The 144,179-nt window shown below is 38.4% G+C and overlaps 5 protein-coding genes and 1 pseudogene across 7 annotated transcripts; 2 read left to right on the plus strand and 4 right to left on the minus strand.

The window, feature by feature from the left end:
• Positions 1 to 22,557: 22,557 nt before the first annotated feature.
• On the plus strand, positions 22,558 to 22,673 carry LOC130095769 (5S ribosomal RNA; annotated as a pseudogene).
• Positions 22,674 to 23,060: 387 nt separating this feature from the next.
• Positions 23,061 to 35,351, minus strand: gpr184 (G protein-coupled receptor 184). Its single transcript, XM_056262479.1, has 2 exons — positions 35,275 to 35,351; positions 23,061 to 24,677 (listed from the first exon to the last, which is right to left on the minus strand). Exon 2 carries the CDS (start codon positions 24,672 to 24,674, stop codon positions 23,670 to 23,672), a length of 1,005 nt encoding a protein of 334 aa, XP_056118454.1. The 5' UTR covers positions 24,675 to 24,677; positions 35,275 to 35,351; the 3' UTR covers positions 23,061 to 23,669.
• A 2,899-nt stretch (positions 35,352 to 38,250) lies between these two features.
• On the minus strand, positions 38,251 to 79,712 carry prkd2 (protein kinase D2). 3 transcript variants are annotated; one of them, XM_056262470.1, is made up of 19 exons: positions 79,257 to 79,712; positions 78,843 to 79,170; positions 54,541 to 54,679; positions 53,247 to 53,378; positions 52,873 to 53,069; positions 50,117 to 50,300; positions 49,449 to 49,526; positions 49,135 to 49,297; positions 47,519 to 47,630; positions 46,052 to 46,129; positions 45,409 to 45,721; positions 44,530 to 44,582; positions 44,373 to 44,445; positions 43,967 to 44,073; positions 43,585 to 43,746; positions 40,815 to 40,913; positions 40,378 to 40,645; positions 40,003 to 40,088; positions 38,251 to 38,948 (listed from the first exon to the last, which is right to left on the minus strand). In XM_056262470.1, the coding sequence occupies exons 2-19, from the start codon at positions 79,167 to 79,169 to the stop codon at positions 38,727 to 38,729; spliced, it is 2,793 nt and encodes a 930-aa protein (XP_056118445.1). In that variant the 5' UTR covers position 79,170; positions 79,257 to 79,712; the 3' UTR covers positions 38,251 to 38,726. The 3 variants fall into 3 exon arrangements, with proteins under 3 accessions (XP_056118445.1, XP_056118446.1, XP_056118444.1); XM_056262471.1 differs by having other exon boundaries at positions 49,458 to 49,526; positions 78,843 to 79,712; XM_056262469.1 differs by having other exon boundaries at positions 78,843 to 79,712.
• Positions 79,713 to 82,538: 2,826 nt separating this feature from the next.
• strn4 (striatin, calmodulin binding protein 4) lies at positions 82,539 to 103,208 on the minus strand. The gene is made up of 18 exons (XM_056262472.1): positions 102,720 to 103,208; positions 94,828 to 94,931; positions 94,020 to 94,096; positions 93,774 to 93,852; positions 93,494 to 93,679; positions 92,521 to 92,695; positions 92,282 to 92,438; positions 91,839 to 91,940; positions 89,824 to 89,942; positions 89,327 to 89,502; positions 89,067 to 89,114; positions 87,896 to 88,017; positions 87,572 to 87,739; positions 87,356 to 87,496; positions 86,263 to 86,361; positions 85,185 to 85,271; positions 84,827 to 85,007; positions 82,539 to 83,790 (listed from the first exon to the last, which is right to left on the minus strand). The coding sequence occupies exons 1-17, from the start codon at positions 103,200 to 103,202 to the stop codon at positions 84,838 to 84,840; spliced, it is 2,493 nt and encodes an 830-aa protein (XP_056118447.1). The 5' UTR covers positions 103,203 to 103,208; the 3' UTR covers positions 82,539 to 83,790; positions 84,827 to 84,837.
• Positions 103,209 to 103,848: 640 nt separating this feature from the next.
• Positions 103,849 to 106,543, plus strand: fkrp (fukutin related protein). The gene is made up of 2 exons (XM_056262486.1): positions 103,849 to 104,047; positions 104,472 to 106,543. The coding sequence occupies exon 2, from the start codon at positions 104,751 to 104,753 to the stop codon at positions 106,383 to 106,385; it is 1,635 nt and encodes a 544-aa protein (XP_056118461.1). The 5' UTR covers positions 103,849 to 104,047; positions 104,472 to 104,750; the 3' UTR covers positions 106,386 to 106,543.
• Positions 106,544 to 117,226: 10,683 nt separating this feature from the next.
• slc1a5 (solute carrier family 1 member 5) lies at positions 117,227 to 130,782 on the minus strand. The gene is made up of 8 exons (XM_056262487.1): positions 130,120 to 130,782; positions 124,152 to 124,194; positions 123,993 to 124,055; positions 123,535 to 123,701; positions 123,174 to 123,407; positions 121,286 to 121,480; positions 121,065 to 121,199; positions 117,227 to 118,137 (listed from the first exon to the last, which is right to left on the minus strand). Exons 1-8 carry the CDS (start codon positions 130,668 to 130,670, stop codon positions 117,903 to 117,905), a joined length of 1,623 nt encoding a protein of 540 aa, XP_056118462.1. The 5' UTR covers positions 130,671 to 130,782; the 3' UTR covers positions 117,227 to 117,902.
• Between the last annotated feature and the right edge of the window lie 13,397 nt (positions 130,783 to 144,179).

A 144,179-nucleotide genomic window follows, 5' to 3' on the forward strand; every position in this document is an offset into this window, starting at 1 on the left:
GCAGCTAAAACGCTGGTGTGGACGGAGATCGTATTCGTTTTAATTATCCGTTTCTAAACTAAAACGCAGTAGTGTGGATGGGGCCTTAGAGTGCCGAAATCATGTGACCCGAAAATGATGTTAAAAGGGCTTCGCCGATGGCACGTTTTGACTGTGTTCAGCATCTCCGTGGATATACAACAGGTAAGCCTAGTCTATTTTAATTGATAATATCTTAAATCTGAACTATTTTAGTCTGTGCTGTTTGTTACTTTTAATATGAAGCAAAGTCTCAGCTTAAAAAATATATAGATTTTATCCCGAATTTCAAACAATAGGCTAAATGTAGTTTTGGCGCTATTTAATTCGCGCTGACAGATCGCTGTAGCGCAGTTCAAACGCACGCAATCATCTAATCTCCTCTTTACTACATCATAAAATAAACATGAGTAGATATGATGGAAGATATTACAAAGTATCGAAATGATGAATCATGTCTCATGTAGCCAGGCTAATTGCTCAATCGACTACGTTTACATGCAGCCAATAACCTGTTAAAAACCGGGATATTAGCAATAACCCGGTCGCGCACGGCCATGTAAACACCTGCAAAAACCCGAATATGCTTATATCCCGGATTTTAAAAACCGGGATATGATACCTGGGGTACCCCTTTTCTTTTCTTTTTTTTGTTACTTATTTTTTATTTTGAATATTCTTCAGATCTCCTTTAACAGCAATTACTTCCCCTCAGAAACAGTATCCTGTACAAGGGGTCATAATTCACACGCTCTTACGTGTATGGTCAAGTTTCCAGGAGAATATGTCCAGAAGTACAAGTAAAAGAAGAAATAAAAAATAATTAACAACATTTAAAATAAACAATTTGAACAAAACAAACAACAACTTAAAACAAAACATGGGTTGTATACAAGTTCCCCTGGCAGTTATAATCAGAGTTAGTTCTAACGGTCCTCCATCACCGTCATTAGTGGTGCCCATCTTTCAATAAAAAGTTCCCTTTGTAATCTCAATGAATATGTAATTTTTTCCACAGTGTAAATATTTCTTTAAATTGTTAGCCATTCAGCTTGATTTGGCGACTCCTTTTTAAGTAATTTTTTTTGTAATTGTTTTCTTTGCTGCTACCAGTAATATCTGTAATAAATACATCTTTTCCCTACTGTGTATCACAACTGGTTTCATCCCTAGAATTGCTATCAGGGGGTCTCTTATCAGTTCAACATGAAATACTTTATTAATATATGTAAAAATGGATTTCCAAAAGTTATCTAACAATGGGCATTGCCAAAAAATATGTGAGTGAGTAGCCACTGTCTCTCCGCACCCCCTCCAACATTGACTTGATTGATTCGGATTCATTTTAGCCACAACTTGTGGTGTTCTGAAAAATCTGTTATTTATCTTCCATTGAAATTCCTTCCACAAATTGGCGTTCGTGACTTTGTGAGCCTGAGTACATATCTCCAACCAAGCTTCTTCACTTATTTCAAGCTGTAGCTCCCTAATCCATTTGTCTTTCACATAAAATGAATTATCTTTTGTCATTGAAGCAATTTTATAAACATTGGTTATTGGTTTCTTCATATGTTCTCCACCCTGAATTTTTAATAAATACTGTTCTAAAAGGGAGGGCTCTATTAATCTGTTCCAGTTTGGGTGCTTGAGTATAAAGCTCCTTAATTGTAGATATCTGAAAAAATCTGTTCTTGGTAATTTAAAATCTGTTCTCAGTTGTTCTAATGATTTGAAGTTGTTATTACTAAATAATTGGTGTACATAATGAAGGTTCAAAAGTTTCCAATTTTTGAATCCTGTATCTAGTCTCAAGGGAAGAAAATCTCTAATGTAAGTAATTGAACTCAAAACGGAGAGATCGCTTGTCAACTTAAACATTTGTCGTATTTCCTTCCAAGCTACACATGTTGTGTTCGACCATTCTCCCAAAAGATCTCTGGTGGATTTAATCCTATTAAAGGGGATCACTGACAAAGGCATATCGGGACTGTAACTTTTTTCCATACTGAGCCATCTTGTACTTGTGTCATCTAATAACCACACTATCATTGGGTACCCCTTTTCTAACCCGAATTTTTGGTCATGTATACGCGCATCGGCATATCCCCATAGTGATTTGTGTTCTGCGCATGTTCTATTCGCAAGGAATCTTGGTCTTTTGAGTAGAGGAACTTCTCGGCGCATACACAAAAATCTGCGTGCAGTATACCGGAAGTAAACATGGCGAGACGCAGCACAGCATACTTTTGGAGCGAGGTCAGTACCAGCACCAAAGCGCAAACAAAGGCGATCGCTATCTGCCCCGAACTATTCATTATCCGCGTGCTGCTTATGGTGCTGCTGCTGTTGTTGTTGTCTTTGGATACAGGAAGAAGAATCGGAAATGACGCATATTGCGTCTTAAGGTTGTCCGTACGTCTTGACGCTAACCGTGCGTCGCCGTTTACATCGGGATATTGCAATTCCATGTATACAGGAGAAACTCTCTCTGCTCACGCATGTAAACGGGTTATTCCTAATGTTTCAGAAACCCGAATAGTGACCTTAACCCGACCATAACCCGAAAATTGGCTGCATGTATTTTAATGTATCGTGACACCCCTACTTCCAAGTAAAAATCAGACGCTACGTTTACATGCAGCCAATTTTCGGGTTATGGTCGGGACAGTAAAAGAAATGGACACAGCGACCCCATAGACTTCAACGGAGAAAAGTGATGTCAAATAGAAGCACTCACTTCCTGATTGCCAAGCGCACTGCGCAGACTCAAACTGAGCTTGAAGACGTAGTTGTGACGTGAGCAACCTGACTGACAGTTGTACGTCTTCTAGTAGCGGTGCCAAGAGGAATCTGAATCATTCCCTTCTGAATCTTGCAGAGCCGGAGTTCGTGAGTATTAGCTGTTCATGAGCTCGCAGCAGGAGCAACTTTATGACTCTCTATGGGCTTCTCCCTTGACTTTATGCCTCCACGTCCCCCCGATTGCGTGTGAGCTTCTACATCTGTCTTTACATGAAGTTTTATGTAAACAAAGTTCGGGAGGAGCATGTTCAGGTAATCATCCAATCAGCGCAAGAAGAAGCCAGTATAAATAAAGCCTTCCCTTACCTCCTGTCTCATGACTAATTTCTCAGCATCCCACCACCACCCCTTCACCCCACATTCGGCCGGGTCCGCTCATAGTTACCTATGATCTCTAAGGTTATGGGGGGAGTACTCTGGGGTCGGGCCGAATTCTGAGCTCGGAGCCCTCCCCCCGGACAGCAAGCCAAATACGCATTATAATATTACATCAGATTTCATTAAAATGTAAACTCGTGAAGGTCATTTCTCTTCTGTGCGACAGAGAGTCGCGTGTTATGACGCAATCGTTAGCCTATTTTTACAAAAACTGCTTCTACGGGGCCACAACGTAAGATACAAGGTAATGGAGCATTTTATACATTGGCGTGTTTCTTTAGAAATAAATAATGGACAAATGGAGTCTTTAAACGCCTCAGATGTAAAGTTATTCGCTGTCAAAGTGACGCAAAAATGAATGGGAGTCAATGGAATGCTAACAGCAGGTGAAGGCTTTTTAGCCAATGGCGGCGCCAGGGGAGACTTCAGTTTCCGGCTGGTGGATTACCCCCTTGGTTTACATGACCAAAAATTCGGGTTAGAAAAGGGGTACCCCAGGTATCATATCCCGGTTTTTTTAATCCGGGATATAAGCATATTCGGGTTTTTGCAGGTGTTTACATGGCCGTGCGCGACTGGGTTATTGCTAATATCCCGGTTTTGAACGGGTTATTGGCTGCATGTAAACCGGGGAAGACGTCAATAAAACAGCCTGTATGCTGTAATGTCACTTAAAGTTGCATTACCTCAAGAAAGCTATTCAGTATCCATAAACTCATTAGTTTGCTAGAAAAAAATAACTGAGAAGAGCATTCTTCTAAATATGCACTGTATAACATAATACATATTCATTATATTTGTACTTCACCTGTCAGTCTTCATTATGTTTTAATAAATCTGTCATGAAAACAAGTTATTACAGTTTATTGTCGTTTTAATATTTATATTTCACCAACAAACTGGAGTAGAAACAATTCTGTTATTAAAAAGTAGATATAAAAAACCCCATTGTGCAATTTAATTGTTTCTACAGCCCAGTTAGCTATTTGAGTGTTGATAATTGAACAAGTGTGAATAAATAGGCCTAATTGATTATTAATTTATTTATATATTTTGGATTTGGTTTCGGCCAAGTGCATCCTGAATTTTCGGTTTTGGTTTCGGTCCAGAATTTTCTTCCCAGATGCGTGTTCACTTTACTCCACATGCATGAGTCAGTTGATAAAGAGGACAAATGGAAGAGTAAATAGAATCATATAGAACAAAAACAGTTCATTTGCATCTCTATACAGACTTCAGAAGGATCCCAGCCTCAGGAACAAGTGGATGGTTTATTTTTAATGTCGTCCTGGATCGCGTCGGAGGATTACATGTTTGTTCGGAGAATTTGAGTGCAGATTGTTTTGTTAACGAGGCTCAGTGTAATGGAGAGTTTGCAAAGAGACCTTTGTTGACGGATGAATCAGTAAGCTGTATTGGATCTGAGTGACAGCAGCTACATCGCAAATTGTAAGTAAACGATTTCATAATGCTTTGTCTGTAAATGACGGTTTTATGTGGATAATGTTTTCAAAACACTTACTGGCATGCAATAGCGAGTGGGTGTTGATACTGTTTCCTATGCAATGACGTTAGCCAATCATAACAGTGTCCGTATACTTAAAGGAGCCGCCCCTTAAAAACGGATCATTTCAGAGGGTCAGAATGAGGGTTAAAAATAATTGTTTTTCCACATATAGGCTATATCGGTGTTTTTGGTGCAAATAAAAACCTTTATTAACATCATAAGTGAACCTCAAGGAAGATATTACTATAAAAAAAGTCCATGTGTTATGTCCCAGGACATTTGTGTTTTATAATCATGGTGTATGTCATTCGTTGATGTACTATGTGTGCTGCCAATGGACCCAACATCCTGCTGGGAATTGTAGTTTTTGTTGTATGTTTTGTCCTATTCCATGTGCTCCTCCCTGTCCTTATCTGGGTGATTGGACCTACCAGCTGCTCCTCATCAATGTCAAGAGGAGTTAGTATATTTAAAAGTCCCCTGTAGTCAAAAATGTGACCTGATCCAGCGAAATGAGTCACAGTTACCCAAATTTAAAAATTGAGATTTTGGTATTAATGGAAACAGGAGACCTTAAGCTTTCAATTGATATCCTAGTCAAAGTCATACCTTGAATGGTTGTAAAGATATACACATTGAATTATGGTCGTCTGCCCTCTTTTTCCAATTAAAAACCTGAGAAAATCGCTTTTAAAGTTTTTTGCCCGTTTTTTGTTGATATCTTTCAAAATCCATTACATTTAAAGGGATAAACTATTTATTTTACAGCTTAATTTGACCAAAGACATTAATATATAAATGCTATTAAACCAGGCTGAAGCTCAAATTATTTTTAAATTTTTATTTGAATAAATAATTTAACAGTAGGCCTACCTTTTACAAAAATGTACTAAAATCAAAAAGATTGAACAGAGGTGCTACATTGCTTGAGAGAGAGGGTGTGTGTGTGTGTGTGTGTGTGAGAGAGAGAGAGAGAAAGAAAGTGAGAGGCAGAGAGACAAGGAAACAGATCAAATAATGCTAGTCTATGCAATCATATCTTAGTGTAGGCTAGTTGACAATAACAGCGTAACAAATTCATAACGGAGATACCAACAAATTGGGTTAATCAAACACATTAATGGATTCTCCTTGCAGATACACTCATTCACATTTGTCAATCACGTTATGTCAATCACGCTTGCACACTACGAAACTCTCATCCGTTATATAAAAACAATCGTAAGTTTTTCGCATCCGTAGCAAGCAGTTTGAATGGTGTTTTGACAATTCGGAGCCACCGAATCAATACGAAAAAACGCATACGAAAAAAACGCGGACTCAGTGTGCAATGGCCAGGGGGCTTGATGACGCTTTGGCAACTTTGCTCGCTTTTTACAGCGACATTTTTCAAATTAATAATATTTAATCTTTCTGAGGAGATCTGCTAGCTTGTTTATTACACAGAGCGCTCGCTGCGAGTCTGACAGGAGGGTGACTGGACCAATCGCGTGCCGGTCAGTCGAAACGGCTTCCCATCGACAAATGATCAGCATTTGTGTACATTTCTAAGCTTTTTCATTGGTTCTATACAACGTGTAACACCATTTAAAGAGCAGAGATAGTGACGTTTTAGAGGATACCCGGGAAATGTTCAGAGGTGATGTTATGAACCCAGTATGGGTTATTTTTGTGGTTTGTGTGTGTTTCTTTTTGTTTGGTTTGCAGGATGGAGTTAGAGTGAGTGACGTCATTATTGATTAAGGAGTTACACCTGTGTTGGAACTGTTGCCGGCAAATAAAGCAGTTCCCTTCAGCTGTGACGGGCGCGCGCTCTCACCATTCTCGTGCCGTTTGTGTCTTGGATCCGATTGTTGCTTTGCCTTGTTTTGCGTCTCGTCTCTTTTAATTATTCTTACTTAAATAAATGTTATTCTTTTTGAGCATTATCCAACGTGTTGTCTCCTTCTTTGTTGCGGCTTGCGAGCCGGCCGTGACAAATGGGGGCTCGTCCGTCCTTTAACGTTTGAAAATTCCAGTTGTATTTCGTCATGATTTGGAAGCGCTTTGTTTTTTTTGCGTTTGGTTATTTTGTAAGGTAATTTGCGTGTTGATTAACCGAATGTAAAATTGTAAGAGAGATCGTTTGTTAAGCGCTATTGTTTGGGATGTTTTATACATCGTACTTTGAAGTAAATACGCGTTGGATTTGTTTGGTTTTGACAACGGAATGTGTATCTGTAGAAGGTAAGTGTTTTTGCAAATCCTTTTGTGGGAGGAATATTATTTGTGTTCCCTGGTTAGGTTCAGCTGCTCGTTCCCTTTTGGAACAAGTGGATAGAATGTAATTTTTTTTTATTTTTGTGTGGCGAACGTGAGTAGAGCAGTGGTCTCGGGTGCATATCCATGGTATGAGTGAGTCGCCAGCGTGCTGGTTGCTTTTCTTCGTACTAGTGGGATTTGGTGCTTAAAATACCCCTCACCAGTAACCACATGAAGATTATAGGGTTGAGTTAGCTAGAATTTTTTTTGTTGTTGTTATAGCTAGGGGGAGGGAGCCATTTTATTACTCCTGCTGAGGTTTGTAAAACACTTCTATTTGTAACGTGCATTTTAAGGTGGAAAGATGTCTAATCTAGTTGTAGAGTTTATTAGTTCTCCTTCTGAAGGTTTGCTTGGTTCATGTACAAAAGATCAGTTATTTGAAATTGCGGATCATTATGAAATTGAACTTGGAGATAAGAGGTTAAAGGATAGTACAATTAGAGAGGTACTTAAAACAAGACTAATAGAGAAGGCCGTCTTGTTTGAAAAGTCAGATACAGCTATCACCTCTCAAGTTAAACCTCATGTCGGCTCTTTAACTTTTGAACAACAGGAACGTTTATTGTTGTTACAGCTTGAACAGGAACGTTTGAAGTTGGAAGTAGAGCGTGAGAACTAGAAATGAACAGACTAATGTTGAGCTGCAGAAATACCGCTTGGAGATCATAAGAGAAGGTGGGCTAAATGGTTCAACTGATGCTTTGCAGGGTGCTTCTCCAGTGTTTGACACTGCTGGAAATTTGAGGTTAATGCCTAAGTTTAACGAGCGAGACCCAGATACCTTTTTTATATTGTTTGAGCGAATAGGGGAGGCAAGAGGTTGGCCTAGTAAGGAACGAACACTCCTTTTACAGTGTGTGCTCACTGGCCGGGCTCAAGAAGCTTATTCTGCCCTGTCACACTTGGACTGCAATGATATGATACCGTTAAAGCGGCAGTTTTAAAAGCTTATGAGTTAGTACCAGAAGCGTACCGACAAAAATTTAGAACATTGTCCAAGGGTGTAAAGGAGGCTCATGTGGAGTTTGCTAGGGAGCTCACTTCTGCGTTTAATCGTTGGTGTATGGCATCTGAGGTAACCACGTTTGAAGAGTTGACTAACTTAATTGTGCTTGAACAGTTTAAGAACTCTGTTCCTGCTCGAATAGCAACATACATAAATGAGCAGAAAGCTGAAACAACTGCTAAAGCTGCTGAGTTGGCTGATGACTATGTTTTAACGCACAAGAGTAGTTTTGAGTTTTGGAAAAGGGATGATATTTTTGAAGGTAAAGTAGATCGCATGCCCAAGGATTCATCTCTGATCTGTAACTATTGTCGTGGTAAAGGCCATTGGAAAAATGAGTGTCCTGTGCTTAAGGCTAAGAGTAAAGGAGGAAAGGTTCTTCGCGTTAAACCAGCAGGTCTTGTGGCACCATTGTTGAATTCTGTTGGCTTGTCTTCTGAAGGATCTCCTACAGCAGTTGACCAGTTAAAAGATGGAGATTATGCACCTTTTATTACTTATGGGCACGTGTCGCTTGTTGGTAAAGAGACAAATGTTCCAGTAACGATACTGAGGGACACGGGAGCTTCGGAGTCCTTTATTTTGCAGGACGTGCTGCCTTTTTCCTCTGTGAGTGATACTGAGACTAGTGTTCTTATTAGGGGAATTGGGTTAAATGTCCTATCTGTCCCATTACATAAAATTATGTTGTCATCTGAACTTGTGAATGGAGAAGTGGTGGTTGGAGTGCGTCCATCATTACCAGTGGAGGGGGTGGATATAATCCTGGGAAATAATTTGGCAGGGGGCAGGGTTTGGCCTGTTACCTTTTCACCTCCTGTTGTTTCATCTTTTCCCCTTCCAGGTCCTGATGAGAGCAACAAGAACTTTCCGCAGGTATTTACTGCTTGTGCTGTAACTCGATCCATGACCTCTGCACAGCCAAGGTTAACATCTGATTCTTTGGGTAGACCAGCATTTTCCTTGCCTGATGACTTTTCTGTTTCCTCTTCTGATTTGATCCAGGAGCAGAAACTTGATTCTTCTCTCCATAAATTGTTTGAGAGGGTGATGTCTCCTGATGAAATTAGGCATGTTGCTCAGGGTTATCTCTTGCAGGATGGAATGTTGGTGAGGAAATGGATTCCTCATGGAAGTGACTTTGCTGGGGATCCTATCTCGCAGGTGGTAGTTCCAGAGAAATATCGTTCATTGGTGTTGGAGATTTCTCATGATAAACTTGCTGGACATTTAGGGGTAAGAAAGACTTATGACAGAATCCTTCGTCATTTTTTTTGGCCTAAATTGAAGAAGGATGTGTCAAAGTATATCCAGACATGTCATACCTGTCAACTAACAGGCAAGCCGAATCAGAAGATCAAACCTGCTCCACTGTTTCCTATTCCAGCTGTTAGTCCACCTTTTGAGCACTTGATCATCGATTGTGTAGGCCCACTGCCTAGATCAAAATCAGGTAGTATTTATTTGCTCACTGTGATGTGTGCATCGACTCGGTACCCTGCGGCCTATCCCCTCCGTACGATCACTGCAAAGTCGGTGGTGAAGGCCTTGACTCAATTCATTTCTATTTTTGGCATTCCAAAGATTGTGCAAAGTGATCAAGGTTCTAATTTTACGTCTCATTTGTTTTCGCAGGTTTTGAAATTGTTGCACATTAAGCACAATAAAGCTAGTGCTTATCATGCCCAAAGCCAAGGGGCTTTAGAGCGTTTCCATCAGACGCTGAAGTCTCTACTGCGTGCTTATTGTACAGAGCTGGGGGGTGATTGGGAGCAGGGATTGCCGTGGTTGATGTTGTCAGCGCGTGAGGTGAGCCAGGAAAGTACTCATTTTAGTCCCAATGATTTGGTGTTTGGGCACACCGTTCGGGGACCACTGGCTGTGCTCCGCGATAATTGGACTGAAGGTACACCGCCTCAGAATTTGTTAAGTTATGTGAATGACTTTAAGCGCAGATTGTATGAAGCAGGTAAGATGGCAAGAGAACAATTGCATTCTTCGCAGGGACGTATGAAGTCACTTTACGATCGGCGAACTGAGAAACGACAATTTATGCCTGGTGATCAAGTGTTGGCTCTGTTACCTGTGGAGGGCTCACCATTTCAAGCTCGGTTTACTGGTCCGTATGTAGTGGTGAAACAAGTTACTGACTTATATTATCTTATTGCCACCCCAGAGAGAAGGAGGTCAACACAGCTGTGTCATATTAATTTGTTGAAGCCGTATTATTGTCGTTCTCCTAAAGCTTTAGAGACCAGAGCAGATGTGAAGTCTGCACTGGTAGTTGAGAGCATTTCCCCTGCTCCTTTGGAAGAGGAAATTGATGAAGGGGTTTCTTTCCCTGAGGATACGGTGCTGTTGGGACGTCTTAAAAATTCAGAGACTCTGAAAAATGTCCATAAAATGTTGACCCATTTAACAGAAAGTGAACGTACCGACTTGACTGCTCTTATTAATCATCATGTCTCTTTATTTGGTGATGTACCTTCGTGTACACATTGGGCGGAGCACGATATTGATGTTGGGGATGCTGAGCCCATTCGCCAACATTTTTATCGTGTGTCCCCAAATAAACTCTTACATCTGGTTGCTGAAGTTCAATATATGTTAGATCATGACATTGCACGGCCATCATTTTCCAGCTGGGCATCCCCCTGCTTGCTTGTCAATAAAGCTGATGGAACTTATCGGTTTTGTACCGATTATAGGAAAGTAAATAAAGTGACGAAACCAGACTCCTTTCCACTTCCTCGTATTGAGGATTGTGTTGATCGGGTTGGGGCCGCGAAATTTGTAAGTTTGATTTGCTCAAGGGCTACTGGCAGGTTCCGTTGACCCCAAGGGCTCAGGAGATCTCTTCCTTTATTACATCTGAGGGGTTATTTTCATATAATGTTATGAGTTTTGGTCTCAGAAATGCGCCTGCAACGTTTCAGCGACTTATGAATAGGGTTGTTTCTGGATTGGTGGGAGTCGCGGTTTATTTGGACGATGTGGTAGTTTTTAGTGATTCATGGGAGCAGCACTTGAGTCGTATTGCAGATCTGTTCTCCCGTTTTGTTGAGGCTGGTCTGACGGTCAATTTGGCCAAATGTGAGTTTGCCAAGGCCACCGTGACTTACTTGGGTAAGGTCGTTGGACAGGGTTGTGTGCGTCCAGTTCGGGCCAAGGTTGAGGCCATTGATCTATTTCCTTCTCCATCCACCAAAAAGGAGTTGATGCGTTTTTTTGGGGTTAGTGGGTTACTACCGGGGATTTTGTAGGAATTTTTCCACCGTGGTGGCCCCACTCACTGATTTGCTGAAGGCAAAAGCCGATTTTATCTGGACTTCTGTCTGTCAGGAAGCTTTTGAGGCAGCTAAATCAGTACTTACTTCCGCTCCTGTGTTAGCAGCTCCCAAATTTGACCGCCCTTTTAGGTTGTGTGTGGATGCTAGCAACGTGGGTGCGGGAGCTGTATTGTTACAAGCTAATGATGAGGGAATTCACCGTTCCGTGAGTTATTTTTCAAAGAAGTTTTCTTCTTATCAGTTAAATTATTCGGTGATTGAGAAAGAGGCTTTAGCGCTGATTTGGGCCTTGCAGCATTTTGAGGTGTATGTGGGATCAGTGTCAGATTCTTTGGTCGTGTACACTGACCACAACCCACTTACTTATTTACACTCTTTGCGGTGCCCAAATCAACGTTTGACTCGTTGGTGCCTCTTCCTACAGTCATACGCCCTTGAAATTCGACACATCAAAAGTACTGACAATGTGGTGGCAGACGCATTGTCTAGAGTTCCTTACTCTTCTTAACTGTTTATGAACAATGTTTTGTCTTGCTTTCCTTTACTCTCCTAAGATTGCTTCTACAGGGCCCGTAGTTGCTGAGGACATTGGGGGTAAGATGAAGTTGGTGTCATACAGTAATGTGGGGTTATCGGGTGAAGGGTTTAAGTTGGGATTCATAAATGTCAACCCTTTTCTATGGGGGAGGGTGTTATGAACCCAGTATGGGTTATATTTGTGGTTTGTGTGTGTTTCTTTTTGTTTGGTTTGCAGGATGGAGTTAGAGTGAGTGACGTCATTATTGATTAAGGAGTTACACCTGTGTTGGAACTGATGCCGGCAAATAAAGCAGTTCCCTTCAGCTGTGACGGGCGCGCGCTCTCACCATTCTCGTGCCGTTTGTGTCTTGGATCCGATTGTTGCTTTGCCTTGTTTTGCGTCTCGTCTCATTTAATTATTCTTACTTAAATAAATGTTATTCTTTTTGAGCATTATCCAACGTGTTGTCTCCTTCTTTGTTGCGGCTTGCGAGCCGGCCGTGACAGTGACGAGAGGAGTTGAGAAAAGCAATGTTCATTTCCAGCGAATTTAGTAAAACTTTGTAAACTTTAATAGTAATTTAAATACATTTACTCAATTATCTGGACTACGAAACTTTGGGAGATTATTTTTGAATGTCTGTTCTTTGAAATTAGCACAAAAAAAAAAATCTATTATTTCATTGTTTTTCCACATAATCAGCCCATATCTTAAAATAGAACGTTGCGACTTCCGACTCATTTCGCCAGATCGGGTCACAAATTGTATCCCTTAAAACTCATCTTTGATCACCAAAATGACATATTTAAGCGTTCTTTTCCTTGACAAAAAAAAATCCTTCATGCCTTAAAATAGCTTGAATTTAACTCTACAGTACACCTTTGCCTCATTAAGTATACGCGGTTTAGTATCTCTTTGCAGCTAGTAAACTTTTCTTTAAAACGTTACTTCCCTTTTACCCTATAGAAATCGAATTGGGAACGTAACACATGTCATGACCCCTTTAATTCCGACATGGCGTGAACGTATGCTAATGATTTATTGTTCTGAGTTGATTAATTGTACACTTAATTTCCCACTTAACATTAATCTTGCACCAAAAACATTTTATAACACTTAATTTAAACATTTACTCTCCCTTTTGAATGTCATGGCAAAGCATGCTGGGAAATAAAAATACCTGCCCGGTTTCAGTTAAATTTAAGTTTGTCTAAATTACAAGAAACAAGTTCTCAACTCAACTTTATTTATATAGCACTTTCAAGACCACAAGTGGAACCACAGTGCTGTACAGAAGGTATAAAGTTCATAAAACTCAAATCAAGGAAACATTTCACATGACTTAAAATGCGTCAGTTTTGTGAACTTAAAAGAAAAAATTCTAAATACTCATAAAAGTTCATTTGATTGAACTAATTTGTTTAATTTGATTTGGCTCTACTCAAAACGAATGATTATTATGAGCGTAGGGGTTTACAGTGGCAGCAATATTAAAGTTGTCTCTGCACTTTAAACTGGTGTATGTATTTCTAACACTACAATTTCATATTTCATTGTATAACATTTGTAAAAAATCATACTTCCCCTTTGAGGAACATGGTTGTACAAAAGGCTTTGATTTAGAACTGTAGTTCCAACTAGTAAGTAATTTATTCTTTCATTCATAAATTCAATCACCTGTGCACTCATTGTGACCCAAAAGAAAAGCACACGCTTAACTTTAAACTCTTTTTTTTTTTAAACATGAAAAATATACGCCAGGGCCAGTACATGATGTTTCTAAGAGCTGAAGTGTATAGTGAGAGTTGCAGGGGTGAAATAGTGCTTCAGGGAAACCATAGCAACCATTTTTAAGTTGCCACTCAAGTAATATTCATTTGGATTGTTCCCATTTGGCGGTGCATCGCTTTCTCCTTTCACAATATTCCTATGAGGGAACTGTATGGCAGTTGCCATAACAACAGTGATAACAACAACAACAACATCAAACATAAATGTATTAGCAATGGCCTCAAAAACACAAGATGGAAGCCTCTTTAAATTTCAATACCCACAAAACCCCTCGCCCTCGGACACACGTAAAATTTCGGATCGGTTTCATTGCCACCTAAATTTGTGCTGTGAGCCCTCTTAGCCTTAGTGTGAACAGCAATCAGAGTAGTCAGCTAGTTACAGATGCACTTGTTTTACAGAAACTTCAAGTGTTTGCCCTGCATTTCCCAAGGTAAACCATTGAGGGATTTGCATAAATTTGCATATAGGCCGTTCAGAAGAGGAAATAACGAATGAGACAAATGAAAAATGCACCAGACACTGAAATACAGGCAAGCTGTAGTTGCTAAGCTATTAAAAATTGCACACACTGGAATGACATCCACAGCTATCAGCTGCTAATCTGTATGCATTTTGCTTGAAAAAATGATGACTTTGAACAGCTGTAGGCCTATACATGTGAACCACTTTAATTTGCCTGGTGTGCGATATGAAATTGCATTATTATCAAGTAATTATATGAAAGATGATTATGTAGCTTTGCCGTCTGGACATTTTTGAAAAACGATCAGGAGCTCTTAGTATTCTGTGTACTCTGTATGCTCAATAAATAAAGAAAAGAAAAACCTTAATCAATATCTCTCTGAGGAGGAGAGATGAATAGAGGTCTTGCTCATAAATAAGCCCCTCTGTCTTGGTATCTCATTTCGTTCACATTCAAATACACTGTCAATAAAGACAGATCCGTCATGCACAGGCCTCCTCAGATTGAGCCGAGTGAATTTTCCAATGCCGTACACTGTATGTATTTGTTCAGTAGATTGCACAATCTTTGCAAGTAAAAACTGCTTTTTTTAAATGTTGTGGCAGAGATCTCACATTTAAAGAGCTGTCTTTTCCATACTCTACAACAAAAACACATGCATGATAATCACTGCCTGTCACGATGAGTAGCAATTTCGCTTTGTTGATTAAAATTAGCAACCAAATTCGTTATTTTCAAAGGAATAGTTCAAATTCTATTATTTCCCAACTAAATCCCAATCATTTAAATTCTGTCATCATTTGCTTACCATGTCATTCCAAACCTGTATGACTTTATTCGGCATTTTGGAACACAAACGTTATTTTAAAGAATAATTTTTTGTTCATATATACAATGAAAGTCAATGGGGTCCAAAACAACACTGGATGCCATTTACTTTTATTGTATAGGGGGGAAAAAAACATCTTTTTTCTTCTGCAAAAAAAAAAAAAAAAAATGCATACGAGTTTGGAAAGACTTAATGATGACAGACTGACAGTACTTACAGTTTTGTGTGAATTGCTCTTTAATGGTCTTGAAGGCTTTCAAATCTTCATGTTTTATAAATGGTGCCACTGTGACATTTCATCACAACTCATATGATACTGATTTGTTCGATGGGAACAGTTTGCTCCCTCTTACCAAGAGCTCATGCTGTGTGTCTTCGAGACAGATTGTGCCCATTTTTCTAACCTGCCAGAAATAGGTGTCACTGGGTCAACCATTACCAAGTAGCAGAAAAATGCTTTAGGAAAAGCTGGAATGGAATGAAAAGATTGTGTGCCAGAGAGTTATAGTAGTTACAGTGCTATATTTTTATTTATTTTTTTCATTTCTTGTGGTTCTTGTAAGCAGGTAAATCTGCTGCAGTCATACAACTTCCTTGAGTAGACACTATTCACAATTTAAATGTTTATAAAGGTATCTTATCTAAAAGCCCGTTCACATCATGAACAAATTAACTGTTAAGGATAATTAAAATGATAACTATATTAGCGTCCACACCAACGAGCGATATCGTTCTGTATATTATAAGCACTAGCTGCAGTTTTGTCCTCTGCGGCTTTAAATGCTTGCGCTCTTTAAAGCAGGATGGATTCTGATTGGCTGTCAATGTTTTAATTGTTTATCAGCTAAAAAAAAAAATTATGAAAGTGATTCCAAGTTCCAACTTTGTGCTGCCGTTATTGTTATATTTGTGGTGTGGAGTCTGCTATTGTTTTAAATTTAAAACCATACTACCTTGTAACCAATCACGTCATTGTGTGGGCGGACTTAAAGGGTTAGTTCACCCAAAAACGAAAATTCTGTCAGTATTTACTCACCCTCATGTTGTTCCAACCCCGTAAGACCTTCGTTCATCTTCGGAACACGAATTAAGATATTTTTGATGAAATCTGAGAGCTGGATCACTCCTTCATACTAGTCCATAGGCTTCTTCAGGGATTGAAACTTGCCGGCCTCGAAAAGTTATTAAAGACACCGTTAAAATAGTCCGAGTGACTACAGTGGCTCAATCTAAAGTATATCATGCGACGAGAATACTTTTTGTACGCAAAAACAAACATAAATAACGACTTTATTTCAACTATTCATTTCCTTCTCTTTGGGCCTCTAGTCAGTTAACGTAGTGTGATTCCGTAGAGCTACGTCACACGTAGGCTCACTATTGGCCGACGCTGGTCATGTGCGTGATGCGTGTGACGTTCAACAATAGAAGCTTACGCTATTACACTAGTGAACTGACTCGACGCCCAAGGAGATGGACATGAATAGTTGAAATAAAGTCGTTATTTTTGTTTGTTTTTTGCGCACAAAAAGTGTTCTCGTTGTTTGATAAACTAAAGATTGAGCCACTGTAGTCACTTGGACTATTTTAACGATGTCTTTAATAACTTTTCGAGGCCGGCAAGTTCAATCCCTGAAGAAGCCTATGGAGGAGTGATCCAGCTCTCAGATTTCATCAAAAATATCTTAATTTGTGTTCCGAAGATGAACGAAGGTCTTACGGGGTTGGAACAACATGAGGGTGAGTAATTACTGACAGAATTTTCATTTTTGGGTGAACTAACCCTTTAAGCATATCATTAACTATGACCGCTCTGAAGCAGTGAAGTCTCAAGAGAAGCCAGGTTATCCCGGTAGATTTTTCTGTTGATATGAAGATTGGGTACATTTAGCAATATAGCAGTTAATTATGTATATGATGTATATTACGATGTTATGATGAACTATATGCCTTTCTCCACCGACGTTCAGTTGTTCAAAGCGTTTCTAAGGATGCTGATTTTTAGAAGGCAGCTGTCTGACTCTGAGATGGCGAACGGAAACATGGTTTGTGTAACATTAGCAACACATTATTAGCTGTTTGATAACGTAGTCAAGTAAAAGGCTAATATTAATCCCCATTATGTGTTCTACGATGTTGAGAGCAATAACACATTACCATTCTGATACATCTACTTGTAGACGACCCTGTATGAGTGAGTGGAGGCGGGGCTCAGTTGCACATTCATGAATCCGCGGATACTAAATTAAGCAAGAGTTACATTTAAGCTATTTTAAGGCATGAGTTTTCACAGGATTTTTTTTTTTAAATATGTAATTTTGGTGATCAAAGATGAGTTTCAAGGGACAAAATTATTGACTACAAGCGGACTTTAAGTAAATCAGTCATCTGCCTTATTATTCTGTAAATCAGTTCTGCATTTATTATCAATTATTCTCAGTATGTTTGCTGAAATGTGTCTTTCTAACAAGAAATAATCTTGGAATCCTTTAAAAACAACTAAATTCAAATGTGTCCCTATGCTCACAAGCCTGATTTGGGCCACATGATCACTGGACTGATCTCGAGTGCGTTTCCCGAAAACATCGTTATCCAACTATGATCGCAATTTCCATTGAACTCTATTGGTAACGACGGAACGTGCGACCATAGTTGGCTAACGATGCTTTCGGGGAAACGCACCCCTGGGCCACACCAACAATTATCCCTTATGTTGTTTGCCGTCATCCATGCTTTGCCCAGCTTTGGCTGACAGGACGCATGCCCCAATTCACTTTCATTTTATATAAAAGAGCAGGCCATGACATTCTGACTCACATTTCCTTTTGTATTCTGTTGAACAAAGAAAACCAAACCGGTTCGTAGCGAGGGTGAGTGCATGAACTATTTTTTAACCCCTTTCTTGTGTGCTCTTTGAGCCAATATTTGCAGGAACAAAAGAAACAGTCAAATACTTATTTGCAATAATCAGATTCTATTATAAATGTTATAACAACTATTTTTCATTTTGACTAATTGGGTGCTCAGACCGGAATTCTGTTTTATGCTAAAGATTATTCTACTAAGACACGTGATCATATAGAAATAAGAAATAAATTCCCATTTTTGATGGGACATCATGTTCAGAGGTCTGTTACTAATTTTGCTATGTTTCCACAGAAAGCATGGTAAGCTGAATATGTCAACAGATTGAATCTTTTATGGTATGTCTGCAATATTTAAACTTGTTACTGGTTGGGAGCTAACTCAGATCAAAAATGTTTTAGCAAAATTCAACCATAAATATAATCAAAATTATAAATCAAAAACGCATTGAATTGCTATTTTATATTCTAATTTAGACTCTTCGTGATGTTAAAACATTCAACAAATGCCTGTTGTGATGAATGAGACTCACACAAACATTTCACCTTTGTTGCTTGTTGCTGCATAATAAATTGTCAATCCCATATCAAATACTCCTTGGCCTGCACGGGGAAAAAGTTGGGTTATTGTGAAGACAAATTTGATCTCCTGATGTCTCATTCAGAGTCACTAATGTATTCCAAAATCCCTTTGTCTCACCAGCAGGCACTGTAATAACAAAGAGGTTGACTTGTTGAAAGAATTATAATGAGGTGTATGATCCCAACTGCAACAACCCTGACAACCTCTTTTCTTATTTTGGATCCATAAATTTCACTTGGTGTGGCCTGAGATGTCCCTTTGAGGTTCTCAGTCCAAAAGGTCATTCCAAGCTCTGTGGTGATGCCACATGAATAATAGTTAGATTAACTCTCAGAATGTCATTGAAAGGGTTGAATAAATTCTTGAAGGCTAATTTAAATAGTTCAAGTGGTTTTATTTATTTATTTACTTGCAGCTTTTCATCTAATCATCCCACCTCTCATAAATATATATACGTATATTAGTCCTGTCAATTGATTAAACAAATTAACTAATAATCACACATTTTATCACACATAATAATCACACATAATCAAACATTAAGGTTTTTAATATATTTTATAATGTAATAATTTCACAGTTAATCTCCAAATTAATGTCAACATCATTACACTATATTTTAAATACTTGTTTAATGGCATCTTTTTATGAATGATATTAATACAGCTACTGATGTCTCAATGAAATACATTTATTTCCCCAATTTTAAACATTAATTATAGCCATTCAATATTACAGTTTAAATGAAAGCTATCAATTTTAACATTTATTAGGCTTCAAAAAAAAAAAACTTTTAATTTAAGTGAACTTAAAACAATCCTCACATAAACCCATAATAAATGTCATATTTACCTGTGAACTTCTTACCAGTTTAACAGGTAGGACATATACAGAAATTGAATTCACGAGTTCCTTTGCCCATGTAATCTTTAAGCTAATAAGGTATTAGTGTATTTGGCTTGCTGTCCGCAGTGGAGGGGCTTGAGGAAGCAGCTTCAGCTCAAGCTTAGATATACACCCCAGTGGGACTACTAATGCTTGGATGATGAGTATGGTAGCAAGATGCCTAAATTATGTTGGTGGAGTTGAGGATGTGGAGGGATGCCAAAACAGCTGATGCCAGAGCAAGGTGAGCGGCTGCTTCTATGTTCCGGCAGTTAATTGAAAGATTAGATGGGTTCACTCCTCCCGGAATTACGTTGTGAACTTAACTGAAGTTAACAGTCTGCACTGCATAAATTATAAAATAAATATAGATCAATCTTTATTAAAGTTATAAACGTTTTTTAGTCAAGGGCAGTGAGTAATTTTCTCTGTTACATTTGTTCATTGATCAACATTAATGACAGACATCACAGCAGGAGGTTTATTTGGCTGCTGTCACTTTAAGACCTGCCGCTGGTGCACATGACGTGGATTTGACGCAAGTCCCATTTTCTCACAACACTTTACATTCATTTAAGACTTTATTTAACTAATTTAAGACTGCTCTTATGAGGGTACTCGACAAAATTGACATTTTGGGCATAATTGTGTGTTATTAGTTTCGAGTGTGAAAGAGAACTCGATTTTGGCTCGATGTCTGTGCACACGATGCTGGCGCACGCGTCTTTCTGTGTGGTGTGTGTGTGTGTCACATAGACAAGAGTCAAGACATTCACAGAAAGCATTATCTTTTGTCTTGTCGCGCTTGAATGTTTTAAAAGCATTTTCATGAGTAAGAGCATGATCATATAATGTAACGCTAGCCAAAGGGGGCTGAAAATGTGACCCATACATGTTTTCGTGAGATTCAACACTTAGTTACACAAAATCAATTATTTGCATTTTGATGCTATGCCAGGTTGCGCCTCCCACATGTGCGTGCTCTCTCACCTCCATCTGTTGTCTGCATTCAGGAAGGTGCGAATCAATTGCTCGAGTGGAGGAAAGCAGACACAGTGTTCTGTGCTGTTCTCGTCTAAATCTCTCCAGACCTCCTGCTGTGGTGAGACCTCAGTAGCAGCTTCAATGTGCAATGCAGAATAGCACATTAGTTCAATTGTGATGCAATACGTTTATTATAATGAAAGAATGTGGCTTTCTTAACTTAAGTGCATCTTGTAGAAATGTTCTGGCCCATATATGCACAAAACAGCACAAAAAAATAAGTTCTGATACTATATATCATCCCATTTTTATCTTCCTTGAAAGGCACGGCGGCGTCAGGTGTGATAGTCATTTAAACCATTCAGGCTGCAGATCAGGTACTCAAAGCTGCAATTCATTGCTTCGCTCGCAATCCAAAATCACTCCGTTCAGTTGGTCCGAGGCATTTTACAGTAGAGCATAAGGCCACTCTAGCTCACAGACTTACAGAAGACTGCAGTCACATGAGAGCTACTCATCTAAAGAGGCAATCATGCTAGCAGAAGGTGGGGGAACAAAACTGCACAAAGTGTATTGTGGGCGATACTGGTTAGAGATGCAACGCAAACTCTCCTCCTCATCAGCGCTCAAGAACACTGGGTCTCTTGCTCTTCAGAAAGCATTGTGATTAAGCTGTCAGTAGATAATCCCCACCCCTTGAATGAAACGCGAATTGTTTTACCTTTATTTAAAGAGCTGTAACGAAAACATCACTTCCTTAAATGTGTCATGAGAGTCAGAATCAAAGCAATTCTTTTATTGTAAAATGTACTGTTATTCTTTGTGTTAATGGTAAGTTAAAGGAGTGAAAATGTGGCTTTGTTGAGCATAGTATACAAAAGAAGAGAGTAGCAACATGCTGTGCATCGAAATTGCTTACATTGCAACAGGTTGTTTTTTATCTTTCAGATTAAATATTTAACGGCTAAATCTTATTTAAGGGATAGTTCACCCAAAAATGAAAATCAGCCCATGATTTACTCACCCTGGTGTATATGACATTCTTCTTTCAGACGAATACAACCGGAGTTATATTAAAAAATGTCCTGGCTCTTCCATGCTTAATAATGGGAGTGAATGACTGTATGTCTTTGGGAGTTCATCAAAGCGCATCTATTCATGATTAAAGTGTTCCACGCGTCTCCGGGGGTTGATAAGGGCCTTTTGAAGTGAAGCAATGCGTTCGTGTAAGATAAATATTCATATTTAAAACTTAATCGACTAAAATATCTAGCTTCTGGCAGACTGCCGTACGCATCAATTTACACCGAAAGAGTAACACTTGAACTTGACGCACAACGTAATGACGAACGCGGTTGCCCAGCCCTGTTTCTTCGAACCGTGAGAGGTGTCAATTGCCGTCATTGCGTTGTGTGTAATAACCCCCGGAGATGTGTGGAACACTTTAATCATGAATAGATGCGCTTTGATGGACTTCCAAAAACATACAGCCATTCACTCCCATTATCAAGCTTGGAAGAGCCAGGACATTTTTTAATATAACTCTGATTGTATTCGTCTGAAAGAAGAATGTCATATACACCTAGGATGGCTTCAGGGTGAGTAAATCATGGGCTTATTTTCAATTTTGGGTGAACTATCCCTTTAACGGTAAGTTACAGGGAGTCGTCTGTGAATTAAACAGGACAAACAAGTGTTGCTTTATCCCACAACAACAACACTTGGGCTGAATATGGCTCTCAAACAGAAAGTTCAAGTGATTCAAGGGTCCTTAAAAGACAGAAATCCAGGTCCTGTTTCACTGCAAATCCATAATTTGTAAACATATACCCCATCTAAGATATAACAGTGAAGTAATTATTCCTATCTTTTTGGACACTAATAGGCAAAACTGAGTCTGAATTTAAAAAAGAAAAGAAAATGCAGACAGCAGTGTTGTAGTCAAGACTAGTTCATTTGAGTCTAAGTCAGGACTGAAACCAGAAGAGACTTGAGTCCAAGTCAAGACAGAGTCCACATGATCCCAAGTCCATGACAAGACCAAGACCATGAAAATTTAGTTTTGGGCTGAATCCAAACCATAGTGGACGTAATCCACTCATTCAGTGGGATAGCACTCATTCTATCCCACATTGCACCGCAATAGTGTACAGCCGATGTTTGGGCTGGGTATTGAGTTCGATACTTTTTTCAAGTAGGCTACCGACCGAATTGCCACGATATCGAGTATCGAAACATGTCTTATTTTTCGGGTCCCTGGTCTCTGTCTTGACTGACACAATTGAGCTGGTCTCGACTACAACACTTGTAGTCCCCTAAACCCTCAATCAGCCAGCAGCCATATCACCTTGTAGCCCAAGACTGGTTGCCACTGAAGCTAAGCAGGGTTGAGCCTGGTTAGTACCTGGTTGGGAGACCTCCTGGGAAAACCAGGTTGCTGCTGGAAGAGGTGTTAGTGAGGCCAGCAGGAGGAGCTCACCCTGTGGTCTGTGTGGGTCCTAACGCCCCAGTATAGTGACGGGACACTATACTGTCAAAAAGCACCGTCCTTCGGATGAGGCGTTAAACCGAGGTCCTGGCTCTCTGTGGTCACAAAAAATCCAAAATTTGCCCAGTGGCCTCTGTCCATCATGACCTCCTAATCATACCTATATACTCATTGGCTTCATAACTCTGTCTCCTCTCCACCCATAATCTGGTGTGTGTTGTGCGTTCTGGTGCAATATGGCTGCCATCGCATCATCCAAGTGGATACTGCACATTGGTGGGGGTTGAGGAGATTCCCCCACCATTCTATGTAAAGTGCATTGAGTGCGCTTTTATGCCCTCCGTGTGATGTTTTATTATTTATTAATATTATTATTATTATAACACTTGCATAGAGTGGCTAATTCACTAAACAATCCCTTTTGCACACAGTATTTTAGCACAAAAACAGCATTATCACCACAATCCAGTTTAAACAGGTGCTAAATGCACTAAAATGCTGCAACATCAGTATTGTCAGTACATGTCATTGAGTTCTATGTAAACTAGGCTTATTATAGATGAGCTTTACTCACAAAACTTGGTGCTTTTTTACCTAAAACCACCTGCAGAATGCAAGCGTTACAGTCATGTTAGCAGTTATTCATCGAAAGATAAAGAAAAGCATTATAATCCAGATGAGCAGTGTAGTCGAGCAGCTTTCAGCATGTTAAAAAGTCAATTCAGGTGTCTGGATCGCAGTGGTGGAGTTCCAGAAAAGTACGCCTGATCATGTTTGTCGTCCCTCCACAAACTTAACAATCAGAACACATCCGCAAGATTGTGCCTGTATTGGCAGCACAAGCGGTTTGGGCGATTTTGTGCTGGTAACTGATTTGCACAATTCCTGCATGGGTGCAAAAACAGTGTGCACAAATATACAGTGCTGTAAGGGGCAAATCTACTGAGATTGGTTTTAACACAAGTTGTTTACTCTTGTCCTACTCTTGGAATCAACAAGAGTGCATCTTGTTACTTGTCTCTGCTTGGTTTTCGAACAGAACAACCTCATGTCCTCCCTCACTCCGTTACTTGCTAAAACATAGAGCACTGGGTCCACCACGCTGTTCAGGCTGGATAGTGCAAGGGAGCAAGTGAAGGGTAAATACATCGCTTGCTCAAAGATGCAGCTTTGTTTTTCTTCCACAGAAAAGAAAGCGATGGACCGTATCATCAGGAGGATGTGGTACGGTGCAAAACAGAAGGAGAAAATGCCAATGACTCCCATTGACAAAAGCCTGACTTTGCGCTTGCCTTTCTCATCCACCCCTCGACTTTGCTGCACCTTGGATGCGATCAACCAGTAGCAGACCGTGATGACCACCAGCGGCAAGAGGAAACCAATTCCGACCCGTATCAGGTTGAACATCGCGATGCGTTCTGTCATGGGGAAGGTCTCGTAGCACCTCTGGTCGGCATCGTCCAGCATATCTGGCAGCTTGTCCAGGTACAGCACCAAACAGTGCAAGGCCATGACAAAAATGTAGACCAGCCCAGAGATGATCCAGGCGTAGCGCTGGCGGCGGAAGGCTTGGACTCGCAGAGGGAAGGTGATGGCCAGGCAGCGATCAATGGAGATCCAGCAGAGGATATAGATGCTGATGTACAGGTTGGAGTAGTAAAAGAAGCCAGCCAGACTACAGAGTCCCTGGCCAAGGGTCCATTTGTGGTTGTTGCTTAAATAATAGATCCACATAGGCATGGTAAGGATGTACAGGAGATCCGAGACAGACAGGCTGAGAAGGTAGATCCCTAGAACGTTCTTTCTGCAGATCTGCTGAATTATGGGACCAATGGTGACCAGGATGAACAGCAGTCCCAGGATGAAGGCGATGATGTAGATGGACATCAGCAGGGGACCTGCCGACGGGTTCATGATCACACATGATGAGTTGCTTGCGTTGGATGTTGCGTTCATCATAATCTGTGTGCACAAAGAAAGCTTAAACTTAATCAATTGGATAGTGAATTCTACATGCAATTAGTGATGGCAATTTCAAAACACTGCTTCATGAAGCTTCGAAACCTTTACGAATCTTTTGTTCCGAATCAATGGTTCGGAGCGTCTATCAAACTGCCAGAGTCACGTGATTTCAGTAAACAAGGCTTCATTACATCATAACTGTTTCGAAACACTTCGAAACAAAATTTCAATGGTTCATCGCTGGGGGCGATGATCTCTGTCAACCCATGAATCATGAGGAGTCACTGAGAACTAATGAACAAGTGCCTGTGGGTTTTTTAAGTGAACAAACAAAACAAACCCTGACAATTGATAAAAGAATATATAGACACTTGATAATCTTATTAGATGATTAGATAATTGCATTTGAAAGATTTTACTTTAAAAAATAAATAGCAAAAGGTGTTTTTATGCATGTTTGGCCTGGGTTTTTGTTGCATTTACACCGTTCTGACCACTAGGGGTCATCGTGGAGACGGGTGTCGGATTGTTTCGATCTGCCTACCACTACATGCAATGTTTCAAATTTTTGTATTACCCATTACAGCAAATTATACACATACATTTATATTATTTCTCTGAAAAATAAATTCAGACATATTTCTCTGAAGTTCAATCATGTCAAAAAATATTACTCAAACATCTGATAATCACAAATTGCTTTCAGAAATTAATTTGAATCTGTTGATTATAGAATACATCTAGCTATAAATTACAGGAACATCTGTCTGTCTGTGTGCCTGTCTGTCTGTCCGTCTGTCTGTTAATCGAATATCTCTCGAACTGTTAGACCGATGGATTTCAAACTTGACAGGTGTCTTGCTACACTTGCTATACTTGGCACGAGTAAGTGCAGTGCCGAGTTTGACGTTGTTTGGATTAGAAATGCAAAAGATATCATTAAATGTATCTGTAAAAGAAGCACACATTGAAGTTGTGGTTTAAAAATAAACATTCTGACATTAGAGAGTGTTGTGGTTTAAAAATTGTTGTTTAAAAGTAAACATTCTGTCAGCTTAACATTAAGTCAGCTACACTGTTTACTTCTGAAGTAAAAAAGTACCGATTCTTTTCGAGAAATGTAGCGATTCTTTTCAAGGTTATTATACATTTATTACAATGAAATTATAAGTTTATTACAATGTAATTATACATTTATTAGTGTTATACATTTATTAGTGTTATTATACATTTATTAGAATGTAATTATATGTTTATTACAATGTAATTATACATTGCAGTGTTATTATATGTTTATTACAATGTAATTATACATTTGTTACATTATTATTATACATTTGTTACATTATTATTTTGTTACATTATCCTTTTGGAAAAAAGTAGCGGTTCTTTGAAAAAGTAGCGATTCTTTTTTTTTTTTTTTTAAGTAGCGATTCATTTTGAAAAAATAGCGATTCTTTCTGAAAAAAATAGTGATTCTTTTTGAAAAAAGTAGCGATTCTTTTTGGAAAAAGTAGCGTTTTTTTAAGTAGCATTCTTTTTGAAAAAAGTTGTGTAAAAATGTAATTATACATTTGTTACAGTCTTTTATACATTTATTACAATGTAATTAATTATACATTTATTAGTGTTATTATACATTTGTTACATTATTATTATTATACATTTGTTACATTATTATTTTGTTACATTATTCTTTTTGAAAAAAGTAGCGATTCTTTTCTGAAAAAGTAGCGATTCTTTTTGAAAAAGTTCTTTTTGAAAAAAGTAGCGATTCACTTTTGAAAAAGTATCGATTCACTTTTGAAAACGTAGCGATTCTTTTTTTTAACCCGTTTAATCCCAAATTTTTTCTTGCAACTTGAGTACATGCATTTTACTCCTTAGACCTCCCTAACACTCAAACATTATGCCTTTTTTGATTTTATGTTGGTTAAGTTAGTAAAATATTAGGTTTTATACTCGGTCACAATAGTGACCGGTGGGAAACAACATAGTCAGAATTCATTCAAATTCTTCAATTAGACCTATTGAAACAATTCATTCCAAGACATCCAATATCTCGTTTTGTCATTTCGTGAAGAAGGCTTAGTGAGGTGAAAAGGTTGTCATGTACAAAGTTACACCCTGGAGGAACTTCTGCTTGTTCGGCTAGACCCGTATGGGCTAGACCATGACTACACTTGGGCCCTGTCCTAGGCCAGTTTCAGGGAGATGTGTGTTCACTCATTCAGTGCACTGAAGATGGGCTGTACGTTGTAGAAAGGGTTGTTTGTGGTCATGTGTGGGGCACACCAATTGGTTCTCATGAACATCTGCCCAATCCTCCAGATAGTTCACCTCTGCATCGCCATTCAATAGTCTACTTGGCAAATGGGCTGTTTCACCCATGGTACTCCCTATCTGAGCCATCACTATCACAGTCACTTTCAATTTGGGGTGGGGGTGGGGGTGAGGGGGTCACGTACGTCAAGAAGGTCCAACACGTTGACCGTTTCTGGGACACTCACACTGAACAAAATTATAAACGCAATACTTTTGTTTTTCCCCCCATTTTTCATGAGCTGAACTAAAAGATCTAAGACCTTTTCTATGTACACAAAAGGGTATTTCTCTCAAATATTCTTCACAAATCTGTCTAAATCTGTGTTAGTGAGCACTTCTCTTTTGCCAAGATAATCCATCCCCCTCACAGGTGTGGCATGTTCAGTGTAGGATTGCCAAAACCTGCCAATACCAGCCAATACCTCTGTTTTCAATTGAAGCACTGTGTTATACTACCGGTCACAATTGTGACCGTAAACAAATTTACAAGTCTTACGAGCAAAATATATATGCAGGAGTATAATTCTCAAAATATATCAGTAGTAGACCCTTTAAAGAATATATGTACAAAATATGATAGTTCTATATGTAAATTAAGATTTTTAAAATACTACTTTTTGTAGTAGTCTGAGGAAGACATCTTCTTCTAGATGTGCAAGCAGGAAGTGAACTGATCTGGTCATGTGACCTTTCACACTAGTCACATGATATTAATTGATTTTAATCAAGACAATCTATTTTGTCATTTAAAAGTTGAATTTCTTGCCCAAAGTCAATGAAAACATTTTTAGAGCTTCCAGAAATAAGAAAAAAGCTGCGGTCACAATTGTGACCGGTGGGATTAAACGGGTTAAGTATCGATTCTTTTAGAAAAAGTAGCGATTCATTTTTGAAAAAGTAGCGATTCACTTTTGAAAAAGTAGCGATTCTCTTTTGAAAAAGTAGCGATTCACCACTTTCGAAAAAGTAGCGATTCATTTTTGAAAAAGTAGCAATTCACTACTTTCGAAAAAGTAGCGATTCACTTTTGAAAAAGTAGCGATTTAACTGAATCTGTAAGTCAGGTACACGGTTTAATTCTGAATATTATATTTTATTCTGGTGCGCTTAACGTTATAGTTTTCTCAGAGTTTAGGCTCCTGTGTAATAGTAGCCTAGGCTATTCAGCAACTCAAACATACCAAACACACAAAAACTGATTTTGCACGGGCATTGCATTAGTTGAGCTAAAACCACTGAAATGCACACACTAAAAACACATTTCTGCATCAGAAAATTCATTCTTTTTAAATTCTAATTAATGTCCTTGAACCCTGTTTTTAGTTCAAATTCATAAATTGAATCTGAATTCATTTTAATCTCAATTCAATGGAAAATTGTGTTTAATACTGGTATAAATAGCCAAATTGACCGCAGACCTTGCATAATTTACTGTTGCATAGTTTAACTGTATTATTTGTAGACAGACCTTTGTAACGACCACAAATACATCTATGGAATAGACTGTACCTGAATTTACAAAATAGCCTAGTGGCTGCATTTAGTGTTGCTAGTTTAATAAGCATCATTAAAGCGCACTGTACAGCTACTTTTCAGTTTGCGTGACAGATACTGATCAGTATACTTTATACTTTTTTGACATAGTGGTAAACCACTGACCTTTAAGGTTTTTTTTTTTTTAAATTTGAGCTCTCATTTAGCTATGATGCGGTTAACCTCGGCTAGACGTTGTTGCTGTTGATTATTGATGCAGATGTTGTCATGGTGCACAATATGATGTTTAAAAAGGTCCTTTCTGTAAGTAATCACTTTCAGGTGGTCATTTTAATTGCAATGACGGGTGAAAAAATAATCTATTGAAAGGGTGACAGACTACATGTGCTCATTAACTACTCATTCATAACTGAGATCATTTATATTGGTCATCAGGCACGTAACGAGAAATATTCTTAAAAATCCAAACTCCAAATGATAACAACAAAATTGCAGTTGCTGCAAGTTGCAGAATGTCTGTGGTTTCAGTGAGAACGGAACAACATGTGAACCTGTTACTTCTTGCTAAGTCAAGGTGCAATGTTTAACCAACCAAAACAAACAGCAATGATTTATTGAAAGTACCTCAGGATAACACTTGCACGTCAAGTAAAATCCACTGCAGTATGAATGTAAATGAAATTATTTGAAAGGCAAATTTCATCTATTTACACACTACACTTCCCTAAAAATCAAGCTTCACAAAGGGTTTCAAAGTCATTCTTATCAGAAATGACAACTTGCGGGAAGCCTGGTAATTAATTAAAAACACAATGGGTAACAAAATGTCACCCCCAGTACTACTAGCTGCATGTGGCATAATTATGATGGAGAATTAAACAAAAAAAAATATTACTCTGAAAATTATTGTAGGTTATAGGTTTCATATATGCTTGGATATAAACACTAAAATATTGTACAAATATTACCCCGACAGGATGAAAGTAATCTGTTAACTCTGGGACCAGCATTCTTTCCTTGTCTGTTTGCTATATATTTTATGATATGTTGTTGATTTTAAAGGCAAAATGTCACGCTTGGTGTTAAACTTAATTTCACGGTCGAGCAAACGTGTTCTTTTGTACCGGCAGGGAAAGAAAAGTTTTGTAAAATGTGCCTGGACTGAGTGGGTTTATAATAGATTTAAGCCTCAACTCTTCTCAAGATCTTTGACATCATCAATATTTGTCAGCAGAGCCTTTACATCTGTTCAATTGCTGCACACATGCCATGTACTTTCTCCATTAACACGAGTGATCTCGTGAAGATCTCTTAATTCATAGATGCCATTCATATAGCATTTTAAAATGTCCATAAGGTTCATGTCTGTGCTGCTTAAATAATTTCACAGCTAGACATTCATCACTACCCTTCAGCATGTCCCCTATATTCCCTTGAGTTCATCTTAAATGCTATTGCTCAGCTTGTTTTTAACATTTGGACATTGGTCTTTTCACTTCCTGCCAGTCTCTGCTCGAATTCTATTCAAGATACTGTTGCCGACTTACACAGCTGCCGGTCTCCACATGAAGGGTTTGCAGCTCTTCAATTCATGCTCTTCAGTGCAAAACCAGTGAGAAAAGCACACAGCTCAAACACAGTCAAAAAAAAAAAAAAAAAAACGTTTCACCTCTTCAGGACCTTTATTTATACACCAGGAAAAATCCTTATAGCTACACTTGCACTACTAACATCCTGTTCTAGATATCCTGATAGACAAGCCGCACTACTAGTACTCATCTCGTTTCATTTCAGCTTCAGACATAAAACATCAAATCAAGCGAACTGTTTGAAACACCAGATTCACTGTTCGCTACTGCCCGATTTCACAGACAAGGCTTAAGCCTATAGTCCCAGACTAAAATGCATATTTGAGCTGTCTTATATTTAAGGAAACTCCTTTGTTGGGGAGAGGTCATGCTAATCTAAATGTCAAACCAAAACAAGACAGTGGGGGGAAAATGAGGTGGGCTCATTTGACATGGCCCACAGAGCAAACAACCACTCATCATGGGGGCAGTTTCTGCACAGGAAAGCAACTATACTTTCAATGGCCTGTGCTAGTAATTGTAATGTGTGTAATGTGAGTAGGCATGTGCTAAGAACATAAATGTGATGTCTAAAATCAAGAATCATATACAGGTATCCAAATAATTTAAGGTAATAGGGAGTTTTATTTGTTCCCCAAATGTCTTCTGCAATTTATCACAAAAAAAGCCCATGTCTGAAACCGTCAGTGATTTCACCTAAAGCAACAGCATATGCCTGTCTGTGTGTTTAGTGAAATCCCCTTCCTTGTGTGGCATCAATGTTATTTCCAAGAAAAAGGGGGGACAACGGTTCAAATTCCAACCTATACCTGAGACAGTAGTCAACATTTGAAGTGGATCAAAAAAGTTCGTCAAAGTTGTCCTGAGAAAAGCACGGGTATTGTTCAAAATTCATGTGTAAGTTTAATGAAAGGTTTTGATCCACTTCAAATGTTGACTACTGTATAAATATTGTTAATACACATCCTGGGTTCTGAACCCATATCCACTTGTAGGCCTACTGTCATTTAAAATGTATTCTTTATATGTCAGGTGTGGGGGTGGTGAAAGGAGCGAGGACTCATGTGCAGAGTTGATGGGTTTTTAATAATAATAAAATAAAACAAAACAGACAACAAAAACTACCCCGAGGGGGGAAACAGGACTGACTTAAACGACTTGACTTGACTGAAGCACACGCACAGTGTACATACGAAGTACATTTAGCTATTCAGTACATTTGAAATATATTAACTTAAATAGAAATATGAAATAACACATACTAATGTGCTTTAGTGTGCTAGTCAACACAACAAAATATGTTTTAAAGCACTACAAAATATGAATAAAACATAATGATTTAAAATGCACTTTAAAACAAAACATAACAAAACTGCATACTGACAGTCATAAAAGGGTCATAAGTGTCTTTAAGTACACTTAAGTGGCATTCATTTAATTTAGCCTATATTATATTATCTGCAAGTAAAGCTTTTTTTTGTTTTTTAAAGATAAGAAAGAGTAGCTTGATATTTGGCTGCAAACAAAGACGTTGAAAACATTTAAGTTCCAAAGAGTGCATTCAGAGACCTCGATCTGCTTCGGGTAAGAGACCTTGAGATCTTAATGGCCTCCTAAATCTGTTGCCAATATCAAACACAGGCGTACTAACAGCATTAGCTGCTATAGAGATTGTCCTACCAGCAGTGCGTCACACTTAAATTCAATTCAGGTCTAACTGACCGACGGGTTTTAAGCAACGTGTGCACTTAACCCTACCCGAGCAAAACAGAGGAAAAATCAATAGCTGGTAACCTGAGCACACACTCTCAAAGCTTCAAAGAAGACTTTTAGAGGTAGAATTCGATTGAACCAGCAAATACACAACAGTCCCCCATATACAATACATTAAAAATTGAAAGCTGCATCAGACACAGCCTCAGCTCTGCTGCGAGTGACGATACTGAGTAGCTAGTCCTGAAGGTTGTGAGCGATGAACAAGATGTGCTGCGATTCATTTGCTGTGAAGTGCAAATTATATTGTCATTTCACAATATGTTGGGGCTGTTTTGCTGAAAATATGACAAGGTTTTTTTTCTTACTTTTTTCTGTCTGATTTACATCACCGACAAAGTGGGCAATGTGGTGTTGTTCCCTTTAGAGATTACACGAGGTTGTGGTTGAAGTTAAGATCACGCGTCGCCGAACAGAAACTGCTCATTAGACTGGATATTATTTAATGCTACTGTTGTTGAAATGTAGAATTAGCTTTAAAACTTAAGAAATATTAAAGGACAACAACCACCGAACCCCACCCCAACATATGTTCTGGATCACTGACGTCAAACATTTTACAAAAACGTCAAACATGACGATGTTTTCGGTTTTCCCTCATGAAAGTTTCACACCAGAGATTACAAATATGGACACAGGCCAATAAATGAACTTTACCAAAATCATATGATTCAAACCACAAAAGGGACTGTACCATAAAGTTCAGCGAGGAAAATCACAGCTTTACTGTAGCTACAATCTTCCAAGCTCAGAATGTTTGACATGAAAATCCCATAACAGATAAAGTGAGTAATGAATCACATGGTTTGATTGTGTTCTTACTGACTCCAGTCCCTTGTGGAAAAGAATTACATTTAAGCATTTTTAAGAGTATTTATTACAGAAATAATATACTTTAAAAGAATATACTTAGTGCAAATCGAATCATTTTTGGCACACTTAATTTCATGTTATTTAACTTTATTCAATCATAATCATATAACTTTATTTAATCAAATAACACACTACCGTCAAAACTATTTAGTGCTTTATATTTAGTCAATAAGAGCTACAAAAGTTAATTAAAACATTTTAAAATGTACTTTAAAGTAAAACTTTTCATTATATCAAAGTGCACTTACTGTAAGTGGACTTTTATTTCATCAATATTATCTGCAGTTTTTTTTAAATATACTTTTAATATTTGAAGTACACTACAAGTGCAGATTCAATACAATCAAGTGCACTTCACACAGCTGCTGAAAAATATTAAAAACAGTTCACATTTAGTGTTCCCTTAAAGGAACAGCTGTTTCAGGGCATGTTTTTACTATAAAATTGCGTGTTTAATAAAGCAAAAGTCCATGAGAGTAAAAGTAATGCTCCAACGTTGGTTTGTTTATTTATTTAATAAGGGACAATGCACATTAATGAACATAAGGACAATGTCCAAATGAGCCAGATTTAGCCGTACAGACTCATTTTCATCTGGAGTCCCTGGCAGGTTGTTATTATTAAATAACAACGTTAGCATTAGTGAATTTAAAAAAAAATATCTGTTAAGGATGTTCTAACAACTGTTTCGCTCTCAAAATGTTAGCTCAAAATCTTTTGTCCAGAAAGGAAGGAAGGGTCAACTCTGGATTCTTCAGTCAGCAGTTACTGTACAGTATTGATAAACACATAATCTACTTTAATGGAGAGTTCCTGTCCACTTCCTTTTCCCTTAGCTTACATAATGTGTTTACACGGCTTTATTCTTGTTTTGCTATGGTAATTACAGGTTTAATGAGCGCCCCTGAGAGCTGTTGAGATTCAGGCTGGAGGTCTGGAAAGAAGAGTGGTGGGCTGGAGCTCCTGTCATCTCCTCTGAATGGCATAATCGCTCCCTAAACAACTCCCATCCTGAGGCAAACACACACTGAATCTGCAGGAAAATGATGTAAGTGCAGGTAAAAAAACTAACTGTGCCTCCAGACAGTGTCTTCCCCTTACATCATGTCAATGTTTTTGTCATTTCAGTTATAACTTCTGTTAAAGGCACAGTATGTAAGTTTTGTCGCTATAGGTCGCTTATTCAACAATAACAAAGGCGTAGCTTGACGACGCCGTGAATAAGTGTGGAATCATGCGAGGTGTCGTCTTCACCTCACCGGCCAATGAAAAGCAATCTGACGGTACTCGGGCAGAAATGGTGTTCATGGATTGGATGAGCTAATTATTAAAGTTTTATTAGCGTTACTGTGGTATGAAGCAGGGCGGTGCCGAGAGACATTTTAGGTTGCTGTTTTTTACTATGCTTATATGCCGCAGACGGCCGCTGCTGCTCCTTTTATTTGGTTGTTTATGCGTATTTTACGATTAAAAGTTACGTTCAACGTTTCCTTCCCTCTTCCCTAAACTTGAATGTTGTTACAGTTACGTTTGATCACTTAAATTGACATTATTTCATTTAATTCTGATAAAACAGCCGCAAGTGCTGATTTACTACTCATACAGGTCACTATCTGAAGAATAAAAATTGTGGGGTAACGCAGCGAAGTTTTACTTGGTCAAAAAATCATTTGAGTGTGATGAAAGTTATGTTTTAGCGTTATGTTACTACGTTTGCTCGGTGGCGGTAGTACCGCATGATTTTGCAAGTGACAAATGAAAGCAGTTATTTATAGAAACATCAGCATTGAATTCAAAGACACACCTTGTAGTTTAGTGATATCATAAGATCAAAATAACTGTCAACAATATAACCTTTTTGAAGGTATAATTATCTCCCCAAATCTAGCAAGTTAGCTTGCTTTGCCACAATGCAATTTATTAAATTAAACACTGTTTTTTGTATGATAGAATGTACAAACATGTACTTTCAAATCTCTTTATCAAGTGGGACCCCAAGCAATTTTGCATTTAAAAGACGTCCAAACAGCCTTGACGTCTAGGCTAAAACAAGGCAAAATTTGGGCTATCAGTGAAAATGTAACCATAAATAACCATATCCCAAGAATAGACTAGTCATCAACATAGATTACAAGGTGTTTGGTTTTATTTCTTTGACATCTTCTCTGTTGGGTTTGCTTACTTACATGATGGAATATCATTCATCTCGCAGGTTATTTTGGCAAAAACGACGTTATCAAATTCAAGGTTATTTTGTCTAGAAGTGGGTTACTCATAGTCATAGCCGGACTATGTCGGGTCTATAGTTAACTGAGAAGGTAAAATGACGGCTATTGCTTGCTGGCATCCGAGTGTTGTGAACATTTTAAGTTACTAGGATCAAGTCTCTGACAACTGCATTGGTAGAGTTACTATCTATAGCAGAGGAAGGAACAAGCAAGCATGTCCACCCTCTGATTTGATCTCATTTATACACACACACGCTCATTATCTATTACAATTTCTTGTATTGAAACCAGCCCGGAAAAATGAGAGAATCTCACCTGCAAATCAACTCAACGAATGATAAATTGTTCTCCACCAGTTCCACCAAATCTCAGCAGTGTAACTTTACAACCTCCTTAAGTCCAGCTGCAGTCCCGCGTGACCTCGGAGAAAAGACTTTCTCAGACAGGAAGAGGGTATCATGCACTTCAAAAACGCTTGCTGCCCGGAGATGATCAAAAGTGACCCTGTGAGAGCAGGTTCGGCCGCTGCACTTCGCGCTGAGTGGATGGAAAAGAGATGAATTGAGAGGGAGAAAGGGGAGGAGAGAGAAAACCTCTCTCACACATGTATGTCTACAGGAAGATGTTAGGCTAGGGCTTGTGGTTTTTTTTTTTAGAAGGAACCACAATGAGTAAAAGCTTTTTCCAGACACGGCAGTGAACAGCAGAATATGACAAACTTCCATTGTAGGTATACAGTCTGCTTCAGACGTCTCCCGCAACTTCCTGTTTTACAAAAACAGAAACTACAGACTCTTTTTTTTTTTTTACGTGCTCTCTGCGCTTGCCGTAACGTCTGTAATGGAATAAAACCATCATTTTCATTATGAGCGATTAGGCTTTTTTTTTCTGATTTCAGACGCCTCCGCATGTGTAACCTTACCAGAATCAAAGCTACCTACTGTTTCTCGGTCTGAGGCATTCTGGGAAATCGGAGACTTCTTGGAAGTTAAATTAAGTTAAACATATATAAACCTAGTATTCTCTTAACTAATTATTTAAAGGTTTTGTTGCGCTAGTAAATGTGAAGCAGTTCACCTATATTTGATAAAAAAGGTGTTTTGATTGAATCCATTATTGACTACAACTGAGCCTGTAATGGGAAGGATTGAGACTCGTATATAAGATTCCTGTAAATCATGTTTAAGGGAGTTTCACACAGTTTTTACTTATTACAGTATTACTTTGGTTCATGTGCTTCTTGTTTCTCCTGGTTTGCGTTTTCATTCATTTCACAAACTGACTGATTTCTACAGAGCGGTTTCTGAATTACTTCATACATTTGGTGTTCCTCTAAAACCGTCTTGGCAAATATGAAACTTTCCATTTAATGTTTTTAACTTTGAGGAAGCAATAACTTTTGTAGATCTGAAACAATATAATGTTCTGTTTCAAGGTTTAATTCAGGTATTAGTTTGAGCTTTCACTTATGGGTTCAAAAGAGAGGAAAAGTGACTGTCTGCTTAGACCCTGACGTGGCGCTAAGCACTGTTCCACGTCAAAGACCGTTTTTATACATATGAACGTTGTCGTGGATTTTAGCTTGCACTAAAATCAAATATGTGCGCACACGCGTTTTATAAATAAGAATGCAAATCTTTGAACGAACCTTTTTCAGACTGAGGTGAGGTGATGCTGCAATGGACAGGAGAAAATTTGTGTTTTTTGACTACATTGGATGCATAAACCTAATGTTGGAGACCTCCAATTCAAAATTAGGAACCTTTAATTAAACCGCATTATTGGGGGCACTTTAAACAGACGATTCAGACAGCTTTACAGCACAAACACTTGCACTTTGGTGTAAAATAATTAATATACTGGTATAAGAATGAATATTTTAAACCCCCTGGAATGCCTTTTTCCATTGTAAGTGGAACTCCTTCTTATAAATTGAGGAACAATCTGAAATTATTTTCTGTGTCAACAGATGCTGTCAATATTGAACAAGTTCTCCATGTATTTTTATGTTTATCATTCTGCCATTGTTTTTGCTAGATTCTTCTGAGAATCAATCGAGAAAAGCGGATAAAAAAGAATTCCAACACGACTCAAACATCACGATTCAAGAAGATTCATTTAAACAGCTTTATGTATCACCATGTTTATTATATCTGCTGGAAATGCTCCGACATTCCCTTCCACAAACTACATAATTTCTAAGGTTACATGTGTACAAAACAGTCCTTCATAGCAAGAAGTTTCAAGCAAACCTAATTCTCAGTGACATGCAGCCTAATGCTCAGGTCTAGGGTCAGTTAGGAGTAATAATACACCCTCAGTAAAGCTCCACTAGTGAAGATCAGTTGAACTAGCCCGTTGCTGATCTGAGAACAGTCTAGGTAGTCTTAGTGCACTCATTGTCTTTGTGATAAGGCTGGATGGCAGCCCTTATCAGTCCTCATAAGATAACGTCCATTCTCAAAGGGGACGTCACCCGCACCTGCAGGCCAAACCGACGACAAGATAGCTACTGGAAAACACCAGTAATATGTTTATTCTCAGTAATATGTAAAAAAAAAAAAAAGTGGATCTGAAACTAAAAGTCACAGGATGCAAAACCGAAAAAAAAGAGAAAAAAAATCCAACCACTAAGTAGATAGGTGTTTCTCTCGGCATTTCGTATCATGACTAATACATTATGACAAGACAGCGTCAGACCTGGGGATTTCATAGCATGATGTCAGTCTGTCGTGTATGATGAACTACAGATGGGTCACGATAGTCGACTAGTTGAATAGTGAGGTTGACTAACTCATTTTTTATCATGCTAACTGTGTGCTGCACTTCAGTGGTTAAGTTGTGGGTGACATTTCGGCAAAAAGGTCCATTGTTAATCGCAGATGTATGAAGCACAGCTCACACACAAGTCACTTTCAAACCAAACAGCTTTCCGTTGATTGCGTGACCAACTTAAAGGTGTGAAATCTGCTTGGGGGACTTTTTAGTCCACATCCGTAACTCCCAATCACTCGGATACCTAATGAAATGACTGGATTTCACCCATGCCATAACCGCACCTTTAGACAGTTTAGACCATAAAAACCAACTCATAATTCTTCGCATTCAAAGCACCGCTGTCAGAAAATACACATTCAGAGGAAAGTCTCTGGCCATTGTGTCACATCTCGCAACGTCCTCCAACAAGTGTTGAGTTTTAAAATACTGTGCGGTCACATAAGCAAAAAAGGTCCATTGTCTGTTGTCAATAGTGTAGCAATGTGTCGTCAGAGCCGATAGCCTCATGGGCAGCGCTCCAACATACAGGGGTGCATTTCCCAATAAACAACGAGCCTCACTGCTTAGCCACCATAATATGATGCATCACGAAAATTTGGTGGTAAATGTGACCGAACATTAAGAAAGATGTCAAATTGCATTACCCAAAACCAGCCAAATTAAATTAGGATTTCCTTAAAACAGATTGGCCGACGTATCATTCTTTCAAAAATGACGTTTTACAGTTCGACTTTGTGTCTATGCCGGGGTCCAAACAGTTCTTTTTCCACGTTAATATGTGCATCTCAGAAACAAGTCATCGCCAGTCCTCTGGCTGAAGGAGGTCAGAGTTCAGAGGGCCTGCAGTTGGCCACCAAAGACACACGAAGCTACGCTTTCATACAGAGGGCTACATAACTACCTCCATCCTACGCTCGTGGTGCACTAAAAGTTGTTAAAGTTCTGGCAGGTTCTCTTCATTCCTCTCGTCCGTCACCTCGGTTTCTTCTTCAAAGGATGCTGACACGCTCTGTCAGCCCCTGCATATCAGCGTCCTCGGCGCCCTCCTCGTCGTCGTCGGACGCGGGTGGCGGGGGCACCAGGTGAGGGGGGTAGGGCAGCGTGTGATTATGGGCGTACTGCTGCCAGCGGCTGTCATCGCTCTCGTGGGTTATGTAACGCTCCCCAAGCTTTGACTCCAGCTCTCGGAGGTCCAACCAGGCCTGGTAATCCTGGAAGAGTGGACAGGGGCGGTGGGAGGTTGAGAGAGAAAGAGAGAGAGAGAGCAAATCATTGTAGACAGAAGGACGCCACTGCTAATGATGATCCATTTTGTTTTGCGGTGTCTAAAAGTGCTTTACTTAGGGGGCTTATTTGTCTATAATGTAATTTGCTCTTCCATACATAAAACTCTCTTTTACAGCAAATCCATACTTAAATTTTGTCATCTCAGGGGTTGTTTTTCACATTTGTCTTTTCTACTGCCTTTAACATAATTACGAACCTATTTTCAATTATTTGTGTGAATATAATAGCCTTCTCCTTGTCTCCTTATCCTTGAATCATATATATTTAATTTAGTTTTTTTTTCTCCAGTAATTACAGTAATATAATACAATATAATATAGCACATTTGGTCTCATATTTGCTACAAGAGTAGATAGAGTGATGCCTTAATCCTTGTTATCCCTGTTACCTTATCATATAATAATATTTCACATGGCTCTCTGGAATACTTGATCTTGATCGGTCACTACAATGATGTATTTCTGAAAAATGACCATTGCCCATAGCAAAAATGGTAATAGTTCTGTAATTTATGGGAAATATTTATTTAATTAATATCAATTTGACAACTGAAAACCAACATTTGGTCTCATTTTTGCTACAAGAGTAGATAGAGTGATGCCTTAATCCTTGTTATCCCTGTTACCTTCAAACCTGTTACTCTTCTTCTTTTTTTATCAGTAACTTTAAACTGAAGGATTCCATTAAAATGTAATCAGATGTTTTTCTTGTTTGTGTTTATAGCCAGAAAAGAATGAAACTAGTTTTTTAAACTGTATTAAGACACATCTTACATTTTAGCAACTAGGCTGAAAAATGTCCAAACCTCATATAAAACAAGTATAAAACATAACAGCACATGTAAAAGTTAATTTGATCTCTTGATATATCATTTCTTTTTTAAGAGCACAAAGAATTACACACAAAAGACTATATTTGGCACCATTTTCTTGGAAAGAGCCATTAATAGCATGGATGTGGGTCTGATATAGGCATTACCTGCAGATATGAATGGCTCAGACTCTTGTCCACACTGTAGCGTTTTCTCATCTTCACTTGGAGCAGGTTATTGATGAGGTCGATAGCTATGGACAAACAGAGATCACACAAGCAAAATCTGCATTGATTGGAGCTAAATGATTTACAGCAGCGGACAGAAAATCAAAGGCGGACGGAGCGACTCAACCATCAGCCTGCTTTTAATGCATCGAATTTCTTTTTGTTATTATGAAGAACATTTCCTGGAATAGCCGCGCAAAATGCTCTATTCAGCTCTATTAACTTTTCAAATACTTTTATTCTTTTTGAGCTGACATTTTATTGTATAACAAATGAGGAGCTTGTATTTATTTGGTTTTAATACTGTAAGTGTACCTTCAGGAGAGATCTGTTTCCACGGGTTAGGCGGGTACATGAAGGCGGCATTGTGGATCTGATCATTGATGTCTTCATCCTCGTTGAAAGGGAACGTTCCACTCAGGCTAACATACATGATCACACCAACAGACCACATGTCCAGAGAGCGATTGTATCCCTGGTTCAGGAGGACCTCAGGGGCCAAGTAAGCCGGTGTGCCCACGACAGAACGGCGGAAAGACTTCTCTCCAATGATGCGAGCAAAACCAAAGTCACAAAGTTTCACCTATGTATATGCAGCAAGGGTGGGAAGAAGTGTTATGTCACAAGAGCCAACAAAAGGTTAAACATTTTGAGAAATGAAACCTTTGCGTTATGCAACGGAGAAAAAAAGTGCTTTAGTTTGTTTCCCATGCATCAATAATGTTAAAAATGCACTTGGTGAATTCTCTGACCTGTGGGAAAGGATCCGCTGATGCCAATAGCACGTTCTCAGGTTTGAGGTCGCAGTGCACTATGTTTTTGAAGTGAAGGTGCCTCAGAGCAGCCAAAATCTAGAGAGAAGATATTGGTGCAAAACAAAAAAACTCATCATAACCAAGAACGATAACTATATAAGCATGCACTGCAGCTTTGCCACCTGCCGCTTTAAATGCTTCAGCTATTTAAAGTCTAATGTTTTATTGTTCATCAGCTGGGGGGAAAAAAAATGTTCTGAAAGTGATTCCAAATTTACAGTTCCTCTGTGTTATCATAGCTGTGGTGTTATTCTCATTAAAATTAAACCGATCATTCGAGCATAAATTCGAACATCACAGGTTTCCATCTCTTCCAAATGACAGTAGTTATGGCGTGAACGCAGCATAAGCTTTGTTTTGGTTCAGGAGGAACTGTAAAAGGTGGCTGCTGTTTCGGTTGCGGCACTTGGTGACTGACATCTGTCTAACTCTGTACAGCAGCGGTCCCCAACCTTTTTTGCGACACGGACCGGTTTAATATCAGACAATATTTTCACGGACCGGCCTTTAAGGTGTGGCAGATAAATACAACAAAATAAAATGAAACGACCGGCATAAAAACTGGGGTATTTTTTTTAAATATAATAATAAACGTGAATCCAATGTGTAGGCCTACTCGCAACTTTATTAGCAGCGTCCTCGTAACATCGCGCCAACAACATAACATGAGTAACATCCTCTCTGCCCCCTATAAGGCGCCATTCACATATAGCGCCTAAAAACGCGTAGAAAATGCTAAGCGTGAGGTTGCGCTCCGGAGGCGTCTGTCATTGCTAAGCAACCATCAGCTGCGCTCTTCGTTACAGCAAGGGAATTTCAGCAATGGATTTCCATCACCGAAAAACCCTTGCTGTAACTCTGTTACAAGATTTATTTACTAAGAAGAGTACAAAACAAAAAAAACGCTGCAGTGTTTGGGTGCAAGACCGTGCAACCGATACTACAAAAACCATGGGGAATTTCACCAGCTGATTCAGGGGCTCCGTCTGGACAATGGGAGGTTCAAAGCCTATTTCAGAGTGGACAATGACCAGTTTGATTATCTTTTAAGAAAAGTTGTCCCAAGCATCAGTAAACAGAGCTTCTGCCGTGAAACTATCTCTCCTGCGGAACGGCTCTGCATTTGTCTGAGGTTAGACTATAACTGAAGTGGTCATAAAACGCCAGAAATAGCAAACACATACACATTTATATATAGAATATAGAACAATTCTGTATAAACAATGATGGATTTAACAAGGAATCAGTTGTGAGCATTAACATTTTTAGTAAAAGTATTTTTTACAAGTAACTACTCGTGCAGCAGTTTTCAGTGTTGAAGATGATTGGTTGGTTCTTGTCACGTGACCTACGGTGCGCTTGCAGCATTCTGAAAAGTTGAGATATGTTTTTATCTCGAATGCGGCGCGGACTCGCTTGGAAAAAACGAGCGCATCGCTTCCATTATGAGCGCGCATACCGCGCGCCTACATTTGAAATAACGAACTTGAGCGCGCAAAAGACGCGATATGTGAACAGGTAAATGTGTGAATAAATAAAACGGAAATAATGCAAGTTATTTATTCTTTCTGTGCGGCCCGGTACCAAATGACCCACGGACCGGTACCGGTCCGCGGCCCGGGGGTTGGGGACCCCTGCTGTACAGCATGAAACGCGCTGAGGATGTGTGATGTCTGCGTGAGCAGGGTGCATGGTTTTATGAAAATACATAAGTTGACAGGCAGGTAGGAAATCTTATCATTTCATTATCTTTGGACGAACATTTTATGGTCCTACACCTTCCACAGAAGATATATATATATATATAGACCACCTAGGTATCAGGATGTGAAGAGACTTTCAACCTGTCTTACAAAAACCTTTTCTAGAACAAATCACCTACGCTGCCTTTAATATTTATAGTTATATTTTTATAGTTATAGTGATCATATTTGGTGTGAACAAGCCTTATTGCTGTGAGAATAGCAGAGTCCATGCTACAACTATAATAATAACGACACAAAGAAACAATATCATTGGAACCACTTTCAGAGCGATTTCTTCCAGCTGATGAACAATAAAAACATTAACAGCCAATCAGAATCCCTCCTGCTTTAAAGAGCTCAAGCATTTAAAGCGGCAGACGACAAAACTGCAGCACGTGCTTAGGATAAACAGAATGATATTGTGTGTTCAGACGCTGATTTAGTTATCGTTAAAGTTATCTTTATATTTATTGTTTTTGGCCTTTAGAATGATTATTAAAACTTTATAGTTATACTGTAGTTAACATCCTTGGAGTGAAAGGCCCTTAGAAGCATGTTATACAGGGCTGCCAACTCTCACGCATTCAGTGTGAGACTCACGCAATTGAGCCAGTTCTCACGCCACACCCCCGATTTCTCACGCTGAAGTGTCAACCCGGTCGGTCAAATGCCTGAAAGATAAGTTTATCTATAGATCTACCAGTTGAGCCATTCGTGATCGACTAGTTTTACCGTAAACTAGTTAAAATATCCTGTAATCTAGAGCGAGCGTACATGCGAGACAGATGTGTTGAGCTCCTAACCACGCACGCGCACGACGGCAGAGAGGTAAGCGAGCAAAAGAGCTTGCGTGTCTTTTGCAACAAACCCCCCCCACTCCGTCCCACCCCGTTCCACCCCGTTGGAGAAGTCTCACGCCAAGCTAAACTCAAAAGTTGGCAGCTCTGATGTTATATGCTGACCTGCGTGATTAGGAACTTGGTGAGTCTCTCAGGAAGTCGTCCTTTCTCACTCGATAAAATCATCTCAAGCATGTCACCATGAAGTTTTTCCATTACCACAAACACCTTCTCTGGTGTCTCAAACATGCACTCGAGATTCACTATACCCAAGTGTCGCAGGCTCTGAAAGAGAAAGAAAGGACAAGATAAAGAGATGAGTTTAAGTGACTCACATTGTTGTCGCTTATTTCCATTCATGACCTCATGTTAGGTGTCCTCACAATCAGAGGCCACACAGCATGTTTGTTATCATTCAGGTCAATACAATGGCACTCTGACTCATTAGCCGCACAGTTCCATGAGTGACGAGATCATTGATTCTCTATCGCCCCCTGCTGGTCACCTGCAGTATGGCTACTTCATTCCTCAGTTGGCTCTCCTGCTTGGTGGGGAACCGAAGCTTGTCGATTACCTTCACGGCTACATCCCGACCAGATTTCCTGTGTTTTCCTGTGTGGGTTGGGAAAATGATAATGATCATTTGTATATGTATTGTCTTTTGTAAATATCCATTCTTGCAAATCATCAGTGATGCTTGCTAGTGCTAATACTTAGGACGAGGGATTTGAAGTATTTTTAAATTGGACTTTGATTTCTGTCTGGAATATCATAAAGTTTTGAGGGTTTGCTCTTTTGGAAAGTAGGGGGGGAAAAAACCTTCCTGAACACCCTGGCAACCACCAATTATACCTTAGTACCTGCACAGCAACATCCAAATGAAAAAGTCTAGTTTGCAGTCATGGACATACCTCCATATACCACGCCAAATTGTCCAGAACCTAAAACCTCATCAGCAAAGATCTGGTACACCATACCAATGTCCTGTTGGGTACATTATCACCATTATTATCTTAATAGTTATCATTATCATAATCATCTTTGTCATCACCACGTTCTCTCACTCACCACGTTCTCCTGAATCTGGCTGTTAGACACAGAGATGCTGACTGATGCCTGCCCTGAAAATCAAAAAGATTAAACAAATTAGCCTTGCTTTATAATCTCAGTATTATACTTGTATAAAGGACAATGACGTTTCTAGGATGATAAATTTAATAAATAAAAATGTATATGCCAAGTTCTTAGAAATGTAATCTTCATGTTGGTATGAAACGTTTTTGAAAAATGTTTATATTATTTTTTATGACTTAATTGAATTGAAATTTTAAAAATGTCAAGTAAAAAAAAAAAAAAAAATTTTTAAAAGAGACTTTTTTTTCTTTTTTTAAACAAATATCAGACTTTTTACAATGATTTTTCTTAGGATCATTTATTTGACATGAACTAACTATGCATTTTCAAATAAGATATATATATATGTTGGCGGCAATAGCCTCGTGGGCAGCGAGTCGACATATAATGCTGTTGGTCATATAGACCTTTCCCGATCTAAAAAAAAAAAGTTCAATATATATATATATTTTTTTTTTTAATTGTTTCATTACTCTTTTAAAAAAATAAAATTTAGCCATACTATTATGCAAAATTATTTTTTTCGAGAATTTCATCCTTGTAATGGCACATGTTCAGTTAAACCATCAAGACATTTTTGACTAAGCTCTACAATAATTATCATTGATAATTTCAAATAATGCAGTTTTGTTGTATGAACAACATTTTTCATGTATTTCTAAATAGTCCAAATAAAAAATTAGCATCATACTACTGAACTATATCTAAATCCTCCACATAACCAATTTTTTTGTTAAGGTGTCATACACTGACATTCCCCCTAATGTGCACGGGATTCAGGATTATGTATGTACTATCACACTTTTCACTCACGGTGAGGGGTGTGACCTTCTGCTGGAGGGTTGTCTTGGAAGATGACTGGCATAAGGGCTTGACGTATAGCAGTCTCCCAGCCTTTGGCAAACTCTCGTCCCACCCCGCTATTGGGCGCAACGCTGCAGGGGGTGAAGGAGATGGGCAGGCCATACACGCTGGATGACGGGGACGGGGTGGTGTTGGGGTCCTCGCCAACGAAGTAGATCATGGTACCTGTCATAATCTCAAAGCAATGGGGGCTGGTGCCGGCAGGTACGAGAGAGAAATCGCGCGCTGGGCGTACCTCCAGGATCTCTGAGAGCGGGATCTCCTGCAGAGGCAGACAAAAGAGGCAAATTAGACACTCAATCATTCAGACAAAGTGCACAGAGGTTAATTTCACAACAGGATCTACAATAATTAACTGAAATGATACATCAAACCAAGTAATTCTACATGTGTAGTCACCTCGATGACCAAATAGCTTGTGAAAACCATTCATAGTGAATTATTTCATGAACCAAGAATATTCATGCTTCATCTGTCATTGTGAATGCATAATGTAATGTGGCATTTCCACATACGCATTAACTCCCTCTTCATGTGCAATTTAGCTCACAGTGTTTATAAACAGTCATTAAACCATAAATAGAGATTCTACCTTGTAGTACTTGTTGGTGGTGTCGTTTTGAAATAAGATGATGCATTTGCAGTCCAGGCGCCAGTAGTGTCTCTTCCTCTGTTGGAGGGTGGAGTGAGAAGTCAAAGGTCATAGGTCAACAAGGAGTTGGTGCTGGGGGTCAGCTTCACCCCAGCAGACAGGAGGAAGAAAGCGAAGGGTAAACAGAGCTGAAGAGAAAAGGAGGACGCAAGAGAAACATCAAGAGGAAAGTTAGAAAGAAAAGGCTAGAGGAGTAAAATGCTACACAGGAGGCCAAGAACAGGTCAATATATCAATGTCTAGCCAATTTTAGAAAGAGAACATCCATTCTTTGTGGAAATACTCGCCTAGAAGCACCAAACACACTATGAATGACATTTACGGCTATTCATTCTTACAAATCAATACCGACTCCAATAGTAATCCAGCAGGGGACACCAAGAATAGGCAGTGATTAAAAAGCTGAAGATTTGCTGATATTATAGTGCAGAATGCAGAAAGAACTATCAATAGCGATGTTTGGTAGTGAGGTAAGGACAGTGTAAAGACTAGAGAGAAAACTCTAGAACACTCCACGCAAAAATTTCTTCATTTACTCATCCTTTATCGTTCCAAACCTGTAGTGCACATTTTTTTGAAGAATATCCTTGTCACTATTGTTCAAATGATTAAAGTGATATGGACTGGGGGTTTCATTTTAAAGACTACCACAACTAGTGCCAAACTGTTTAAAGTTAAATCAATAAATAAATATTTCAATAAATAAATAATTATATGCATTATTACACAAGCATTGAATTAGCTCATTGCCAAGGTTGATAACTTCATCTGCAAGACTCAACAACAGATCTCTCTAGACTACGAGTATCATTTGAAGTAATGAAATTATCCATTATTAATTTAAAATGTAAAAAAACTAGACAGATAGATGACTTTTCAAACTGACAAATAAATACATAGATTTAAAACTGTTAATGTAGTTCATCTTTAAAATATCAGTTAAATGTAATAAAAATAAATAACACATTAACGCCTGATTTTAAAGGCAACATTAAAATTGCATTTAAAAAAAGCTTTAGACAAATGCATTTGGCAAACGAATAAAGAAAAGCAAAAGATAAATGTATAAATACATTTAAAATGAATCGATGCACTGAAAATCATATTAGACAATTAAATAAATATTTAAGTATTAAATTCATAATTTATGTGTAAATTTGAGAAGTGATTTATTTATTTACAGTTTTCATTTTGAATTAATACATCGATAGTTGAGATCTGCATTTTATATTGAAGTGGCACAGATCTATTGTTAAATAAAGATAAGATGTTCTTCAAAAGATCACCAATTGGGTTCCACAGAAAGAAAGAAAAAAGCCATACGGATTTGGAACGACATGAGAGTGAATAATATAAATTTTGGGGTCAACTGTCCCTTTCAGGTTAGCTAGCAGTGAGAGGAAGTACCAGTGTGTCCTTGTTGCTGTATTGCACCATCCAGCCTTCCTTGATGGCCGTGCTGGAGCGACGTGTGGTCTGCCTGATGGACTGCACTACTCTCATCAGAGGAATATTAGCACTGGAGAGAGACATGACAGCAGACAGTCAGGACATACATTCATGAGGTGTGTGTGACAGGCATACAGTAGAGGTACGCAGGCAATTGTATGCTGAATAAAGAGAGACACAACAAAGCAGCATGAATTGCCAGTGAATAGTTTGCAAAAAGCTTATATCTTATTGGTCATCTTTTTTTTTTTCTCAGAGGGAAATATAAAAATTGACCTACACTATGAGACAAAAAAATAATCGAATTTTCACACTCGAAGCGAAGGGCTCCATCGATATGCTTTATCTCATTTTAAATGGACCTTTTCATGATTACACATTTTTGGTGTGTAAGATTTGCATAAGCCCTATTTATAGTCCAATTTCAATTAAAGGTCTGGCCTATTAACTTTCCCCATCAGCATTTCTTTTCTTTTAAGTTACCCGCCAGCTTTTTTTTGATAATTTTCACAAAAATGTAATGGCCCCCAGAATATTTAGTTGTATGCATATCTGAACATGCAATATATATATATATATATATATATATATATAAATATATAAAACTTTTAAACAACAAGGTACCTTTTATTCTAGCTTCATGCATGCATTCCTTTTAATCAATACTTGAATGTGGGTACGTTTCATAAAAAATGCAACATTTTGAACAAAAAGCTGAGAAAAGCGCATTTTTTTCAAAGACTATAACATGCATAAGCAATGGTTTTATCTAGTTTCTGCTCGTTTTTTGTCTTTGTTTTGATCCAGAGATTCTGCTCTCTTTCATAAAATGCACAATAACGCCCCCTACCATATAACACTGAAAATACGGAAAGCCCGAAAATTCTGTCAATGGCGGGGAAGCGTCGTCTCATAAATGACAGAAAATCCCACATACGGCGTGGAAAGATTTAAATAACCGTTAAAAACGTTATTTCCACTATTAAACGCCCATTAGCCAATTTATTTTCTTGATTTTTATTTAAAATTAACTCTTCCGAGCTGATAGGCGATTGGAAAAGGGAGAAGAATGAGTTAGGAAAAAGACAATTTGAACTTGGGTAGGTCAAGCTAATGCCAGCCGCCTAAGGGGCTGTTCACATGCCTTGTCTTTAAAGTTTGTTATTTTAAATGGAGATTTGCTCCAAGATGGAGGAACAGCTGTTTTATTTCTCTTCTACAGAAAATTTTTTTGTAGCAGAGCTACTTTTATACATTGCTGAAACTTCCTCATCGTCATGGGGAGCGCAAGCTCCCGAGCGCTTTGGAAAGAAGGAGAAAGCGGTGCGGCCGTTGTTTTTAGACGCGATGTGAGCGGCCACTTTCTCTCCATGCTACTGCTCCTGTTATCAGATTGGTTTCTTTTTTAATTTTGTCTGGCTCAACCCGACATTGGTGGGTGTAGTTAGTGCAAATAGCCTCTGCCAACAAGGTGAGATATTTGTACTTGGTGTAAATAGACACTCTGCTTTGTTTATTATGAACAGACCTTAAAGTTGTATTTTTATCTGTGTGTCTAAAACCTGTCTAACTACCTCTGGTCTCCACTGGCTCCATCCTGGCCGCTGTCTGGGGAGAAAGACCCGGGGATACTACAGGCCTCGTCTGAGTCGTCCATCATAGAAGACTTATCAGTTTCAGAAAACTCATTACTGTAGTCCATCGGCACCTCCGTGTCTGTGCTTGGACTTAATATGTCTGAGAGAAAGACAGAGAGGAAAGAGGTAAAAAAAAGTCACATACAAGCACAATGAAGTGACAAACAATAATAACATGTTCACAGAAGCAACACACAGTTCAAATAATCCAAATGTGTTAATGTCCATCATGTCAACAATGTTTCTCTCACACTCATTACCAAGAGTCTCTCCCAAACAGTCATTTGGGACCTTGTATGCACATCGCTTGTGGCAGTTGAACTTGCAGTCTAAAAGAAATAAAACAAGTGTTATTAGCTAAATCAAATATAAATATTAGCAATGCAGTTTTTCAATTAACTTACTACATAATATGCTACTTTTAAATTAACTTCTTTGGATTTACTAATTGTGGGCAGTCAAATATTTCTGTGTAATGTTCGTCTCTCTAGACTGAGTTTCTATATTACAAACTACACTACAAATTAAAAATTTGTTTTTGAAAGAAGTCAAACTTCTGCTCACCAAACTGCATTTATTTGATTAAAAAACAGTAAAAAAAAACAGTAATATTGTGAAATGGTATTACAATTTACAAATAACTGTTGTCTATGTGCAGTGTTAGGGACTCCTAAGTAATTAATTACTGTAACTTAATAAGGAGTATAATGTACAGTCAGCCGATCGTTACAGCAAAATCAATCTGATCACCTCATTGGTACAACATCAGCATGGGTCAATATGCAGGAAAATGAGGAATTCAATAATAGATCATAAACAGATGGCATTCCTAACTGTTCTGTATTACCAATTTGTAAAGTCAGGGCAATGTTTTTTTGGGGGGTTTTTTCGGGTGATGTATTGAGCGTGACTGTCAAACCTTTGCACTGGAGTCCCTGGCGGAAGAGTCCTCTCAGCAGTTTCTTGCAGTACTGACACACAGTGGGGCGCGTGTATGAGTGAACGGCAAATGTGTGCGGGACCTTCACTTTAGTCATGAGGATCTTGTCCAGGTGGACGGGCCGCCCGGTGTAAAAGCGTCTGGCCTCACTGGGGGTGCGGGGCTGGAGAGAGACCAACATTATATGGTAACACTTTAGAATATGGTTCCTTCGTTAATGAATAACTACACAAGAACCAATGAGTAACACAATATTAACAATCTAGTAACTACTATTAACTAACAAGAAACTCTGATTAACAAATTAGTAAGTAATAGCGCACAGAAGAAAGTGGTACTTCACTATTAACTAATCAATAACTACTATTTTTTTTAATGCTTCCCAGAGAACTACTGAAAATGTTCATAATTCATGCAAAACTTATCAATAACTAATGCAGGACAAATTACTAGCACTACATTAACATTTTAACTGCTACTGTAAACGAATACACAAGGTTGTTTACATTATCAATATGTAATAGCATAGCAGACTTATGATTTGGGAAAGCTGTTAATAATTGGCCTATACTGTGTATTTAACAACTGAATAATTTTAAAGAAATGGATTTTTAAATGCAGTTGTCGGGACCTTACTTGTCCTGTGGCCAATTTTCCGGCATTCTTCTGGACTGGCATTGAATCACTACTAGAGTCATGGTGAGTACTGGAACATATTGAGTTATCAGCCACCCAAATACCATATACAGTTATTTATTATTTAACCTACCTCCCAAAAAATTATGTTTTTATGTATGTCTCCTAGCTCATATATATGTGTGTGTGTGTGTGTGTGCATATCTTGTGAGTGATTAGAAGATTCTACACTTTATTGGCTTTTCATAAGTAACTACTGTAAGAATCATGGTCACAAACTAGTAATGACTCAAGTGGTACTTCATACTTCTATGGGAATTACTAATTATTTGGATCCGTATTCTAAAGTGAAGATCATGGGAACTAACTAGTAATGACTCAAGTGTTACTACATGATCAAGTCATGATTTGTGCAACCAAACACAAAAGTCATTTCAAGCGTTTGAGATTTTGGGTGAACTTTTAAATAGTCTACTTTTAGAAAATTTCTTTAGAAGTATGTAGTAACACTTGAGTAATAAAAACATACTCGTAACGATTATACGATTATACTCGTAATTTTTCATGTAAAAACCGCATATTAATGCTTTTTTTTTTTTTTTTTTTTTTGAGATGGTGGTAGTAGGGATAGTAGTATTGATATTATAAAATCTTCATGGTAAATATAAATGACCTGGGTCAGGCGATGTTCTAGGTGCTGTCGGTGGATGCGACTGGCACATCTTCTCAACACGGTCATTAGTAACACGTCCATGCCCCCAATCCCTTCCGTCAAGTAAAAAAAATATGGTGGACGGATATTTGGGCTGGATGTGGTGTCTCTGGCTAGGGAGCTAACCAGTGTACACCAGGGTCTAAGCCACAGATTACCAAAGAAAAGGAGGAAAAAGGGGGAAAGAGGAAAAAAAAGAACAGAAAAAAACAAAAACAAAGGGGCAACCAAACTTGACTTATGTCCTGTCAGGTCACAACCAGACTAGGTGAGCTTGGTCTGGAGGTGCCTGTTATGGTGCCCCATCTTACTCTGCGGAGGAAGACTCAGCGAAACAGAGGTGTAACTGTTGGGGCTGGGTGTCGTTGACGGTGAGGGGTCTATGTCGGGGAGGTCTGTTGGTTGTGCTCACCGGCAATGGTAGAATGGCTCCCAGGCCCAGAGAATAGTGTATATTCACAATAATTGTATTTACTGATCTAAAAGTATTATTATAGTTACTATTATTATTATTAAAAATACAGTGCTACCACTACTACCACTCCTACTTTTATTTTCATGAATGCTGTTTGTTGCCAAGTACTACCGCCACTATTTTTTATCTTTTTTATAATTATTATTATTAGTATGAACACTGCCTCTACATCTACTACAATTCTATTACAATTACTATGAATATCTCAATATTGCTTCTATCTAAATCTCTAAAATATCCCATTGCTTAAAATTACCAATGTACCTGCATACATCACTAGATCGATATATTTATATTTAGCTGTTTTTTTGTTTGTTTTTGTTTTGTTTACATTGTGTGTGCTCCATGTACGTCTTTCCTTCTTTTGTATGTGTATATAATTCAATGATCTGTTATCTTGTATAAACTACAATGTTTTTGTTAACTTGCGATACAAAAATAATAATAATAAAAAAATAATAATAATAATAATAATTAAAAAAAAAACATATATTTTTTGGGAGGTAGGTTAAATAATAAAATAACTGTATGTGGTATTTGGGTGGCTGATGACTCAATATGTTCCAGTACTCACCATGACTAGTACTATACTATATACCTTTTACTATATATATATATATATATATATATATATATATATATATATGTACTGTACATATAACTATTATCTGAAAATTTTACAATTCTGAAGTACAGTGCTACATTTTTATTTTAAAAAAAACACTTGAAATCAAGATGTGCACTTTTTAAATGTATTCATTTAGCAGATGCTTCATCCAAAGCTTCATTTCATGCTTAATTTTTTTTAAATTTGTGCCCTCAACAACTGCTGTTTTTATTGAAAAACGAACAGTATGTTTCTTGATTTTAATTTTGTGGAAACATGAAACCGAGTGTTCGTGTGTCCTGTACCATCTGGGTGTGGGATCGTATGAGGCTGGTATCCTCAGACGTCACGCTGCTGTTGATGCTGCTGAGGGACTCTGAGGTGGACAGACGCAGGGACTGACTGCTGGTGAGGGACGTGGTGGACAGGCGCCGCTTCCTCGCCCCGCTGCAGTTATTGGGAATGCTAAAGGCACAGCGTTTGTGGTAATTCAATCCACAGCCTGCAGGGGGAGACAGTGAAAGGGCAAAAAAATGGACACTTATGTCATGCTCATGTCCATATTTGATGGATTTAAAAGTGAGCAAGTTAGGTCATGGGAAATAGGCTAGATAAAATCACATGACAGCTCACAAATTTAGCTTTGTTTGAATGAGTCACAAGTATGACCAGTCCCCACCATCGCATTTGAGTCCTTGGCGCACCAGGCCGAAAAGCATCTCGCCGCAGTGATCGCAGAATGCCGGTGCACGATACGAGTGCACGTTTAATGCGTGAGGCCGAATCTGGAAGTCCTCAAATGTGGCAGCAGCTGCGGAATAAGCAACAAAATAAAAAAAAATTAGATCAGGAGACATCAATGAAAATAGCTCAAATATCATTCAAACCTTGTTTAAGCACAATGTGGATTTTCTTTTGCCTATGTCACGACATGAGGTAAATCCAGCCCTGGTCTGAATCCATGCGAGTTGGTACAGCTCTATCAAATCTATTATTTCAACATCCTCTCAAAACACTTCAATGCTGATTACAATTGATCATCCACTTTGGCTCTCGGACATCAGGCTCACAAATAACTGGAGCTTGTATGAGTTTCTCTACCAGATAAACAATCAAAATTGGCCGAATGGGACTTTGATATGATCTAGTCAGGTCAGATCTATTCCTTCAATGCAGTGACAAAAGCTATCGTTCTGATTTTGACTATTGACTTTACAGCCATTTTAACATTATAAAAAAAATGTGCCAAATTTGTCATTTATATCTGTTCACTACTGTGTCTTTGAAAGGTGCTTTGATATTAAAAGGACTCACAAACACAATCTAAACAAGAATACAGAGCCTGTGGATTCATGTTTTGGTGCTTCCTTGAAAATCAGTTTCCATTTGTCACAGCATAATAACATCCCTATGTGTTGCTCTGTATGGGTAAATCTTACAATAAAAACACATTTTGTGTGACTGGGGTCAAATTATAAAACATGCAGTATTTGGCATAAAGAAAAGGAGTTTTTTTATATTTTACTTTTGAGTTATTAATTCTCATTAATATACTGTTTTTTTTGTTGTTGTATTATTTATGTCGTATTATAGCATTTATTGATATTTTAAATTAGCCTTGATTTGTATATTTCAGTTTTCATTTTAATTTTTTATATTTTTATTTAGCTTTAAATTATATTTAAGTTTTAGTAATTTTAGTACTATTTTATATTCTCTTTATATTTGTATTACTGTAGACACATTATTATTATCATCAGAATTGGTCAATCATTGGGAAAAAAATCATTCAATTAAAATAAGTATGATAATGGGAATCAGATTCAGTCAAATTACATTAGGGGGAAATTAAAAAAGGTCAACAGTTGCTCATGTCCCAGAAATCATCAAATCTTGATAATGAATGACTTCTACTAGCTTTGTTGCAGCAAATTTGAAGGCCTTTTGAGCTACTGGTTAACTCTATGACCCACCGGACAGAACAACCTCCACCAGGTCCCCCTCCTGGATATCCGACACTGCCTTGACCAGCTGCAGGATGTTATTGCTGCTGGTGTCGTGCTTGAAGAGGAGGATCTTGTCATAAATCCCATAAAAGCCACATTCAGGAAACTGGACAAAACAAAGGAAAACGAGATAAATTGATTAGCCTCATTTATGGTGCATATACCTTAAATGGTGCATATACCACTGCACTCCACCGATGTAATATTTCTCTTTTCCTGTTGTCAGCAACCGTCACTGCACTACAGCAGCTCAACACAACCACAACATCCTTCATAGATTTTTGGCTTATGGTCAAACATGGTGAATCCAGCATTTTGGACTCAGTTACTGGGAATGGTGGTCATCATGTTACTGAAGAGCCATCTGCAAAGGTTCCTGATGGTGTAAAATGGGTGGCACTTTTGCAGGTGTACCCATCAGGGAACTCCTCTCTTATTTGTGCAAGTGTTTCACGTCAAGGGGTGTGTATGTGTGTGTGTGTGTGTGTGGGGGGGGGGGGTTGTTTTTTGCTTCTGCCAGCTGCATTTTTGAAGATTTCCTGTTGTTGCAGAAAAGAGCTTTTAATTTGTGTAGCTCTGCTGAGTCGAGAGCTGCCGTAATTTTTCTGAACGGATTTAGAGGTTTCATGTTGTTTGTGTTGTTTTAGGAGTTTAATAAATATGTAATTTTCCTTGAACTTTTGACAGTCAAAATGTATGTGAAAAATGTCTGTTCATACACGTGGGTCAGTTCTTCATAGTGAAGTACTGTAATAAGGAGGCAACTGGATATACAGCCTAATATTATTCATAAACACCAGAAGTAGTATAACTTTTTTAACTCAGTATTTAACTAATGATAATTAACATATTCATTTGCCAAACATTGTGCGGTTTCTTGCATTTGCCATTAAAAATTCTAGTTATCGATTTTGTCCAAACATATAAATTCTGTCATCATTTACTCACCATATGTTCTTCCAATCATTTTGTGGAACATGAAAGAAGATATTTTAAAGAATAACTGTGCAGTCCATACAATGAAAGTCAATGGGGCCCAATCAGGGTTGCCAGGTCCGCGGAACAAAACTAGCCCAATGGCCAATCAAAAATGGGGGGTGTAGAGGGGCAAGTAAATGATGACAAAATTATGCCATTAAGAGTGCATCAAAATGTGTTTTGTTTTGTGTCACAATGTGTCACAATCAAACCTTTGCAAAGAGGCTGTTATTTTCTAGAACGGTTTTCTACAAACCTTACTGAATCCGACAGAAAACGTTGTACCTCATTATACATGCAAGACAAAGTTTACTTTGGTCAGCGAGAGGGTGAAAACGGTAATGTAATATTACATTACCAATGATTTTAGGGCATGAAAACCTTGACTAACATTATTAATGGGCCTCAACTCAGACTACAGCGAGGACCACAATGGAAATAAGTTTGCAACTTTCTTGTGTTATCCTCGACAGTTCTGATAAATGTATAATGTCACTGTGATGGCATCTTGTATGCATTTTTTTTTTCTAATAAATCAAATCAAATCAAAAACTGAAAAACAAAAACTGATCAAAAATGTATGACTTGAACCCTTTAAGGACTTTCAATTGCGGCTTAGAGCATTTTCAAAACCATATGGCGACATTAAACCAACAAAAATAATATACATCCAAAGCCTTTTGATCACCAGGCATGTAGAGCAGCAGAAGAACAGCTCTTTGATGAAGATCTTGCAGGGGGATTCCAACGCAGAAACCATTTGGGCTAATTAGCATGTGATCTAGCATCGTGGATTCAGTTGGTTGCCTTTCATTTTGGGCTGACAGCTGTGACCATGGTGAGTTATAAGCCTGAGAGCCAGTCGGGTGTGATACCCGAGCACTTCTGCATTACAGCCGTCGCCTGCCAATCATTGTAGAGTGAAATCCCAATTGGCACCAAGCAACTACCTGGCAAGAGAAGATTAGCTACCTGAACAAGCCAACTTGGACCGACTTCGAAATGAGAAAGCTGGGCAGAGTCAATAGCATGACATAGGTGCAGTGTTACATAAAGGATGAAGGAACAACAAGAATGAAAAAAGATATAGCCGCCCCATACCGCAGGTCAAAGGAGTGTGGGACGTGGGGTTGATAATGTCAGTCAAATGCATAGGGCCTTATCGTTGGAGCAGATCTCCTGAATACTTTATAATGCCCCATTCAATGCATGTCATACAACTCAGTGAGCTGGAAGTCATCCCAACAGCAGCCTAACCGAAGGGCCCTCTTTTTGTGTCTTTGTGGATGTGCGAGGCGAGCAGCACTGGAGAAAGTCAATGGGATTTTCCACTGCGGAACATGGAATCATGGATGATATCTTTCCCTTGACTTCTACTCATACGCATGCGAATGTGGGAGACAAAAAAAAATACAAGCTCATGCAAATTTGAGGCATTTCAAAGTTTAAGTGGTAAACTCGGTTCACAGACAACAAAAATGACAGCGGTGAAAACAGCCGTAAAGAAAGCATCTGATCATGGTGATGTGGATATGTTTGCATGAGCTCAGCACTGTTCTCCAGTTAAGTCACGTCACGTTGATTTATATAGAACTTTATAAAATAGATTGCTTTATAATAAGCAGCTTTACACTATCAAACATGAAAAAAACAGTGTCCATGTGTCTATCAATAAGAATTTCAATAGAACTTCAATTTCTATTAAATTAAAAAAGCAGCTCTCCGGTGTGTTCATGTTTTTACTCGCATCTAACCTCGGCAGACTGAACTGAAGAAATGAACCGGAGAAGATTTCCACGTCAAAGAAGGCGGAGCCTCAGAACCACACCTACCTATTACAAAAATCACCACAGACCAATGGTAGTTCAAAGGTGTTTACCAGCTCGAACAACTTTTCAGGAACGTTTCGATCTCACAGAAAGAACTCCAAACGAATGTCGTTTTGGCCTGAATTATTTTAATTGAAAACGTCACACCGGTTCGTTCTTTGATTAAGTACAGTAGTTAACATTTGTGGATCAAAACCTTCATTCAAAGTTATACATGAATTGTGAACAATACCCGTTCTTGTCTTAGGACAACTTTGAACTTTTTTGATCCACTTCAAATGTTGACTACTGTATATTGCTGCCTTTAGCTGAAATTAAGCGTAGCGTCAGTTCTGGCAGGTCACGTTAGTCAAGCTCGCATCAGCTGACTCTCAGCTGATCCACGTCTACCTATAGGAATACGACGCCTATCACGTATATAAGCTCCTTCAGTATTATCAGCAGCTATCGCGTTTCTCAGGAGCCAATTACCCTCCTCCATCCCCAGCTCCTCCTCTCGTCCAGTCAGTATGGCATTCTGATTCCCCTTGAATCAGAATAAATTCTTGAATTATGTTGTACTTTAAAATCTTGAATTATTGATATCTGCAATACATTCATGTTGGTTCTGTTCTGTTTACCCTAAGGGGGGTTATTGCTGCTCTCCCTGCTCGTATCCATGCTAGGCTGGATGCGCAGGGAGTTCTTGCCCAGAACAGAACCATACCGCCAATCCTAACAGTATGCTATTTGTCAATCGTATTTGACGATAGTGGTCCTGACAGAACTAAAAGAAAGTAAATTTAAATCTGCAGGATTGCAGTATTGCAGTAAAGTGAAGCAGCATTTATTATGTGTTATGTTTTATATAGAGACACTGCAGAGTGACATACGTCATAATAAGGTTACTTTAATCCGGACACATTTGAGAACGGCGTTTTCATTTAAAAAGCTCTCCGTCCACACTAGCGTTTTCAGGCGTTTTCTGATGTTTCAGTGTAGATGAGAAACTTTTGGAAAACACTAAATTCACCTTACTGCGCATGAGTAAAAACCTCACAAAAGCTTACTGAGATGATACAGACGGAAAAATAAATAATAAAGTTATTGCGCAATTCTTCCGACTGGATAATTTTACCAATCTCACCATTTGCCTAATGCATCCAGATCGCACTCAGTCATCATAGCCTATGTTTGGTCTAAAACGCAACTGCTCTCATGTATTGCCGCAGGACAGGAAATGTGAGTACATTTTCTGTCATCTTTGCAGGACTGTGATATGAAGAGTGTGCAAGTCACATATTTTACCAACAGTGTGAAAGTGAAAAGCACTAGCACATAACAGGCACAATACCGGTATAAATATACTGTTACAATATGCGCCACATGACTAAACTTACATCATCGTTTTTACATAACTCCGAATTGACAGTCCACACTACACACGAGAAAACGGCCTTTTCAAATTTATCCACTTTGGAGAGCGTTTTCAAAAAGCTTTGTTTCCATTAAAGGGACACTTCACCCATTTGCATTAAGAGGTCCATTGTTAGACAACCAGTCATACTATTGAATGGTCGTGCAACATTCTTTCATTTTCCCCTGAGACGAGAGAAATCCACTATTTACCTTTTTCACTTCCTCCTACAATGACGCAAAAATCGTCATTTGACGTCATTGTAGGAGGAAGTGTAAAAAGGGGGGATTTCTGTATAGACTACAAGCTCAAATTCCCACCCTTTCAAACCCGCCCATAGGGGGTTGGACCTAATGCGCTAACAGAGCTATCACAGATCAGTGGGTGGGACTTCACTTGCAGATCCTGAAATCAATATCAGCCATCTTGTTTATAAGCTAAGCTAACAAGCGCTGTGGAGATAGGAAGTTACGACAATGACGGAAGAAACTAAACATGATATGGAAGAAGAGAATTTAGAAATTCTGCTGCTCGAATCCGCTGTTCGTGGCTATCTTTACGAGCCGCAATATAGTGAAGAGCAGCTGAGGCTGATGGAGGCAGGAGGCGGCCGCCTGACGCGGACGAGGAGCCCGGACTGGCTCGAGCTGGGCGGACTGCTGGTGCCTGTGCTCTCGCGGTGCGCGACCTCTATGTGCGCGACGGACACAGACACAGTGCGCGACGGACACAGTCTGCTGCAGAGAATTTCAACGATCGCAATTTCTCCTGGACGAAATCTCTGAATCAGACGAGCGGACGTTTGTGTTGTGATGTGAACCATCCTAGTGTCGCACCGCATATGTTCTGACTGAACATCCAGGTATCGTGCAATAATTCACCATATAGAAAGAAATACAAACGAGGAGTAATTCGCTAATGAGTTTGCCAATGTAACCTGGTTCGTTGTTGTGGGAAGAAGGAGGCGGGAACCGGCGAACATTTAAACATTTTAATAGTAAAATAAACAAATACAAAAGTATAAGCCAGCTGGCCACACACAACAGAAACAAAACATAAAATCAGGCCTGTTCCTTTTGTGCTTCCGCTCCTCCGTGAGAGATATGAGACCGCTGCACAGATGTCGTTCATTATCACTCACGTCGTCCTCTCACGTCCCTCGCCCTCGTCCTGCTCGCCACAGCCAACTAACTAGACATTTTGTGTGAAATGAATTTCAAACTCTTTTGGCAGCTAATGTTAGCCTTGTAGACGGAAGAGTGATTTCTCTGATGTTTGCGCTGTTCTGGATTAGTGGGAGTGGCTTGCGGAGCTGTGCAACGTGGTGCATTGTGGGAGTTGTTGTCTTACATACAAATGCGCCCTAAAGTTATTTTCTGTCTTTTCTCGGTCAAGAGGGCACCAAATTCAAAATTTCCTTTACATTTCGACTACATATATAACCCACTTTCAATAAAGATTAATGTTGAAATGGGTGAAGTGACCCTTTAATAAAACGTTGTCTCAGTGTGGATGGAACGGAGAAAAACGAAAACGTATTAGTGTGGACAAGGCCTAAGTCACATTCCGACCTTGCAGTGTCCGCAGACATTTTGTATACTAGTCTAGTGTGATTGCAGATTAACGCACACACAAAAATGCATTCATGCGCAAAGAATCCTGTAAATAAGTAAAACCAGGTTTAAGGTTCAACCAGAATTGGTGCGCTTGTCTTGCATCCAAGGTGGAGTTTTAGTGGGACTTTCCAATCACTGACATGCTAATGACCGATGTACAATCCAGCAGGGGATCATGTTGATGTTGTGATACAAGCATGGAAAAATCATTTACAGAACAAGAGCGAGGGATGTGAGAAAACAAAACCCAGACACGACATCAGAGAGCTTCAAAGCTCCCCGCAGTTGCGGAAGACAGGAAGAAACGAACTGAGACAAAAAGAAAGAGAAAGAGTTTAGAGAATCACTACACTCCAAACCCCAAACAACACCTTTCCACCCAGTTCCTGTTTTTTTGACTGCCAGAACCGGCTAAGGATTCCCATGTGTTCCTTTCAGAGGACATGTGGTTAACCTCCACCTCATTTAGAGGAAGAGACGGACCAAGGTCCCTGCCTTCCGCCCAAAATACTCCCTCCCTCTGCCTGAAGCTTCCACAAGAAAGTCAACAACCCTCCATATTGTCTATTTCCAGAGGCTTGAGCTGCTGCCAAAGATTATAGTCCACACCCGGCATGCTACCGCAACTTCTAACCAGCCTCTAAACATGCTTGACAGCAGCAGGCGGCCTTAAGCAAAACCGTCCCACAGTGGCTTGAGGCTCTTGCTGAAATGGGCAAAGGTTGTCTGCAATTAATGAAGCTGCATGCTTCACATATTATTTCTGCTTTAGTGGTTGATGAGTCAAACGATTATTTATGTACCATTGTATAACTATAGAATAAAACTGTTACAGTCTCAGAACAGCTTCAACTTGTTCAATGACTCACTATGTTTAACACAAAGAATTACAAGCTCTTAATCTGATTTGCTGATGGTGTGGGCTGCTACAATGAACACTTTTGAGAAAGAAACAATTACTGTATTTGGAAGGTTAGTGGAATCTAATATATAAAAGATACTAGCAAGAGTTGTTTGAGGCACTTGGCAAGAAATAAAGGAAAACATCCATGTGCTGCTGAAATGTGCAATAAATGTTTTTCAGGGTTACATTTGTGGAATAACAATTACTTTTAGAGATACATTTTGATTATAATATTTACACATATGGCACATATATGTCATGCATAAGTCACTGGTAGTTGGAAGCACCGGAGTAGAGATTGGGCTTTAAGTGCATTAACAACAATATGTTGAGTAGCTTTCAATTGGTATATAAAAAGAGCAGTAACAAACTGTGAAAATTCAAATGAATAGGGGCAAAATTTTAATTTCTTGACAAATAATCTTAGAAATGGAAAACAGCATGGAAATTGGATTAAAGGGGTTTCTCTAGGCTATGTAAACAAACAAACCATGTTTATTGGTGAAACATTTCTGCAAAATGATATTACATTGCTTCTGTCAAGTTTCAGAACACTTTCAAAGTGAAATGTCCAATGAATGGCACTAAAATCGGATTCAGTCAGTTTTATCTGAAACAGATGAACTTGTATCTGGCAAAGTGTGTGTGGCATATGGTGGCAGTTTGGAAATTAAATGCCCGGTTAGTGGCGCTAAAAGTTCATTAGTTTACATGCACTATGCACTCTGGTTATGAGGTTATAAACCACATGAAAATAAGTCTTTATTAATTGATTCTTTTAATTGACATTTATTAATATGCCCCAGATATAATAATTTGTGTCTAAAGGAGCAAAAGTTGTTGATGTTTTACTGCATTGACTTGAAAGTATAGGTATATGTTGGTAGAGGCACTTTTTCCAATGAGCCTAGGTTGCATGTAAACATCTTAATTTTAGTTGGGGTTTTTTTCATGTGCAATAATCACTATTGCTTTACATACATCGTCAATTTAATAAGATGTGCATTATTCAATTGCCTGCGTACGTATGCTTATTGTTTAACTACAACACGCACTTGCGGCTTGCTACTATGTACTAACCCAATGCTTCTTTTATTAGCCAATTAAACTGGTGGCAAATAAGATGTTTTTCCAGACCACTGTGGGATTTTACAGTATGGACCTTAGGGCAAACTATCGGCCACAAATCGCTTGGCTACATATGTATCCTCAATTGTTCTTATGCATGTTTGCACAGTGGCACAGACAATAGATGCTGGTGCAATCATATCTGCCATTCCCTGGGCTTTGCTTGGAGACAGCGCAGTGTTTCTATGGGTGCTTTGTGTTGACTAGGATTGTGTTTCCCACATGGTCTCGGGCGGCTGCGCCCATTATGACTCTGATGAATTATGGAAACCTTTGCTCTTCTCTTCTCTTCTCTTCTCTTCTCTTCTCTTCTCTTCTCTTCTCTTCTCTTCTCTTCTCTTCTCTTCTCTTCTCAGCGCAGTCTACACAAACATCTTTCACAACATCCGTCAGGACTTTGACCCGGTGTTGTCTCACCAGACATGAGCACGTTGACATAAAACCACACGCTATAAATAGCCATTGCCCTCTGCTTACATGTAATATTGCAAATCTCTGGATTGACAAAGTAATAAAGATGAGTGACATTTATTTGCACTCCCAAGTGTGAACTGTTTTCTCCCTCCTCATATTACCTATCAAATATCAATAAAGGGTGATCCCCAGTGCGCTCCAGGGATTTGGGCTGATCTGGCAACAGCTTCTAATAAAAATCTAGTATCAAATAAACTGCACCGTTGATCTCCCAATGCGACGACTAGCTTTTTTAAAGTAGCTCAGATTGTGAAGCAGACATCAAAACTGCAAGTGAACAATCCACGAAAAGAATGTAATATTTCACTTGCAATATTAGTTGTCTTTATGGCCAATAACCATAAAGTGTCTTTTATAAAAATGTATGATGTAGTTTTATGTATGTATTATTTTGACATGTTTGACACGTTGACAGTCAAATAATTTATTTACATATATATATATATATATATATATATATATGTATATATTATTACATATTATAATAAATATATTAAAATAAATACATAAATAAATATATATATCATTTGACTGTTAACATGTTTCTTGTCTCTGTGGAGAAATTTAAAAAAACTTTAATTAATTTTTCATCATTAAATTGGTTTACTTTTAATAAATAGGAATTACTTATATAAGCTACAGTTAAGCTACTAGGCTAACATAAATTAAGTAATTGGAACACTAACACAAATTGAAGATATAGTCTTTTGACACTAAAAATAATTCATACAATCATAACAATAATAATCAGATGTTAATACTAAAGTACTTTGTAACATACAATGGTACTTTAAATGGTAACTACGATTCAGGGTACTTTAGTAGAATTGTAGTCTGTTTGTTTTATTTATTGATATACTGCTAACTTCGCTTATTTAACTTTGTCCTCTAGTGAAAGACATATGGACATGCACACATAGCGGCCTTTGCTATGTTTCACCCCTTTCACTTCAAACAGGGGTTTTGCACTCAAAAATAGGGCTGTGTACACAACACTGTGTTCAACTAAAAACAAAACTTATGCGTTTTGGGTGTTAATTTAAACAGCAACATAGTTTTGGGGGACATAGATGTCCCAGATGTCCCAAAAAAAACCAGCATGGAATCTTAATAACTCATTTAATCAATCCACCAGTAGGTGGCAGCAAATCATTGTCAAAACCAGTGACTTATTAAGGGTACATTTACACAACAATGATGTCCTAAAAACAGAAACGTTTTTCCTTTACGGTTTTCGCGTACAGACGACAACATTGTCAAAACGATCCCCATTCACACGGATCCGCGAAAACGATTACAAACGCTGTATTATGCTGCTAGGCCAGTAGTTGGCGATGTAACTTTGTAAAGAAAACCTGTTGTTATATAAACCTCCCCAACTACTGGCCTCACAGCATAATACAGGGATTTCAATCGTTTGCGCGGTTCCATGTGAATGGGAAAATTGTCAATTAAATTGTCTCATTAAGAGTGAAATATGAGATAACATAAGCTGCGTTTACATGGACCCTTATAATCGGATTGACGGTAGCCTGGGAAAACCCAGACAACTTCCGGCAAATTTAGATTTGCTCTGAAAGTTAGTCTGGCAAAGAGCTCATTCAAGCCCATTTCCAATCCGTCGAAATCGAGCCACCAATCAGAAACGTTGGGGCGGGCTTTACATGATGACGTCAGCGCTGGGATTTTGAAGCAGGTTTTGTAGCCTACATTACAAAGATGGATGCCGCCGTCGAACATCACTCGTTCGAATCAGCTATCGCGTCTGTTTTAAGCGATTTGAACATTTCCTTTTTGTTAAAAACCGAGCAAAGAACAACACTCGGAGATGTTTCACCGCCGCTCTGCATACGTCATCTCCTTCATCGCTCTGATTGGGTTTAGGTCTATCCGCGACGTCCGTTGGTGACGCCCCTCTGGAAATGATTTGTCTATAACGCTTTGCCAGACCATAACTCAGAATAACTGAAAATGGTCTGGTTTAAACCAGGCTAGATTGACGGCTCAATCGGACTAAAAAACCTTCATGTAAACACCTTAATAGATCTGATTGAGCTCGATCCAATTGGAATTTCGATTGTATTGAAAGGGGTGGTTTATTCCTTTTGTAATCCGATCGAGAGAACATGTAAACACCAAAAACCAAAACTATAAGGACTCAGCATGTGCAATGATGCTGAAATACCGTAATGACGACGTATGACGTACGGAATGAGCTTTTCTTCCTTGAATAAAGTGTCATCTAAATGAGGGTCCCGTTATTCTAAAATTCTCATTTCACTCAGTGTCTGTGAAGTGAAGCAGGACAACGTCCCACCAGTCCTCGTTTCAGACTCTCATTCACAGACAACTTTTGGGCGCAGGGTTTGGGCACGGCAAAAAGGTTCATATGCTCATTGTGTCCAAATCATGACCAGAGACGAATAAATATTAAGTCTGCTGTTTAAAACAAGTAAAGAACCAATAGAGGAGAATAGTTATGCACGAACAGAGGCATATGCATGTCAAAAAAATAAATTCCGATTTGAATCTTGTGGCATTAATGCGCACATCAACCCGATTACTTTATTTATCGTTCATGTAAACACCGTGTTCGGATTCATCAATCGGATTTTTGATTTCATTCTGATTGAACCAAAAGGTGTCCATGTAAACGTAGCTAATGGTAAATATAATAGATATAGCTAATAAAGTAATAGCAGTCAAAACTGTTTTTGTCTTTTTTTCTCACTGGGGGGCCTCAAACTCTCTCTATCGCAAAGACTGCCTCTGATCCATATATAACATTCATCTGTGAACCCCCTTAACCACTTTGTGGCTTCATTCTGTGATATGGTCATGGTCACATGACCAAGACCATGGTTTGACAATGCGAACACAGTTTGGCCACAGCAGGTTTAGAATGAATGTTTGCAACACCATGACCCACTTCAGTCTGTTAATATTCCCACACGTCAAGGCCTGGTTCTTACAAACAAACTCCTTAATAATGGAACGAGAAGTCACTTTTTCCTTAGATGGCCCTTTGTGTACTTTCCAAACATCAACTAATTGTAATGGAAATGCCCATTGCTCCAATTCAGGACTTAAAGCCCTGCTTTAATAGAGACAGTGTGCAACCAGAGATCCACATTCAAGAGCACCATGCAGGCAACGTAGGAATAGACTATTTTGGCATGTTATGCTTTTTTTGGGACGTTTTTGTTGAGAATTGTTTTTATTATTTTTCTATTCTATTTCTAACCAAGACATTTTCGGTTCTCAAATTTACATTGTGTGTTGACTACATTTTGCAATATTTTAAGCTCAAGAGAAGCGGGACATTTTTTATGTCTCTAAAAACGTATAATAAATAATACTATAATTGAAAAATTATTTTACAGAAGTTATTATTTATAGGAATCTCCTGCGACCTCATCTACTGTACATCTCTGTGGTTGTGACCCTGAGGTTGAAAACCTCTACATTGCAGGTAAAAGAAAAGAAAAGAGAAATTACAGGGTCGCTAAACCTAGAGAGGACTGTGTGACAGCATGAGAATCTGGGTCAAAAATAGCAACAGAGAAGTGAGAAACAAACTAATAGACTAGAGTTCCGCTTTTCATCATCACCGCCATTTCCTCAGTGTTTACAGCGCACACACACGCAGTTTATGCGGCTTTTTATGCCCAGCCCTGCTTCTTTATCTGAAAATGACTTCACACAGTCCTAAGCACTGAAGACAAGGGTCAAACATGCGTCTTTTTGTGTATCAAGCTCTCTGATGCATTACGGTCAATAAAGTGATACCTAATCTTTTGATAGCTTGGTTTGAATAGATCTAGACATTAGATAACTGTATTTTGAACAATGCCAAGAGCAGATTAAACTAAAGTTGACAAATCTATTGTGAGACGTTCAAACATAATGTTATTTTCAATACTATCTTTCAGTCTATCAATGAACAAAAAAAAATCTTCGCAAACATAAGGCCTAAATAATAGGCCCATAGATTTATGTTGTCACACAGACGTTCATTGATTATACAGTCGTAACATAGACTCAATCAGTGAATCATGCCAGAAGCTGTAAGTGCTTATATGACCTATTCAGATGCCAATATAATTGCTAAAGCCACTATTTGCACAGTAATTACTGTCAACCAATATAAAGCAAATAAACAAGAAATGCATATGACATCACATTTACCGACCCAGATTTTGTGACATCTATGTTAAAGTTTCCGTAATATATTGCCTAAGGTTGATCTACAGTAGGTGACATCTAAGGTTCTGCCTTCAAGTGAACCTAAAACGTATGTCTGAGTCGGGCACTCATTATTACCACATTTCATATTAGTTGGAAACACAACACAGAAGTAGTTTTAAAAAATATATATATTTATTGTGGACAAAAAGTCCAAATAACTACAGTACAGTACATCTGAATTAAAAATGATGAAAATTATTCACTTATTTATAGGCATCAAAACTAAATGTGAAAAATAAAACTGTGAAAACTGTGTAAACTGTGAAAAATTTTTACAGGAAAAAGCTTTTGCAACAATCCGAACACACATGTCCTCCATTGACTTACATTACAGTAAAAACATATCTGAGAAAACGGCAGAGAGCAACAATTGCTAAGGTAGCATTGTTTAGTAACATTTTAAAAATTGGGCTTAGCAATCCTTAGTCAATTCTAAATAATATCTGTGCAGGTGGAAGAAAGTTCTACTCTTGGAAGTACCCTTGTATTGAATGTGCACTTCAAATCTCATCTCTCAAGTATATTTAAAACTTGCGAGATGATTACTTACTCTCAAGTAAAAAAAAACTTGCGGACAATGTTAATGAAATAATAAATAGCCACTAACAAAGTAGCCTACACTTTCATGACTATATTTCTTCACACACTTAAGTACACTTTTAAAAAGTGCACAAAGTGTCATTGTTTTAATGTTCTTTTGTCTTGCTTTAAAGAAGTACACTTATTTTGATGTGTTGACTAAAGCTGTAAAGTACTTTAAATTTTAACTTTAACATTTTAAGCTTGGCTACATCTTGCAATTTTCGCATGATATAAAGTCGCAATAGTGTGTTATAAAGTTAGAATTGCAAGATATAAACTCACAATTCTTACTTTTTTCCTCAGAATTGAGAGATCATATATAGGGGCATATTTAATAACAGCTTGTACCAGCGCACTTCTGGCGTTAAAAAAAGACGGTTATTTTTGCGGCTGACCTTATTGCATACGCATTTGTAGGAGTTTCCCTTTCATACGCAAAATTAATGTGAGGATAGTATTTAAACGAATCACACAAGGTGATTTACTAAGGTTACTAAGAATTGCGGGGGGGGGGGGAAGTGAGAATTGCGAGTTTACATCTCCCAATTCTGAGAAAAAATATTGCGATCAGAATTGCGAGATAAAAAGTCGCAACTATCTTTTAAATTGATTTATTCGGTGGCGGAAACAAGCTTCCATATTCAGTATTAGATTTAATGTTAATATATGTTAAAACTTCTAAATTTCAACATCATTACAGATGCTTAATTACAATTACATTTAAAATAATAAAAAATTAAAGAAATTACATTAATGTACTGTACATTGATTTACAATAAACATTTGCCAGTGCATTCAACAGTACACTTTAAACATGTTTCACAATAGATGTAATTATAAAAGTCCTTTAAGTGGGTCAAAAAAGCACTCAATTTCAGCTAATTGCATTTAATATATATTTAAATTATAACACATTTTCAATTAATTATTAACATGCAATTAAGTGTTTAAAAACAGCATGGTATTCATGGTTATATATTATTTTCGTAATAAGCACTTTTTTAAAGTATGCTAAAATGCAATTATTTTCACAATGAAGCAAAAGGAGATTACTGTGTAAATGGCGGACCAGGCTGAATGAATATTAGGAACAATGGCTGATTGTTTGCAACATGCCTGTTTTGTTTCCAATCAGTACAGCTTATACACTTTTCACAAAGATAACCCTTTCAAAAAAAGTAATGTAGGACAAAAGTCTCATAATCTGTTCCATTGTGAGCATTTCAATTTGAATGAACGATAGAAACTGGACTGTGTCTGTGAATGCTTAATGTTTGTAGGAATTGGACAGCAGGTATGCAAATGCTTTTAAAATGTTGCAAACAGCACTCGGAAGAGACATATACAAAAGGCTCATCTTTAAAATAACACAATACGAATAACGTAATACAATGTTTGAGACAACACCCTTGGCTGCAACTTCTTAAGCCGTCCACCGTCATCACCTTCGAAATAGCCTTCTGTTACTAGCTAAATGGCTAAAACAAAAACTTCCCAAGGATTTTGGCAGATATTTACATTAAATGAAACGGTGCCATGGTAATTGCTGTGTAAAGACGTCAACGGGCTACACTCATTAGAGGCCAACAACTGCTTGGCTCAGAGTGGGAATTTCACCGGCCTTTGTGTTTGTGCGTGATGGAACAAATGCTTTTCGCGAGTCAGGTTATTTTTAGGTTGCGTGATGTCATAGTACCTCCAAGCTGAGAAACGTATCAGAAATCCCACGTTTTTTGTTGTTGTTGTTGTTGCTCATGAGGCACGGTTCAACAACCTGAGACACAGGAATGAATGAGAATTCCCCGTCGCAAGAGATGACGCAATAAACGGGTGATGTCAGTAGCTGATTCACAACAAATACAACACTGAGGTCAGTTGGAGCACAATAGCATAGAGTTTTACTCTTTTCTTCTGTTCCTCCACCCTATTCACTTGTGCAATAGTAGTCCCCTGCAGCATAGGCACAACTGAAGGAGTTCTTTGCAATGCAAATCTGAACAGCTAGCAAAGTAGCCGACCAGATAAAGAGACTATCCTTGTGGAAAAGAAGTGCACTTAAATGTATTGAATGTAATCTTGTAGTGTACTTTAAAATCTGTACTTGAAGATCGTATAATACTAATCAAATCAAAGGCCACTTAAGTGTACTATGATTCTTAAGTACATTTTTAAAAAGTTCCCTTATTTACATTATCAGTACTCTTTTTTGCAAGTATCCTAAAGTGTTCTTCTCAGAAGGGGAGATACATTGTTTCATAAGGAAGTCAAAGCAATCTAAGAACCCATAAAATCAATGTTTTGTGGATTTTAGTTAGGCTATGAAGCTATTTAGCTGGTGCACTCAAAAAAGATGACAAAATAAACTTTTAGCAGATACACACAATTATTACATTTCATCTCTCTCTCTTCCGGAAAATAAAGCAAAAATATTTATGACTTATGTATGTGCATAGGCCTATATAAAAATCACTAATAAAACACTCTCTAGAACAAAAAGTTATTCCTTCAAATGTCATCTGCAATGAACCAGCAATAGCATGGCTATTAGCCATTTAAAATAGCTATTAGCCCTTCGATAAGTTCCGCCCCAACTTCCTGTTTTAACAGGAAATAGCCTACGTCGGTAGTAGCACTTTTTTTTACAGTCCTGTTCCCCATGTATGTGCATATTACAGTAATTGCAATAACTGGGTAATAACTACTAATCCTGAACCTGTCTCTAAACCTAACCTTAACCCATGTAGTAGTTACTTTATAATACCAAGTACTTACTTGCATATACTGTAGTGTATGCAAGTATACACTGTAGTCCACTGTAGTGTAAGTACAAGTAAGTGCACATACTGTTGTGTTAGTCAAACCATTTCATTGGATCTTCGTTTAATATTCTTATAAACTCAACTAAACCAACAGCAGGCCATGTATTAGTACGCCTGTCAGACATGGTAAAACTCCTGTGATGTTTATGTAGAATATCGGGGTTAAGAGCCTGACTTCCTGTTTGTGTTCGCACAAGTCCAAGAGGGCAAGGAAGGAAGGTTTTTGGAGGTAGCAAGTGCACTGTTTCTTTGTTTAATGTTCTTGCGTAAGTCCCATGCAATCAGTGTATATGTGGTTTAAGACAACTTTCCTTTGAGTCACGAGTAGATAGCACAGGTATAATAACACAGGAGAATGTCTGTGTCATGGAAAAAGGTGTAAAGGCCAAATTTACATTCCACACATGGCTAGGGCCATTACGTAGAGCATGACAGCCGTCAGGACTGCTGCAAATACCAATGATGCTTTCTTACTAACAGTGCAGTCCAACTGCTGCTACAGCATCATATATATAAACACACACATATATATATATATATATATATATATTATATATATATACATATAGGCTATACAAACACACATGAGTATTTACATTTTTAATAATTAATAAACAATGTTGCAAGCAGGATTTGATCTTGTATCATTCACATGAGTGAGCACCACAGCTAAAATAAACCTGACTGTTTATGTTTTACAAAAACCCTACTTGCCATTATATTCCAGGTTAAGTGAAACTTTATTGATAGCATCTGTGGCATGCTGTCAATCCCCACAGACAATACTTTGACTCGTCTCGGTTTGTAAAAACAAAAAGTGTATTGACACATAAGGGGCAATTATATACTGAAAAAACTGTTAAATACATTTGAACACAGTTTATACAAGCTAAATATAGTGTGATGGAGTCGCTTATCAGCAGTTATGTCAAAACTTATCTCATCACTATTAAAAAAAAAACAGTAAACACAACAAAAACAGTAAACACAACAAAAACAGTAAACACAACAAAAACAGTATAAACACAACAAAAACAGTAAACACGGTAAAATGTGAGCAAAGATGTCAGGAAAGGAACACATAACTAGCCTACATGATTTATCAATCTGTGCATATTCCACTCACAAAAAAATATGCTGGGAATGCACAATCAGAAGTGCTATCTAGATAAGATGAGACAATAAGACCATTCAGACAACTAGGCCTACAGCTATAATATAGCTACCACATTTTGGTTAGCCTACATATGGATTAATTAATAAAAGCTTTTTAACAAAAAATGTAAGATGCGCAATTTTGCCTCAACTTCCAACTTTCAGTGTATTACTGTAAACAAGATTTGTTTTTGTAATCGAGGGATGAGTCAAAATAACTTAGTATTATTTGCTATGCTGTCAATTATGACAATCAACAGAGTTTGAATATTAATTTGTGTTGTGTTGTCAATTTTGCTCTATTTAACACTGTCAAAGTGATTTTGGAGCACTTTCAAAAATCTTCAAATGCACAGTGACAACAAAAACAACAGTGTCTGAAAATGGGGCCGGAGCCGTCTACCTCCTGAACTCAACATGTTGGTTTAGATGCAAAAATCACACACGCTGCAGACACACACACACACACACACACACACACACAGTGATTTCATTAAGCCCACAAACTCACTTTCTGTGTGCTGCCTGGGGCTGAAGCAAGGGCTCGGAAAACAAAGCAGCCCTTTTTTATTCAAGCGAACGGTAACACGAGAGGCATGGCTGGCAAGCGGAGGGGAGAAGGGGGCGGAGGGGACTTGGCGAGGGGACTAAATAAGTATGTGCTCCACCGTGCTGAAATGATCTTTTGTGGCCCAGGCGTCAGGGTGATGAGGCAGGTAAGCCAATAGGAATGCCACATTGATCCCCAGAGCCATAGTCAGGACTTTATTACTTTGAACAGAAAAATAGAAATGAATAGAGATGGAAGTTAGTGTGACTAACAATAGTTTTCCATTCAAATGTGAATGGAAAAGGTTTTTTTTTTTTTTTTTTTTTTTTTTATTCATAAGATTCTTTCAGTACTTTTGAAGGATACTGATTCTTGAGTCTTTTTGACCAATTAATTGAAAAGAATCAGTACATAGGTGGCACGAAATCAGAACTACTGTAGTTTTTGATTCCCAAACCTAGACACAAATAAAAGACCCTTATTGTGCCGATACAATACAGTGATGGTATATGATGCTACTATCAAGGCTCTTTGATATCTCTTGTAAATCTTAAAAGTTAGTCCTATATATTTTTTTTAAACTTGAACCTGCAAATAATATATTAATGAAATAAAAGGCAATTAAAGTGTATGGCTACTTAAAGAGCGTGCGTGCTTTCATGACTGTTTTTAACACACTTAAGTACACGTTTTTACACTAACTTACAGTATGTAATAATCTTTTGTCATGCTTTAAAGAAGTTAAGTTAACTTAAAGTTAGAGAAGGCCATTTTGGAGAGGCTAGCAATAGAAAGCTAGCTTTGAAAGCAGGTCCCAGCCTCCCTTCAGAGCTTCTCAAAGTCCACGCCTCCTTCAAAACACATATGAACGCCCACAGCCAGCCAGTCTGCAATGCGTCACAAATTTACCTCATGTCTCAAACAAAGCACATAACATTACAATAATAAGGAACGTAAACAACTTACATAGCTCTTACTTGTACCGCCTGACTGCTGCAGGTCCATTTCGGCGTTGATAGTGTTGACAGAAACGCATAAATCCTAGTCTGAGGGCGTGAGTGAACAGCTCCGGGTAGAACGTCACGGGTTGCCGTATCTAAATTACGGTTACGACATGCGTGAACGCAGCATAAGCTCGTTGTTTTGGTTCAGGAGGAACTGTAATAGGTGGCTGCCGTTTGTTTTTGGTGCTCGGTGGCTGTCAGTCTTCTTCAACTCTTTGCTGCATAGCCTCATGTTCGCGCTGATGACGTGGGTGTGATTATGTCTGCTCGAGCAGGGCACGCGTCGCGGAGGTATGCAAATACATTGACAGGCAGGTAGGACAAACAAAAAATGTTGTCCTACAAAAAATGTATGACAAACAGTTTTTGGTACTGGGAACAAAAGATATTATGTAACAAAAATATATATATATATATATATATATATATATATATTTAGACACTTCTATAAGCCTATTAATTGCTATCAGGATGTGAAGAGAGTTTCAAACAGCACAAAAAGGGGTTTTGAAAAGCATTGCCTATTATGTTGATGTATTGACTAACATACAAAAGCCCATGTAGAGTTCTTGATTAAAATTGTAACTTTAGTGTGTTATTCATTAATATATTTAAGGTTATTGTATACACCTTAGGTTATTGTATACTATATATAGCCATAGGCCTACTAAATTGCAACTTCATCATTACAAATTTCTAATTACAAATATAATTAAATACATGGCAGCCTATAAGTTTCAATAAAATGACATTAAAGTATATTTTAGTTTACTATAACTAACTTTAGGGCAGTACATTTGAACCATATTTCAAAGTAAAAAAAAAATCACTACTAATTTTTCACAAGGGCTATTGTTTACAATGGTACTACTAAATGATTACCATATTGCACCATGGCACATATCCATAAAAGCATGGTAATACTACTGTACTTTTTTGTTCAAGACAGTAACGAGCTCCGCATTTGAAAACACACACATAAATGCTCGTCTGCCGGTGTGACTGGAACCAGATTTCTCTCTTCACCCTGAGATCATATGTTTACCCACTGTGGTAACCCACCCATTTAACTTTCTGCTGCAATCCGGCTTGGAAACACTAAACACAAAACCTCTGTTCTTACACTCATGCACATTCACGGATGCAAACATAAACACACTGCTCCACCTTCTCCAAAATCGCAAAATTGCACACCCCACCCACACCTAACGTTCATACTGTCCTACATTACAGTCAATCAAGCACATGTGAGACTGACACCTCGTTCCACTCGTTTATGCTTTTTTCATGGCGAAGTTAAGCTGCTTTGTTTTGTATTATAATACAAAATCTCCATTCTTCCAGAGAAACCAACCAAACCATGGTTGGTCGGAAAAGAATATAATCCTAATGGGATTAATTATATACTGATTTACTAACAGCATGGCATTCAACAACACATTTCAAAATCAAAAGGTGTGCCAACTGTGAAATTAAGGCCTTACAAACAGCAGTACTAAACAGCAGTGTGTCAGTGTACTAAACGGAGTGAACTTCCTTCTAGCTAAATATAATGTTGTTAAAACAAACAGAGATGTGCTAAAAAAAAAAAAACAGGGACCAAAAATAATGGTGTCATTTTTCATTTGTCAGTTTGTTGGAAGCTCATATGGCTTTTAAATATTAAACATGATATAGACATCTATAGTGAAATAAAGAACAGTCTAGTAACAATCTAGCAACACCCTGGCAACCAGCCACAACACCCTAGTATTATAATGGCTAATTTTGCACATGTTCTTCTAAAACCGTTCTAGTAAAACTCTAGTTGTTACTACTAAATTAACATAATAAATAATAAATGAACAAGATCTTCGTCAAACATTCTAAGACGCTTTAAGAAGACCAAGTTAGAACACTTTTATTGTAGTAACAATCAATGTTAACTGTGGTATTTTGGTGGAAACTGGTGCGACGGGTGAGCTATACTGCCCTGGGTAACAGAAACCATCTGTGACCTCATAATTGAGCACCCAACAAAGAGTAATCTGGACACACCTCCAACCTCCAAATCCCAGCTAGACAAAAACAGAAGTTTGCTTTTGTTCCTCACTTGTTTGGTTTCTCTTTTTGAACTGACCGATGTATGCATTATGAAACTATTGTCATTATTCTTTCAAAAACTAACTGTGGCTGTACGATGGTACAACGACTGTATCATATGCTAATTTAATGGTTCTTTGACATACACCATTGTACTGAATGATTAACATATTCATTGGTACACACAATGGTTTACTATTTACATTGTAGAATTTTGATGTGGCCTAAAAGAATAGTCTGGGGTTTTTTTTTTTTCAAAGTTTGCAGTATGCATCATAATCCTATTCCACAGTCCATAGTTAAGACAGCTTATAAATCAAAGCACAAACCAGGGATTAGGATATTGGATTGCATAATAGCCTATATGATGGACAGAACTCCAAAGGAAGTGTAAATGTGTATGACAGAAAATCCTGTCTGAGGAAAGTGATCTGCCGCTGGCGTTGTACTTTGCCACTGGCAAGAAACATCTATTTCACATTAACTAATCTTGTAATTGGGCCCAGTGAATTGCCATTACATTTGCCACACCATAGATATATTTTATTTTTATTGTAATTAGGGCCCGAGCACTGATGGTGTGAGGACCCTATTGGAATTGCTCTGTTTATATAGATATTGCTTCCACTATCTATTCTATATGGACTTATATATTATTTAAATAAAACACAAACAACTTAAAATTGTATTATTATTAAAATCAGTCTGTGTAGATCAAACATGAAGTTCACTCTACATTTAATCAAAGAAGTTGAGCAGATTTCTTCTTATCTAGGGACCAGCAACTCTTATCTAAATCTTCAACATTTAGATTGAATGCAAAACAGCTTTACGATCAGCTCATAAGAAAATATCCCTAACAAAACAAAAAGCCAAAGATTGTCTCTCTTGTCTTTTCACTTTTGTCATTCATTTCCTGTCGATAAGCACACGACCGAATGTGTATTTTGTATAGTCAAATGGTGGCTAGTGCAAAGCGGTATTTTGACCAGGAAATACGGTCCTTCCATGCAAAGACTCTTCGCAGCCATGCAAATGAGTAAGGAGTAAGAGGACTATATGGGAGTTGCACGGTGCAGAATTACCTGTGACTCCCCTGATACCAGACACTGTGTGCTTTACAGTGGCCGCATTTGTAAGAAAACAAACGAGTAGTGATTTTTAACCAGCTGCTGATACTTCCACATGAGTGTTCTTAAAAGTCGTCTTCCCTCAGGAATGGGGAAACACCCTCTGACATCCAACCTCCTTAACCTGTTGGTCTAGAATGGATCCTACAGTGTGGTGGGATTAAGATGGCCATAACCTCGGGTTGACACAGGTTGCAGACCAGTGCATGAGTATCTCGGTACACAAGATATTTTTGTACTGTTTAACTTTCTTTTAGTAACGGACACATGCTTGCTGCAAACTGTGTGATTATAATTATACATTATATTGAAGAGGACAGGGTATTACTTGCCAATTTGTTGTTCAAACCACTGAAAATAAAACCATGAATCTGCTCCTTTTCTGCTTTTAACACCCCAGGCCTACGAGGCCAGTGGTGGGTGAACAGGAGATTGATGGTGTGATCCGGGCATTCCAAGGAATGCACTCCTTCAGGGATCCAGATAAAGCCACACACATTCCTCTCTAGGGAAAGACGACACATGTGACCTAAACCCAACTATTTGTTTGATGTTCAGCCTGCGTACACCATGATTACCTGACTTTCAATCATAAGACGCCTATTTTGTTGCCAACCACATATACAAAACTCCTCCTAACACCTCATTTTCTCTTCTTTTTTTTTCTTTTTGTTGCTCAAACTCAAAAGAAAGTCAAAACCAGCTATAGAGAAGGTATGTCACATGGAGATGTGCAGAGATGGAACTAACTGCATTGTCTGGGAACCTGCAGTGAGAAAACAAACTCCTGGAGGAAACCCAAGGGAGCGGTTCAGAGGCGGAGGACACACTGTGGCCTCCTACTTTGGGAGGAAACAGGCTTCATTTCCTCCTCTTTATCCCATGGACAATGGACTGCTTACGTGTTGGACCAGTAGGGAAAATAGGCTGGGCAAGGAACAAAAGGGACAACCCAATCAATGGAGACTGTCCTTGCCTGGTACAGATGCTTTAATTATGTATTACATAGATGGCAGGACAATTTTGCAGTTCTTTAGAGATTGAGGGAAAGTAAAACTTGTCCTAGAAGAGGATAAATCGAGCCTAGGGGGAGGAATTGAGTGATGCTGCCACATTACCCTCCAAGTGAATGGAAAAAAGTGCCTATGGAACAGAGGGAGCCATTTGAATAAACAGAGAGGGAACACTGTGACTCACTCTGCCTGAAGCCAAGGGGAGATGAGGGAAGGAGCCAAAATCTAAGCTCACAAATCTCCCAATCCAAAGGACACAACAGAGGACTTGTTGTAATCCTCTGATTTGTGAGTTAAAGGGAAAAGCAAAGTCATGGTTAGTGTTTCCCATTAAAGTCCGAATCGTATTATAAAAATTTGAGGGTTAAACCATGACTAACCCTGTAGGTTCCCTTCCGAGGCAACTTTTGCAACAAGTTATTTCCCTAGGAATAGTTCAAGGCATTAACCTTCACATGGATAACAAAATTCAAGCCTGAGATTCAAACTAGTAATTGCAAAGCTCTCTGGGGCTTTTAGCAAAGCACAATTACTGGTATAGTGTAGAATAGACAAATGCTTCCTGGAAAAATCTTTTCCCAATGAACCTTTTAAGCTGACCCTGGCCACTGCCCAGAGCATGGAAATCAAATAATTGAATCATCTCACAGTCTGATTGGCTGATAAAATCTGTTGTTAGGTCCTAATGCAGATCTGAGGTAAGGGCAGTCATGAATTGGATGGCCTGTTTCTTGTCCCATTAGTGCAGAAATGGGTTCTGTACTGGACTAGGACATTAAGTGCGTCTTTATCTTTATTGAGCCCAACCCAAGTAATGGACAATGTTTTGACATATGCAACATTTTTATTTATACTTCCAACCTTCCATGAGTTCACATATCAGTGAATTAGCAATGTTTGGAGATCAGTGTGGGATATTTATGTGGAGAACTGCTGTGATAAGAATTGCCGTACGTTACCGCAGCATGTTCTGCATACATTGCTTTTCTCTGTGGTCACTGTGTGTTACGTAAGACATATTTTGGATATGCACGGTGTGATAGACTGAGGGGGAAAAAGTGGCTTTACAGTAAAGGAAAACCCTTCTTACTCTATTTAAATGTTTAAAAAAATACAATGAGGAATCCTTGAAAGTCTGGGTTTACTGAAAATCATTTTAGCAGACCCCAAGGTAAACCACAAAATTTCCATTGAATTTTCAAATATGAACTGCTCTAGAAATTTTACATAAACAATGGAGAACATAATACACAAACTCTGAGGGCAAACTAACTTCTTCAAAACTTTTTAACTTCCGTTTGAGCAGTGCAAAGGTGGTAGTGCATACAGTATCAAGGCACAACGTACTGGGTGGTGCTTACCTTCTGATCCACAATTGAACAAGCAATTTGTTTGATGTAGGCCAGGTCTGCAGTCTGAGGTAGAAGCACAGACTCTCTAGTCAGCCCAATCTGTATGATGAAGGAGACACCAGCTGGCGCCGGAGGCCCAGACGGCATTCCAGATGCCCCGCCGGGACCTGGGGCAACCACCATGTCCACTGTAGGGAACCCTGGGGTTTGGGATGTATGGACAGAGACCGGTGTCCCCTGATGCATCACCACTGACCCAGGTGGAGACGGGCCACCCGGAGGGAAAAAGACCTGGGACATGGGTCCCGGAGACATGAAGGGACTGACATTGGCCATGCTGAAGAGTCAAAGACAGTCAAGAGAGAGATAAGACTGGGTAGTGTGAGGCAGTAAACTCACCTACACACACCAGCAGTCACTCACTCATCAATAGTGGCCGTCCCTGCTGTGTGTCCCGTGTCTCCTAGAGCTTAAAAACAACAGATAACTTTCCAGGAAGTAGCTTTTCTTTCTTCTTGTCCTCTCTTTCACGGTAAGGTCCTCTACACGGCTTTCATTCCAGAGAAGGAGCAGGTGAGCAATGCAGATAAAGTTTAGCTTTCAAAGTAAGTATCCCCTCCTCCTCCTTCTCCTCCCGCTTCCTGTTCTTTCTCGCCTCCAAAGACACTTTGAAGAGGGACACGTCCAAACTTCAAGGAAACACACTGGTGACATAAAAGAAACTGTAACAAATGAGAAACCAAAATGAACGCCTGTAGCAGTAAGTCCGTCTGCTCAAGATGGCCTCAAAGTACAGCAAATAAGCTGGAGAGAGCTCCTGGTTAGGCTTGCTTTGCAAGTCAGGCTGTGTTTCAGTTTCTTGTCGTGCTGAGCCGTGTCTGCTGTGCCTCAGTGAGAAAACTACTGAGGACACTCCCTCTTCCCCCTGCCTCCACCCCCCTACTGTCTGAAACTCACAGAGCCCAGGAGGAAGTGAGCTGACTGACAGATCTTTTGGCCAATCAGCATGAAAGAGCTGTGAATGAGAAGCTCTATGAGATCATACATATCCACTTCTGTCTCCTCCCAGTCCCACATACACCTTCTTCCCTCCCTCTCAACTTTTACGTCTCTCTCTTTGTGTAACACTTTGGCTTGTTTACTCCCCCACCCTGGAACAACTTTGTCCTCCTCTTTTTGTCTGGGGCCCCACACTAAATTTGCACTCTTTTCTCAGTCACTCATTCTCTTTCTCCAGTCCCACACCAAATATCTGATCTGTGTAGCATAAACACAGCTAAATAATCTGCCCACGTGTAATCATGCAGCCGGACTAATTCTACGAAAGGTGGGAGTTCTGCATTTTTTCCCCTTGAATGGATTTGTGTCAGTTCACAGTTAAGATACAACATTGCATTCATCACAAATCTCTTGAGTGCTCAAATCAAATTAAACAAAAAATTAAGTGTTTGCTAGCTTTAACAAGAACAATGGTGAAAATAACATTAAATTTCAACTTCCTAGAAAAAAGGGGAAAATTCATATATTTTTTTATGGTTAAATCTATCCATCTACTCTATCCATCTACTCTAATTATCTATCTATCTATCTATGTATCTATCTATCTATCGTATATATAAGAATGGCATTTATCTGAAATAGAAAGATTTTGAAACATTATAAATGTCTTAAGTCACCTTTGATCAATCCTTGATAAATAAAAGTATGAATTTCTTTACACAGAAAAACAAACAAACTAAAATCTACTGACCTCAAACTTTTGAACAGTAGTGTATAATGTCACAAAAGCTTTCTATTTCAGATAAATGCTGTTCCTTTGAACTTTCTATTCATCATAGAATCCTGAATTAAAACTGTTTACAACATTGATAATGACAATAAATGTTTCTTGAGCAGAAAATCAGCATATTAGAATGATTTCTGGAGGAAGTAGTGATGCTAAAAATTCAGTTTTACATACCTATTAAATACCTGAGACTGACAATTCTAGACCAGGTGACCTACTGTAAATCAGACCCCAAATATGCTGATCATCGATCCAAAATCTTTTTATCAGTATTAATTAAACTTTGCATACCCAAAGACACTTTCTCAGACAGTAGAGTTCAGACCAGACAAGAATGAAATCTCTGTACAAAACCATGTTTTTATTTAGTTGTTTTTGGATTTTTTTTTAATGACATACAACACAAGACCTGCAGAGTAAACAAAAGAAAAAAAGAAAAAAAGAAAGAAAAGTCAACAGGAAAAATGAAAACGATGAAATTTGATACGAGCTAAAAAGCAGTTCGAAAATATGCATAATAAAACAAAATAAATAAAAGGCTGGTCTTTTTTTTTATCCCTTGTAGTTATAGGATATAGTTTGAATACAGCTTAATATGATGTACAAAATATCACACAGTGATAAATTGCTATTAAAAAATAAAAACGCATAACAAAAAGTCCGTTTTACCTTGGCTGTGGACTGAAACTTTTTTTCTTTTTTTTTCTCTTAAATTTTCATACAATTTTTAGTTTTTAGGCTTTTACACAATCACAAGCAATTCTTAAGCCTAGCAAAAAAGGTACTACTGTCGTCTTACACCTTATTACTAGTAATCATAGTGATAATATGTCTAGTAAAGAAAAGCATATATGTGAGAAAATGGGAAACTTACATTATGCATCGGCAGCTTGTCAAACATACTTGTTTCTTTTTTTTTTTACACAGATTCGTTCTCTCTCGGTAAGGAATGTGTTTTGTCATCATAATTTCAAGACTCGTATTGCAACGAAGGGTGCGGAAAAAGGTGTACAAAAGAGACAGCAGGACTCGTCTAAACACCCATGCAACCGGCAGTCTTTGGAAGAGGACTTAACGATGCAGCAATACGTAGATGAACCAAACTGTTTGTGTTATTCTACACGTGTAGTGTAGCATAAAGCTAACCGTTAGTGTGCGGTGCGAAGTTTTTAGGAGAAGAGGTAAGCAGCAAAGGATTATGAGATTCCACTGAACGAAAGTCTGTGGTCATGTGACATTCATTGACTGGGCGAACATCCCAAAATGAAACGGTGGTCTCGTCATTATACAAAGGACATAACCTTGTTGTCCATTAATAAAATCACTCCAAGAGGTCTCTATACACTTGCTAACTCGCAAATCCAGACCGCTTTCCTTGCCAAAGACTCCCCACCCCACGATTTTAGATGGACGCGGTCTGGTTAAGGACTGACATGGCTCCATTATGCTAAAGCGCTCTTTATGGCCCATCAGTCTTTCTGTCGCTTCTGACTTGCCTTCTGGCCACACATCTACGACCACGGAAAACCAGTAAAGGATAAAAATAAACCCTGCAAAACGGAAACTGGCTAAAACATGATGTGACCTTTGATCTCCAGAGCTCAAGACCAGGCTCCCTCCAACTAAGGAACCTTTCTTCATCTCACCTTGCATTTTGATTCCTTGCTTAGCCAACAAAAAGCAAGCAGCCCCACTTTTATTTCCATTAAAAGAGCTATTTTACCCTGAAACACCTCCTTTTCTTACCTTGACTAAGGGTACAAGACCCGTCAAGTCGACTTTTTTAATGCGTCTACCTTTAAGCTTCACCACTGGACTTCAACATCTTGGTAAATCAAGCGTATACTGGGGGCACTCGTTTTCACGTCGTCACTTAAAACGCCCGTTCGAACTTCACTTTGTTCTCCACTTTTCAGGAAAAAAAAAAGAACTTGGGTTGAGATCACAGATGTCGAGAAACTCAAGAATCGACAATACAGCTGCACTTAAACAGGGGAACTTGTAGTTTGTTACAAATTTTTTTTTTTTTTTTTGGAGACGATCATCAACCGAAGATCCTCAAGATTGGATATAGAGTTTATCGTCTTAAAAATACCCTGACAAAACCTTAAAAGCCACTTCGGCAAACCGGATGTATTCGGAAATTCCAGACACACTGGCTGCATTTCTGAAATGCCAAAGAACTGTACATGATGACTCAGAGGAATGGCAGGGGTCAACCGAGATTTGATACTTTACGACCCTCGTCGTGAACAGGTCCCTGATTCAGAGATCTTAGCACCAAGGTTGTGAAACAAGAGTGCTATGTACAGCACATCCTGCTTATGTACAGAAATGAGTTACTCATCCAACTGCAGATCTTCCTAAAAAAAAGTCTTCTGACCGATATCGAACACTACAATAAATACACTACTCAACAGTCACCTGACTATTACAGATAATGCCACCTGATTGGATATGAATGGAGACGGTGATTGCGAAAGGCTTGTGCTGACACCGTCACACACGCAGATACACACGTGTTTGGTTTTACTTCAAGGTCTACTCGTCATACGAATGAAATGTGTGGAGGAAGTGATTATGAAAGGCTGAAATACTAAGGCTCTTAGCTGTGAGGCTAAAGGTAAAGCTGTGTTGTACTTCGCAGCTGAACCGAAACCAAAAAAAAAAGCAGTCTTTGGAATGAAATGCATCGATCACCTCACGTTACTAGGCGACAGTTACGCGAGGACATTAATTCACAGATTAGCACTAATGCAATTTACATTGAGAAAATGCGCAGGCTTGAGTAATGTCTTGTTTACCGAGAGCCTTCAAATCCTCAACCTAAACCGAGCATGATATTAAAATCCAGGGTGTGTGTTGTGTTAAGGTGTGTGCTTGCGTGGTCCATCCGTCAACAGATTGGACATTCTTCGCAACACACTGTGCAGATTGTTAGTAGTGTCATCTCAAACTAAAATCAGGACCAGAGCAGCAAACTCATTAGTATTGAAAGCGGTAGAGTTTGTATCACAACATGTGAGGCATAAAAGAATGATGGGTCGTTTGCCTTTTACACAGGCAGTCATGTGTAGAACATTGTTCCCCCTCGTTTGAGTGAGTGTGTGAGCGTGTGTGTGCGGATATTCGGCGTTTCACTCTTTTGGCCCAGTAGTGAGGGTGGCTCCCCTGTAAAGAGATAAAGCAAAAATGTCACATGAACACGTTCCCATGCACACATGACAAGTAACAAGGTGCTGCAAATGATTTTAGCCATTTTGATAACTTGCGACAAACGTAAAAACCATAAAAATTAGGAAATGTACTTTTTTTTTTCTCATCAGACACTGTGGCTAATGGTTTTCCAAAGTTACTAGCCACTCAGCATTTTCACTGGCCACAATTTTAACATTGATACCATGGGGAATATATAATATATACATTTTTCAATTGTAGTCTTTTAATAAGGCATCTGAACTAATAAATGAGTGTTAGTCAAATATAGATTTTTCAATACATACTGAAATATCTGAAACGCTACCAATACTCATTTCCCGCAGAATAGACACACGATACCAGCTGCGCTTTCTCGCTCTCTCATCTCTCCGACACACAAACCCGGCTCACTCACTCGTTTCATTTGCTCCGGATGAATATTGTTAATGTTAAAGGGCTTGAATTTCGGCGTGGGATTGCGTGTATTACGCATCAGTGCGTGCCGAAAAGTGCGCGCACACAAAGCCGCCTCTCAGTACTAAATTGAGTTCTTTTTCACTGCTTATTGCACTTAAACAGTCACAAAATAATGACAAAATGCCAGTCTTGGTGACCGTAAACCATACCCGTAATCCACGTAAACACAATCAGTTATGTTTTAGGTAAATGTAAACAGTTGAGAAAAAGAAACGCATATGTTTAACGGTATAACGGATCCATGCGTCAGGTCTTAAAGTGACAGCAGTCTAACAAACCTGCTGCCAAATTATGAGATAACATAAAAAATATCTATATGGCAGTTTTTCCCCATGGTATTGATGTCAAAATTGTAGCCAGTGAAAATGCTGAGTGGCTAGTAACTTTGGAAAACCACAAGCCACAGTGGCTGGTGAGAAAAAAAGTTAATCAAATAAAATGTTTGAAAATATATCATGATATAGATTTTTGCGTATACTGGCCAAATTGCATACAGAACTTGTAACTCATAATGCTTAAAATGTGCATTTACCAGTGAGAAAATCAAACGAAGATCTTGGCGAGCGCGTCGGCCCCAGCGCTGGCGATGAAGGGCTGCGACGGGTGGAAGGCCACGTCATGAATGGCCTCATCGTGTTTTTTCCTGTGTGCTGTGATCTCCTGCACACACGTGCGATTGTCCAGCATCCACAAGCGCACCGAGCAGTCATGACCTGAGGGAAACAAAAAACACAAGATAAAGATTGCAGAGATGACACTTTGTTGGCACAATTGTTTCACATTTTTCCGTGAGAATGGTCTGTTGACGTGAATGTGTTTGGAGGGCTTCAATTGGCTTGTTGTTTTGTTCTCTGACGTCACACACTGCATGCCCGTGTACTTTTACTTACTGCCGGAGATGAGGTAAGTGCCTTTAGGGTCTGTGGTAAGACAGGTTACAGCATCCAGGTGAGCCACCATGGAATGAATCACTTTCCCTGAAGCCACAACGAGAGGAAGGAGGAAAAAGATTAGGTCATGCTTGATACTCTGATATTCCAAGTTCTGGCTCAACCAATGGGATAAGATTATGTTTCTAATAAAAACTAAAATTACTATGGAAGTCAATGGGGTCCAACTGTTTGGTTACCCATATCCTTCAAAATATCTTCTTTTGTGTTCAGCAGAAGAAAGAAAATTCATACAGGTTCGGTACAACTCGAGGGTGAGTAAATGATGACAGAATTTTCACTATCCCTTAAAGCAAGGTTTCCCAAAATGGGATTCATGAGGGAACTGCAAGGGGTTGATGAAAAGCTAATAATTAATTAAATTATTCAAATATAAAATCAAGTCATTTTAACACACACTTGCATTAAACAACATCAGAGGACCGTGAACATGGAAATGTCTTGTTAAATGATTAAAATCTTAACTTGTTTAATAATATTTTAAAAGGGGTTGGCTAGCAAAAAAATAAAAAAAAGTTTGGGAATCCCTTCTTTAAAGTATTCCTGCAAAAAAAAACAGACATTTATATAAACCTTACTTGATGACTTGATTAACCATCCTGACTCATCCACAAATTTCACATTTTACTTTAAGACCATTTCCTTTGCTGACACGTATCCACAAAAATCAATAAAAATGTCCTAATGTGGCGGAAAATAAAGCCACAGGTAGTCACACCGCTGGGTTCACGTTCCAGCTGTCGTTTCTTCACGGGCTAATCTTTCACACCAAGAATGTTATTCGCTTTTCTTCAACTGCTCTTGCTATATAAACTGGTGATTAAAGGTTGGTGTCTGGCTTCAATTCGATTGAGGTATTTTTATACCGGAGGTTATTTTTTAACTGCTTTGAGAGGTCTATTTTGACTACACCGTAGGAGAGTCAATGGCTTTGCTGATGTATTTACAGTTCCCACAGTGCACAGCTGGAAAATATTATGGGCCTCTACATTGCCACAAGCTCACGACACACACACACCTGTCTTGTTGTCCAGGTAGCGGATGGTACGATTCTCGTGGGCTGTAATGGAAACTGGTTGGGACGGATGGCTGACCACGCGGTTAATCAGCTCGCTGCCTGCAGGGGGCGGTAAAGAAACACAATATTTTATTATTGTACAACAGGCTTTGAGTCAACATGAAATTGCATTCATCACCCATTTTACTTCTGTAACGTGATGCGTGCAACTATGATTTTCAACTATGATGTAGTTCAAGAATTTCATCATCAATTACTTAGAACTAGTGCCTGTTCATTCATACATATATATATATATATATATATATATATATATACACACATACGCACACAATCTATTTTAATGAAAAATAAATAATAATTAATAAATTGCAAACAGTTTAGTAAGAATTACTTACAATAATAATTATACAAGGAATGTATTCATTTACATGACCTTTTCCAAAATGGCAGTCTAGTAAATTATAATATTATAAATTAAAATGTCATATAATAATATTAATATAACAATATACGGTAACACTGACATATTTATATTAACTAACACAGCTTCTAAAGAATTTATTAACCTTAGTTAATATTAATTTCAAGATTTACAAATATATTTTTAAAATCAAAATCTGTTCATATTATTTAATAAACTTGAGCTTACATTAACTAACAATGAATATTTTAAACTGAATATTTATTAACTGAAATTGATGACAAAAAAGAAGAAACATTTAAAAAAAAACAAGTGTATTGTTCACTGTGAAATAATGAGACCTTTTCATACAGTGTTACCCGATACATAATAAATGCATTATAATTTATAATATTTAATAATCATTTACGATAATTATTCTATGTATAATTAATAAAATTGTAAAAGGTTGTAAAAATTGCTATTAAATAAATAAGAATATTACAAACATTAGGGAATTCTATTCATTTGCATGACCTTTTCCAAAACCTGTCCAAAATGGCAGTCTAGTAAAGTATTTCAGTAACCATTTCATTTTATATATTTTTTTTAAAACCTTGCTGGTAAGCACAGATTGTAAAAGTAGTGACATTTTGCTAGATGTCAATTCCTGTATGACGCGGAGCTTACCATCCTTAGTCTGGGTCTCCAGGACCATGATGCTTTGCTCTGTGTTGAGGTCATAAAGCAGAGTCTCGCCCCCATCGAAAGACACAACAACCTGGGACGGGTCGGTGTTTACAAAGGCAACCGAGGTGGGAGTGCCGTGTTCTGAAAGACAGAGAGGGAATGAGTGAGAGGGAAATACAGAAAAGAAAATCCAAACACCCAAGGTCTCCTCCTCACCTTTCTCCTTGTTGAAAACAGACACACACGGTGAGGAATTATGGGGGTCCCAAATCCGCACAGTCCCATCTGCTGAGCAGGAGGCCAAACGCTTCAGGCTGGAGGAGTAAGCCAAACCCCACACTGCGTCCTCATGCCCCGACAACACACTGCTCTCCACGCCTGGATCTGAACCCATTTACACACCACAATTCAGTCTAGCTCCGTCCAATGTGTCGGCAAATGAATATGTAGTCAGTGCCCTCTAGTGGACTCTTATAAAAACGCAACAGTTTTTGAGTGACACTGTGGAACTCGCAAGTGCAGTATTAGTATTAGACTTGCCATAGTTGTCGTAAGGATCCACATTAAGGTCTGGAATCTTCCAGCCTCGCACGGTGCCGTCCAGACCGGCGCTGTAGCATGATTCTCCCTCCTCACCCATAGCCAGAGAAAGAACAGCACCACTAAAATCACACACACGAAACATATTAAAAAGTTCTGTGGCTGTACCACAATAACGTGATCAGATTGTTAAACCATGGTACTCTGATATATAGAGTGGTGCTGATTGATTTACATTGTTATCTAACGTACTTCAAAGACCACTAGGTTTTATAACAGATCTTTATACTCATAGTTTAGCCTTCAAAGGTTAGTTCACCCAGAAATGAAAATTCTGTCATCATTTACTCACACTTATGTTGTTCCAAAGTAAGACTTTCGTTAATCTTCGAAACACAAATTAAGGTATTTTAATGAAATCTGAGAGCTTTCTCTCCCTCCATTGACAGCTACGCAACTACCACTTTGACGCTTCAAAAAGTTCATAAAGAGATTGTAAAACTAATCCCTAGTTTAGTCTAAATATTCTGAATAGACACAATCACTTTATATGATGAAAAGATTGAATGTAGGCTTTTATTCACATAAACATTCATCAATGCACACATCAGTTGTGGTAAACGGAAGCTCAAGCATGTTCGCTTGACGTGCGAGAACCAATGAGGTTCATTCTCGTGTTACGCAGCACGTTTGAGCTTCAGCAAGAACCAATGAGATTTGATCTTGCGCATTAAGCAAGTACGGTTGAGCTTGTTTATGTCCGCTGATCAATGTTTAAATGTGAACAAAAGCCCAAATTCAATCTGTTTACCATATAAAGCGATTGAGACTCTTCAGAAAATGATTAGTTTTACGTACATATGGATTATTTTTACAATCTCTCTTTATACTTTTTTGAAGCATCTAAGTGGTAGTTGGGTAACTGTCAATGGAGGGACAGAAATCTCTCAGATTTCATTTAAAAGATCTTCATTTGTGTTCTGAAGATGAATGAAAGTCTTACGGGTTTGGAAAGACGTAAGGGCGAGTAATTAATGACAGAATTGTCATTTTTGGGTAACCTAACCTTTTAAGCACTTGGCAGACAGAGTATGTTAGTCACAGGTCAAGCTATTTCATTTTTAGGTGGACTTTCTCCAGATTAGTCTAATTATAAACCTGTCTCACTCACCTGTGTGCTCTGAATGTATAAATGGGCTCAACGTCCAGCGCTGCATTTCTGTGAAAGCAAAAAGAATGAAAGGCTTCCATATTAGCACACAGCGACAGCGCTAAAAGCAGCATTTATGGATCAACATTTCTAAATATACTTCTAGAGACACCTTCACTAACACAATTATAGTGACATAACTTAACATAAGAGGGCAGTGAAATAAGGATCTTTTGTGTGGTGTGTCTTGTTTTGATGCAGGGTTAGGATGTGGCTCTTACTTTTTGGAGTGCATTGCCTTGTTGAGGTTCCACAGCTTGAGTGTCCCATCCTCAGAGGCGGACAGCAGCACGGCCTGGCTGGGGTGAAAGGTCAACGCTCGGATGGCGTCGAAGTGGCTTCGTAGTGTGAAGCGAGGGTTCCATGTTTTTTTGAACTCTTCTCGACTTTCCTGCAACTAAAATGAGACTAAATGAAGAGTAATTCATACACACAACAGAAAACTAACATACTGCCAATTTTACAGTAAATACCGTATTTAAAAAAGACAACACTAATCATTTCAAAGGGCACTAGTACTTACGGAAATAATACTTTAAAATAATATACTTAAGTGAGAAATGAATCTGAGGTTTTCTGACACTTAATTGTAATCAAAAGAAAACATGCAATTAGAGTGCTTTTTTGACCCACTTAAGTACATCTTTAACATGCAGCACACACTTTAATGCTTAAAAACACACTTGTGTGGGGAGGAGACATTACTTATAACACTAACATCAATGGTGAGGTCATTGTCGTTGGCAACAGTAAGGTCCGCCAGCTCTCCGAGGTTCATATCTCCTCCTCCAACCGCATCCAGAATGAAGACATCAGATGAGAAGCCAAGAGCGCCCCCTTGAGCACAGGCACACACACAACAATTAACATGCTGACATTGGAATATAAAAAATATAGTTGTTTATAGCAGCAGTTGAAATTTAAGCAACACTGAATATGGCTGTGATGAAAATGCATTTTTAATTTGCCAATTAGAACTATGCCAGTATTATAATGTTGTCTCTAGACACTAAAACATATTTTTATTTGAAAAAATGGTGACAGAAAGTCCAAATCATTAACACAAGCATTTCTGTTTTAATTCTTTTGAACTGTCCATTTCAATGACTAGATTGAAAAACGTTTGTGCGATATGCATAACTAAGGTCTCACTAGTAAATAAATATTAATAATTACTGTTATTCAATTAAAATGAGTAAATCAAATAATATAATATAATGTGGAAAAATGCCTCAATTTTTAACCTTTTTTTTCCTTCATGCATTTAATATTTTTCTTTTTTTGGCAACACTGATTGTCTGTTTGAAGAATGATTATGCAGATTAAATAAATACAAAAATAAATAATACTTAATGATAATAAATATTTAAATAAAAGAATTCAAAAATCAATAGAGCGATATGCATTCCACTATGCATTTGACATTTTAAAGAAAGACTATTTACTTATAAGATATTTACTGATTAAGTAAAAATGATTCAATAATGTCACTGAGATATAATATAATATAATAAATTTATTTAAATTAATTAAATATTTTTAATATTGGAAACAATGAATGTTTGGTTGAGTAATGAATTACTCAATCCATCAATTTATTTATTCATTCATTTTAATTTTCATTAAAGGGATACTTCACCTCTGGAAAGATGAATGTGTATTTAAAATGAGTCATTTATGTAGAAGAAATGTGAAATTATTTTTGAATTTGGAGCTTTTTAGACTGAGAAAAGCCAGAAAATGTATTTTTGGCTTATGTGGATGAAAGACAACAACTCCCAGAATGCACTTGCTTCGCTGCCCTAAAAGGCCACGCCTACCGGTAACGGAGCGCAGTAGTTAAACAACAAGTCTAGGCTACTAGTGAGTCTCCGTGATGAGTCTGCCTGGGATTTCGAGATCGCCCAAAATGTCCGGGATTCGGCTTTTGCGTTCTACAGTCGCCATTCATGTTTACTGTGGCGAGCAGGACGAGACTGAGGGAGACCGGCGCGAGGCCGGTGGCGTGATTACTGATGAATGAGCGACACCTGTGAGACGCACCAGTCTCGTATCTCTCACGGAGGAGTGGAAATTTTCTTAGCAATGTTAAAACGCACATCAACCGATCACTTGTTTAGCGTTCATCTAAACACTACATTCAGATTCACCAATCGGAATGAATTCAGTTAGACTGAAACAAAAGGTGTGCATGTAAACAATGAATGGCGACTGCAGAAAGCAAAAGCTGAATCCCGGACATTTTGTACGATCTCGACGGCCGGACATGTCCGTGAAAAAGAAGATGAATGGTAACCCCTACTACTCAGCTTTCTCCACAGAACAAGAGCCTGCTAGCTTAGCTTCCAAAAAAAGATGGCTGACACTATGTGTACATTGTGTGAGTGAGATCCCACCCTCTATGGGCGGATTGAGAACATGCGGAACAGCTCCTTCTACTGGCTGTAGTCTTTAGCCTCTGACCAAAAAATCCTCCGACAATTTTTGCGTCATCGGAGGATTTTTTCCAGACAAAAAATACATAAATCTCTCGTCTCAGGGGGATATGAGGGCGGAAAGCACGGTAATTTGAAAATACTACAGGTTTTCTACTAATACAAAGCTTAATGCTAAATCCTGAAGTATCCCTTTAATTACTCTTTTAATCAGAGCAAATAGATGAAAAAATTCAGCTTTTTTGTATTTCCAAAGGTGATCGGTTTGTGATTCAGAGAGCCGGCTGGCTGTTCTTACCCTCACTGGAGCGTGCCTGGCCCGGGATAGAAGGAGGTGGAGTGGGTTTGGGAGGAAAATCTGACATAATGCCTTGCAATTTGTTCCGGCGGTTCTCTGAACCTGGGCAGAGGAAGTAAGAGAAGTAAACAAACCAGACGACAGCAGAAAAACAAAATCAACCATTCATCCTGTGGTATGATGACATGTTTGGAAGAAGTGAAGGGAAACAAAGAAACGTGCAGTGAAGTGAAACGTGAAGACAAAATGGTGGCCCCGTCAACAGATTTTATCAACAGGAAGTTACAAACAAAAGCAAATTAAAAGAAAACAATGAGCGGTCACAGCATGACGATAAAGGGTAACCCGAACATCCACTATCAAAAATACAATGCAGGAATGAGGAGTTGTCTAGAAGTACATGTCCCAATTTCCCCAAAAATGAACATATGAGAACTCTATACCTAATTCACGACCGTCTCCAGATATGCGAGCTTCTCCCGCACCTTCCCCTTCCTCTCCTGAGGCCAAGAAATCAAACTCGCCCAGGGCGTCCTCAGAATCATCTTCATCATCCTCGTCCTCAGGGTCAAGATCTGTGGTCATGGGTTCTCCGCCCATCTACAGGCGTACAGACCAAAAGCTATTAGCAACAAAACAGGATATGTGCGTGTGAGCCTTATCTTCATGTAAACACTCTGACCTTGCTCCTGGACTTCTTGTTTTTGCGTCCATCAATGCAGTCTGTAGTCATGCCCTGGAAGTCTTCTTCTTCATCACTGTCATCCTCATCGTCGTCCTCACAGCCACGAAGGAAAGGAATTTTATCCAGGACAGAGCTGTCCATCCGTTCTTTCGAACTCTCTTTCCCAGCACGCCTGTAAGAGAGAGATTTCTGCACTATTACCACAACAAACACGATTGCAGAAACTAGTTTCAAAACTGGCTTCCCAAACACCATACCATATTAGAACACCCCTCTCAAGTGTCTTGTGGCTTATTAAAAAAACACTTACTAACACTTTTTGCATAAATAAATAGATTTTCTTCTACCTATCAAATGTATTTGAGTTTAAAGGGGTCATGACATAAGACATGAAATTTGCAAAATCCTGTCGACAACAGGACAAATGGAAGAGTGAAAGAGTTTAAACAGCTCGTTTATGTCTCTGTTCACCTTCAGAAGGATACTAGCGTTGGAAACTAGTGAATGGTTTATTTTAATGGCATCCCGGGTCGCGTTGAAGGATTAAAAGTTTGTCCGGAGCATTTGGTTTTGAAAACGAGGAACAGTGTAATGGACAGAAGCAAAGAAACTTTTGTTTAAAGATGAAGCAGCCAACTGATCTTACAGCAGCTGCATCACAAACTGTAAGTAAATGATTTCATAATGCTTTGTAAATGGATGATGTTTTCAAAACACTTGTAATAGCTAGTGGGCGTTAATACGGTTTCCTATGCAATGACGTTAGATCGCAGAATGTGTGATTTCAGAGAGCACCATGTAACAAGACAAAGTATTTTAACATCAGAAAAAATTATCCTAAGAGTCTCCTAAAAGTTTTCCAAGAGATTCCTCAATTCTTAAGGACTACTTCACCTGTACACAAACACTTACTGGACCTTATTTTTACACTGACTTAAAAATGAGATGTGAAAATGCATGCCGTTCTAACCGTTTGATCTGCTCTTCTATCTGGCGCACTAGTAGTGATTCTCCTCCTCCGTGAGGTTCTGGTTCTGCAGGCGGTTCATTGGGAGGAGGCCCGTTCGCCTCTGGACTATTGCGACCCAACAGAGAACGAACCCGTTTGGAGCGCATGTCCAAGATGGTGTCGGAATATCCCACCTCCTCCAGGTACCTGCTCATTAACACACAAAAACACCACAAGCACAGCGTCAGCACAACATTTTGACAAATACATTTGAGAATTAATGCAAACAAAACAAACTGACTTGCGCAATAACTGCCGGCCCTCCTTCCAAGGCATCTGATTGGTTGGCTCAGAGTCGGAATCTGCAGGCCCATTGGGTACTGTGAGAAACAGAATGATGTCACTAAACACAAAGAAAACATAACCAACAGCGTACAGTATTTATTCTAATGATTCTGGGTATGAATAATGTGTTTTGGAAAATATGAATTAGACCATGTTTCATAGCATGTGTGTGTGTTTGATAGGTTTGTTTCTAGGTTGTTACTTGGTTCAGCTTCGGTCTCTGGCTTCTTCTCTCCAGGGCTCTGATCAGTGCCACTTTTCAGCTTCTGATGTTTGGACCTGGGATCAAAATAATGAGAATATAAATGATCAACATCATACAAACTCATGGAAACATCTTCAGATCTCGCAATAAGATTGGTGTAGCGTCTTCTCTCAAACAATTAAACATAACAAAAAACAACAACAAAAAAACAAACACAATAGAATGTTAAAAAAAAAACAGAAAACAAAACATAAAAATAATTAAACAAAAAAAACGGGAAAAAAAACGGAACAAAACAAAAACAGATTGAAAATACAAAACAAAAACAATAGAACATAAAACAAAGAGAACAAAAAACAATAAAACAAAACAAAAATTGGAACAAAACAGAACCAAAAACATAACAACTAAACAAAAACACAATAAAACAAAACAAAAACTGAACTAAACAAAAACAGAATGAAAAAAAATACAAAACAAAAACAGAACAAAACAATAAAAACATAACAAAAAGACAAAAAAATAACAAACTGAACAGAACAAAAAAAGAATACATAAACAAAAAACATCACAAAACAAAAAAACATAAGAACAAAAAACATGAAAACAAAAAAACTGAACAAAACACAACAGCATTAAAAAACAAACAAAACAAAAAAACATGAGCCAAAAAACACAACAAAAAAAACCACAATAGAACATAACACAAAGGAAGAGTGGTTTCACATTATACCGGGCACTGAAGAAGCTCGTCTGTGTGTGTGTGTGTGTGTGTGTGTGTGTGTGTGTGTGTGTGTGGGCTCACCTCTCCTGTTTCAGAGCGTATTCCAGCATCTTGATTCGCCTCACCAGATCCTGCTTCATGTTCTCCTGACCTTTCCTCTCACCCTGCAGAAAAGCCACCTGAGCCTGAGACAGCATAGGAAGACAGACAGACAGACAGACAGAGAAAGAGAAAGACAAAGATATAAATATGGTGGTGCAGATTCAAACCAGATACATCAGAGAGAAAATGAAAGGTTATATGCTGAAGCACCGTGTGTTTGTATGACATTCTGAGGGCAACGGTTAACTAAAGGCCTGCAATTCCACAAGCTTTATTTTAGATGGCTGCTGACCGAACACCGACCAGAGTCATGAAAGACAAATATGTTGACGGAAAAGAGACTATAAAGGGGGAGAACCCAAAAACCATTCATTTCCCAGTCAGCTGTGGTTTAGAAGAGAGAGAACGAGGCCTCAATCGCCCCCTAGAGTCCACCGTAAAACCCACATCAATTAGAGATGCCAAGTTACCAACAAAGTCAGCTGTGTTCAGGCCAGAGAATTTAGGCTTTTTTAAACGGAGCATCCTTTAACCAGTTTTGCATGCGTCTCTATTACAAATGACAAAACGTGCTAGTTACAGCTCAGTGAATCTATGCTTTCAGGTAAATAAATACATGTCTAATAGTGATTTGTGTTGGTCAGCAGCGCACAGGTTTGCACAGTCATATTCTTGTGTTCACAGAAATCAGTCACACACACCCACACCATCAGTGCACCTCAAACAACAGAACTGTTTAGGCGTTGGACTCTACCACATACTAAATTAATTAATAATAATACCTTTAAAGGGTTAGTTCGCCCAAAAATGAAAAATCTGTCATTAATTACTCACTCTTAAGTTCTTCCAAACTTCATTGACAGCTACGCAACTACCACTTTCAAGCCCCAGAAAGATAGTATCATTAAACTAATCCATGTGACTCCAGTGGTTTAACCTCAATTTTATGAAGCGAGTGCTTTGTTTAAAAAAATTAAAATAAAAACTTTTACAAAATTTTAATCTCCAATGAGCATTGTCTTTATTACCTTTCTGGGGCTTGAAGTGGTTGTTTCTCAGCTGTAAATATGGAGGGAGAGAAAGCTCTTAGATTTAATTAATAAGATCTTCATTTGTGTTCTGAATGAACTGAAGTCTTATGTGTTTGGAACAACATGAGGCTGAGTAATTAATGACACAATTTTCATGTTTATTTATGACTTAATAATTATAAATAAAATATAAATAACTATATCATTGTTAAAATCATACTGATAATGTACAACATATTATACATTTGAGTATCTGATGATTAAAAATATTACACATTATATACAGTATATTATATATTATAAGTCAAGTCACCTTTATTTATATAGCGCTTTTTACAATACATATTGTTTCAAAGCAGCTTTACAGAGATAACAGGAAAATAATACAACTAAGTTTGCTTCTAGAAGAAAATTGCATCATCTTTCACAGATCAAGGCAGATCAATAATATTGTTGAATATTAAATGTCCCCAAAAGCCAAGGCGACAGTGGCAAGGAACCAAAACTCCATCAGGAGACAGAATGGAGAAAAAAAAACCTTGGGAGAACCCAGGCTGAGTCGGGGGCCAGTTCTCCTCTGGCCAACGAGCGAACAGTGTATGATTATGATTCAGGACGGATTACAGGTCAGAAGTGAGATTGGATCAGAACATACAGAAGATTTATCCAGTTCCATCTGGTTGGAAGTCGGAGTAACTATTTATTATATTATAAATACCACTACTAAAATTATTAAAATAATAAAAAATACTTTATATTATTTAACTATATATATATATATATATATATATATATATATATATATATATATATATATACATACACAGCTATTACTATTGTTGTTTCTAATGTAAAAAAATAAATAAAAAATCTGTTGATTTAAACAAAAATATTATTAATAACCATTTAATGAATCATAATACCCATTACCCATAATAAAACAACAACATATTAAACTACTACAACATTAATACATTAATAAAACCAATATAAATAGCAATTATTATTGTTGTTTTAATTATATTTTTATAGTAAAGAATTATAAATAAATCTGAATGTTGATTTAAATAAAAATATTTATTTTATTATATAATGAATACCACCATTATATTTATAATTCTTATTTATTTATAACAACATTTAATTTATAAAAGTATCTTTTCACATTGCGAGAAATCTGTTTAGCAAGCAAGCGTATCTTGACTTGTGTTTAAGCTCAATATGAGAAACTACAAAATGCTTTACTCCTAAAATCGTGAATTTTTGCCCAAAACAGGGACAATTCCAGCCTGATCTCTATTAAGAGCTTTTTTTAATATCTTTATGTAGGCCGTGTCAAGCCATATATAACATTTGTTCAAAATCACTCTGTCTCCAAGGCTGACTTGCAGGAAAAGTGAAGCATGACAAGTTGGCACAGGTCTTCATGGAGACCGACTCGCTGCAGTTGCCATGGTGTGGGTGAGCGTGAGGAAACCTGTTATGGCAGGTCTTTGGAGCACTTTGACATTTTCACAAAGGCAAGTAATTGCCCATGTTTTCGGCCTTTGAAACTGGGATACTTGTCACACAATGGCTGTGCATCTGACATAATTGTCAATCAAGGAAATAGACTGCTTTGGGAATTACACATCGCAATCTACCAATCAAAACATAATTAGTCTCATCACTAGCAGAAAAGGAAATATCATACATGTGATCGCTTGGAAAAGTCAGAGACACTTCCAGCTACCAAGCACAGTTCTGTGGTGTTGTGCTGCAAAAAAAAAAAACCCACAATGTTTTTGGTCACTGAAGATTTAGGAAGGGGCCGGTACTACCACACAGACACATTTATGTGGCGGACCACCCCTCTTGTGACTTCCTGTGGGTGGGAACAGGTCAAGGGCACATACACACTCTCTCTCCACATTAGTATCCCTTTGAGACACACTCCAACAAATAGAGCAGCAGACTTTTTCTGGGGCGAGTCTTTTTAAGAGTATATGAACCCATTTGAACTCTTTTATTAAGTGTTTTTTTACCACTTCTGTGGGCGAACCTTTGGCCTTCAGTTAATATTATATTGACATTAAGGGAGTTGACAGAGGTGAATATACCTGCTGTAAAGAATCACATCACAAACATTGTGCTGACTGTATGTGATTGTGACAACCATATTGCTTGACAAATATTTATCGAAGTATTACCGGTAGGCTAATTATAAAATGGGTAGTTCTAGTACTGGATGCCGATTGGTTAATACAGCACTGCAGCCATGCTATAGAGCTGCATGACAATGGAAGAAAAAAATAACTGAAACTGCATTTGTTTTGTTTGTTTTCCTGCTACATGGATAAAATGTGAGCTGCCATTTGCCATTATTAAAGGGGTTAATATCATTTTGTGTTGGCTACAGTGAAAAAAACAAAGAAGAATAGAGGACAAAATCCAAAAGTGAATCATAAAAGTAAGACTGTTAGGGTTGGACAATAAACAATATCGTATTGAGAACATTTACATTGATGATTGTCGAACCCTAAGAAGGATTGTGTCCAAACAACACCGAACAACTGCAGCAAAGTGACAGCAAACCTCAGCATTCATCCTGAAGACCACATTTCCACACCAATGAAAGAGACCCACTTTCAGACACCACTGCTAAAATGTGAGGCAATGAGAAAGATGGTGTTATGATCATAAAAGCTGGACAGTTGGAGCACCGAGATGAACTTCATCATCTTCCCTGGTCAGCTTAATTTCTGTAGTGTATTCATTTTAGGAGAGAAGAGTGTGAAGCAGATTCCCTCCTTCAACATCTCTGGAGCAACTAGATGTTCTAATCGACGACATTCAAATGGAGACTATTCAAATGTTGTACTATCAATCTGTTCTATTTTAATAAGGTTGGAAGCTGTATTAAAAGGCAATTTTTGGCAAAACACCTTAAAGGGATAGTTCACTTTGAAATTAATTTTTGATATGTTTTAGCTTACCTCAAGGGCATCCAAGATGTAGGTGTCTTTGTTTCCGCAGTAGTTTCAATTTTGATATTTTTAGGTCAAACCGTTCTTGTCTGTCAGTCATATAATGCAGGTCTATGGTCACCACCTCAAAGAGCATGCACAGAGAAGTCCAAATTAAACATGATTTAATGACTCGTAAATGTTAGTACACATTGATGGCCTAAGACACGAAACGAGCGGGTTGTGTGAGAAAACGAACGGTATTTATATAGTTTTTACCTCTTGTAACGCACAGCCACGTCCAAGTGATCTGACGGCGCGGGCGCTTCGGTCTGTGCGTTAAAGAGGTAAAAACGATATAAATACTGTTCGTTTTCTCACACAAACCGCTCGTTTCGTGTCTTAGGCCATCAATGTGTACTTACATTTACGAGTCATTAAATCATGTTTAATTTGGACTTCTCTGTGCATGCTCTTTGAGGTGGTGACCATAGACCTGCATTATATGACTGACAGACAAGAACGGTTTGACCTACAAATATCAAAATTGAAACTACTGCGGAAACAAAGACACCTACATCTTGGATGCCCTTGAGGTAAGCTAAAACACATCAAAAATTAATTTCAAAGTGAACTATCCCTTTAATAAAGAAATATGGCCTTTTTTCCCCAGGTGTTCACATTATTTTGTATACATTTGATATTGTTGCAGCACCCCTCTTCCCAGTCTGTCAGTAATGCTGTTTATTTCCGGTCTCTGAAGCCCCTACTTCCTTCCAATGTGCTCTGATTGGTTGACTAGACCAGTGTGTTGTGATTGGCCAACTACTTCGAAGACGTTTCAGAAATGTCATACCACTTACCACAACTATGAGTTTCAAAACACAATAACTCAACTAGGCCTCATCCCCTTTATTTTGTGTATATGCCTTGGGCGGGAATTATTTAAATGAGGAACATTGTGTGACGTGTTCGTTCCTGGAAGAAAACTCAAGACTACAATGGAAGCGTTTCAGGGAGTTCAGAAACAGTACGCACTGATATAGAGAAGAGATTACATCCTTTTTGAGTGACTTTGTGCTTTCTAACTCTGCAAACCTTTTTCATGCCCAAACAGCAACATTACACAAAAGAAATGTAAAAAAGCATAATAGGTCCTCTTTAATATTACTTAGGTTTAATTAATTTATTTTGTATTAGTTTTTATTTAATTCCAGTAAGTGATTTCTAATTTTTCTAACATTTCTAATTTTCATTTCGTTTAAAACTTTTTATCTAATATTTATATTTTGCAGTTTTAGTTAACAATGATAACCCTGGCTGCTACAGAGGACGCCATACCTGAACGATCATGTCCTGCCTGTCACAAAGGAAACACATTAGAACAGGTGTCCCACATAAAAACATCAGGGAACATGATGTCCCACCGCAGGGCAAACCAGCTACTGTCACACTACAACTGTCCCTTACTACACTTTTTATAGGCCAAGTCAAAAACAATGTGTGTGGGACATGGAAAACCTAGCAGTTGGTCCCTGAAGCCTGTGCACATTTCCATGGGCATGTCCAGAAGAGGCCTGGCAGAAGAACACACACAAGTCTTCCATGAGAGCCACAGGGCCTGTCCTATTATAGCACACACTGGCAACTCCTTATGTAATCTACTACAGGCACTGTTTGAATGGGGTCACTTAATCGCTAAGCTTTTTCTCAGGCCAAGATCTGCTGCAAACTAGGCCAGGGGAGTCCGACTCAAAAAAAAAAGACTGTTTAAGCAAATTTTATTGGAAGCTAATCCCTAATCCTAGGTTGAATCCTACGTTTTTTTCCCCCCTCCTCTCTAATATGGTCTTGATGTGAGTACAAGCTATTCTAATAGATTTTATGTTTCCAGTTCCATATAAAATAACTAGAGCCATACATCTTTCACATATTGTAATGTAATACATGTAAGTAACAGCATTAAATTACAAAATTGCATTAAATTACAAAATTGCTTTGACATCTTCTGTGCTAGACACACAGATCGGCTCTCTTGGGACTGAAAAAAGCACTTGCTTTAATTCTCCAGCCGGGCTGCATTACGTCATGTCTTGGACAGAAGCTACACAATTTACAAAAGAGGTAGCAGTCAATAGGTCATGTGACATCAATGTCAATTAATAGAACATTTATTTGGAATTTAAATTTCAAATAAATGTCAGCCAGGAGCTCCAGAACTGCCTTTATTCTATTACCTTGCACTTAATGCCACGGATGAGAAAGATGTAAGACAATAAAAATAAAAATCATGTTAATAGTGCAGGATATTAAGTGTATTGTATTGTACAGCATATAGCCTATTTTATCGAGAATAAAACATGTGCATCAGTCTGCTATTTTATTCCAACCGTTAATTATGCTCGGAGGCTTCCATAAATATTTAGTTAGTACGAAGAGTTACGCTTCAACTAAGTTTTTGCAATGCAAAAATATTTAGTACAGTGCATAAGTTGAAACTTAGAACCATTTTAAGTCAAAACTATGGAAAGTTGTAGCTGGTGCAACTGGCTCCAGTTCTTTTAGTGAATCGAACTAATATCGCGCTCAGTATATATTCCCATTTCTATAAAGCTTTTTCCAGCATGGAATAAAAAAGGTAATTGGGACTTTTTTATTTTACAATCTTGACTTATTCCTTGAAAGTTATATGGGGAAAAGTCAGAATTGCAAGTTGTTGTGTGAAATAAAGCCAGAATTGTGAAATATAGGCTAAATTAGGAATTCTGAGTAAAAAAAAAGTCTGAATTAGGAGATATAGGCTAAATTCGCAGTTGCAGGAAAAAAAATCTAAATTGCTATAGCAATATAAATAATAGTTATAAACTTAAGATTGTGAGAAAGTCAGAATTATGAGATATAAACTCGGAATTCTGAGGCCAAAAGTCTAAATAATGAGATATACACTTGCATTGGTAGTTAGTTATAAACTCGGATTGTGAGAAAATGTCAGAATTGTGAGATATAAACTCACAATTACGAGAGAAAGGGTCACTCACTGAACTGCAATGTATTCCATAGTCATGTTCGACTATGAAATGGACCAAGTAACCAACTAATTATGTTACTGCTTTTTTTTAGGAAATCCAACTAATTGCACGACCAGTCTAGTCCAATTCCCGCACGAATGACTCAGTTTAGCCTTTTTTACTGAATCAAAAGCATACATTCAAGCAAAGCATACCGCATTCGTTCGAGTATCGGATGACTCTTTTGTGCCGGTTCTTTTTAAAGAATCAAAACACATACCAACGAGTTGGTTTCAGTTCTTGAAATCTTTTAACTCACTTGGTCAAAAACTGTTACTGTGTTATATCATAACGTAAGATTTAAATCAGCATAGTAACTTAATTGGTTGGTCATATGACAAAGTGTACTAGATATGCACAAACGTTCATTTCTTTGTGCTATTTTTTTATGATATTACATTACACAGTATTATATTGCATAGTTTTATATTGAATAATACGACCAATCTCATTATTGGACAACAGACTGTGGCAGCTGTATACATTAAGAATACTTCTTTCCTCATTTCTCAAAAAGTAACTTTACTACAACAGCACTACGGAACTAGAATCGTTTAGATGAATCGGAACCAGAATCGACTCTCCTTTCCTTAGGTGGGTATGGCTATTCAACAAAAGGACAACATTTCACAGTTAAATCTGCTAACGTTACTGTTTCAATGAATAACATCAGAGGAATACTTAAATCCCAAAACTACGCCTGATCAACAATAAACAGGCGATCGTGACTTCTCCTGCGTCTTATCTGTAAGGTGAAATGTGCTCTTCCTCTAGGAATATCCGTCTGCAAGAGACCAAAACAAGCGATTAAAGAAACGCTGTTTTACCCTCAGCTCGTCTCGTTCGGCCTCCCAGCGATATTTCTCGGCTTGAAAGCGGCCCCATTCGAACTGGATGAAATGTAAGATCCCGGGCAACGAGAGGCCCGCTTCCCCGTCCTGCGGATCTCGCGGCTGGGACGATCCAGCCATCGGCCCGGACACGGCGGCGGCTGCTGCGGTGGGAGCCGGACCGAGCACAGCCTTCGGCCCGTTCGGATTGCGCCCCGCTCCGCTTCCTGCGGGGCTCTGGTTCGTTCCTCCAGCCACCCCGCCGGATCTTTCCGCCTCCATCAGAGCGTTCGAGCTGTCGCCGGAGCCAGGAGGTGGAAATACAGACGAATATGCCACCCCGTTGTTTGAAGTCTCCACCGAAGCCCTCTCCCGTTTTCCTGCCCGATACAGATAGACGAGCGAGTACTCATACACACGGGAAAATGCCAAATAGTGATCCACTCCAACCACTGAATGGCTGCAAACGCTCCTCCCCATAGGTCATTAAACAGGCTTCCGCAAGGGGGCGTTTTGCGGCTCCAAAAGAAAATAAAAATATACAAAACTGCAGGATTTACGATGCTAATGATGATGACCGTTAAAACGCGTCATCACAGTCTGTGAATTTGTAGGAGATGAGAAAAGGAGCCGCTACAACGTATTAAATATATTGAGTAGAAATATTTGTAGCTGACCAACAAGTAAAAATCACCTCAACAATCCATAAAAATTGTTTAAAGTCAAAAGTCCAGTCATCACCAAGACACCAAGATTGGCCCATCCTGACGAGCGGTGAGAAAAGTAAAAGCTATAACGTGGTAATGTCGCGTCACTCCATATTTTTAGTTACCTGTTTTAAAGATATTTAATTTTTCTTCAAGATATTTTATGCTCTATTTTTCAATTACAAAACTGCATATTATAATTTCTCATTTTAATTTCTAAATTCGAATTTATTTAATTTGTTTTTCATTTGTTCATTTGTAAAATCGTATGTCAAAATTGAAGAGAAAAATACAACTTTAGTTAACAAAAAAAAACATCATGTTTACAGATAATACAAGTCAAAAATACACTGTGAAAAGTTAAATATATGATTAAACCTATATCACCGCTAAGCCACGCCCATTTGAGAACTGAAGTTCCATGTTATTTGTCATTCTACCCGCTCGTTCTATTTCTACGGGATTGATCGGGGCGACCCAGTAGTGTGAGCTTCCTGCTACATTGTGATCTTCTCTCAGACTTCCTTTCCTCATTTCCGAATCAGTATGGGGAAGAATAGCAAGAATACCGTGCAGACAATCTGCTGATGAGGAAAATGTTGAATCAAACCGTGAAATGTTAGTTCTCACAATCGTGATTTATAGTTTTGCATGCCAACGGGAATATGTGTATGCTTTTAAGATCGAGGCTGCATATATCTACATGAATCGATGATTGTAGGCTTGTTATTGGTTTAATTTCGCATGCATGTTCTATATTTGTATGGACCTGTCTCAGTGATCAAAGTGATCAAATAAGAGTTTCTCAAATACATGAATGTAGGTTATCTAGAGTGCATCTCTAATTGGGACAGCAGATTTGAACATCTCTATATATTTCTAGGTCATCTTTGTTGGTTAGCCTTTGTAATGATGAATAATAGGCTTTTTGTTATACAAACTTGATATGGATGTCTCAAATAATAACTTTGTACTTTGTCTTTGAAATGCTCAAAGTGAAATTGTTTATTAAAATGTTCTCTTTTTTTGTCTCCCCTTATAGCATTTATTTAATGAACTGTGGGGAACTAAAGGCAATGGAGTCGAATATGGAATCTGTCCATCAGTCTTTTTTTCAGCTGACACAAGCTGAACACAAAGGAATCAGCCGAAACTGATCTGGTCACTGAAGATGCTTCATCAAATATTTACCTCAAACACTTTCCACTTGGCTTGCTTTTTGACCAAACCAGAATGTTAATGTTCAAGATTTCAGGAATTTGGATGAGTTATGTTGGTCAAGTTTGTCAGTCCTCTCTCTACCTGAGATTTCACTTACTGTATGTATCATAAAAGCATAACAATAAGAGCCATAATGCGTGTCAGTTTTTTCCATGCTCTGTTAACTGGAGCAATAATTTTGAACTTGCTCATCCTATATTATGTCTCCCGGGCCCAGCAGCAGATGATGGAGAAACGTCGAGAACAAGTTAAGGGCTCAAAGAAAGCCTCTCTTCCTGTGCCAGGACTGGGTAATCTGGTTGGTGGAAGTATAGTTGGAGGCGTCAAATTGGGAGGCCTTGAGAGCAACATGCGTGGCCCTCGCATCACGATCCTTGTCCGTGAATTTGAAGACTTTGAGAACTATGTTGGTGATGTTGCTCGCTCTTTTTTGCGCCAGAGACCAGAGTTGCCCTTCCTCGCTGTAGCCGAAAGTCCACCGTACCCTCCTTTGGCTCTTCCCGAGGGAGCCCGGCTCCTGGTGTTGTCGCCGAGCCCTGACCAGCCTCCACAAACTCACCGTCCCGAGTTCAACGTGCAGACGGAATTTGCTTTATTAGTTCCAGATGGTGTGGAGCTGGACCACGGCCGACAAATTGAGCGTCTCATTCGGGAGCTGGAAGGAGAAGGTGGCGGGCCGGTCCGACTGGTTGCTGCGCCAGTGCTGACCCGCTCGGCAGTGCAATGCCTGCACCTTCGGGTGAATCTGCGGGAATGGACCGCCACCTACACCCCTGCGGCCTCAGGGAGCAGCGGTAGCGTCTGCACAGCCCTGCAGGGAGACGCCGTGGTTCTTATCCGTACCGAGGACCTCTTCAATCTCTCTGTTCCTTTAGGTCGTCCCCTGATGTCTTCCCTGTTTGTCCAAACATCTCTGCGGGGATGGAAGGTCAAGCTCCTGGAGGGACCTTCGTTCTCCGCCAGTCATCGGCCGCTGTTTACCTCTGCGCACAACCAGTGGAAGGCGGATAGTCGCCTGAAAGATGCAACCAATCACCTCTTGCGCAGCTTTGGCCTGAAGCGCGTGATCTTGCCTGATGGACGAGATCAGTGGTTTGGCTGCAGTAAAGAGACGCCACGATGTTTCGGCACAGTGCGTGACGACACACCGGAATACCTTTACGTGGAGCGCTGGACTCCACCCTGCTGCTTGCGCGCCCTCCGAGAGACCACTAAATATGTTGTCAATATCTTGGAGAGCTCTGGTGTGCGTTATTGGCTGGAAGGGGGTTCTTTGTTGGGAGCTGCCCGACACAAGGACGTAATCCCATGGGACTATGACGTGGACTTGGGCATCTACATGGAGGACGTACCGAATTGCGACTACCTAAAGAACCTGGACTCCGGCTCACTGGTGGATGCTAACGGCTATGTGTGGGAGCGAGCGGTCGAGGGTGACTTCTACCGCGTGCAGTATAGTGAAGCAAACCATTTGCATGTAGACTTGTGGCCCTTCTACCCCCGTAATGGAGTTATGACCAGGGACACTTGGACTGAGCACAAACAAGACGTGGAGTTCCCAGAACATTTCCTGCAACCCCTGGTGCCAATGCCATTTGCTGGCATCACCGCTTATGGTCCAAACAACCACCGTGCCTTCTTGGAACTCAAGTTTGGGGAAGGGGTTATTGAGAACCCCCAGTACCCGAACCCTGCCAAGAAAAGGCTGGACAGGAGTCGCGCGTTAGGATCATAGCAAGCAGTAACTTGATGCGACACAATTGCGCAATACTGCATTTCTGACATTTGAAAATCTTTGTAGAGTATTACTACCAGACTAAATGTCTCGGTCTGTGTCTGAACACTTGAATGTTAGTGTTTCTTGCCAATTTTATTTATTATATGTGTGTGTTGTGATCTGGTGAGTCATGAATCTCTAAATAGTCGAAATATACTGTGTAACGATGGTAATAAAAGTTCTGAAAATGTAATTTTTACACTGCTGAATCCCAGGAATGTCAAAACGGCGTAAAGGTCATAGCTTCTTTTTTTTTTATAATACATGATATTAATATATCAATTTCTATAGTCATTAAACATAACAAAAGTTAATATTTTTTTAAACTGATTGCGAGAGAAACACAAGTTTTAAAAAGCCTCCATCATTCATGAAAAACTGATTCATGTTTGTAGGTCCAGGAGTGAACCATTTAATAACCCAGCCAGCTCATTCAAACCTTGAAATAACACCACTACTTTTCAGATGTATGGTCATTATTATACCACTATGAACTTTGTAGAGTGTAGGATGTTTTCATTGACATATGGAGACATGTAAGCTGATGTTTAAAGAGACTGGATCCATGACTTTTTGGTAAATCTGAAAAGCAGCTACTGTTTCATGCACCTATTCACTTTATTAATGATACTTGCACCAGGTAATTTAGACTGATATTGGTCTTGTTTTTCATGCCGTGTGATTTGTTTGGTTTAATTTTCCATTTAAACAGTATGTTGCATGATAAAAAAAATAATTCACACTTTTGATGTTTAAATTTTAGTTTTGACTGTGAGACTGTTTTACCTACATTTTTTGTTGAATTGAACACGTTATGAACTGTTTCTATTCTTTCGTTTTTTGACGTTGTTTTGTTTTGACACCGTGTTTCACAAATGTGCTTCTTAATGTTCTGTATAGTCCATTAAAGGACGATGAAATATTTAAATGATTAAGTAATAACAAACAAACAATAACATAACTTTACCACTTGCTGTGTCTTAACATGTAAATGCATTTCAAATGTCCGGAAATTTCAATAAATCACATGGAATTACTTTTGAGTTTTTAATTTGGTGTTCGTGGTGTCTGATGTTGCAGGACAAGTGGAAATATAGTTACTGCAAAATAAATAAACCACAAGATGGCGTAGTAGGCCATGAAGTCTTCAAACATGCTGAACCTGCTGCATTACAATATTAATATGGGGAAAAATCTTTAAAGCCTTCCAAAACCGGTTGCTTTTGTTTACAGCAGGATAGTGTTTAAAATGAAAATTCTTTCATTCTAAATCAACCTAAAATATTGTCAGAAGCGAAGGAGTCTTGTATTCCCTAAGGGCGTTCATTTTGCAATAATGATCGGCTGACTGTACATTATCTTTCCAACTGAAGGGCTTCTTGCCAAATAAATAAATGCACTGACATGATGAGTCATTAAATTTCAATGCGAGTTGAAATTGAAGGGTTGGTCAAAATCCCTTGCCTCTTCAAATACATATATAATCATATGTCATTTTGAATGGTTATATACTTCCTTTATAAAAATCAATAATCAAATATATTCATTATCACATAATAATTTTTATATTCTTGTGCTTGTGAAATTATATTTTCTTAAATGCATGGATGCAAGTAACCAGTTTCTTTTAGGTGCATCCCAATCTTACTTTGAGATTGCACGTAGTACACGCAGGACACGAAGGCCACGTAACCCACAAGGCCGTTTGTCTCTTTCTCTGGGATCAGTAGAAAGGTTAGAGGGTCCTAAAGGCAGCGTGGGCACATATGATTCTTCGCTGGACATATAGTCAAGCTATATTGAGCGTTACTATCAAACTTTAATTGTTGTATTAAAATGTATTCTTTCCAGTATATTTCCTTCCTTGGGAGTAAATGCCAGTGATCTGTTTTTCTCCCAAACGAGTGAATGTTTTAGCATTATGTTTTGGTATACTTAACTGATAATAAGGAGCTCAGACTCTCTTCAGCCTTGATGGGAGCTGTTATTTGCTAGTGTCTGTTATTTGTGTGTGTGTGCGTATGACATTCTATGTAGGTTCTGGACGTTCGGACCAGACACCCCGGCGCCCTTCTCTAACCTGCGAGGCCACCACAGACCTAAATCCAATGAGTGGACGACAACTATCCTTACTAATGGCGATAGGCACCCCTATCTCCTCACATGTGTTAAATTGTTTAGGCTTTCATGTTTCTTAGCCAATGAGAATCATTCAACCTGTAAGCAATGACGTAGCTTAGACCTTGGAAATGGTATAACTGCTGTGATCTTTGTAACTGTAAGGGGGGCGGCCTACGAACTCCTGTGTGAGTCTTGAAGCTGACTTCTGCTGATGAAAATGCAAACTATCTTCAGTAAAACTTTTCTTTAATTTTTTATAATTCTGACTCCGGGTCTTCATTCTTCATATCTGGTTCTGGGTCTTTGACTGTATACCCCTTACAGTTATGGTGGAGGATGCGGGCAATTATTCTCGGTGACACCCCTGGCAAATCAACAAACAAGGTAGTAAGCTTTTGTTAATTGTTAGGGCTGTCTGACTGGAAGAGATTTTGAAGGAGAGCGGGAGAGCTTCACTCCGATGAGGCGAGTGAAGCTTCACTCCGATGAGGCGAGTGAAGGAGTAAGTTAATTATACTGCTGACAGTATAAGAAGTCGCTGAGAGCGTCGTTAAGGGTAACGGCAGCAGACAGCGCAAGCGAAGCGTGCTCTGTGGGGGCCCCGCTGGGCATTACTGGTGTAGCACCACCCCAGCAGAGCACGTCCCTGGGCTAGAGGTCCAGTGGCACCGTAAACCTGCTCAATCTCTTCCATCTCAGATAGGGGATCCCCGAACTTAGTGAAGTGAATCAGGCAGTTAGGGATACTAACAATAATAGGGTTGTTTGCCAGGGATGCATCAGGAACAATTCCGAGAGAAAAATTAAAAAAGTTGTGACCCAAATTGGCATGGACCAGTATATGTAACTGTGATTTTGGAGTATACTTTGCAGTTTCATCACGCAGAAGCCAAGCTGTGTTGTTCAAAGATCGCCGCCTCCATTTCTGCAATAACTTCAGGTGAGTATGAACCATGATTAAGATATGGCAGAAAAATGTAATAACTTAATCAGTAACCTGAAGAGTCCTGAAACAAATAGTGAGACAGGAAAAGCAAACGCTGTAAGCAGCTGTGCTCTAAAGCCCTCACTTTAAATAAATTTGCAGAAATGATTAAGTAAATGGTAGTCAGGATTTTGATTCTGATTGGAAATTTAAAAAAAAAACTTGACTGGCTACAAACAAACAAAGAAACTGAAAAATTAAAATGTTTAGCCTCGTATTGCTTACGATGATTACAAGAAGCAAGTGAAAGAAATTCTGGGTCAGGGATAATTTCCCTGGACAAGCGACTAAAGTTAAACAGACACTTTGTGAAAACAATATTTTGCAGCCTATGAAAATTAATGTTCTGCCAATAATAATGATGAAGATTATGATTGGGTTATTATGATTAAATCCGCCACTGGTGGACTGTAAAAGAATACAGAGAACTGCTTAATCAGTAGCTCTGTTTGCATTCCTGAATGGGACACACTGCTTCAAGGGCGTGCAGTAAGTTGGAGCCGTTGAGGCTGACACATGAACCCACCAGATGACAGAGAGTGTTTTAATGGTGGTCATCAGGACCATTTAATACGTAACTCTAAATTCCCACCGAGAAGGTGTTTAAAAATGTGATAAAATGACAACACATTTCTGGTAATAATGTGAGTTTGAAAGTAGATCAGTGTTTAAATGACGATATTAAAGTTGTCGTCTGAGAAAGAACAAGAGATAAAACAAGGTCAAAAGATTGAAGTCTTAAAGTGAATCCTTTTGAAGAAAAGATCTATAATACTAATTTTTATAAGTGAATTGATGAATACAGGTTGATGTAAAATTAATGACTCCAACAAATGTGAGTTGCAAAATATATCAAAGTAACTTAAAGGATGATTGTGTTGTAATTAAACATTTTAAAAAGGTTTTAGATGATATAGAGAGACTAATCTCACAGATGATTTACAATAACTGCAAAAGTATCACAAGCAGAGAGTGCTTGCCTCGTCAAACTTAGTGTGAATCCTAATTGGAGATTGATAAACTCCAAGAGAAAACTGAAGTCAAATATTAAACTATGGTTGAGAACTTAACAATTAAAATTGAGATTGAGAAATGTGAAACGTTATTGAGAACTAGAATAATTATTTTTATGTAAAACAAATAAGCAGAAGCCGTACTGAATTAACAGTTGCTAAATGCTGATTAAACAAACAGCTTGAAAAGTTGACCATGAAAGAACTAGAAGCTGATGTTTAGTTTTCAAAAGATAAGTTTGTTATTGGCTGTAATGAAACAGTTTGCTTATCTGAATCTGATGTGTGCTGTGGCTGAAACTGCCAGTGCAACAGACTCAATCTGAGTGGAAATTTGTAATGCCTAAATTTCCTGATGTGTGGGCAAAAGACAAATATAAATAATATGTTTATTTGAAACCGTATGTAATATCTGGCAAAGATGCCTTAAGCTGGGATAGAGTTAAAAGATAATAGATAAAAGTTTGATGTTAGAAGTATATAAGAGAGCAGTGTACCATCCAATAGAGTCTCAGAGTCTCTCTCATTCAATGAGTCAGCTAAAAACTGGTATCTGTGATAATGTGTAAAGCACAGTGTTTCAGTTGAAGGATCATAGACACAGAGATGTTTTAAAAATAAAACTGAATGACTTTAAAGAAGTATTTAAAATAATAATACAGATAGAGATGACATTTTGATTAGGTTAATTTAGGACCAGTAACTTCTTTGTCTGATCTTAGTCCCCACCATGAAACGGGGGAGGGGCCGACGGAAATGTACACTGAATGTACGGTTGTGATCTAAATTCACTGAGTATAATCCAAGTAGCTAGGTTGCTGCTTTTAAGATAGTTAATGGATTTAAGTGATTAAATACTGTTGTTATTAATCTGTCTCCCTATGTGAACACTATTAGGCAATCCGAATGGCTCTGGTGACTCTTGAACGTGCCTTTCCTAAGCTCTAGAAAACAGCTGAGTTCTGTTGAAGCAAACAGCCTGTGATGGGAAAGAGCGGTCACCAGTGGGCACGAGTGGCTACTCAATGACGGGTAAGACCTTCTATTGGCCAGACAGGGGGCAACCCAAGCCAGAGTGGATCACGTAAAGTCACTGGGCATCTCAAGATGGAGGTGTTTATGTGAGAAAGGTATGAGAGTGGAGCGGATGACTGTGAGGCCAGCAGCATCCTTTATCGTTAGGGCGGATGAGCTGTGAGGAGTTACAGACAGTCTGACCCCGAAACGTGAGTGTTCCTCGAATACCAATCACCAGAAACCGCATTCATTGTATGGCTTGTTTTTTTATTGTGACAAGCGTCTGCAAATATGCCAGGGGAAAACACCCTGATGGAGATTATAGATAAAGGGCTAACAGGAGTGGGCGAGCAGGAGCCAGCTGAGGCCATTGAGTGATTCCCATTAGTTGTTGTGGAGACAGTAGCAAAACTTTTTATGTACTGGTTTGCCTTATGGGCAAGGAAAATCATAGTGTTGATTTTGAACTAATAGGTCTATGACATAGTTTTAACTCCTGAAGGTCGTTAGACATGGTGGTGGCTAAAGATGAAGACAGCTTTTGTAGATTTGAGAAAAGTCTGGATAACAAGGTGAATGGTCAAAGGTTATTGTAATTAATTTAATATTACATTATGTCTAAGTTACAGCCTTAGAAGGCTGTTGAAAAAGATTATTTATTTATAGTGAGAGAGACTGCTTGAGCAGAGGAAGGGATGGTAACTGTGTCTGTCTTTCAATTATTGGCCTGCTAGAGCAAGCTGAAGCAAAATAATGATAATGAAACAAAACAACCCAGCTGACCTTGTTAAATTCTAATGAATAATGAACAAGACATGCTTTGAAACTGGTTGGGAGACCATGTAAAATTAGGTAGAAGCTACCGGAAAATGGGAAGTTTAAAATCTTATTTAAAATTTAAATCTTTTAGCAATAATATAAAGAAAAATTAACATTGAAAATGAACAGTTAACATATGTGTGTCTAGTATGAGTGCGTATGATGGTGACAGCACTTTATGTCTTGTATGTATTAGTTTGGGGTACTATTATTTCCTGATTTTGAGGATATTGTGTCATTAACCTCTGGAATTAGTGTTTTATCATTACAGATGGGTTAAGTGAAATGACCAACTTTAGAAAAGTTGATAATTCTAAGTCAATCTGATGAAAAGACAATGCAGAACATGGGACGAGCTTTAATTGGAGTGGTTTTCCAGCTCTGTCTGCTATTGGTAATTATGAATGCTTTTGTCATTTATGATATTGAACTGAATTACTCTCTGGATTAGTATTTTATATAAATTGGAATTGTAAAGAAGATTGCCGTCCATTATGGGGTAAAACTCTTGTCTAAATTCAACTGAGGGTCTAAATTTAAATAGACAACTAGGTGGGATCATAAGGATAAACGTAGGAAAAAATATATATATATATAGACTTGACGGCAGAGAGACAAAGTGACACATTGGCTAAGTCACTATCCAAATTATCCAGAGTGAGCTCCCTCATTTTTATTGAAAGGCCGGAGGGCGAACAAAGAAGGAGTGAATATAACTTCTAAAAAGAAAAGGTTTTATTTCTCAATCCCTTAAATGTATGTATGACATTAGATGTCTAAGAAAACTACAATTTAATAAAGGTAAAAAGAGAAAGCAGCTATATGGCTGTGGGCTGGGATCTGAGTAACATAATATTTTGGTTTCTGTAAAACTGTAAAGATAAGTGGAACTGAGACAAATACTGTGAGAAGTAGTTATAATGAAAAATAAAGTTGAAGTTAATGATAAGAAAACAAGAGTATTGAAGAATTAATAAAATACCATGATTCCCCTAACGAGGGAACTTTAAGTGTCACTAGGCTGACAGTGGTGAGAGACTCGGATGCAGAAGGAACTGGCATTTAGGGCAAGATGGAAGAAATATAGTACAAGAAAATGTATGTAATGAAAATACAATTTCTGATAGGATTTATGGAAGTCAAATTAAGTTTAAATGGTATGAAAAAGGTTAGGGTTAGACATTGTATGATTGACAGGGATTCAAGTGATATAAAGATAAGGAATAAACAAAAGCTTTATTAAGCAGAATGGGGAACGATCCTATATTTAAGTGGTAAAATAATGACTGAAATGATGATGTGAATTTGTTTTATTTTATTTCTATTTTTGAAACAAACAAAAAAGGGTATAAGATGTTATACAATTAAAATGGTACATGCTATGTGACTGTAAACTGAAGGATGATTTCAGTAAAGACTTAAAGTGCTTACATCGATTATTATGGGTCTTAATTATTAATATTTTATTGTTTGTTGTTTATTTTTAGTTAGACAACCATTGTGTTTTAAACCTAAAGGGTCTATAAAAGGGGTAGTGAAAATAATGGATTAACCATCCAACTTTGTTTATAATAAATGGATTTGGAAATCATAATTTTATAAATAAATAAAAAACTAGTGCATATATTCTGGTATTCATGATTATAGACAATGTCTTTATTTAGGATCTGAGTAGTGACTGTGGATCTAGCCCATGCTAGTAGGAATACAGCAATAGTGCTTGCTTATTTAGCCTGGCTTCCAATATGTACTTGTTTCGTAATCAGTTATGTGTTTTATAAAAATTTTAACCTGACTGATAAACTGAGGAAGAATGACATTGATGTCCTGTTGTGAGTGGAAGGTGGGAGAGCCTCTTAATGGGGACTGGAATTTTTAGTATCCAGCATGTCCATGACGAGGTGAAGAGACAAGTGTGACCCATCAGGGGAGCATGCGTCACCACTCCTCCCTTCCGTAGTGACCTCACTGGTTAGACCAGACGTGGCGGTATTGGACCCCACATTGGTCTAAAACGGGGGACTGAAGGGTTGGTCAAAATCCCTTGCCTCTTCAAATACATATATAATCATATGTCATTTTGAATGGTTATATACTTCCTTTATAAAAATCAATAATCAAATATATTCATTATCACATAATAATTTTTATATTCTTGTGCTTGTGAAATTATATTTTCTTAAATGCATGGATGCAAGTAACCAGTTTCTTTTAGGTGCATCCCAATCTTACTTTGAGATTGCACGTAGTACACGCAGGACACGAAGGCCACGTAACCCACAAGGCCGTTTGTCTCTTTCTCTGGGATCAGTAGAAAGGTTAGAGGGTCCTAAAGGCAGCGTGGGCACATATGATTCTTCGCTGGACATATAGTCAAGCTATATTGAGCGTTACTATCAAACTTTAATTGTTGTATTAAAATGTATTCTTTCCAGTATATTTCCTTCCTTGGGAGTAAATGCCAGTGATCTGTTTTTCTCCCAAACGAGTGAATGTTTTAGCATTATGTTTTGGTATACTTAACTGATAATAAGGAGCTCAGACTCTCTTCAGCCTTGATGGGAGCTGTTATTTGCTAGTGTCTGTTATTTGTGTGTGTGTGCGTATGACATTCTATGTAGGTTCTGGACGTTCGGACCAGACACCCCGGCGCCCTTCTCTAACCTGCGAGGCCACCACAGACCTAAATCCAATGAGTGGACGACAACTATCCTTACTAATGGCGATAGGCACCCCTATCTCCTCACATGTGTTAAATTGTTTAGGCTTTCATGTTTCTTAGCCAATGAGAATCATTCAACCTGTAAGCAATGACGTAGCTTAGACCTTGGAAATGGTATAACTGCTGTGATCTTTGTAACTGTAAGGGGGGCGGCCTACGAACTCCTGTGTGAGTCTTGAAGCTGACTTCTGCTGATGAAAATGCAAACTATCTTCAGTAAAACTTTTCTTTAATTTTTTATAATTCTGACTCCGGGTCTTCATTCTTCATATCTGGTTCTGGGTCTTTGACTGTATACCCCTTACAAAATTATGTGAGAAGAAAGACTGGAATGATATGAAACACCAATACAAAGGAAATCAGCAGCTAGTGTTCCAGATAGCTGAATAACAAACATAATATAGACAATAAGAGATATGATGACAACCAAACAAACAAGTGGTTATCCTTTAGTTAGTTGCAAAATCATCTGGCACCCAACATGTACCTAATTTTAGTGATTTTCCCAGACAACATTTCATGGGTATTTGAGCACCAAATGGATTTATCTATGTTTTTCACCTTGGCCCAGTCTGCATTAGCCCCAGTATGGGCCCCAAAGGGGTTTATCTATGTGTTCCATGTTGGCCCGGTCTGAATTAGCGCCAGTATTTGGGTTTCAGAGCCAGTCAGAGTAGCTTTATTATATAGCCTGTACACTATGATTTCCATGTTGGTCATTTCTGAATTGGCCCCCAAACACATTGGGGCCCATATCTCAAACCCTTACCATGCCTACATTGGCCACACCATGTAATGTTGGCTTAGAACTCATAAGAAAGACAACATTGAATTATTTAAAAAAAAGAAAGTCTTTATTCTTCAGCGAGTGTGGAGTACATTCACTGGTTCTCTTAACAGTACTCTTTGGCTCCACTGATGACATCATCACGCAACCACTTATGATACAACCACCTGTTAAACCCACACATATCAGCATCAACAGGGCAGCTACATTTCAGCCACCTGGAATGAGAAGCCTTTACAGTACTGCACATACTACAGGCTTTTAATGGAGTGAAGTTAGTCACGCAGAACACAAGTGTGAATTGAAATAATACATCCATGATTTAGAACACATCTTGAGCACTAACGGACAGAACAGAAATGATAGACAGAGATAATAATGCAGACTACAAGTACCAAACACCCTATTAAAATGATGGCAAGAAAAAAAAAGTAATGTTCATCTTTGTTCGGATTTACCCGCACACAGATCAAATGGGAGTCAAAGTGAAGTGATTTCTACAGAAATATGCTATTATGGCGACTTTCTTTTCGTCATTGTGACAAACATTTGGTCAACATACAGTACACTGGCGAATGTCTCGCACCCTGTCGCCTGGTACTTTCCTTCTGCTGGTGTGTTTAGGTTGTACATTTATAAAACATTTCCATAAAAAAGGAAATTAAGAATAAAGCTATTCATTTCAACTACTAGTTACAGTTAAACATTCACCAGTAAATTGTATTAACAGAATATTTTGCCAGATTCCTCCTCCACATAATTCCCTACCTTTAGAAAATGGCAGGCATTTCATAGTTGTGCTCTCATCTCCAATAACATGCATAGAAAAAAAAAACAGAAAAAAAAACCTAACCAGATCTCAGAGGTACGCTTTTAAAAAGGAAACAAAATTGTATACTTCATTTCTGTATTTTTTTTTTTACAAAAAAAAAAAAAGGATATGCAAACAGTATTTTTTTTCATACACAAATTCTTTAAGCAAACAAAAAAAAGAAGATTCTAAGAAAAACAGAGAAACTCCAGAGTTTTTGTGACATCTAACATGTTCCTACACCACATTGCATTATTCTAGTTTAAATTAAAAAAAATAAAAAAATCCAAAATTCTCACTTCCAGTCTGAATTCATGTTCTAATCTATGGCTTTCTTCTGAAACTGATCAAAACGGAACCTGTACACCTCTTGACCACAGATAGTTGCTTATCAACCAGCACTCTCTCACCAACAGGTTTCCACCGCCTTGTGTGAACAGCCTTGGAGCTTTAAGACAAAAGACAAAACTTGCTAGTGTTCCTGTCTGATCAACTTTACCCCAAAGAGGAAGCAGCAAAACATAATGGTGTCTGCATAAAGACAAAGATGTCAGAGCTCTTAACTGCCAGACTTCCTACACCTTTCTTTTGGCTCCTCTAACAGCAAGAGTTCAGTGAAGATATCAGCACCTGTTAGATGGGCCAACATCTGAGGAGCCTGAGGTGTTTTAAAGGGAATCAGCACGTACAAGGTATTTCAGAGCGGCATAATGGAACAGCATGCCACCTAAAACTTATTATTTGGTGTGTTGATAAGACAGTAAAGGATGCAGAGGTTCTGAAGGTACTTTGGCTTTTTAAGAGATATTTTGCATGAAAAAGGTGTTGAGAGAAATCTGTGTTTTAAATTAGGAGCATAAAATCAGAACTATCAGGGCATGTATAATAATAATAAGATTATTTTAAAAGGCCTGACTTTTTGTATATATAGGAGTAAAGAAGAAAAAAAAAACATTTAAAAAATGTCGGACCAGCATCTAATAAATAATTGTTCAAGCATTTTTCCATCTAAATGTGCATAAGTTTTGGCAGACTCTTTTCATAAAGAGCTGGGCTTAGAGGAGGGCCAAAAAGCATGTAGTCTTTGTCCTGTCTTGATTTAAACCGGCATCTCTCCCATGGTCACTGCGTAGATGCAGAGACTGATTTAGTGAGATCAGGCAGGTAGGGAAGGAAAGTTTCTTGAAATACTGTGCAAATCTACATGGCGGACTCCTTGTCACAGGGTTTAGGTCCAGCGACCTCTTCCAGTTCAAAGTTTCCCTGTTTCTCGATGAGTGGAGAGCTTTCTGGCTTGGAGGCGGGGTCTTCTTCCTCCACTCGCACCTTACTTAGCTCCGCCCCCTCCTTTTTACTGGTGCGATCCACGAAAAACTGCAGAAGACCTGCTCCGTAGGCGTCACCTTCCACATTGATGACGGTGCAAGTGCGATCGCTAAATGAAGGGGAAAAAAGGCAATTATCCTCATGGGTTCAAAAATGAGAATGAGGATGCAATAATATAATAATGTCTTTTAATGCAAACAATTCTTTTTCTCCTCCCTATCGCTTTCCCACACCAACTTTCTCTTTAACTAAAGGTGCTCTGATTGATCGGGCGCCAATCGTTATCAGCCGATAATAGCTTTATACTAGGGGTGCAGTGCACGATTCAGAAAATGTCACGATTCAATACCGATTTTTTGTCTCAAGATTCGATTCAAAATCCGATTCGCAGTATATAAATGTAGTTTACTTTTTCCTATGTGATTGATTGCAGTAGACACAATTTAAAAGAAAAAAAAACACAACAAATTAAATGTAGTTTGATATTACTTTATATGTTTTCATACAAAAATAAAAACTTTTGCAACTAAAAAGTGCAAAGTGCCAAGCTTTGGCCAGCTTTCAAATACATTTAATTCAAGTTTAAAATAAAACTTAAAGGCACACTGTGGAACTTTTCAACCTTTATAATATATTACCAAAACCCATTGAGATGGTACATCGACTTACAATAGGTTGAATGACACGTCTGCCGAAGCCTGAAGGTGTCTGTATCGCTTTTACTAGCACTATGTAACTTCGGGTTTCGGGTAGGAACCCGAGCACAAAAAGAACTACAAAATTCGACCGCTTTACGGCATACGTCACTTCCCCCACCACCCCAACTTCCTCAAATTCTAACGTGAGAGCTCAACCTGAGCTCAACTCGCGTTTGATTGCCGGCGTCTGTATGTTGTCGTCATGGCTGAATCAACAGCTACTCGGAAGAAAGCAAAGATTTTGTCAGAGGAGACCAAAAAAAGAAAAAGGGAGAGTTTAAAATAAACATCGGCATAAAAGTGTATATAATGTAATATTTACTGCGAATTCGTGTAACAAAACTGATATAAGTCACAACATACTGCCGTATACAAATGTAAATGTTTTTTTTTTTTCTTTCAGCTCATATGTTTGTATTTGTGTAAAAGGAAAAACAAACTGAAGACTACAAATAACGGAAATATGTAGTGAGTTATATCAGTTTTGTTACACGATTTCCCGACTACTCGATTTCATCTCCAACCCATTGCAAAGAGATCCTGAAGACGTTAATTGTTTGCTTCAGGTGTGTTTGATTATGGTTGGAGATGAACTGTGCAGGACAGACGATCGGCAGGAGCAGGATTGGGCAACCCTTGTCAATGCGACTTACCTGATCAGACATTGTTTTCTGCGTATGCTACTTTTATTCAATTTGTTTTCTGTATAGGATTTATATTATTAATCTTATATTTATATTAATATTTTGGTCAGTAGTGAATCGATTAACTTTCTCCAACATACAAATCAAATGCCGTCTGCACACACATACAGACACGGGAGGTTGACCGGTTGACTGTTTGTTGACTTTTGCGACAATGCTGCGGCGCTTGTGGCCTCTAGGGGCACTAGACGTGAAAATTACAGGTCGAGCGCACCCTAGTGGCCAAAAGTTCCACAGTGTGCCTTTAAATAAAAAGCTTTTACATTTAGCTTTAAAGTGCTGTAGTCAGATCAAACAATTATGCTAAATGTGGTTTAAGGACTACTTCAGCTACCAGGCTAACTGTTGAAATGTGAACTCGACTGGGCACATTGAACTTCCTAAAAATATATACTAATGTCATAGAACCCTTGCGAAATTATTTTAAATAGATTTTAAAAAGCCACTGGTACTGGTAACATCTATGGTTAGATTGATTTGTTTAGATACAGTGAAGTCGTTCATAGGCGTAATTTGCGGGTATCTCCAGTTAACTAGCAGAGCATTCATTTAGTTTGCTATTAAATAAGAGATCTGTTCTTTTTGAAATCAAGCTGAGCGCTCGTTTTCCGCTGCTATCAGTGTCATGGATACAGTGTTCTCTGTGGCTCGCACAGTCTTCACTCGGACACGCGCTTCAATCTATCGTCGTTGTGGAGACTCCGGTGAAATCACAAAATAAAATGCACACAAACGTGATGAACATATTGGGTTTTGATGAGAGAGAGAAAAAAACTATACGAGTGCGGTTTAGAGCCCGTAACCTCTGACACGCTTGGCAAAAGATCTACAGAACTCAAACATAAGATCTGCGGATCGATGCATTTATTTACGGGTTGAGCAGAGAGGCAGCAGTTTGACCAGCGGCGGCAAGAACTTGCAATGTAACTATTTATCAGACCGGCCCTCGCAGCCTTGAAACACTACCGGACCACCGGTAAAAGTCCCGACTCACCCGATTGCCACTCCGCCCGTGCACGCCATAAAAAAAAAAAATATGAATCGATTTTTGGAATTCTATGAATCGATTCTGAATCGGTAAAGATTGAATCGCGATTCAAATGTGAATCGATTTTTTTGCACACCCCTACTTTATACATTTTGATCTGTGGTCTCTATAAAGGCTGATCAGATGACGCAAAAAATGGCGAGACAATTTTTCTATGCACAGCTGAAATTATTAATAATCGTTTCACTTCAGTCTGGCAGCTCTACCAGATGTCTGAAAAGGACAATAAATTTGCAATGTCTTTGCGGAGAGCAGAATGTTGATAAAGTCAGATCTGTTTTTTATTTGTATTATTTATTTCACAGTAATGCTATATTTGTTAAGCTCTAAGCTGTTCCTACTCACCTCTAAGAGAGGGAATGAAATATGTTGCTTTCCAATAATTAAAGAGTTGTCAATTCACGATACTTTCTCATCTCTTAAATTTTTTTTATTCTTAAAATACATTATTGTAAAGAATAGTACTATTTATTTTGGCGTTCGGTATCGGCCAACACAGCTTCCACTGATCGGTAACCGGCCCCAAAAATCCTGATCGGAGCGCCCTTATCTTTACCCCACAAAAACATCTAAACCCAATACTCACACAAGCCAGTCCACAGCCAAGATGAGTGACAGATCGTTGGTGGGCAGCCCCACTGATTCTAAAATAATGGCCAGCGTCAGCACCCCTCCTGCAGGGATCCCAGCGGCTCCCACACTAGACGCCGTCGCAGTCACGCTATAAAGGAAATAACAGTTAGTCTACAAAATCAACATCTGCCAATCAAGGTACGGAGGTGACTAAAAGACATCCAATGAACTCACAGGATGGTGATGACCTGGACGAAGTTCAGCGGGATTCCGTTCAGCTGAGCGATGAACACCGCAGCTACACACTGGAATAAGGCGGCTCCGTCCATGTTGACGGTGGCTCCGATGGGCAGGATGAAGCGGCTGATGTGCTTAGACACACCGTTGTTCTCCTCCACACATTTCATCATTAGGGGCAACGTGGCGGAGCTGATCAGAAAAGCTGATGGTTATTTTCTGCTTAATTATGCATATGCAATACTCATTTAATAAATCTAATCAAAACAAGGCGAGTAATCAAAATTAAATATGGTGTAATAAAACATATACAATACTCTAATAGGCTAGGAATCTGATCACAGGAGACAGCTGAGGTGCATGATACTTCCACTTGTGTTTGGATCCAAGACGGATGTAAATACCAGGGTTTTTTTTATACAGACCTAAACTTAACATTTAAAATAGACGTTCCAAAAGGACGCTTTAGTAGCGATGCCATATTTGTTGAATTTAAATGTATATTGTTGAATTGAATTGTATTGACAACAACACATACTCTTTCTATAACTGCATCCATCTGCTATCAATGGCTGAAGCCTCTGTTAATAGCTCTAAAATGACGCTTTGGAATTAGCAACGGAGGCTTGGGGTGAGATGTATAAGAAATTAGTCCTACACACAAGAGTAGTTTAAGGACAAAAACCTGAGAAATGTCTTGAAATACATCATCTTAATGTTTTGAGGTGTGGTAACCGTAGTATAAGAGAAATAATTGACTTATTGCCACTTGGTGGCAATAAGTAAGGAATAATTGACTCGGGACAGTTAAATTATTCGAAATAATAATCCACACCCACGGTGTAAGTCCACCCCGAGTCAATTATTCCTTACTTATTACCATATCAGCTTCACAGGTTTGTACATAGCAGATAGGCTATAGATTCAACATTGATCAAACAATTCAATAAATAAGCATTTTAATAAAATTAAATTCAGATAAAAGAAATCTATTGTATGTACAATTCTAAGTTTGTCCTGATAAAAGCCGTCGTCTCATGACATTAAAAATTGGGCAAACCAAAAACATACACTTTATAGACCAGTTAACCTTTAAAGAGAAGTTTACCCAAAAAATGTAAATCCATTTACTGAAAATTCATAATACTAGTAGTAGTAATAATCTGGTGGATTTTGAAAAGCAGCTTGAGACTGGATTTAGATTTTTGTACTGTAAAGGAATACCAATGCTTTATGTTTAATAAAAATATTATAATAACAATAATAATAATCGCATGAATATTTAAATCTGTTGCATTACGCATATAGTTTAAGACTGGATTTAGATTTTTGTACTGTAAAGGAATACCAATGCTTTATGTTTAATAAAAATATAATAATAATCACATGAATATTTAAATCTGTTGCATTACGCATATAGTTTAAGACTGGATTTAGATTTTTTTTAAATGTACTGTAAGGAAATACTGATTTTTTTTTTAAACTATTACATTTGTGACACTTTTTGGTAACTTTATAATGTAATAATTTCTCAATGTAAAAATAATTACATTATGAGCTTCAGATTTTATTACATTTTGAGAAGTTTTACATTATGAACATTTTTTTTACATTAATAATGTAATGCCTATTAGATTATGTGCAGTTATTAAATTATGAGTCCCTCACCCTAACCAGACTGGCAGACTTACGTCACTTCTAAATTCGTACTGGCGGTGCGAATGCAGCCAGGAAAATTATCCTAAGGGAACATTTAGTTTTCAGGGGCCTGCCCTGATGGCTAGTTCCTACAACTGAGTTCCTTTAACTGCTCGATGCAAAAGCCCATATAGATGCCAATAAGACCCTTTATTTTGAAGAGTGTAAGTAGCTGCTGTTCATTTACCTAGAGGAGGTTCCAAAGGCAGTAGCCAAAGCGGTGACCAATCCCAGCAAGAAAGTGTAGGGGTTCTTCCGTGTAATCACAAAGTAAATGAGCGGGAGGACGAGGAGACCGTGGATGGCATGGCCAACGACGCAGCATGCAATGTACTTCCCGAGGCTGGCGAACAGCATGGCAACATCCTCCATTTCCACAATCTTAGCGGCAACCAGGAACATGATACCCAGTGGTGCATACCTTCAGACAGGAAGACATCGAGATATGGTTTGACAGAAGTAAAGAGATGAATGGGTAGGACACCGTGATCCACAAATTGGGAACAAACATCAACGACAAAAAAAAAAAGTACATGATGTTCCCTCACCACATGATCCAGGAGACCAACACCATGGTGGCCTCGTTGAAAGAGTTGAAGAACTTAATAAGGATCTCTCCTTCCTCTCCAAGTTTCCTCAAGGCCACCCCAAATACCATAGCAAACACGATGAGACCCAGGATGTTCATGCCATCCACATCTGTGCCAACTGGAACCTAAACAAAAAGACACAAATGACTGAATTTAAAGAAAAAAGGGGGGAAAAAAAGATTTTTTTAAATGACATTCAACCACTAATATTTAAATGTTTTAATACATTTCTAGAATATCTAGATTTTTTTTATCTAGAATAAATATTATATTGATTTTTATTTATATATAAAAAAAATCTATGCATTTATAGAATACATTTTTTTAAACATTAAATATTTTTATATTAGATATATTTGTATAAATATATAAATGGAGTTTCAAGGCAATCCTACGGTAAATCTGGGACTTGGTACCTTTTCCAAGGAGAAGATGGTCGAGTTGGTTTCATTCTTTACAATCCTGTAACCCGTGGCATACTGTGAAGAAGAAACGTTCAGAATCATCTAATAATCACACGTCACGTAAAACACATCTTCTTTTTTTCATGTTAAAGCAAATCTTGTTAAACCTACCGACTGAAAGGCAGCTGATACCAGGTTAGATGGGAAGATATTTCTGAAAGGAGGAGAAAGGTAGAAATTATATAAATGACATACTTTAAAATCAGATATCAATGAATCAGCCAATTAAATCAAACAAATCCTAACTAGTTAATGTCAGATGTTGACATTTTCATATCTCGCATTGACTAAAACAAAAATTATACTTCAGTTTAAGCGTTTACTAGGTATACCTGACACGTGACAAATGTTGTCATCAGCATAGTACTGTACGCACATGCGCCTTGAATTTATTTGCACTAATGAGCATTTGTGTAAGTGGATTTAAATGAGTACAAAGACATTTTCCTCTCATATCTTCTGAAAAGAAACAGCGCAGACATTAGACAAAGAAGCAGCCTAACTTTCAAGTGCATTTGCGTTGAATGCATGTGTTCGCACAAGTTATCCAATAGTGTTGTCACGTAACTGGAATTTTCAACTTCGATACAATACCTTGAAAAATATCAATCTATTTTCGATACTACAGGGAAAACTGCCATATTTACCGCCGGCAGTACTCGGGTAAGAAATACTACAGAAATTAATCAAATGTGAAATATCACGATAGTTTTCATTGTAAAAATTAAATACAGATTAATGCTTACAATTAAAGTTACAACAGTTACTCAGTCAAGAGCAGCGAGTGATTTTCTCCTTGTATTGTGCAGCATGTTTATTAAACTATTGTCACTATAAGAGCTTATGCACGGATCCGATATACTGTTACACAACATGCGTTTCCTCGCAACTATTTACGTACCAAAACTGAAGACTGGCAATTTGACATAATTTGTGTTTTCGACCATTAAAGTGCAATAAGCCACAAAAAAAAGTCAATTTGGCGGGCTGTTTGAGAGGTGGCTTTATGTGCACACAGAGCGCCGCTTGTATAGGTTAGTGGTGCACACACTTTTAGTGTGAACGCAAAACCTGCGGGAATTAGTAAAATGATGCGCAAAACAAGCACCATTCCACCGGAGCGAATGAGAAGCATGAGTGAGAGGATGCGGGTGTGAGTCAATTCGCCATTGGAGAGAAGTGTATTGGTGTATCGATACTGCAGAAAAGGAGTATTGGAATCATTTCAGAATCGGTACATATCGAAATAGCGATATTTTTGACAACCCAACTATCAAATGGAGTATATTTGAAAGGCTATGCATTCGGCTGTATGTATAAGCCAAGCATTCACATCAAAACTGAAGTACACTTTGGACATTAGCAAACACTATTCAGAACAAGGTAGTGAGAGAACAAATATCCAATTCAAGCCACAGTTTCAGCCCACCAGCAATAAAAATCCTCACAGACCTGACCAGCCAATCTCTGAGCGGGCTGATGTGGAAATAACTTGGAGAATTTAGTCTGATTATATCCCTCAACTAATCCCAATTCCACACATTACCTCCTACCCCTATAACCCTATTCCCTCTAAAGGAGAAGAACTAGATGAGCACTAGGACCTGCCTGGAGACGGGGATTAATGACAAACACAGACATTCAGGAACATTCCGGCATCCCTGACCTTAATATGGTCTGTGTGCGTACAAAAAAAAGGAAGTCTTCAATCGGATGGAACAATAATGACTGGTATGAGGTTAACATGCCACTTTTTGCCCAAGCGAAAAAAAAAGAAAAAAAAACGTTACATTTCCAAGAAAGGCAAGTAAAAAGCGTCGTTATAGACTTTATTCTGAACACGTCTGGAATCTGTTGCCCATAGGGACCTTAATAAATCGCAATCATTCTCACTAACACCTAAAGAAGCCTGGAAGGTTAAAAAGAAAACCTACTCACCCTCTTATTTTATCGCTTTGAGTTATTAAGACTAGCTGAGCTAAATGAATATCATAATGCCTGTCTTATGTTTCAAATTGTTAATAGTCTGAACTCTAGATTGAGTGGTCTTGTTCCTATCTCTAGCCCCCAGCACATATACCAAACGAGAACCAAACCACTCATATCTGGAAAATATCGCCGACATGTTCGTCCCAGTATGAGTGTTGTCTGTAGGGGGCCGCAGATTTGGAACGGGATTGATGATGGCCTTAAGGTGTTGCCCTTTATCTCCAACTTTAAAAGACAACTAAAAAAATATTATCTATCAACCTATATTTAACATATTTAAATGTCTTGTCATGGACTACTGGGATGTATGTGTATGATTGTATGTGTATGTACTTTTATGTATGTACTGGTGCGCTTTGCGTGCTTTCCGTTCTTTTACCATTGTCTGGTTGCAGGTAGTAACTGTGTACTTTGTCTGTACCACTTATTTTTCATAAACTATGGGCCCCCACCCATAAGCTTTTATTAGCTTCTTTGGGGGACCCATTCACTATACCAAATTCTGATTCTGTACCCCCGCTGTATTATAGAATTTGATGGTAATGGTATTTGTGAATAAACTCTGATCATCATTGTGGTGATCATTCATGTTTGTATGTAAGGTGTGAGGATACGAGCGTTATCGTAAAATAGTACAGCTGAAGCAAGATGAGACTGGAAAACCGAGAGAAAAACAACTGTAGGCTGTATCCCAGACAGCAGGTCGCTGCCATACATCTATGCCAGGGGTCGTTCCCACCTCAAATTTCCCTTGTGTGAACATTCGAAAGAAAGTTAGAACTTAAGATAAATGCAAAACTTTTTATGAAACCCAAACCAGGAGGAACCTACACTGGTAACACCAGTTTACGCCATTGAAACATTTGATGATGACGCACTCAAATGTGTCACAGGTTTTCAAAGCTTTTTAGGGATCATTTACAACTACTACCAATACCATGCAATGACAAATATGTCAACAACTTAATGACCGTAAGGCGTGATGGAAGTTTCTATACAGGCGTGTAAAAAGGGAGACACGTCAAACAGGACCTTGTTGAAACGTGGCACTCAACACACCTTGACAAAAATTTTATCAAAGATTTATCTCAAGTCCAGTGTTTGCTTACATATTAAAAGTATCTATTAACAGATACATATAACTATACTCTAACTTTGTCCAGTCTAAAAAAAACTCAGTTTACACAAAAAAGGCCAGGTTGTGCGGGGGGTGGATCTCACATGCACTGTACATAAAACACACACTAATGGATTAAAAGAACAAATCACCCAGAAATGAATCATTTACTAACCATCATGACATTCCATGACGCATTTGACTTGCTTTCTTCAGTAGAACCGAATGTTCAAGCTGCTTTTTTCCATACCTTGAAAGTGAATGGTGATCATAGCTGTCAAGATTACTTCAATTTCAGTCTGTTTGGCACATAAACCAAACAATATGGCTTGAAAAGATGTAGCCTAGCGCAGGAGTTGTCTAGATCACTATTATGGTGGTTTTTGGCCCTTTTTCACGCTTAACAGCTCATTCGCTGGAAAAGAGCAGGGTGAACATTTTTCAAAACTTCTTTTGTGTTCCACAAAGAAAGAAGGTCACAGGTTTGCAACATCAAGACTCACTTAACCTTTAAGATAAACTATATCTTTTGCGTAATACGGTGGAATGAGGTCTTGTTCCACGTGTTGTTGTTGTCAGGGTCTTGCCTTAGACAAGCTGATAAGGCAACACAACTACAGATAACAGCTGAAACAACTTACAAAAACAGATGCCAGAACGTGCTGTTTGTAAACTTTCAATAGAAAGACAGGGTGCATGTAAGAGTGTGAAATCAGCAGGGTCCACGCCACAGTGGTCCTTGTGCTTGTATGGCAGGACTTATTCACAGTGAAACTCCAAGAGAGAAGGGACCGATGGATGACATGAGCTACATCAGCTGCCTAATTTAACACTACTTCTGTTGTCCATGTTTGCACATGTGTGTGTGTGTGTGTGTGTGGCCCTCATGTGGCAAGCATACGCCATCTACGAGACACAGGAGCAACACATACGTTTCAGTTTGGCTTTAAATTAGGAATCCCAACACAAATAGACTGAAACCTTTTTCTTTTGAATGATAACTTATGTATTCTGAGGAATTGGTCCAAGTATGAAACAAGAAAATGCATGATGAGGAAGCACATGAGGACTAAAATAGGTGTCTGTTATGGTAAAAAAAAAGAAAGAAACAAAAAGTGACCTTTAGATTTAGAAGTTATTAAACTGCATTAACCTAAAGCAGCCTCAATGCTGTTATAACAGGCTTTGGCTTTTTAGCTCCTTTGGTCATGTGGGAATGAATAAACGACTGTTAGCAATCGAAACCCGGCCTCAACAATTATCAACAATTATTCCTTTCCCAGTCTTGAAACCGGAATCAATGGCAATGAGATGCGGAGAAAGAACCACTGCATCTCTGTTAAGGTGACCGGATGTTTAAAACAATATTTTATACCTCATTTAAATGGTTTTCATCTATTACCTAAATGGGGACCTAAAAAAAGATTAGGTATTGAGTTGAAATGGCTGTGTGATATTTATAAATAAATAAAAGCAAAAGGTATACAGTACAACATTTCATCTCACTTTGTGGCCGACTGACATTTCCAAGGACAGTCCACCAAAAACAGGAAAACCCTGTTTCTCTCGGGTCAGGTCACCCTAATTTGTGTCAGTGTAAATATTTACATTTTGTAAATATTCTAATGAACATGCTTGTCTGGTGAAATTTATAGAAAATGTATAAACGGTTTACAAAAATGTATTTGTTGTTGTTGTTTTTGTAGGTAAAATAAGAACACAGTGTCCTCTTCACATCTCTCTACAACACATGATGAAATTTGACCTGTTTACAAGACAGCAGGGCCAACCCAAAAAACCCACCCATAGTCGTTTTTTTATGCGTTTCTTATGGAGTGCAAGAGATGTTTGCCTCTGTTCAAAGAATAAATATTTTCATTAGAATGTCTATTAATTTTAATAACTACGTGCCTATTATGTCCATGCACCGCTGAAGGAAAAAATAATAATTTGTGCATTTATTTATATAATGAGTGGCGGAACCCACACCAAGAAAAGGGAAGGCTAAAGTGGCACATCTATAAACTCTGACCATCAACCTGCATCCTCTTCAGAGCGGATTATGCGCCAACACGCGCGCGCGCGCAGCTGATGCAACTCGAGCGTCTGTTTACAGCACATGCAGATCAACGTCACGCAACCCACGCTATATAGAGTCAAAACAATGTCACTGAATGAATTTACGATAGTCGATGAAAAAATAAGTAGCGTTAATAATAAAAAAAAGGTTAATTTTAAAAACATAAACTTAAGGCGGCTCATGAGCAGTAATTACTTTTTCCCCATACATGTCGCCAGTCGGTGAATGCTCCGATTCACTTTATGTTGGCAATAACAGTAGTTTTTTTTAATAGATGTTGTACAATTGTTTTACTCTAGTAACAGTCACAAATGTTTCAACCCTTTCTTGTTCTTGGCATAGTTACTTAATGTGTTCTTTCCTCTTCCTGTTTGGCAAAGCTACGCTGGCAGATGAATGGGGAGTTCGAATAATTTCCGCGAATCGGTTCTTTCGAACGGTTGGCTTATAAAGGTACTAACATTCAGTTCTTCTTGCGTCATGTGGTCGCATTATGTGGACGGTTGAGCATTATTTTAATAGTGGTGTTTATTTTCTACCCCAGCTCAAAATGTGTTTGCACTTGAATGAAAAAATGCTTTTAATGCCAACTTTGTTTTATGCGTGTTGATACAATGCCTGTATTACGATTGTGTTCATTTCTGCTATTCAATTCAGTTCTACTCGTGAACGAAATGCTCAGACCGTTCAAACGTGGAAAAGGACCATTCAATCATTGAAAAGATCCGACTCAAAAGAAGGCTGCCTTTACGTCATAATTCATTAGTTTAAAGCTAATTAAACAACATGAAACAGTGTGGGTTTAATTCTGAATCAAAAACGCGAAATGTGTGAACACGTGGCGTAAATTTGCGGAAAATTTTACAAAGCTTGACGTCAGGTTGTTGACTCACCTTATCAAGTCTAAAAACGAATCGATGACTTCTTTGGCTTCGGGAACACCGCTGTCATCCAGTGAGTTGAGGGATAGTTTTTTCCCGTCATTGGCACCAGGCTGTATAATGAACGCCATAATAACGCCGATAGTAGACGCGATCAGAGTGGTCACCAGGAAGAAGAGCATCGCCCAGCCGCCCAACTTGCCCAGGGCTTTGGGGTCAATGCTGGCAGCCCCGGACACCAGACTACAGACCACCAGAGGAATAATGATCATTTTGAGCAGGCGGATGAGCAGCTCACCGGGGAACCCGAAGTAAATGATCTGAGTGCGGCTCAACCCGGCGCTGCGCACGCCGAGCCCGATGAACACGCCGATGATGACCGCTGACACCGTCAGGATGACCAGCAGATTGGCCATGGCGATCCGTTTGAGCTTCTGCCCGGTGGTCTCCGGCGCGCTCGTCTTGTGGTCACTCAAGCCATTGGCGACGCCGGTCGGGTCGGCTATGTGCGCTTCACCGTTGGACGTCTTTACAACGTCTATGGAGATCTTTTCTTCCGTCATTGTGCTGTCTGAAGGTCTCCTGGTGTCCGGAGAGTGAATGTTAAAGCGCTAGGAGTCTTTGGTGTGAGCTGATTGTCTCTGCTCTCTCCTCATGTGCTGCTGGCAGCGTGGAAGTGAATAAGCGTAAAGAAGACGCGCGTTGGTGGAGGAAGTTACAAGACAACGTCATAGGGCGGGGGCGGGGCGTTCATGCAAATGTGCTGAAAAAATACTTATCTAATATCCTCTTGAGAGTGAGGTTTAGAAATTTAGATATACAGCAGGTCTTGTTGATGAATAGCCTATATCATGTAAAAGTGTATATAATAGGCTATACAAGTGGCCTTAAGTGTATGAATGCCATTAAATAACTATAGTATCAAACAAATATCAATGTCAGACCAAGTGGTATTTAAAAAAAAAAGTAATCAATACAAAAATTTACAAAGCAGTTTGATTGGTTTACAATTATAAAACAGAAGATATAATAGAAAGATTATATAAGAGTACTCTACAAACAAACAAAAAATACATACATCTTCTAAAAGTTAGTTGGATAAAAAGTATTTGGAAAAAACATTCTAATAATAGTTCTGACATTATTTAATTGCAATTTTTTTAAAAGGAATCTCTCTCTGAGAAAAGGTCTATAATTTGCTTGCAGAAGTCATGGATTTCATATTTAATGACATTCAGACATTTTTTTGTGTGGCTTAAGTTTATTATATGTAACAAACTCATCAATTTATTATGTTTAGTTGGTGTTATTTGAACATTGTGATTGTGGGGTATTTCTGTCTGTCTTATCCATAACACAGCAAATGAGCTCATAGAAAATTAGTCACAAAATGACATAAAAGTTTTCACATTGAACATGTGTACTATAAAACATGTACCACTATAAAAATTAATACGAGAAATAGTAACACTCGGGGTATATTTAAAGGACAACGATATACTAAAAACGGAAAAGTTTTTCCTTCACGTTTGTATCTGCGAAAACAATTAAAAACGCTGTATTCCGCTGCCTGGCCAGTAGGTGGCGATGTCACTTTGTAAAGAAACACTATGCGCCTATAGACTGAACACGTACGCATGAGCCTGATGTCACCGTTTTCACAAATTCAAGTTTTTGTAGTTTACATGGAGACGATAAGGATAGTTTTAAAAAAAATTGCACTTTGAAATCCGTTGTCATTTAAATGAACGTCCGAAAAGCTTAAAAAGTTTAAATTTTTTAGTTAAAAATGGTGTCAGTAACCTGAAGGAACAAAAGTTCCGCCTTGTTTATAAAGTTTTTTTATTTCACTTTTATTTAAACATCCATGTACAACTGGACCAGTATAAAAAAATACAGTTTTTAGTGTGATTTGAGGAAAAGAAGTAATTTAAGATACTATTTTTGTCTGATTGTTTGACGATTGAATTATAGGCTACTCGACACAGTTTGGGATATTCCAACACAATCTCACAGGAAAACGCAACAATTTAACGAGGTAGCGATTTATGAATATGTATGATGTGAATCGGAAAAAAAAACATGATTTAACCAAGTAACTTGCCCTACATGGATACTGGCTGAAAACTAGAATACTATTACTATTCCTTATGCTTTATCTGGGAGTATAGTATCCTGTGTCCCATTCCAAATTCAGTCTTTGAGTCATCCCTGACCTAAAAAATAAAAAACCTGACCCAACCATCACTTCATTGCCAAGAAATATGTTTGCAGAGCAGAAAAAACAACATCTCATTTTTAGCAGAAACCTGGTCTTCGTTCATGTCCTCACCCAGCAAGTAATCAAATACGCTGAAGACTGAGGTCTCCGTATGGAGCCAGAGTCATTCCAGTCAGATTATCCTTAATAAACAAAACCCCTCATTTTCTTTAAACAGGTTTTTTTGTCCGGTGCAGTGTTTTATGGGAAGAGCTTGTATGTTAAAAAGAGCAGTCTACACTCTATAAACAGTGCTGGCGCACTCATCGGGGTCCCTTTTTGAAACCTAAGGGTCTGCTTATATAAGGTTCATCTTCTCTGTATTAGACTGTGTGAACTTCACAGAAGCACGACATTCCATAGATATTGAGAGATTTGAGTGCCTGGGATCCGTACGGCGAGAGAGCATGATGGGTCGAGGGAGGCAGGGGGCCTCCTTTCTCAAAACAGCGTTCGCTCACACACTGGGTCTCTACACTGTGCGTGTCACAGACGCCACGACCTCGATGCCCTTGAATAAACTTCACTGCCCTGCCTGGCTCCATATACTGTCCTCCTTCACTGACACTGCAGTTCGAAAGCTGTGGAAGGCTTTATTTATATCATTGCCATCTCATTTTATTGTAGGCTACTGCTTTGAATGTTGCCGAGTCATTTTACAACTGCAGTGTCATTTTCATCTGATTTGCTGATTTATCTATTCATATCTAAACATAGATATATGAATATATAAGATGTGATTTGTGAAAACACAAAGTATTATGTGTTGGTGCATGTCAGTTGGCTGTACTTTAGTGCTGTTACAGTGCTGGCAAAACAAAGAAAACAGGGTAAAACGACCTGAGAGTCACATGACCTTTTACAAAGAGGAAGAAAGGCTCGATACAATCCTGCAGGTTTTCATGTCATGGGAAAGCAAGTCCAGGCACAGAGTTTGTGAATTAAAGCACCTGAATGGCATCAGCGGAGAAACCAGATATTGTAAGTTTATCTCGAAAACCTGGCACTCTTCTTCATTCTCCTCGGCCGCTGTATTTAACACAGAGACTGCATTGTTCAGAAAAGTACAAGATAGCAAGAAAAACAGGCGTAGACCAACGAGAAGAGGGTTTCAGAAGGTTGTATACGAATATGTGCGGCAACATGTTTCCCTAGACAGCGTGTGTTGAATGCAGTCGTCGGGTTGATGAGTTCAAGATTCCCAAACGACACATGCTTAAAATAGAAAGTTTCTCTGAACTGGTTGTACTATGTATACGTGAACATACTGTGTGTTTTGGATAAACCATCTTAAATGAATAATTGTACATGCAAATCTATGCATCTGTGTAAAGGCTATTCATGTAGCTGAAGGCAAACACTGTAAAATGCTGAGTCACCCTTACTGAGCTGAATCACTGGATATCTGATCTATTATTTTTAATAGCCGGCACTGAAATGATGGAATGCAGCTTATTACAGAATAATGGTTAATTGTAAGATCAGTTTAGATGCTTTTCAACACATTAAAGCAAATGTGCTTGTCAGGTCATGCTAAAGATCCATCCAACGGTGCCTTTGTTTCTTGGAGGCAGTTCAGAGAGCTGAAACAGACGTGCTGAGATAGCCTACATAACTAAAACAGCCGAGTCATGATATGTAAGCGAGGCGTGTTAATCACAAAGCCGAGATTTGCTGTATGGAATATATACTTTTATTATTTATTTAGACAATTTAATCAAATCCAAACCTAAAAGATTCATTTGTGAATGAATCATTTAGACCAGTGTTGTGAAGTGGATCAACGATTCATTGAAAAGATCCAACACAAAATAATAGTTGCTCTCATGAATATGCCAAGGAAAGCAAAGAGTTCAAGATGTTCGCTGAATAACCACTTAAAGTAGCCTGGTTAAAACCAGACCATTCTCAGTTGTAACTGAGTTATGGTCTGGCAAAGCGTCATAGACAAATCATTTCCAGAGGGGCGTCACCAACGGACGTCGCGGATAGACCTAAACCCAATCAGAGCGATGAAGGAGATGACGTATGCAGAGCGGCAGAGAAACATCTCCGAGTGTTGTCCTTTGCTCGGTTTTTAACAAAAAGGAAACGTTCAAATGGCTTAAAACAGACGCGATAGCTGATTCGAACGAGTGATGTTCGACGGCGGCATCCATCTTTGTAATGTAGGCTACAAAATCTGCTTCAAAAACCCAGCGCTGACGTCATCATGTAAAGCCCGCCCCAACGTTTCTGATTGGTGCGGCGATTTCGACGGATTGGAAATGGGCTTGAATGAGCTCTTTGCCAGACTAACTTTCAGAGCAAATCTAAATTTGCCGAAGTTGTCTGGGTTTTCCCAGGCTACACTTAAAGGGATGTTCACCCCAAAATTAAAATTCTGTCATCATTTACTCACCTTCAAGTTGTTCCAAACCTATGAATTTCTTTCTTCTGTTGAACACAAAAGAAGGTATTTTGAAGAATGTCGGTAACCAAACAGTTGATGCGGGGGAAGTCAATGAGGTCCTATCAACCGTCCGGGTTTCCTCACTTTTTTTTAAGTTAAGTCAACTGATCCCTATATGATTATCACCATTATGCCACAAATGCTGTTGATTGAGCTTAACTTTTGTATTGTATTGAGATACATATCAGAAACAGAATATTCCTCTAAATTTTAATCTGTTCCACACATAAAACTACAGTATTATATGACCATATAAATGTATATCGCACAGTTGGACCACTTTTATGTTGCTTTTGCATCATTTAAATGCAAAAGAGTGAACAGTACATTATTCAAAATCTTTACAGGAAAAAAAAAAGAAACAGTCAAACAGGTTTGGAATGAGAATGTTCCATTTTGGAGTGAACTAATCCTATAATGATTCTCGACAGGTTCATACACACCACTGTGCAATCCATGAATGTAGGCAAATGTAGGGCTGTTTGATTTTTGATTTAGGACAGCTTCACTTGGCAAATGACCCACATGAGAGGTGCTGCAGTCCCCTAAATCTGGTTTAATCTCGCCTGAGCCGCACTTGCACAGCACGCCTACTTAATGGCCGACAAATTTACACACTGTAACCCGACTCCCTCCCTCCCCAGTCTGCCTGAGTATGTTCTTCACTTCTACATTACACATGTGTGACTAAAATTAAAACTCTGAGTTTGATGAAATGCTTCTGCATAATGCACAGCTAAAGTAACAGTTCAGATGGAAATTTTAATTCTGTCATAAATTACTTCATAAATGTTGATCAAGGACTGTCAAGTTGCAAAAATAGCTCACTAAAGCATACTAAAAGTGGTCCATATAACTTGTGCACTGAATTCCAAGTCTCAGCTTTGTGCAAGACCTAAAGGGGGAAAAAATAAAACCATATAAGGTTTGTTTCATGTTGTTTTGATTTTCTGTCCTCTCCTGTTGTGTTTTAATGGCTATCACATGTCTCCAGACCTTTATAGACAATCTGCTAAAGACGCTGTTTAGGAGGGTTTGTTTTTCCAGTTTTAGCCTGGTTCATGCTTCTTAACTTTAGAAAAGCTGACATATGCAATCTTAACATGATGGCTCTTTTATTAATAAATAATTAGAATTACATCCTTGTTGTTGTACATTATTCTGCTAGTTTTGTATTAGTGACCAAAGTATAAGGTCCAGTATAAATAAGAAACATTGTCAATTTTTGTTTGGTTGGCTCATAAGAAAAACAAAATAGAGCATATGAGATCTATCTATCTATCTATCTATCTATCTATCTATCTATCTATCTATCTATCTATCTATCTATCTATCTATCTATCTATCTATCTATCTATCTATCTATCTATCTATCTATCAGGCCTATTTCAAATACTTTTATAAAATACTAGTTAAAAATTAAACAAATCGTCACCTTGGAATTATAAGGTTCTATCTGACATTTTTTGTCAAAATTTAATTATTCACATATTCGTATGCTGTGACAACTTAATTACATTATGTTTTGTGTTGGGACTTTTTTTACTGTATGTAGAAAACAAAAAGGTTCTATCTAAGTCGAACGGAATGCGACAACTTTAAACCTTAATATCTCTAAAGCGCTCAGAATGCAGAACCTTTCAATTCCAAGGTGGCGAAATGGCTAAAATACTACAGCATTTCGATAAGAACTCAATAACTTCTGATAAGTTTTGTTGATTTAGTAAGGCCTGCCATTATCCCACACTGTCTCACCCTACTGCTGATAAAAATAGCCTTTGGCTATAACAGTATGTTTTACAACCCCACTTATCTTCCTATTTCCCCCGCTTTCTCAGTTTTACTGCTGGCTGTGAGGATAAATGGCCAGATGAAGGACACACATTTCTCACTTTAGCCACCTTTACACAGTCGGGACGAACGGTTCTAAGAACTGTAAGGAAAGGTTGCAGTTATATTTCCACTTGAGCCTGGTTTGGCACGGCACGATTGCAAGCCGTTCTCGGCCTTGAATGCCAACCGTGCTGAAACGTGCTGGTAGAATGCGTGTAGTGATGTTCCATTTACATCTCATGTCGTCTGTAAACTCTTGTGTTACCAATGCAATGGCTGCTGCATTTGTATTACAGTCCAAAGAGGTCCGTTATCAAAATTAAAACCGTCCGGCACTTGTGGTGGAGGGCAGTGGTTGTCTGGAGGGTCACAACCCAAAATGGCTCACATGTCTGTTCTGATAGGGACAGCAAGGAAAAGACCATGTTAAATTCAAATAATAACTTGCAACATATGATATAAGCGTGCATAGTTGGGATAGCAGAATAAACAGGCTTATCAACCTTTTAAAGGAAGGAGAAAATGCTTTCTATATCTATTCCAAAGAAGCACTGTGGTATTTTGGTGCAAATTGACTTGCTAATGTGACTAAGGCCCCGTCCACACTACTGCGTTTTCGTTTAAAAACGGAGACCTTTTGCTACGTTTGCACCTCCCGTCCACACTAAAACGGCAAAAACGGAGACCCAAAACGGAGAAGTTTAGAAACGCTGCCGATCCGTTTTTCGTTTTGATTCTCCGGAGGGCGTTTTTGTGTAGACGGGTCAAAACGGACGACTTTAGAAACGATGGCGTAGTAGAGGCTCACGCTCGGCTCTATGATTGGGTGCCATCAGTCATGGCGTACATCTTTTCTAGCAGCTGTTGTACAAGTAAATTCTGCATTTTACAACACTATAACTGCCTACATGCGCCGGAGTCAAGCTATTATTCGAGCGATCTGTGACAATTCCCGTGTGCAGCGGCGGCGTTGACCGTACATGGAGCGTCGGTTTGGGGTTAACCCAGAGCATGGTGGGATAATTTTATCAATGAAGTTGTGTTTACACCGGCACGCGCATGCCCAGTGTTGGTGAATGGTCACGTGATCCGCGTTTTCAGTCGTTTTAATGTGGACGGAGATCAATTCTAATACGCAGCTAAAACGCTGGTGTGGACGGAGATCGTATTCGTTTTAATTATCCGTTTCTAAACTAAAACGCAGTAGTGTGGATGGGGCCTAAGAACACTAATAGGATAATAACCAATTTTGGTTCTGTGTTCAGTTACCACTTAATACAAAATAGCAAAACTCCTTGAAAACCACTGCATTTGTGCATGTGCATGAAAAAGCATGGCCACCATCTAAATGAAAATAATCAATATCAAGCGCAGGAAATAATCCATAACACATCATTTATATATACGATTCATCCTTTTCTGAGAGTAAATATTATCCCCACACTCATGCAAAATATTGAATTCTACAAATAGAACTAAGAAAAATGTCTATGCATCATTAGAGGTTGCACAAACACAAAATTCCCTGCATTCTCAACATGTGTAAAGGAATGTCGCTGGTATGATAAATGGTAAAAACGAAGACACTTAACCCTTTGATGCACAACATGGGTCTAAATAGACCCGACTGCGTTTTCATTTTCTATATCTTTGCAAGAAATTAATTTCATCATTCAGTATTCCAGGTATTCCTCAATTAACTTGTTTTAGATCATTACACATCCTTATTTAAAATTTTCCTTTCTTACTTTTCGAATAAAAATTGTTTTTGTGTCACTACCCTTCTAATGCGCAACATGGGTCTAAAAAGACCCGTATTCACGTTTCTTTGCTGAATATTTGAAAGAAATGTATTTGATCATTTATTAATCCAGGTATTCATTAAATATCTTGTTTTTGATTTCCACAAATCATTATGTTTATTTTTCCTTTCTTACTTTATAAACATACACGGTTTTTGTATTTCTTTCTACATCAATTAAAAATGACCCATATAGGAACCTTTGATATTTATAAATAGTATAAATATATTTACTGCAGAAAACTATTCACCAGCCACACATTTCACAATTCAACACGGCTGATTTTGTATATTTCATGCATGTAAGTTTTATTTAATCAATTTTTTGTCACAGAAAATATTTGATATTTTGTGAAAGACATCTAGATATAGCCTAATATTTGAACGTTTAGGCTAAGGTTACCTTGACCTTGAAATCCATTACTAGTGCAAAAGAGAAACATGTCCAAGCTTGCGGTCGACATATTCTATTTTAATGTTAGCTCGGTCAACAAAATAAAAGTTGCAATAGAAAGTTATATATACAAGTATATATTGTCGCTGTTGGGCAGAAACCTTGTACCTCCATATTCGTTTTTATTTGTGGTCATAAATCGATGCTATCGGTCACATAAGCCGTCGTGTGGTGGCGTTCTGGTGCACTATGGCTGCCGTCGCATCATCCGGGTGGATGCTGCACATTGCTGGTGGGGAGATCATTGGTGGTTCTACCAGCACATTCACGATGTTCCACTAACATAATCTAATGCAGTGGCATTCATAATTTTTAAGTGTATATTAAATTACCAAATTCTTTTTGGGGTCCACTATAGATGCAATACACAGAAATGCACATAATACACAATTGTCTCTTTAACACAGAGAGATATCGAGGCTCCAAGTGTCTCTCATTACCCCAGAGAGATGCCAAACCAGTGTCAGAAAGATAACAAATGCCAGAAAGCACATTTAGTTTTGAGAGTTGAAACATAGTTGAAGGAACACAATCTTACCGGAGGAAGTCTTGCAGGAACAAACCGTTTTTGCTCTGTGTTAATGGTTGGCAAAAACAGCCATATGATTGGCTGAGTAAAATACACCCACCTTTTCATGCCTTCAGCATTCCTGCTTACCTCAGTAATATCATATTTCAGCATATTTGTATAGAATGTAGTTTTTGCCTTTTCATTTTTGGAAAAAGAAAAAAAGAAGATGGAAGAGAAATTACAGGCGGAGTATAAAGGCAAGCTATTCCTGAAAACACTCCAGCTGGAATCCACAAATGAATACGAACAATTCAAATCCTGTGTCTGATGACTCGGAGAAAGATATTGCATTAATCTGACTAAGTTACAATTATGTGGCTTCCTTTAAAGCACTATAAATGGCTATTATAAAGCAAGAATGCAGGTTATTTGACCTGTTAATATATTGACAACCACAACAATAAGATTTATTTAAATGAATAGTTCACCCAAATTCTGAACTTTTTTTCCAGCATTTACTCACCCTCATTTTGACTTATTGTCTTACATGAAACACAAAAGTTATTTTAAAGAAAATTCACGCTGCTTTTTTCCAAACGATAACAGACAGTGACAAGTTTTGTTCCAATGGTCTACACACATATATGCAATGTAAAAGTTGTTCATTTTGAGTTGAGTCACCTTGAACCGTTTTACAGTGTATGATGCAAGATAAAACTATTTTTAGTTTTTGATGTGATCTTATATCTATTGCAAATAACAAAACTTTCAGTGTAGAAAACTTAAGCGTATAACAGATGGCGTTGACAACATGAAGTCATGTGTACAGTAATGACCCATTCAGCTGACCGCAGACCAGCTGCATGACATAAAACATTTCAATGACGCACACATAACATGCATAACAAGAAACACACATTGCTCTCTTTCTTTCTGTCATGTGCACTTCTAAACTCAGCCATCAATCACAGTATCCAATATCTGCCTCTCACCTCATGGTAGTTTGCGCAAACTGTTGTCGTGAGACAGTGATGACAATAACCTGCAAGTAACATGACCATCTCTCATAAGCGGTATGACTGAGTCTCGTATTTTAACTTCTGAGATTTTTGTCATTAACAGTCCCCGAATAAGAACAAATGGTGAGGTTGAATGAATTTTCTATTTTCAGCAGGTGTTGGATGGATTTTTTGCATGAAAGTTCAATGTTAGCAAGAAATGTTAAAGAGCTGCATTTTTAATGTTCTCTGAGGTCCACTTTTAATGTTATCAAGACTTTACAGATTTTTACATCCAAAAACATCCTAATGTAGAAGAAATAAGCTGTTTTCTATCCTGTTTTTGATCCTCTCGTGCATTCAAGACTTGGAAGTAAACGCCCACTGCTATGATTGGGTAACAGTTTTACATATGAAAATCATTTTCAATGTCCCCACCATTACACGTGTGAAAGTGTTTTGAAAACTTCCGATGTTGAAAAATGTCTTGTTACATAGTTGAAACATTTGCCAACAATGTGAAACATTTATGCCTATTACGTACTTTATGCTTTAAAAGTCTTGGTTGTGGCAAATGCAGTGTCGCTTTTTAAATAAAATGAAACGTGTTTTAATGTCTTACTGATGACAAAACAGAAGATGTCACTCACTGAAGCTTTTAATCAGGATTACAGCGAATGGCTCAATAACATAAGCAGCATTCTCTACGTGCTTTCCTCTGTGTCCCATAATCCACATTAACCCCATAAATGCTAAAGCAAACGAAAGAACACTAAATCACAACTATTCACAGTTTGACTGCGGTGCTACAGCATTAACACTCAGTACATATCAAAAGATATGTGACAGACAAAGCAATATTGACTAGTGAAAAAAAAAAACACTGTTAATCACACCCAGACAGCAACATAGTGTCGGCCCAGATCCGGAATCCTCACGTACCAGATGTAGGCCGGATCTGGGCCGACACTATGTTGCTGTCTGGGCACTTGTGTGTTGCGAAATTACTGTTGGATTTATAGTTGGCACTGCATCATCTTTTATTTTCAGCCTCTCTGAAATGCCTGTGTCGAACTGTGTCTTGTTTAAAAACGAATCCACAGTAAAATGAAGCGAACAACTGAACAGTGTCTTACTGACGCAATCTGACTGAAACTTCATCCACACTTTCTTAACGGTAGGATCACAAGGAAGGCAATGCAAAGAGTTTTTCTCACAACTTGGCACTTCAAAAAGTCTTGTAATCCTCAGAGTATTACTTTGAGGTAGTGATGTATGTCTCGAGACCGGTCTCGAGACCACTTTTACGTGGTCTCGGTCTTGTCACGGCCTTGACGGTCTTTGGTCTTGGTCTTGTCTTGGTCTCGGACCTCTCGGTCTTGGTCTCGTTGTCTCAGACCGACATAGTGGTCAGGGGATTTAGCAATATCAATATCCACGACGATATCCGCAACGGATTGAAGCGCGCGTCCGAGTGAAGACAGTGCGGTGCGCGAGCCGTATCCGCGCCACTGATCGCAGCGGCAACGAGCACTTTGATCACTTGATTTAAAAAACACATATCATGTACAGTTTTTGATGTATTAATACTAAGTAAAACACTTATCAGTGACATGATGGGTTTTAACTTCATTCAGGAGATTTTGGGTAACTGCACAACTGACAGATGACTTTGAGCGCACCGCCAACGGTGTGTGTGTGTGTGTGTGTAACCATAGCGACAAAACAACTTTCGGATCCTGGACTTTAGCTTATAATTTCGTTTTTAAAAATATAATTATGTATTTAAAAGTTGCAGAATGGATTCATTTGGAGACTTTGAAATCGGCAGAGATAGGCAGGCAATGCAAAACAAAATCTTACAAGTTATTGCTTAGCTTCAACAATAGTTTTTTTTCCCCCTCCGGTCTCGGTCTTGGTCTCGACTTGGTCTGTCTTGGTCTTGGTCTCGACTTGGTCTCGGTCTTGGTCTCGACTTGGTCTCGGTCTTGACTTGGTCTGTCTTGGTCTTGGTCTTGGTCTCGATATCCTCTGGTCTTGGTAGTGTCTTGGTCTCGGTTTAGGCGGTCTTGACTACAAGTCTACTTTGAGGATACTTTAGCTCTATCGTTTTGTTGCTGGAGTAATCATGACACGTGCGAATTGGTGGGCGGGGGTAAAGAGCCAATGAAGGCGGTCTTTCGTCGCACTGTGACATCATAATGTGATTCAATCCAATACGAGTCGTTTTCTGAGCTTGGTTTCAATAAAAGCTGTTTTTGGACTAAGTTTGGAGTTCTGAAACTTATAGGATATTTTTATAGTGCAATGACCTCTTATACGTCAAAAGATCAAGGGAAAATGTATTCCTCAATGCAAGTATTCCTAGCATGAAAGTTAAATGTTAACCTGAAATGTTAGCATTTTTAGAGACGTCCTGCTTCTGACAGCTAATAATAACGGCATTACTCAGAAGATCTTCTATGAGTGAATTCCAAAGCTCAGACTCATGGGAAACATTCCACTAGATCCCAAAATTCCATTCCTTTCCACGTTTATAGATTCTTGAACATTCATTGTCTTTCCCTCCCCTCTTTTCATCACCAAAGATATGCACTACTGCTCACGTCTTCTCACTCTGCTTAGACCACTGAAATGCGAGATCAATAAAGGGTCATTGTTCGGCCTTTTGCTTGAATTGTTTTGCTGCATCCTATAGCCTGTATTTCCAGCAGTGGCAGAATTCTCACAGTCTCTAATGCTTGTCCAAGGCTTGAACGATCAACTAACCGAATAAATGGAATGGTTAAGTTTGTCCATTTTAAATATATTTGATAGAAAACTCAAAACAGTCTACATAGGCACTGTAATACCTGCTGTTGTGAACTGCTTTCATGCACACCCTTGCAGAGTCAGGTTGCCATAACTACCGGCTGTCACCATAGTGACCTGTTTCCATGGACCTTGGTTGCCCTTATATTCCCGAAGTCACCCTATAGTGCATGTCAACATATACTGCTAGACAGTGTTTGGAATAAAAGTAAACTGCACTTATTACTATAAAAAAACAATCCACCAAACAACCTGAGGTTAGACATTAATCTAAGGCATGCTAAAAAACTACATATTAACACAGATTTACTTATTTATTTCATGTTTCTCATTACTTTTATACAGTCCATTATTTATTTACACTATACCATGCACACACACACACACACACACAATCTTAAAAATGTAAACCTTTGGCAGACAAATCAACTCAAGTAATCTGTTAAGAAAACAGTAAAAGAAAATAATTATTTAAATATATATATTTCACTACAAAAAATAATGAAGAACATGATGTTCCATAACTGTATAAATCTGTATTTGTACACTGCTCTTTTAAAGTTTAACTACTTGCCCCAAGCATTGAAGTTTCAGAATTATTTAAAAAATAATCATATAATTATATGTATTATATAAATGATAAATAATTACATAATAATTACAGGGGTTGGGCAATGAATCTGAAACACTAGCCAATACATGTCAGAGTTCAAAAGAGGACAATTTGTTGGTGCATGTCTCGCTTGCTCATCTTTGACCAGGACAGCAAGTAACTTGTGTATCGAGAGCTATGACATCCACTGTGATGTTGGCACACCACCACGAAGAACGGACATATCCAACATGAATAACTAAAGAAAGACACAAGAGGAAGCTGTCTGAAAGGGATGTCCAGGTACTAACTCAGATCGTATCCCAAAAAAAAAAAAAAAAAACTACAGCTGCCAAACTC

Source organism: Rhinichthys klamathensis, unplaced genomic scaffold (genome assembly GCF_029890125.1).
Source record: "Rhinichthys klamathensis goyatoka isolate OS25496 unplaced genomic scaffold, OSU_Roscu_1.1 h1tg000192l_1, whole genome shotgun sequence".
Taxonomy (NCBI): domain Eukaryota; kingdom Metazoa; phylum Chordata; class Actinopteri; order Cypriniformes; family Leuciscidae; genus Rhinichthys; species Rhinichthys klamathensis.

Excerpts from the sequence above, each read along its gene's own strand:
- gpr184 (XM_056262479.1), bottom strand. The coding sequence starts at position 24,674 with ATGATGAACGCAACATCCAACGCAAGCAACTCATCATGTGTGATCATG.
- prkd2 (XM_056262470.1), bottom strand. The coding sequence starts at position 79,169 with ATGGCCAATGTCAGTCCCTTCATGTCTCCGGGACCCATGTCCCAGGTC. Across the intron at positions 46,130-47,518 it reads ACAGCAACAAGGACACACTG|AGGAAGAGACACTACTGGCG; the intron begins GTACTTCCTCTC and ends ACCCTCCAACAG. Across the intron at positions 40,089-40,377 it reads GAAACAGATCTCTCCTGAAG|CTATCGACCTCATCAATAAC; the intron begins GTACACTTACAG and ends GTTTGTCCATAG.
- strn4 (XM_056262472.1), bottom strand. The coding sequence starts at position 103,202 with ATGGGGAGGAGCGTTTGCAGCCATTCAGTGGTTGGAGTGGATCACTAT. Across the intron at positions 94,932-102,719 it reads CCGAACGAGACGAGCTGAGG|GCTCAGGTGGCTTTTCTGCA; the intron begins GTAAAACAGCGT and ends ATGCTGTCTCAG. Across the intron at positions 89,503-89,823 it reads ACAATGACCTCACCATTGAT|TTGCAGGAAAGTCGAGAAGA; the intron begins GTTAGTGTTATA and ends GTCTCATTTTAG.
- fkrp (XM_056262486.1), top strand. The coding sequence starts at position 104,751 with ATGTATCATAAAAGCATAACAATAAGAGCCATAATGCGTGTCAGTTTT.
- slc1a5 (XM_056262487.1), bottom strand. The coding sequence starts at position 130,670 with ATGACGGAAGAAAAGATCTCCATAGACGTTGTAAAGACGTCCAACGGT. Across the intron at positions 124,195-130,119 it reads TCGTTTTTAGACTTGATAAG|AAATATCTTCCCATCTAACC; the intron begins GTGAGTCAACAA and ends TCCTCCTTTCAG. Across the intron at positions 121,200-121,285 it reads GTCCAGGTCATCACCATCCT|CGTGACTGCGACGGCGTCTA; the intron begins GTGAGTTCATTG and ends TTTCCTTTATAG.